Here is a 144,179-nt window from a genome sequence, read left to right on the forward strand (position 1 = left end):
TATTTCATATAGCGTTTTAAACAAATAAGTAATTAGATTGCTCATAAACCTAATCACTTGCTTTTTCTTTTCATTTAGGCTCAGATTTCAACTATAGATCGTATTATTAATAACCATAATAACAACCAACCAACAAAAACAACCATATAAATATAATACCATCCAAAAACATAGATAACAACCACAATACAAAATCAAATATATCAAACCATTATACTCTCGCAAATTCCTCCAATTATCATAATCCCGCCCCTTATGCAAAACCAAACCCTCCTCCCATCCCAGTTTATCCTCTTTATCATAAACAAAATCCACCTCAATTTTCAACATAAAGCATTACACAAAATCAATACCTCAACACTCCATACTCAACAATGATAATTCACAAACAGCCAGAACATGTAACTCCACATTCCCAAACAGACCTTTTCCATAGCCCCGCCCCTTATGCAAAACTAACATCCCTCCCCTGTTCTCTCTCTCCCCTGGCGTTTGTAATCGTTTTTATTTTCAAATAAATTTTAGCAAAGTCATGTATTTTAAAAATCTTAAGATTTTTATATTTATGTCTTTATTTAGTGGTTTCATTAGTGACAAAGGCTAAACTTTCTTGGAAAAATGTCTTTTATGTAAACCATGTTTGCTATTAATTCATTCAGGGCTAAAATATGTTCATTGTCTTCAAATGAAAGAAGGGTTCCTTTCGCCATGGTCGGGTTGAAATTAGAAGCTTGCCACGCCCGGACTGTTACACCAACGTATTAGCATGTTAAAGCGATTTCATTGAGGAGCCTAGCCTTTCTTAACTAGCACTGTACTTACTGGGTTTTTTAGGGGGGGGAGGTGTCTTTCGCTGTGAAACCAGTTCAGAAAAAAGACGATTAAATTTAATAAACGATTAAGGGTATTTACCTTGTAATCTGTGGTTTACATCTACTGTATTGTTTTGAGATGCCACTTTTAAAGTTGATATGTAAAATAAAGTTTTTTATTATTGTTATAGAGAAACATGATCAGATTTTCCCTGGTTCAGAAAAAAGACGATTAAAATCTGTAATCTTTGCACTTGTACAGTATGTCATCGGAAAATACAATCAGTTTCTGCTTTGTGTAAGGATGGTGTCAAAAAGTAATCTAAGTGGTGAGAAAGCTGTGCTCCTCAAAGCGCTTTACAGGATAAAAACAATAACAACAATAGTGGCTGGGCAAATGATTTTTTTTTATAGAAATACAAAATGAGATACTGTATAATGATGTGCATGAACAAAGTTATACTGCTATTTTCCTTAGATACGCGATTAAAAAAAATAAATTTTTTGAATCCCCAGCGGAACACATTCCATAAGAATCAGCGCTTTTATATATCGCCTTTAAACACATATATTTAAACACGCGTTTACGATTTAAATCAAAACGCGATTCAAATCAATATAAATGTTTATTTTGTAACGCATAGGTGACTACTCATCGTTATTAAAAAGACTTAAATCCAATCATGTTGTGATATTTAGAAATATAAATTTGTTTGGTGCGAGTAAGGTTTTATTTAATCTCTGACCAAGGGAAACGTTTCATTTTTTAAAAGAAATGTTTGTTAAAAAAAAACTCATGGTTCCAGTGGGATTCGATCACAGACCGTGTGATATGGGAGTCAGGAACCTAACCCACAGCGCCACACAGAGTGCTGAAAAAGCACTACAGAAACATTATCGACAGACAATGTACAGCGTGTACTATTCTTGTGTTGCGGTACATGAATATAATTATATCGTTATTAATTTCGTTAGATACGCGATTCCATATTATATTCCCTTTTAATCAAATTCTAAAAGTATGCTTGTTGACTCCGGTATCTCTTTAGTTAAAGAATTCGATGCTTAAAATGTTTAGGGAGAAATGGAATACTGGTGTGTATTTTTTCTTTAAAGTACCAAGACCAGCCATATACTGTATGTTTATGTTCCAAAATTAATATCGTTTATGGCCTTCACACGCGTTACAGTATGCTCCTATTCTTTTTCTGCTTAGCTACTAAGATTTCCCTTCAGTGGTAAAATTCAATATCTACAACAGGCACAGCAAAGACGTTTACTGTAAGTCTTTCTACGACAGACCAACGGACCACGAGTGCCCCTGTCGGTCAACCAATCACGTACCGCGGTACCGCGCGTCATCTTGCGTCACAATGCGCGACGCCGTAGCCAATTACCTCCGGTACGTGTCTGTAACGCGCACTTTGAATGGCTGCATCTGTATATATATAGTATATAACATAATCCAGCAGAGAGTAGAATAATTCCATAAATCAATGCTCACCCATAGAATATTTTGTCATCTGCAATTAAGAATTTTAAGAAAGTGGCAGTGTGGATACTGAATGGAGTCACTCACCAAGATGAATGCTTTTGTGTGTGACTCTTTGACGAGAAGTTCCATAATTGTTCTTCTAATAGTACGTTCCACTAGTATGTGTCTATACTTTATTGTAGAACTTAATTACATACTTTTGCAATAAAAATTGTGATTCATCTGTTTTTATTGTTGTTGCATGCTTCTCCAATATCAATTTACTGTACAATATTTTGTGTCATTATAAACACTTTGTAGAGATGCAGTTACAGCACAGTCCAGTAAAGTTTGAGATGAGTTTAATTGTAAAGAAAATGGCCACTTCTGGAGAGCACTGAAGGAGACGTACACGAGGTGTATTTCCTGCAGTGCCCTGAATTGCAACAGTTTTACAAAGGTTTATATAGTCTGGGTCGAGTGCAGTCATGTTATTACCATGAATGGGAGTTTAAGAGTCCACATTCTACTTATGGCCCAGTGGCTATTCTTAAAGATGTTGTCCTGCCTTTTGGCTATTTCTGTGGTGTCACATACAACAGCAGATGTCTGTTCCAAAATTCACTAAAGTCAGGTCAATGAACCCAGGCCAGAGCCAGATATCCACAACTTTAAATAATTATGCTTTATTATAGATAAACTTATTTATTTTTCCAGGTTTATTTCCTTTATATTTTACAATTAATATGAACTTGTAGAAATTAATAATAATAATAATAATAATCAAAAATCAAATTTGCCTTAACACACAATATAGTGATCACAGATTTAAGAGCAGTCAACCTGATTGCTATTTGTCACAATTACCATTTAGAATACAAAAACTAATTTCATTTCTGGGCATAGGGCGCAAATTCCAGAATGCAAATGCTCCTGTCTATGCAAGTTTCCACATCCTCCTTTCTAACTTAACTGAGGCCATATCAAATTTAATAATTAGCCAATCTACATGTTAGCTAAACTCTTTAGTGTATTTCAAGATATATTTATATAAATATGGAGAAGGTAGTTTGATATCAACTTTTTTTCAGAACTGAAAAAAATAATAAAAATAGGAGACTGAAGCCAGGGTCCAGGAAATCCTGTTATTGTGTAAATTAAAAAGACAGAAGTCACACTTTTTGCTAAGCCAACATGTGGGACTTGCAGTCTACTGTGAGCTCTAACCTGCTCCTTTATGACAGCAGTTGTTTAGTATTTCAGGTTAATTTCCTTTATGTTTGACCATTAAAGAACATAAACACAATAATGGTAATTGTTTCAAAGAGCTCTATAATGAATGAAATCCTTATTACCTGAAATAAACATATATAAATGCATTAATAGTGTTGATTATCTAATTGTGACTGATCTCTAATGATTTAATTGCAAATTATGAAACATTGTATTGTTCTAATGTATACACATTTTATGAATGAATCATTTCGTACTAATAACTTGTTTTAATGTGTATTTAGAAATTAACATTTGCTGCACCTATAAAGTTAACACTTCTACCTATATACAACCTTTATTAAATGTTAAAATATGAAAATAACACTGTGAAAAGGGAAAGGGCCCACCTATCTTACAGCGCAGTGCCCTCCTCTGTTTGTCTACAGTGGGTCTTCTGGATCCAAAAAACACAGCAGTAGCCAGCAGACTTCTGGAGGAGACGTCATGTTCGCGATCACTATACTGTTATTTAGTTTTTGCACAAAATGTAAGTCTTCACTTTTGAATTTCTTTACAGTTTATTGATCTGAAATATTTATAAAATAAATATTTATGTCAGATTTAAATTAGTATGCATTATAAGGCTCATATTAGTGCTTTATTACTATAATGAAACAATTCATAAGAAATAGTTTGTAGGTAACATAAACTAAGGTGTGAATGAGAAGTTATATATATGATATAAATGTATATAATATAGAATTATATATATATTTATTGATGATAAAAAGCAATACAGTATATACTGACAAAACGTATACATGTTGTTGTCAGTGATGTATTAGAAAAGGTGTTATTTTAGTCATAAAGACCATTTTTTGTCAATGTGCCTTTTTATTAACAAATTGTAATCTCATGTGTGACTAACCACATTAATAATTTATAACAGGTTGCCACGGCACATGATTTACTAGCCAAAGATGATCAACAGGTGGCACTTGTGGTGTATTAGTTGTTAGTGAAATGATAATGACTCTGAACGTCATAAACAATATTAATTTAGGAATATAAATATATGATACATACAGTATATGGCTGGTAGTGGTACATAAAATTTTAAAAAAATACAATAGTATTTCACCATCTTCGTAAACATTTTATGCATTACTGTCTTTAACTCGATCACTTACAGTATTTATTTTGGAAAGTTTTGATGTGCTTATTAGAACTATATTAAGTTAATATAAAAAAGCTGTATTGTTTGAACCTTTTTTATGAATAATTGGTGTCGTTATTTCAGTAAAAAGTATATATTTTAGAAACTGTTTAATAGGGAATATAATATAGAATCACGTAACTAAAGAAATTAATAATGATAGGATAGGATCTAAATATAATATATTTATATAGCTGGTAGTATGACTGTAATCCACTTTCTTTGTAAACATCTGCATCAATTTCTTTGACTCATTCACTCGTGATTGGGTTGGAAACATTTTAACCTGTCTGTTTCAGCTATGTTTCTGAGTGGTGCTTTGGTGCAGCTTGTTAGAACACGCCTCTCAGATCTCAAAGATCTGGGATAGATTCAAGCTTAGGACACAAGTTCTTCTTCTAACAAACAAAGACTCCTTTTTTAAATTATAATAGTTAATTATAATTATACTATACTATATAGTTATTATTATTATACTATATTGGCTTTATTATTTTTACATATTACAACATGTTCAATGTTTAATGATATTTAAACGTGAATGAGCAAACATGAATACTGTCAACAGTGGAAGCAAAAAAAAGTTCAACCGGTTTAATTCATTTCAATTTAAAATACTGTATTCATCACCTTAGGACAATTTAACTTAAGCTTTTACAACAAGCCTTGAAACGAAATCATACATATCATAATTATAATCCAGAATAACAAAGTAGTATTAAATAGATCACTGAAACTGAACTATAGTATTGATCTGATCATTATTATCAATATGAATTTATTAATAATAAATAATAATTTCAAAAATCTTGTATTTTGTTCAGGGTTATTTGTTTTCTCCATTTTTCATAACCTTCGATTTCTTATTAAAATGCCTATTTATGAGACACAATGTTTTTTAAGATCATGATTTATGAAAATTTTTACAACTTTTATTTAAACAAAATCTAGTACCTGGTTGCTTTTTTAGAAACCTTAGTTTATATAAAGCGGATCCCAGGTGTAAGGGAGTCCATAACGCGAGAATTACTAGTCAACTGCCTTGTGCCTGTTTCTTGCTGGGATAGGCTCCAGCTCCCCTGTACTGGATAAAGAGATTAGAGCATGGATGGAACTAAATGTACAGATGCAGCCATTCAAAGTGTGCAGCACAGACATGTACCGCGGGTAATAGGCTACGTCCTCGTGCATCGTGACGTGCGATGACGCGCAATACCACGGTACTTGATTGGTTGACAGACAGGGGCACTCGTGGTGCGTTGGTCTGTCGTAGAAAGATTTAAATGTCTTTACTGTGCCCGTTTTAGTATTGAATATTTATATGGAATTTTACCACTGAAGGGAAATCTTAGTAGCTGAAAATAAAAAGAATAGGAGCATAACGTGTGTGAAGGCCATAAACAATATTAATTTTGTAACATAAACATACAGTATTACAGTATATGGCTGGTCTCGGTACTTTAAAGAAAACATACACACCAGTATTCCATTTCTCCCTAAACATTTGAAGCATCGAAGTCTTTAACTAACATGTGAAATTGCGTGTATAAAAAGTGGTAGTTTTAAGCTTTTCTGCTAATATAATATGGAATCGCGTATCTAAAGAAATTAATAACGATATAATTATATTCATATACTGCAACACAGTAGTACATGCTGTACAATGTCTGTTGATTCTGTATGTGTAGGTCTGTTTCGCCTTTCCTCATGCGACCTTGCGACTGGTACTGTGGTCTATGTTCCCAACTTCTGAACGCCACGTTGGGTGTTCAAATCCAGCTGGCGCCATGCCTTCTCTTTTAACAAACATTTCTTTAAAAAAATAAAATAGCAATATTATGGACAATTAATTGATATTTTTAATTATCACAACTTAATTTAATATTTCTAAATATCACAACATGTTCGAATTTAAGTAATTTTTAATAACAATGAATAGTCACCTTCTTTCCTTCTGACAACGGTCCCTGCTTCTATCATGGATCCCTTTAGATCTCCCTTCAGATTTCAAAGGTTATTAATCATATCTTCGGTGTCACATCTTCCCAGTGTAGCTGATCTTTTGCTGCCTGGGTAAACTATCACAAAGCTTTAGAGAACTTAACATTTCTATTATCAACAAATTGTAAATACGGCATTTACATATAGCTTTCTCCCCGTTTAGATTTATTTTTCTTGGGATTTTGGGATAAAATGTGGAAAGATTAGATTGCAATCATTTTTATTTTTTAAATACATTTTAGAAAAGTGTAATCTATACTAAAAAGCTGTATTTATTTAATACCACTTGATACTTATATTAATGGAGTTTAGTTGATACTGTTTAAACTTTTAATTATTTTAAATTGTATTACAGCATTGTACACATGCTTAAAAGAGAAGAGAGAAAACGCAAGCCTTCTTCAGGTGTGAGGGTCTTCTGCTCAGAATGAAACGCTAAAATGTAATGTAGGCCCTGAATGGGTTCAATTATGATTTGGGCTTGATTAAGGTCACTGCCTTTCATCTAAAATCCTGCCGTGACTTTTATTTTAACAAACATTTCTTTGAAAAAATAGAATCGCAATATTATGGGCAATTAATTGACAATAAATATAGAAAAGCACATATTACATTTGGGTAATTTGGTTTCTGTCAAACCTATAACTTGATTCTTATGGACGCCCGGTCCCGCCAGGGATTAAAAAAAAACATGCAATCGCGTATCTAAAGAAATAACAGTATAACTAACAGTAGCATGTTACATTATTAGTTTGGGTGTCTCCTCTTGCCAGAAAACTCTAAATTGCATTTTGAGTGTGTTTTTTTACTTTTTTAAATTACAACTCATAAATAAAGCTGATACTCTTTAGACTTTTAATTATTTTAAACTGTATTACAGCAGCACAATGCACAATGCAACGTTAATCGGTACCTTTGTCTTCTGCGTAATAATGTTCAGAAATAAGAAATTAGATTGATCATAAATCTAATCACTTATTCTACATAAACAGCGTAATTGCTCTCTGAAAATGCTCTTTTTCTTGTTCGTTTTGGAGACCTTGATCGAAACTGATTTGAGATGTTTATATTTAGGCTCAGGATTTCAACTATAAATCGTACACTAATTACTAGCAGTAAATACTGATGTTTTGCTCCCTCTTACCACAAAAATATATATGTATTGTAGCTGGAATGAACTTTTTTTCGTACGTGTCTCTACCTACTGCGACTCGAACAGGCACCCAGAGGTGGGGGGTGTGTCTTTCCGTCTCCATAACAAAAATGCCAAATAGGAGTGGCACAGCGCGGTTTTCATCACTCTCTGCAGGAGTGCTGGCTGTGATGAATTAAACCGGTTTCACAGGTATTTTCAAAGTAGAAAGGTCTACCAAAGTCATGTACCATAAAAGTATGGTAGTTAAAAACCATTAATACTTTTGCTTGGGTTTAAATAAAGTCGATGTTTTCTCTTCTGGGTAGACTTTACTATTTAGCCTTGAGATATACAATAGATTGTCATTAAACAACCTTATGTTTATTAATCTTCCTTGTTATGCACAGTGGGAATGGTAATGTAATGGGAATTAATTTAATCACAGAGATCTCTCTGGTCAGGGCGCGGGAGAGCCGACTGGCAGGCGGTTGGTGACGGAGTCTGAGTTTTTGTGTCCGTCATCGTTACACTATCATTCTGTCCATCGAAAACCTGTTTATATGTGACCTTTCAGAACACCTATCTGTTTTCTTCCTAGCACAATTTATGAGCACTCTGTGATTAAATTAATTCTCATTACATTATCATTCTTTTTTATTTTATTTTTAGCATTTTTAATAAAATGCTTTTATTCATTCTTAATCAGACACACATTCCCGAATGCCTCCCCCCCCAAAAAAAAAATCCTAGGAAGAACACGAAACAGCCTGTTAATAAAATTGTTGCAATTTTGTTCGGTCAGTTCTTCCTCCCAGAATTTGTAGATCGCATTGATCAGTTCTTGCTTTGTGCTGGGTTTAGCTCGGTGACATTGGAACACAGCGACTCAGACACCCGTTGAATGGAAAGGGACACTTTAATGTTCTGTACGGCTGGCACAGCACCCCACCGCGCCCGCACGCCAGCAGAGAGAGACACACACACTGGTTTTCATTGTCAAAAAGTAATTGTTTTTTTACTTTTGTACCAATTTTTTTACATTCCTCTTGTTTAACAAGAATGTTTTGTTTCTGGACAGACTGTTAGACTAGAGGAAAAGAGCGCCTCCTTCTTCGAAGCATTTCGTTGATCCGATCACGAATTATTTTCCAGTCGCACGAAGAAAGTGTTGAGAATCTCCGATTCACCATGCTACTAATGGTTTCTCGGAGATTGCAAGGCAAGGCACTTTTGCCTCTGGCCCATCAAAATTTACCGATGTGGTCCACCCCCAGTAAATTTTAAAAGTCACAAGTATGCCGGAACATACTGTCTCCTTCTTCTGCATCTTCAGGAGTGTCTCTAGCCTCCCAATCCTCGCCAGTAATGCGTTGTACTGCTACCGTTGCTGCCGAAAAGTCTCCATACAGGTGCTGCTTCTACAGGTTGGCACCCTGGCCAGTGGCCGAGAGCAGAGACCCACAGCCTGTGGAAAAATAACATAATTCATATAAGAAATAAAGTCACACAGTAGTATTCATCAGTTGCGGAACAGACGTCAAAATAAACTTTTCTTTTCATCTGTCTTACCGCTTTCTTTTTTACTGTCCTGGTGGTAGATTTCGAAGATCGTTTCGCCCGTGCGGTGTTTTCCTGAAGAACAGGCTGCGAAGAAATATTTATAATTGAATGTATAATTCAAAACGGCAATAATACCTTGTAATATGCGCTATAATCGCATATTTCAGATGAAGCCTGCTGTATTTGCTTACCCTTTGCTCTTTGCAAGCTGGGAAGGCAGAAGCACCTCGTCTCTTCCCGTAAAAGGTCTTGGTCTCCATACTGTACTATGGTCGCTGTAGTGCAGGCTCGCAGTTTTTTCGAGAAAAAACACATTGCCCGACGTTAAAAAAGCATCTTGCATCACATTGCTTGAAAAATAATTTTATTTTGACAGACTGGATAAGTAATTCAAGTGTTTTTTTAACTTCCTGAAAACCAAGTAATAATTTAACAATACAGTATGTGCAAATGTTTTATGATATGTCGCTGTTGTGAATGTCTGTAGAGTGTATCTTATTTGCCTGTCCTGACTGGTGGAGCTCATCCAACTGTGTCTGGAGACACAGGCCAGGGCATCAGCCAGGGTATCGGCTTGTTCCCCCCTCCCGCCCCTCTCTGTGTACAGTAGATTAAAAAAAAACACATTGCCCGATGTCAAAAAAGCATCTTGCATCACATTGCTTGAAAAATAATTTTATTTAGAGAGACTGGATAAGTAATTCAAGTGTTTTTTAACTTCCTGAAAAAGAAGTAATAATTTAACAATATATGTAACACGTTTGCGTTTGTTTGGGAGCTATATTACAGTATCTATTTTTCATATGTAAGATATAATGATGTGTTCCTGCTTACACATTGCACGACTTTAAAAGCTATAAAAACAGGTTTCGATTTGTGTCTTTTTCACATTATCTGGCAAGCCTTGTTTTGTCAAAGAACCAGAGATCATCTCGCTTTCAGAGGACAGCACAGACTCAGAAGGCCGCAAAGATACTACAGTGGCAAGGGCTAATTGCACTATGGACCGCACAAAGAAATGTAAAATAGTCTTCTTAAGGTGTGAGGGCAGAAGTGGATCGCAGCAGGAATACACAGCAAATGAAAACAAAAAACAGGGCAGGTGAGAGGAGTATCCAAACAGTGAGTGATCAGAAAAAGGAAACAATTCTTACACCTGGCTTTTCGACGCAATTTTTATTTAACCTGCTAATGCATCAGACACATTTCCTTGCGTATTGTGTTTTAAATAAGATAGGAGTGTGATTAATCTTCCTTGTTATGCACAGCGAGAATGGTAATGTTATGAGAATTAATTTAATCACAGAGTGCTCATGAATTGTGCTAGGAAGAAAACAGATAGGTATTCTGAAAGTTCACATATAAACAGGTTTTTGATGGACAGAATGATAGTGTAACGATTTCGGGTTCAGATAGGATGGACCCAAAAACTCAGACTTGCGGAGTTAAAAGCTGCCTTTATTTTCTTTTCCATCACCAGCTGCCAGCAAGCTCTCCCGAGCCCCGACCAGAGAAAGACACACGACGAGCCCTGCTAATAAAGCACCTTGAATTGAATTGAGAGAGAGAGGGGGGGAGGGCGAGAGAGAGGGCAAGCGAGCGAACGAGAAAGAGAGAGAGAAACACCCAGGGGTGCAGAACCAGGGAACTATTTACATATTAAAACTATTTCCCAAATTTAATATGTGATTTTCTATATTTATTGGCAATTAATTGTCCATATAATTACTATTTTATTTTTTCAAAGAAATGTTTGTTAAAAGAAAAGTCACAGCACCGGCTGGATTTGAACACACAACCTCTAGTTTACAAGTCAGGAACATAGACCACAGTACCACCCACAAGGTCACATAAGGAGAGGTGAAACAGCCCTACACATACAGAATCAACAGACATTGTACAGCGTGTACTACTGTGTTGCAGTACATGAATATAATTATATCGTTATTAATTTCTTTAGATATGCGATTCCATATTATATTCCCTATTAATCAAATTCTAAAAGTATGCTTGTTGACTCTGGTATCGAGCGTATTAGCAGAAAAGCTTAAAACTTCCACTTTTTATACACGTTATTTCACGTTAGTTAAAGACTTCGATGCTTAAAATGTTTAGGGAGAAATGGAATACTGGTGTGTATTTTTTCTTTAAAGTACCGAGACCAGCCATATACTGTATGTTTATGTTCCAATATTAATATTGTTTATGGCCTTCACACGCGTTACAGTATGCTCCTATTCTTTTTATGCTCAGCTACTAAGATTTCCCTTCAGTAGTAAAATTCCATATAAATATTCAATACTTAAACGGGCACAGTAAAGACATTAAATATACATATACATACTGTATACAGTACAGTTTGCATACTTTAATATGTTTATGTTCTTAAATCAATCTCTTTTATGAGCATGTATGTATCTGTATGTATGCAAAAGGCTGGGACATATAAAGCAAAATAATAGCCTTTTCACGATAGCATGCATTATGCTACATTTTTATGTATCAGTCGAAGGATTCTGAAGTCTCTAAAAAAATGTAACGTAATACTGTACGGCACAATGAACAATTGATTATTTTATTTTTTTAAGAAAAACAAAAATAAGAAAGACGTCCCTGCCTAACTTAGACATTGCAGGACTTTAAGAGCTATAAAAGAGCTATAAAAAATGGGTTTAGTTAAAAACACTTTTTATGTGAGAAAAACAGGTGATTTTTCTTTCTCTTGATCAGCCTAAACATTTTTTGTAAGCTGTGAGTTTTCTTTTGCTTTTTAATTGAATAGTTGAAACACTTAAATTTTGTAAACAAACACGTTTCGTACAGAATATATTACATTCTTCTGTCTTCCTGTGGCTTGTAGCAGATCAGCAGGTCAATGAGAAATTAACACAGCACCCACTGAGCTCAATCAGACAAGGCTGCAGTTCTTAAGGCTCCGAGTGCGTCTGCCTTTAAAACTTAGTTTTTTAAAAAATTAATCAAGTAATGTAAATCATGTCTTTTAACTTCACGTCTTTAAATTATCATTAAACACAGCCTTCTCACCAGTTTTATTTTTTAAACCATTGTTAAACAAAGCAGGATCTTATTGTACTTCCTAATGACATTACACATAGAAAGATTATACATTTTAATAATTTTTAATTTTCAAAAAAAATTAGAAAAGTTTCATCTCTACAAATACCACAAACTATTCATGATTGCGTTTATGAATGTTATGTCACACTTAGTTTAATATTTTATATGCATCTAAATAAGAAAGTCAGGTATAAACTGTTTAAAGTTGCACTTCTTCCACATCTTGTACAAATATTAAGTTACAAGACTGTTCAAATATATGTTAATTCTATCAGAAAATAAGTAAAATAAAAACTTATAAAATAAGATAAAATTAGGGTAAATATAATTTAAAATATTTTACCCACTAAACAACAAACAATCAATAACAATGTAACTGTTTATAAAAAAGAAATGTATTACTTAAAGAATAGGGTGGCACAGTGGTAAGCTTCCTTTTTGCATCCTTTTTCAGAAATACAACAGGAGCACCAGATGACTCAGTAGCTTTCAAACACTTCTACACTATGTCTGGTCATGATTCACTTTTTTTGTTTCCTCATTTCAAAGTATCACCTGCTCCATTTCTAAAACTTTTGCTCCTAGGAATTTTTGTATTTTTACATCTAAACCATTTATTTACATCTCTAAAACTTTTTTAACACCCTAATTTTTTGTCTTTATTATTTAAACTGAATTTCAGCTTCAGCCTTGAAAACCTTCAATTTTCTCAATCTTTTGTTACTTGTCCTACAGAGCTCTTTAATTGTGAAGTTTACACAATCTTTACATGAAACTATGCACATTTTAAACTGTTATTACTGATCACTGAATTATTGAACTTGACATGGCTTAATTCATACTTTCCTGAAATTCTATTTCAAGCATACAGATGCAGCCATTCAAAGTGCGCGTTACAGACACGTACCGCAGGTGGTGTCACGCAGTGTGACGCAAGATGACGCGTGGCACCGCAGTATGTGATTGGTTGACCGACAGGGGCACTCGTGGTCTGTTGGTCTCTCGTAGAAAGACTTACAGTAAATGTCTTTGCTGTGCCCGTTGTAGATATTGAATTTTACCACTGAAGGGAAATCTTAGTAGCTGAGCAGAAAAAGAATAGGAGCATACTGTAACGCGTGTGAAGGCCATAAACGATATTAATTTTGGAACATAAACATACTGTACAGTATATGGCTGGTCTTGGTACTTTAAAGAAAAAATACACACCAGTATTCCATTTCTCCCTAAACATTTTAAGCATCGAAGTCTTTAACTGAAGAGATACCGGAGTCAACAAGCATACTTTTAGAATTTGATTAAAAGGGAATATAATATTGAATCGCGTATCTAAAGAATTTAATAACGATATGATTATAATTCATGTACTGCGACAGGGCTGTGTAGGGCTGTTTCGCCTCTCTTTTCATGTGACTTCCCTTGTAGCCTACTGGTCTATGTGCCTGCTTACCAACTCACGGGTTGTGTGTTCAAATCCAGCTGGTGCTGGACTTTTCTTTTAACAAACATTTCTTCGAAAAAATAGAATAGCGATATTATGGACAATCAATTGACTTTTATATTTCAAAATATCACAACATGATCGATTCTAAGTCATTTTTGATAACAATGAACAGTCACCTTCTTCCCTTCTGACAACGGTCCCTGCTTCTATTGTGTGTGTGTGTGTGTATAAGAGTAAATTTTTATAGAGAAATGGAGGCTGGACAGTATGCGATACAATATAAACATTTATATTGATTTAAATCGTGTTTTGATTTAAATCGCAAACGCGTGTTTAATTATATGTGTTTTTTTAATCATAATCAGGCTAATGCAACATAAATTGATACAGTATCTCTGTCTTCTAGGTATCTTAATAAACTTTCAGCATAGCTTTCTACCCGTTTAGATTTATATTTCTTGGGATTTTGGGATCAAACGTGGAAGGATTAGATTGTAATTGTTTTTATTTTTCAAATACGTTTTAGAAAAGTGTAATCTATACCTGCCCAGACTGTACGCCTTCCTAAACCCCGCCTTTCACTAGTGTCCTGCCCTTCCCCGCGCACCCCAGCCGGGCGCTCTTCGGCCTGTGCCCGGGACGAATGTATATTTTGATATTTACACCCGACGCGGCACCGAGGGAGCGTCTGCATTTATAACTTATAAGCATCTCCTTTTACTTTTAAGTCCCTTAAATACATTGAGCACAGCTTTCTCACCACTTAAGATTACTTTTTTGATACCATCCTTACACAAAGCAGAAACTTTCCAATGACATACGGTACAAGTGGAAAGATTACAGATTTTAATCGTCTTTAATTTTGTTACGTTATACGTTTTAGGAACGTTTCATCTAAACAAACACCACAAAACTATTCTCGATTGTATTTCTGAATGTTATGTTACACCTACAGTAGTTCACTGCTTTAAATACATCAAATTAAGAATGTTAGGTGTAGCACTTTAGATTTTTTTCTGAACCAGGGAAAATCTGATCATGTTTCTCTATAACAATAATAAAAAACTTTATTTTACATATCACCTTTAAAAGTGGCATCTCAAAGCAATACAGTAGATCGAAAAACAGTTAAAAGGGACCAAAGTAAATACCAGACAAATGCAAACGCGTTTTTAATAAAATGCTTTTATTCATTCAGCAGAGAGTGAGAGGGACATCCAGCAGAGAGAGACACACACACCAGTTTCCATTGACAAAAAGTAATTGGTTTTTTTACATTTTTTTTACATGTTTTGTTTGTGGACAGACTGTCCACAAACGTGAGACTGTCTTTCTCAGACTTACATTCCCGAATGTCCCCCGCCCCGGTCAACAATCCTAGGAAGGCTAGGTGCCTTTTGTCGAAGTCGGGAGACATTAGAGGCTTGCCACACCAGGACTGTTAAACCAACTCATTAGCACGTCAAAGCCCATTGAGGACCCGGGCGCAATAATTGTTTTGTCTCTTGATTTACTGATCTGCATTAATTATGGAAATCGAGTTCCTGCTCTGTGCAGACGACCTGGTCCCGCTGTCGCCCACAGAACAGAGGCTGCGCCAGAACCTGGCACTGCTGGAGCAGCACTGTCAGACCTGGGCGCCGACAGTCAATCTGGACAAGACCAGAGTTATGGTTTTTCAGAAAAAAAGCCAGACCTCAGGGAAACAGGTACAAATTCACACTTAACAACACATATAACACCTAACAACGGGAGCAGGGACGAATTAGGCCAGTACCCACTATTGTTAAACATACAGAAAAGGATATTAAAGTATTGAATATTAGTATTGGCTTTAGTATTAGCCATACAGAACATTAAAGTGCCCCTTTTCCATTCAGCGGGTGCCTGAGCCGCTGTGTCCTATCTTCTGACAGTCGCCGTTGTGAATGTCTGTAGAGTGTATCTTATTTTTAGTACTATATTTTTGTATTATATTCCCTATTAATAAAACTCTAAGAGTATGTATCGGCTTGTCCCCTCCTCCCGCCCCTCTCTGTGTACAGTAGAGCCTCCTATCCAGCCAGCACATGTCCACAGACATTCACAAGAGCGACATATCATAAAACGTTTGCACATATAGTTAAATTATTAGTTGTTTTTCAGGAAGTTAAAAAAAAACACTTGAACTTCTTATCCAGTCTCTCGAAATAAAAAAAAACTAATAATAATGTAACATGCCACTGTTTGTTCATGAACAAAGTTATACTGAGATTTCCTTAGATACGCGATTAAAAAAAAATGTTTTAAAAATTTGAATCCCCGGCGGAACACATTCCATAAGAATCAGCGCTTTTACAGTATATATATCGCCTTTAAAGGTGGCTTCTCAAAACGCTTTACAGGATAAAGACAACAAGAACAGCAACAACGACAATATTGTATTTCATTGCACTTTGAAAACCAAGTAATAACTTAACTATATGTGCAAACGTTTCATATGTTGCTGTTGTGAATGCCTGTGGAGTGTATCTTATTTGCCTTGCGTCCTGGTTATCTCGCGCGCCCTCCCCCCTCAATTCAATTCAATTCAAGGTGTTTTATTACCATGACAGATGGGTTCAATCAGTGTTGGGTATTTACTTTGCTTTGAGATTCCACTTTTAAAGGTGATATATAAATTTTTGACTAAAATAAATTGATATCTTTGTCTTCTAAGCTCTCTGTGTACAGTAGAGCCTCCTGTCCAGCCAGCACATGTCCACAGACATTCACAACAGCGACATATCATAAAACGTTTGCACATATAGTGTGCAAAAATGCACTTTATTTACTAAAAATAAGATACACTCTACAGACATTCACAACGGCGACTGTCAGAAGATAGGAAACAGCGGCTCAGGCACCCGCTGAATGGAAAAGGAGCAGTTTAATGTTCTGTATGGCTAATACTAAAGCCAATACTAATATTCAATACTTTAATATCCTTTTCTGTATGTTTAACAATAGTGGGTACTGGCCTAATTTGTCCCTGCTCCCGTTGTTAGGTGTTAATGTGTTGTTAAGTGTGAATTTGTACCTGTTTCCCTGAGGTCTGGCTTTTTTTCTGGAAAACCATAACTCTGGTCTTGTCCAGATTGACTGTCGGCGCCCAGGTCTGACAGTGCTGCTCCAGCAGTGCCAGGTTCTGGCGCAGCCTCTGTTCTGTGGGCGACAGCGGGACCAGGTCGTCTGCACAGAGCAGGAACTCGATTTCCATAATTAATGCAGATCAGTAAATCAAGAGACAAAACAATTATTGCGCCCGGGTCCTCAATGGGCTTTGACGTGCTAATGCGTTGGTTTAACAGTCCTGGTGTGGCAAGCCTCTAAAGTCTCCCGACTTTGGCAAAAGGCACCTAGCATTCCTAGGATTGTTGACCGGGGCGGGGGACATTCGGGAATGTAAGTCTGAGAAAGACAGTCTCACGTTTGTGGACAGTCTGTCCACAAACAAAACATGTAAGAAAAATGTAAAAAAAACAATTACTTTTTGTCAATGGAAACCGGTGTGTGTCTCTCTCTCTGCTGGATGTCCCTCTCACTCTCTGCTGAATGAATAAAAGCATTTTATTAAAAACGCGTTTGCGTTTGTCTGGTATTTACTTTGGTCCCTTTTAACTGTTTTTCGATCTACTGTATTGCTTTGAGATGCCACTTTTAAAGGTGATATGTAAAATAAAGTTTTTTGTTATTGTTATAGAGAAACATGATCAGATTTTCCCTGGTTCAGAAAAAAATCTAAAGTGCTACACCTAACATTCTTAATTTGATGTATTTAAAGCAGTGAACTACTGTAGGTGTAACATAACATTCAGAAATACAATCGAGAATAGTTTTGTGGTGTTTGTTTAGATGAAACGTTCCTAAAACGTAAAACGTAACAAAATTAAAGACGATTAAAATCTGTAATCTTTCCACTTGTACCGTATGTCATCGGAAAGTTTCTGCTTTGTGTAAGGATGGTATCAAAAAAGTAATCTTAAGTGGTGAGAAAGCTGTGCTCAATGTATTTAAGGGACTTAAAAGTAAAAGGAGATGCTTCATATTGCTTGACTAATTTTAAAAACTAAGTTATAAATGCAGACGCTCCCTCGGTGCCGCGCCGGGTGTAAATATCAAAATATACATTCGTCCCGGGCATAGGCCGAAGAGCGCCCGGCTGGGGTGCGCGGGGAAGGGCAGGACACTAGTGAAAGGTGGGGTTTAGGAAGGCGTACAGTCTGGGCAGGTATAGATTACACTTTTCTAAAACGTATTTGAAAAATAAAAACGATTACAATCTAATCCTTCCACGTTTGATCCCAAAATCCCAAGAAATATAAATCTAAACGGGTAGAAAGCTATGCTGAAAGTTTATTTAGATACCTAGAAGACAGAGATACTGTATCAATTTATGTTGCATTAGCCTGATTATGATTAAAAAACACATTTAATTAAACGCGCGTTTGCGATTTAAATCAAAACACGATTTAAATCAATATAAATGTTTATATTGTATCGCATACTGTCCAGCCTCCATTTCTCTATAAAAATTTACTCTATTACACACACACACAATAGAAGCAGGAAGCAGAAGCAGGGACCGTTGTCAGAAGGGAAGAAGGTGACTATTCACTGTTATCAAAAATGACTTAGAATCGATCATGTTGTGATATTTTGAAATATAAAAGTCAATTGATTGTCCATAATATCGCAATTCTATTTTTTCGAAGAAATGTTTGTTAAAAGAAAAGTCCAGCACCAGCTGGATTTGAACACACAACCCGTGACTTGGTAGTCAGGCATGTAGACAAGTAGGCTACAGGGGAAATCGCATGAAGAGAGAGGCGAAACAGCCCTACACAGCCCTGTCGCAGTACACGAATATAATCATATCGTTATTAAATTCTTTAGATACGCGATTCCATATTATATTAGCAGAAAAGCTTAAAACTACCACTTTTTCACACGCTATTTCACATGCTAGTTAAATACTTCGATGCTTAAAATCGATAGGGAGAAATGGAATACCGGTGTATATTTTTCCTTTAAAGTACCGATTCCTGGAATCTGACTGGCTGACTCCCTTCTGAAGTGGTTCCATAAAATCTGGTATACTGAAAAGAAAGCGTTGATACATACAAGTATCTTTTAATACAGTCTTTGCTGTGCTCTTGAGGATCCTTGTGATATTTTGAGCTCTAGTTGAATGATAAGTGTCGCATTTTAAATCATTTTCGTAGTTAGAAATTATGAAACACCCTGTTAAAAGCAAGGGAGTTTTTTTGCCTGTTGAAGTAAAACAAAATGCCTGACAAAGTATGGCTTGGACAGATTCCAAGTGCTTGTACAAATGTGCTAAAGAAATTATACTTTGAGTATACAGCTTATCCAAAGTCATTCATTATTAATACTATTAGTAATATCTTCGATAAAGGCTTTGATGCATAAATATTTCTGATAAAGTTAGGTTGTGTACTTTTGTCCAACTGAGCAATCTTGCTTTCATAAAATATACCAACGTTTTAATGACTGATGATTAACATGCTGTAACACACGGTTCAAAATTAAAAGCTCAAATGCTGTACATGAGAGGTTAAGCTCCCCCTGGCGGTTTTACAAGGTGACGCCGGATAGTTTCCGGCATGACATCAAATGACATCGATTAACCGCGTGATACTGCGTGATACCACGTGATACCGCGACACGCCCACCGGGGTATGCCGCGAAATACCCCACCCATTTTGAATGGCTGCATCTGTAGCTAGTGCTGTCTCTGATGCGATCTTCTGCAGGTGAAATTTCACTGTTGTAATTAATAAGAAATTAGATTTCTCAAATTTCTAATTATTTATTATTTCTAATTTCTGCTCCAGAAAAAATACATATTTCCAACATTCCTCTGCTTGTTGAGATTTTTACTTTATATTTAGGCTCAGATTTCAACTATAAATCTTGCACTAATTACTCACTTCCCCTTACCAAAAAAATTATATAAATGAACTCTAAAAAACTCTCTCTCCTGCTGGATTCAGACACACAGTGGTTAAAAATGGTGACAAGTCAGCCAGCTAGAGGGAAAGGGGGGTCTGGGGGGGATCTTCTTCTTATCTCTATAACTAAAATGCCAAAGAAGAATGGCTTAAGCAACATACAGAGTCGAAAAACGTTCTGTGCCATTGTCTCCCCTTTTAAGGTACTCGCCTCTTGGAAGAATTTTTACCTTGAATGTTTGCCCACCAACTAACAAGCAGACACAAACTAAATAACAGTACAACATGTATTTGCAAGAACAGCAATTATAAACTTTAAAAAAAAACGTATTTGCAAGATCACACTACTACACTGTTATATTCAAACTAACAGTCTATGGGCACTACACTGTGAGGGACACTGCCCACTAACCCCCTTTCCCAGAAAGTTAATGGGGACAACGTCACATAGCTAATTCACAGCAGGATACAATTTTATCTTGCTTCATGAAACAGAAAATCCAGATATTTGTCAACATATTTACTAAAATTATCTATCTCAGTAATGCTCACTGTCTTAACCTCACTGTGCACCCTGGTTCTCACTCAATTTTCACATGCCCAGTATCATAAAAAAAACATGTTTCCAGGTGTGAAATATATGTTGTAACTATTAATACAATGGCAAATATAATTGTGATTCTTTCACAATTAAATACTATGGAAACTATATTCATATTTTTGATAATTGTACATATCAAATAATTATATAAATATTAATAATAACATAATAACACAAATGAACTTCTAGCACATCTCAAAGATGTTTGGAAAGAGCTCGGGAGGGATTGTTTCCTGCCAGCCAGCATTATCACCTCACTCTAGGTGGAAGGTAAAGTGCTGGTAGTGCTGGTGGTCATTTATTTCACTCTCCATCACTCTCCCCAACCTCTGGACAGACAAAGGTGATAAAAATTCATTCAAAAGGGTGCTGTGTGTTAACATAAACTCTGCTAACAGAGCCGCTTGTAAGAGCAAGGTGACTTTCTGCAGAATTTAATGATAGCTACAGTACAGACAGATTTTAAATTCTTCAAGCAAAATTAGCTGTTTGACAAAATCAGCTACTTTGCAAGCAGTAGACAACTTCTCAATTGGTACCTTTTGTCTCCTGTGTAAACTCAACAAAGGGTTTTTTTATAATTTCAAAACATGGACAGTATGCCTCAGGGACTCATTCATAGTATAATCAAAACAACCCCCCCAAGTCTCGTCTCCCACTGTTCCACACACACGAATCCCATGAAGTCAGATGCACAGATATACTGAAACAGTAGCGCACATGTCAATGAACTGCGTACTATATATACACTGTATAGTGTACTGTTCAAATATATTGTATATACAGTATGAAACTGTATGGTTTTAAAGCCACTACAGTACAGTAAGTGTGAAATAGTTTTACAGATGGTGGTTAAACACTCTGCAGGTATGGTTGTGAACTAGATGGAGATGAATATACTGTATATATTTTTTTGCAGTTTAAGTCACCATTACTACTTTGCGTTCTCTACCGCACTTTTCCTGAGCTCCCCCTTTCCTAGTCACATTCTCCCAGTAAACCAATTCAGGAACTGAACCAGAGAACTCCATACAACTCAAAAACATTTCAAACTGCTCAACTGAACAAAACTACAACAGGACCTAAGTTTACATTAATATTCCCTATTGTATTAAATCAGCATTGCACCTTTTTTTGCAATAACGGCAAGTGTTCTTGTTAAGTATACTTTGAAAAGGATAAAACATTAAAGCATTTTATGAAGTATATCAACTTTGTATAGTTTGAACATATAAAAAGTTTTCCATAATAAGCACCACAAGTTACTGAGTTAAAGACTTTGATGCATTAAATATTTATGAAGATGGTGGAATATTGTGTGTACTTTGTATTTTTTAGATTTATCTACCACTACCTTCTACTGTATATACATTAGGTATATATTAAGTATGAGACCGTGTGGCTTTAAAGTCACTACAGTATAGTATGTGTGAAATATATTTTTCACATTTGAAATTTAAAGTTAAATAGTATCCTGATTACTTATTGCTGAAATTTACATTAAGGCACAATATAGATTATCTTAATGCAGAAGCCTGAAAAAAACATTCACTCCACAACAAGCAACAGTAGAATAATAAACTATTTTTCATATATCAAACTGAGTAATGTTGTTTTTGTAATGTTACTCTTTTTAAATAATTCGATATTTAAAATACTGTAGAATACAGTTTAACATTAATACAAGTCTAAACAATATACGACTTAAATTCTATAATTGGAAAAAGATTATCACTCAGCATTGACCAGGATTTGAAACCAGGCATTTTCTGGTGAGATCCCAATTGTTTCTACATGCAACATTAATCTTTCACTGCTTCACCTGGTCTCACACCAGCCCAATGGCTGTTGTTGCTGCTATTCACAGGGAAGGGCGGTGACGTCACCGTGCTGGTAAGCCGGCTCGAACAACCTGCAATGGTGGCCATATGCGTTACAATACTATCAGATATGTATTATTTATTGTCTGTTCCTATTTGTTTACATACTGTTATCTCTACATTGTGTGGTGTTATCAGTTGTACTTTGCATGTCCTGAAATAACGGTGCAAATAAGAATCCCAATGTATGGGATCCCACATGTACAGTACATATTGCAAATAAACTCCACTATCAGGAAGTCATCATCTCCTATTTGTAGTTCTAGGTGTGGCTCCTGGAGGTGCCATCTCTCAGCCATCTCTCTCACTGACAGTGAAGCCTGGAGACACTGTCACCTTGCAGTGCTGTGTTCTGATGAGAGACCCAGGTCACCTGGCCTGGTTCAAACAGGACACAGGTCGGGCTCCTCTGTGTATACTGTCCACCTACAGCAATGTGAATGGATCCACAATTCATAATGGATTCAGCATAAATCGTTTTAAAATACAAAAGAGCAGCAGCAGTTTTAACCTCAGTATCTTGCATGTTGAGTTCTCGGATGCTGGGCTGTATTTCTGTGGAATGATCCCCATCACACATATGGAATTTGGGAATGCAACTCTTCTACAGTTTGAAGGTAAACAAATTATCATGAAAATTTATTTGACTGATTACTTTATCCAAAGAATTTAAACCCACAACCTAAAATACAGTTATTTACACACAGCTCGTCACTGTTGCATCATAACATGCTTTTGGATTGGCCTTAAAAACACATTCACAATGTATTTTATAAAATTGTACTCCAAAATTTAGTTCCAGTTTTGCACATCTAAAAATAAAAAGTAACCATACAGTATATCATAATGGATATTATACTGATGGCATAAACTGTACAGTAAGCATTACTGCCTTGCAGCTCTGGGGATCTGGGTTCAATTTCAGACCTAGGCTGTGAGATATGAAGGAGGTTGTGTTCATCAGTTGGGCCAATAAGTAGTTGGGAATTGAGACAAGAACACACCTTAGGCAAGTTACACTTAACAAAATAAGTCTTTATTTTACAGAGAAATAATTGAAAAAATAAAACATTGATTCACTTCCTTCTAATGGGTATATTCTTCAAAAATAACTTATACTGTATACCGAGGAAGCTGGTCTGCCCTGATAAAATAAAAAGCACAAAAAACAAAAACACTTGTCACCAACACAGTGGGAAAAAATGCTCTCATATCCAAATCAAATATCCATTTCTTCTCAAAGTCAGAAAAATAAATCTGGCCATTTCATCGCTCCCAAAAAAAAACAAACAGATCCAGTCTTGCCTTCTTAACAGTACAAAATAGATATGAATAGACCCAGAAATGGGTTTTATTCCTTTTGTAAGTAATCATTAGACTTTCTTCCTTGAATTCCAAAACAAAACTTGATGTGTTCCCTTTTTCTCAATACCTTTCTTTCTCATCTAAAGAACACTGTCGTGGATCTCTTGCTTATTTCTTTACTTTATTCTGTACTTCTTTTGAGAAGATGGAGGTCCCTTTGAGTTGGCCATTCAATGTCCAGTGTTATGATTATAGCTTCAGGACTTCAAATTCTCACCAGTAGTGAGAGGCTTGTATCAAGGAAATGTCTTCTCATTCTGTGAGATTAAATAGTGCCGTGACCCTTTGTCTCTTAACAATTGTCTCTACAATTTGATCCACTGATTTGGGTTTTGCATGCCTCAAAAAACTGGTAATCTACAGAAAAAGTGCTCAAATTACTATTTATTCAACAATCTTGGGATCCAGAAGTTCTTCAGGCCAAAGTCATTTTCTGGCTAGGTGAATCAAATCAAACATTTGAGACCTTGGTGGTTTCTCCAGTTGGTATACCCAGCTATGGAACCTTTGGGCTCATACAGCAGTATTCACCCCCAACCAGGCAGCAATTTATTTCTTAAGGTCATCAAAGTTTCCTGCATCTTGATGCTCCAAATTGAAATAAGCCTTCTGTGCTTCTCCTACTGGCAAAGGGGCTAATATTCCAGCCCACTGTTCCCAAGACCATTTATTCCTGATTGCAGTCCATTTTGAGATATCCTTCCACATCATCTAAAAGTGTCATCTTCTGTAGTCCTGGATAACTCATATTGGGGATTGGTACAGAAGTAGTTTTAATTAATGGTTAGTAGTAGTAGTTTCTTTGTGTAGTCAGTTCCAGTAATATTTCCATTCTGGAAAAAGATGCCTACAGGAGAAGACAGGGAAAACTTAGTTCATGAGTTTCTTCTTCATTCCTTTCTATAGCAGTAAGAACTCAAAAATACTAAAGTACCTGTAGTACCTAAGGTGCTATCTGTGCAGAGTTTGTATGTTCTCATGTGTTCGCATGGGTTTCCTGTAGGTAGTCCAGTTTCCCCCACAGTCCAAAGAAATACTGGTAGCCTAATTGATTTCTGAGAAAATTTGTCCAGGTGTGAGTGTGTGTGTTGGAGTCTGTTCTTGCCCTGAAAATGACTGGCATCCCACCCAGGCTGTATCCAGCCTTCTGCCCACTGCTTGGTGAGATCCCCTTGGATAAAGTGGTTAGAATATTGTTGGACAATGATGACTTGCAATTTATAAAATAATCTTTAGAAAGAGGGGTGACATTTTAACTTTACTTTGTATTTGTATTGTTGCTTATATTTAAGTTTATATTGTTTATATTTAAGTTTTCTTTATGTAATTGATGTTCTTGTTCTTATTTTTGAATGAAAAAGCCAATGAGACTGCAGCTGCGAAGCCAAATCCAGGTAATTGTCTCTACATATCTATTCTCATAGCACTTTAGGTTTTCCAAAATTTTGAAATGCGTTCTTAGACGCTGGGCTGTATTTCTGTGGAATGATACCCACCACTTTGGGAATTTGGGAATGCAACGCTTCTACAGGTTAAAGGTGGGCCAATAAATTATTATTAATATAGCAATACATAATAAACAACTAAGATAACTATGAAACTTTTAACTCTTTGAGAAATATTTGACAGCATTTTATTGTTAAAGAAGAGCCTTGCTTATGGGTACAGAAGCAATTCTACATGATTTGAACCTACAACCTCTGAGTTCTGTAATCTCTATGAGTATAATAATTATACTAATTATTTATTCTTATTATTATTAGAAACCAAGGACGAAGCAGCTAATGAAAAACCAATTGAAAAACTACATCAGTGTAAATGATTTTGCTTTTTTTCTGTTCAGAACCCCAAAAGTTTGAAGAATGAAGAATTTGTAAAAGAAATCAAACAGACAAAAAAAACATTTTACTGTTGCAGGCAGCATTCTGGAACATATGAAATTTGAAGAGTTTAGTCCTGAAATTTGTTTAAATATGAATGCAGTTGTTAGGAATTAGTAGTAAGGACCCTATGCAGAAAATCAGGACAAACTCCAAAAGGCGTAGTTGAAAGAACAATCCGAGGTCCAAAAGCCGTAGGTAAACTAGCCGGTGCCAAAGTACAAATAACCAGAGGTGGAGCTGAGAGTGAAAACCATAACGAGAGCAAAAGTACCAAAACTAAAACCAGGAGACGTGTACACATCATTTGTAATTAATTATTAAAAAGCTTTAAAACTTTTGTAATTACATGTTTTGTACATGTTTGCCCTTTTGTACAAACTGTGCTTATTTTAAAAAAACATTGCACCAGAAAATTTCTACAAGAAGTTGAATAACGTGTTATTAGGCCAGACATAAACAGCAAATTCTTAAATGCATACCATTATATTTCAGAATAGATTAAAAATGACTGCAATATTCCATCCATCCATTTTCTAACCACTTCATCCAATTCAGGGTCATAGGTGAGCCAGAGGCTGCAGCAACAGAGACAGATGGGATACACCCTGGAAGAGGCACTAGTCCATTGCTGCGCACACACAGACACAGACACAAACAAGCAAGCGAAGGACAATTTTCTACAAGTCAATTAATCTACTAGTAGGTCTTTGAACTGTGGAAGAAAACTTGAGCACCCTGTAATAAACCAAACAAACAAACAAACTGTACAATCAGATAGCACCCTGGGTCAGGAAATGCTAACCACTGCACCACCAAGTGGCTCTGACTGCAATATTCTATAAATTCTAGTTGGAAACAGACTGATAGATTTTAGAAAAGAACTACAGGACACCCGCAATGAAGTGTTCTGCAACTCCTGTACACATTATTAACTGAGATGTTGTGTAAACAAAAATAAATGTTTGTTTTTTTACTGAATAAATAAAATGCTATCAAATGAATAAAAAATATATTTTTTCAGGCCCTGACTTTGCATTTCACATCTTTGTGCTGACATACTTGTCAATGATGAGGACAGGGGTGCTGTTTGTCTTGATCCTGGGCTTGTTAATACTATTGAAAGGAAAGAAGCAACAGAGTAAGTAAAGATTCAGGCATGCTATTTCATTTGAAATAATCTTATGAGAAAACATATTAACAACCTTTATTTCTTGTTTGTGTTCTTCTGTTTATTTCTTGTTCATTTTTTTCATTAAAATGTCATGAAATATATGAATATTAATGTATTTAAGAAAAACTAGAGTTTCTGTAGTTTTAGCAAAATCAATTTAAATCTTTTTGCACTTTTAGAATATGATTAACAATTTGCAATATCAACCATCAAATGCATTAGGGACTATTAGCTTTTGAAATAAATACCATAAATACTTGTTAATATTTCCTTACTCTTTTTTTAAGATGCAGATTGAAGACTGACAATGCACATTTTGCCCAAGAATTTTCTCTAAGAGACATACTGCAGAACTAAACTTTCACTGGTTTGCACCTCTCTAATACAGCTTGAAAATAAATATCATGAGTATTGTAATTTAATAAATATAAGTAAAGTTACAATTCCACATCAAAATACAACTACTATGTCTACTGGCAATAATAATGTAATTCACAGTTTAGAAATGTCTCCTATTTTATAATAATTGATTTTATTTTACTTCCCACATGAGGATCTAAAAATAATATGTTTAATCCATTTACAGTGTATTAATGAAGAGTCTGAGTTTGGTTAGGCTACTGTTTTTATTCTAGAAATAAAACTGAGATAGCTATTACTGATCCAGCTGTTTGGATTATTCCACTGGATATACTGTACGTATGGTGAGGAATGAATGGAGATACTAGCTCACCCGTGACCATGTAAAGATGGAGAATATCATTAACCATTGCAAACTGTAAAAAAAGAGAGAATAGTGAAAAGAACAGCTTTTGAACTTTTTTTATTCTTTTTTTCTTCTGTAAAGGTATTGCATTTGCTCTGCTGGTCTTTGTCAAAATAAAGCACATGCTTTCCAACATAGTTTTTTTGCCTTATTTTTACTGTATATTCAGTTAATTAAGCAATTAGTCACACATAATATTACAATTTGTTATTCAATCAATCAAAAAATGATTTTTTAGTAGTCCATTCTATCTTTAATAATGCTTTGTCAGTATATAGTACTTTTTATCATCAATAAATGAATATATATGTAGTTACAAATAGGGTTGTAAAAATGGTGAATATCAGAAAAAGGCTGAGCACATTATTAAATGATTAAAATAAATAATAATAACTTCCAACTTGTAAACATTTGCCAAGAATATACCTAACTGGTTGGTATAATTGGAGGCACATGAGATCTTTGTTTCCTGGTACAGCTTTGGTGAAAAGAGTAGTAAGTACACTGCTTAAACAATTTTTTATTAATAATGACAATACACACCCTAAACAACACACAACATAAAACATACAAGTTACACTATTTACAAACAAGGCACCGCAGAGGCCTGTGTTCTGACCACCCAGAAATAGCCCAGACCTTAGTATTCAAGCCCTCTAAGATAAGATCACTTTATTGGCCACATACAATTTCTTGTATTAGGAATTTGTTTTTTTCACATACCCCAACTTGCTCTCCTTGAGACACACAGACAGGGAGAGAAGCTTGGGGTCAGAGCTTAGGGTCAGCCATTTATACAGCACCCCTAGAACAGTTGGGGTTAAGGCCCTTGCTCAGGAGCCCAACAGAGTAGGATTCCTCTGCTGGCCACAGGATACAAACCAGCAACTTTCCAGCCACAAGTGCAGATCCTTAGCAACAGAGCCACCACACCGGTTCTTAATGTTAACAGGCTAAAATAAGATAAAGCTGCCTTCAAAACCAAGATCTGGAAATAACTCTAGCCAGGTGCTCATCATATGTCCCTTAGATTATGACACCTCAATAGCCACTTCCTAATCAATAACATAACAATTACTTATAAGACATATCTTAGTTTACTTAGCTTGAGAAAGGCCCTTGTCAGAGAGGGCATGTTGCTTATTATCCTTGATGAGAGGGAAGGCAATGGAGGCCGACATGACAACAGACGAGGAGAAGACTGCCACATAAGAGGACATGAAACAAGCCCTTCCTGAAACAAATTGACATCTTGGGGGAGAACTACCAACTCAGGCTTGGGTTCCTGTCCAGCATGGCTCCACCATGGGAGATTCCAGAAAACATCTAACGGAGGTTTACTGGAGATAAAACAAGGCAGGCAGAGCAAGTGAAATGATCATCTTGGAGCTGGTCCAAGCAACAGTTGTGAGGAGCAAGCAGAGTACACAGATTGAAGGACAGAATGGTGTCCTGAGTCAAATGTGACTGAAAAATGTTTTATTTGCTATTTGCTATAGTATTGTCAGTAACCTGAACAAAAGGCCTCTGTATGACCATTAAAGAAACATTAAAGAGTAGGAGACAAAGCTATACTAATCCCTTTGTGAAGGTGCAGATTAATGGTCAGCCATTGATTGTATTAACTGACACAGGAAGTTCTCTGTTTTTGATTAAGAGATCTCACGTTGAAAGACAAGGTACTGATCATACTTTATTGATTTCTTCAATTGGTGTTAAATCAACAGTTGATTTAAAGACGATCTGTCAAAGTGCAATGAAATACAATATTGTTGTTGTTGTTATTGTTGTTTTTATCTTGTAAAGCGTTTTGAGAAGCCACCTTTAAAGGCTCTATATAAAGGCGCTGATTCTTATGGAATGTGTTTTCTTTCTTCTTTTTTTTCAGCATGGAATAAACCTATTACAGTACTTGATTCTTATGGATGCCCGGTTCCGCTGGGGATTCAAAATAAAACATGGAATCGGGTGTCTAAGGAAATAGCAGTATAATTATATCCATGCACAAACAGTAGCATGTTACATTATTAATTTAGGGGTCTCCTCTTGCCAGAAAGCGCTAAATTGCATCTTGAGTGTGGTTTTTGACTTTTTTTAAATTACAACCCATACATAAGCTGATACTGTTTAGACCTTTAATCATTTTAAACTGTATTACAGTAGCACAATGTGCTTTTTCACGAAACCTAGAGTAACGAAATGTCTTGCATTGTACAGCTTTTCAGCTAAATATATTTATCGCTTACACCTGACACTTGAGGTGCCCGATAAAAACCAGTTGAACAGCTCTGTTGGAGGTTTGCAGATCAGATCAGATAACCCTTCCCCCCACAGAAAGACAGACTTATTAGTCGCTATTCACTGCTCGGCGAGCAGCTCCAATTTCAGGCGTAAGCGATAGATCCCAGTTTAGCCGATCTTGTTACAGCATGTTACAGTTTACTTTTACTTTTTTTCTTGGGATTTTGGGATCAAATGTGGAAAGATTAGATTGTAATCGTTTTTATTTTTTAAATACATTTTAGAAAAGTGTAATCTATACTAAAAAGCTGTATTTATTTAATACCACTCGATACTTATATTAATGGAGTTTAGTTGATACTGTTTAAACTTTTAATTATTTTAAATTGTATTACAGCATTGTACACATGCTTAAAAGAGAAGAGAGAAAACGCAAGACTTCTTCAGGTGTGAGGGTCTTCTGCTCAGAATGAAATGTTAAAATGTAATGTAGACTCTGAATGGGTTCAATTATGATTTGGGCTTGATTAAGGTCGCTGCCTTTCATCTAAAATTCTGCTTGAATCCTTTTAAACTAAAAATTAGACACGAGAAGGGGCTCTGGTGAAATTTCTCTTTTTTTAATTTCTCTTTTTTTCTTGGAAAAATATCTTACCCGCTGCAATCCGGGCACAGAAGGATTAAAAGAAGCCAGACAGGCAGGGGGAAGAGTGAGTTCTAAATAAAGAGGTATCCAGGTAACAGTGAAGGTAACAGCTGCAGACGTGGCCTACTTAGCCCTCCAGGGTTACCCTACTCTCCCGGAGGAGACCCACCGGGAGATAACGCTCCACGCATTCCTCTGGGCTCTGGCGCCGACTGAGGTGAAACGCCACGTGATGCTGGCCGCGCCGGTCCCATTGGAGCAGGCCCTGGCTCTAGCTGGCCCTGGCTCTAGAAGACCGGTGGGCACCAACGGAGGGGCGCACGGGGAATCAGATGAGGAGGAGCAGACGGCCAGCGCGACGATGCTGGGGGAGCGACGACGGCTGGTCATCTGCCACCGCTGTGGGGAGAGGAGGCACATCGCCCGGGAGTGCCAGGCGCTTGAGCCCCGGGGACTCCGGAGGCCATCGGGAAACGGGAGCGGGGCAGCCTAAAGGGGGGAAGGCCGCCCTTGAGCGACGCTACCCCCACTCCAGAAAGCCAGAAGGAGCGCTTCACCCCACCTGCTGCCGTGGGAAGGGTTGGCCATAGCCGGGTCTTATTTCTTCCCTGCCTCATCGAGGGCAGACCCTGCCAGGCCCTCGTCGACACCGGTTCGAACATCACCCTGCTGCGGCCTGGTGTCCTGCCGGGCACCGATGCAGCTGGACCCCCAGGGCGCTCACCATGCACTTTGGGGCTGTGATGCTGAAACACCCCTTCTACCTTGCCCCAGTCTGTGAGGACTGTATCCTGGGGTTGGACTGGTTGCAGCAGGTAGGTGGTTGCCTTGACTTGAGCCGGCGAGAGTTGGTGGGGCAGGGGGAATGAATCAGTCTCGCAGTGGGCGGGGCAGGAGGTGTCTGGGGTGTGTGGGTTGACCGGAGCGGGAAGCGGAGGTGGCAGCGGCGGGCGTCGGCAGCGGTGGGCAAGCCGCGGGTGTCGGGGCGAGCGTGCCAGAGCTGACTCCCAGTACGGTGAGATAAGCTTGCCCCTACCTGGAATCTGTAAGGCACTCTGTGCACTGTGGGAGGCCTTGGAGGTGAGGGACGGGGTGCTGCGCCTAGGGTGGCAGGTGCCCTCCAGTGGCGAGGTCACTTCTTGGCAGCCTCCGGCTGGCCGTGCACCACTTGGAGAACTGCCCCACGGAGCGACCGCGGCACCACAAACTGCCACCTGACCTCGCCGCTGGAGGACACCCACAACCCCCTACGCAGCACCCCGTCCCTCACGCCCAAGTCAAGGCAACCACCCATCTGCTACAACCAGTCCAACCCCAGGATACAGTCCTCAAGGACTGGGGCAAGGTAAAAGGGGTGTTTCACCCTCGCAGCCCCAAAGTGCATGGTGAGCGCACTGGGGGTCCGGCTGCCTTGGTGCCCGGCAGGACACCAGGCCGCAGCAGGGTGATGGTCGAACCGGTGTCGACGAGGGCCTGGCAGGGTCTGCCCTCGGTGAGGCAGGGAAGGAATAAGCCAGCTCTTCCCACAGCAGACGGGGTGAAGTGCTCCTTCTTGCTTAGAATAGCAATATTATGGACAATCAATTGACAATAAATATAGAAAAGCACATATTAAATTTGGGAAATTTGGTTTCAAAAGTCCTCATATCAACTATGCCTATACTGTTTTCCTCTACAGTATGCTAATCTATTGTAGTGCATTCGCCCCCCTCTTAGGCTGCGCAAACGATCTTTTAGATTTTTATAGAGAAATAGAGGCTGTACAGTATGCGTTACAATATAAACATTTACTGTCAAACTTTAAATCAACATTATCAATTTGTTCATGCACAAACAGTAGCATGTTACATTATTAATTTGGGGGTCTCCTCTTGCCAGAAATTGTTAAATTGCATTTTGAGTGCGGTTTTGGACTTGTTTTTAAATTACAACCCATAAATAAGCTGATACTGTTTAGACTTTTAATTATTTTAAACTATTACAGCAGCACAATGTGCTTTTTCATGAAACATCCTAGAGTAACGAAATGTCTTGCGTTGTACAGCTTTTCAGCTAAATACTGTATATGTATCGCTTACGCCTGACATAAGAGGTGCCCAATAAAAACTGGTTGAACAGCTCTGTTGGAGGTTTCGTGAAAATGGAGGTTTCATGAAAAAGCTACAGGAGTGCCAATCACAATCATTTTTATTTTTAATCGTTCAATGCAGATGGCTGGTGGCATGTTCCATAAGAGTACGGTAATTAAAAACCATTAATACTTTCGTTGGAGTTTAAATAATGTTGATGTTTTATCTAGGGGCTGCTCACCTGTATCTGAATAGCAACTTCTAAACATCTCTCTCTCTCTCTCTCTCTCTCAGGGAGGCTGGTCGTGTGTCTCTGTCTGGTAGGGGCACGGCAGAGCCAGCTGGCAGGTGGTGTAAAAATGCTTTTATTCATTCTTACTCAGACTCACATTCCCGAATGTGTGTGTGTCTCTCTCTCTCTCTGCTGGCGCAAGATTGGGTTACATCCAATAATCAAAAATGACACAATAACTATAATAACTATAATAACGAACAACCAACAAAAACAACCATATAAACATAATACCAACCAAAAACATAGATAACAACCACAATACAAAATCAAATATATCAAACCATTAAAGCAAAACCTTCCTCCAATTATCAACAAATCTCAATATCTTGTACGAATTATTCGAAATACAAACCAAAAACAGCCCGCAAACTCTCTCTAAGTCTTCCAATTATCATAATCCTGCCCCTTATGCAAAACCAAACCCTCCTCCTATCCCAGTTTATCCTCTTTATCATAAACAAAATTCATCTCAATTTTCAACATAAAGCATTACACAAAATCAATACCTCAACACTCCATATTCAACAACGATAATTCACAAACAGCCAGAACATGTAACTCCACATTCCCAAATAGACCTAATTTCCATAGTCCCGCCCCTTATGCAAAACCAACATCCCTACCCTGTTCTAGTCAATTAAGCTTCCCCCTCTTTTACTTCTTCTTCCGCACCTTCAATCTTATCGTTCCCCCTTTACTCTCACCATCTGATTAAGAATGAATAAAAGCATTTTATTAAAAACGCGTTTGCATTTGTCTGTGTGCTGACAAAGTAAGCACTCTCTATCTCTGCTGGCATTTGTAATCATTTTTATTTTTAAATACATTTTAGCAAAGTCATGTATTTTAAAAATCTTAAGATTTCTATATTTATGTCTTTATTTAGTGGTTTCATTAGTATCAAAGGCTAAAATTTCTTGGAAAAATGTCTTTTATGTAAACCATGTTTGCTATAAATTCATTTAGGGCTTACTGACAGAATTGCTGTTTTTCATTTAAAATGACGGTTGCAAATAGTGTGGACCAGCATAATACTTCGGCTAGTGTGTATTGTCTGTTTGGGGTTCTGTGGCATTCCACTCGGCTGGGCAGCTTGTTCCCCCCTCCCGCTGAAGACTCGACCACTTGAAAATACCTGTGAAACCGGTTTAATTCATCACAGCCAGCACTCCCGCAGAGAGTGATGAAAACCACATGAAAGACTTTGGTGCTTAAAATGTTTAGGGAGAAATGGAGTATTGGTGTGTGATTTGCAGAGTTAAAAGCTGCCTTTATTTTCTTTCTTAAGCGAGCTCTCCTGCGCCCCGACCAGAGAGAGACACACGACGAGCCCTGCTAATAAAGCACCTTGAATTGAATTGAATTGAGAGAGAGTGGGGGGAGGGCGAGAGAGAAAGACTGTGATAAAACTGCCAGCGGGGAGAAATAGAGCCAGAGGTCCACTTCCTACTGCACTGTGACAGATACTCTGGGATTAGAGAAACATTCTTCCCTAAACTCAGAAATCTAGTACCAGAGTTCCCACACCTGCCAGAATCACAACAGGTCCCAATCCTACTGGGAGAGGGAGGAGGGAACTTAGTTGAACTGGCAGCCCAGTATGTGACCTCCTGTCACAGCCTGAGGAACATTGAGCCTGTCTCCAAATAATGCTCCTTCTGTCTACAGATGCAGCCATTCAAAGTGCGTGGCACAGACACGTACCAGAGGTAATTGGCTATGGCCTCGCGCATCGTGACGCGCGGTACATGATTGGTTGACCGACAGGGGCACTCGTGGTGCATTGGTCGGTCGTAGAAAGATTTAAATGTCTTTACAGTGCCCGTTTTAGTATTGAATATTTATAGGGAATTTTACCACTGAAGGGAAATCTTAGTAGCTGAGCATAAAAAGAATAGGAGCATACTGTAATGCGTGTGAAGGCCATAAACAATATTAATTTTGGAACATAAACATACAGTATATGGCTGGTCTTGGTACTTATAAGAAAACATACACACCAGTATTCCATTTCTCCCTAAACATTTTAAGCATCGAAGTCTTTAACTAACGTGATACCGGAGTCAACAAGCATACTTTTAGAATTTGATTAAAAGGGAATATAATATGGAATTGCGTATCTAAAGAATTTAATAACGATATGATTATATTCGTGTACTGCGACAGAGCTGTGTAGGGCTGTTTCGCCTGTCTCTTCATGCGACTTCCCTTGTAGCATACTGGTCTATGTGCCCGATTACTAACTCACAGGTTGTGTGTTCAAATCCAGCTGGTGCTGGACTTTTCTTTTAACAAACATTTCTTCGAAAAAATAGAATAGCGATATTATGGACAATCAATTGACTTTTATATTTCAAAATATCACAACATGATCGATTCTAAGTCATTTTTGATAACAATGAATAGTCACCTTCTTCCCTTCTGACAACGGTCCCTGCTTCTGCTTCCTGCTTCTATTGTGTGTGTGTAATAGAGTAAATTTTTATAGAGAAATGGAGGCTGGACAGTATGCGATACAATATAAACATTTATATTGATTTAAATCGTGTTTTGATTTAAATCGCAAACGCGTGTTTAATTATATGTGTTTTTTTAATCATAATCAGGCTAATGCAGCATAAATTGATACAGTATCTCTGTCTTCTAGGTATCTTAATAAACTTTCAGCATAGCTTTCTACCCGTTTAGATTTATATTTCTTGATTAGATTGTAATCGTTTTTATTTTTCAAACACGTTTTAGAAAAGTGTAATCTATACCTGCCCAGACTGTACGCCTTCCTAAACCCCGCCTTTCACTAGTGTCCTGCTCTTCCCCGCGCACCCCAGCCGGGCGCTCTTCGGCCTGTGCCCGGGACGAATGTATATTTTGATATTTACACCCGGCGCGGCACCGAGGGAGCGTCTGCATTTATAACTTAGTTTTTAAAATTAGTCAAGCAATATGAAGCATCTCCATTTACTTTTAAGTCCCTTAAATACATTGAGCACAGCTTTCTCACCAATTAAGATTACTTTTTGATACTATCCTTACACAAAGCAGAAACTTTCCGATGACATACGGTACAAGTGGAAAGATTACAGATTTTAATCGTCTTTAATTTTGTTACGTTATACGTTTTAGGAACGTTTCATCTGAACAAACACCACAAAACTATTCTCGATTGTATTTCTGAATGTTATGTTACACCTACAGTAGTTCACTGCTTTAAATACATCGAATTAAGAATGTTAGGTGTAGCACTTTAGATCTTTTTTTCTGAACCAGGGAAAATCTGATCGTGTTTCTCTATAACAATAATAAAAAACTTTATTTTACATATCACCTTTAAAAGTGGCATCTCAAAGCAATACAGTAGATCGAAAAACAGTTAAAAGGGACCAAAGTAAATACCAGACAAACGCAAACACGTTTTTAATAAAATGCTTTTATTCATTCAGCAGAGAGTGAGAGGGACATCCAGCAGAGAGAGACACACACACCGGTTTCCATTGACAAAAAGTAACTGTTTTTTTTACATGTTTTGTTTGTGGACAGACTGTCCACAAACATGAGACTGTCTTTCTCAGACTTACATTCCCGAATGTCCCCTGCCCCGGTCAACAATCCTAGGAAGGCTAGGTGCCTTTTGCCAAAGTCGGGAGACATTAGAGGCTTGCCACACCCAGACTGTTAAACCAACGCATTAGCACGTCAAAGCCCATTGAGGACCCGGGCGCAATAATTGTTTTGTCCCTTGATTTACTGATCTGCATTGATTATGCAGATTGCGCCCGGGTCCTCAATGGGCTTTGACGTGCTAATGCGTTGGTTTAACAGTCTGGGTGTGGCAAGCCTCTAATGTCTCCCGACTTTGGCAAAAGGCACCTAGTCTTCCTAGGATTGTTGACCGGGGCAGGGGACATTCGGGAATGTAAGTCTGAGAAAGACAGTCTCACGTTTGTGGACAGTCTGTCCACAAACAAAACATGTAAAAAAAACAGTTACTTTTTGTCAATGGAAACCGGTGTGTGTGTCTCTCTCTGCTGGATGTCCCTCTCACTCTCTGCTGAATGAATAAAAGCATTTTATTAAAAACGCGTTTGCGTTTGTCTGGTATTTACTTTGGTCCCTTTTAACTGTTTTTCGATCTACTGTATTGCTTTGAGATGCCACTTTTAAAGGTAATATGTAAAATAAAGTTTTTTATTATTGTTATAGAGAAACATGATCAGATTTTCCCTGGTTCAGAAAAAAAGATCTAAAGTGCTTCACCTAACATTCTAAATTCGATATATTTAAAGCAGAGAACTACTGTAGGTGTAACATAACATTCAGAAATACAATCAAGAATAGTTTTGTGGTGTTTGTTTAGATGAAACGTTCCTAAAACGTATAACGTAACAAAATTAAAGACGGTTAAAATCTGTAATCTTTCCACTTGTACCGTATGTCATCGGAAAGTTTCTGCTTTGTGTAAGGATAGTATCAAAAAGTAATCTTAAGTGGTGAGAAAGCTGTGCTCAATGTATTTAAGGGACTTAAAAGTAAAAGGAGATGCTTCATATTGCTTGACTAATTTTAAAAACTAAGTTATAAATGCAGACGCTCCCTCGGTGCCACGCCGGGTGTAAATATCAAAATATACATTCGTCCCGGGCACAGGCCGAAGAGCGCCCGGCTGGGGTGCGCGGGGAAGAGCAGGACACTAGTGAAAGGCGGGGTTTAGGAAGGCGTACAGTCTGGGCAGGTATAGATTACACTTTTCTAAAACGTATTTGAAAAATAAAAACGATTACAATCTAATCCTTCCACGTTTGATCCCAAAATCCCAAGAAATATAAATCTAAACGGGTAGAAAGCTATGCTGAAAGTTTATTAAGATACCTAGAAGACAGAGATACTGTATCAATTTATGTTGCATTAGCCCGATTATGATTAAAAAAACACATATAATTAAAAACGTGTTTGCGATTTAAATCAAAACACGATTTAAATCAATATAAATGTTTATATTGTATCGCATACTGTCCAGCCTCCATTTCTCTATAAACATTTACTCTATTACACACACTCACACACAATAGAAGCAGGAAGCAGAAGCAGGGACCGTCAGAAGGGAAGAAGGTGACTATTCATTGTTATCAAAAATGACTTAGAATCGATCATGTTGTGATATTTTGAAATATAAAAGTCAATTGATTGTCCATAATATCGCTATTCTATTTTTTCGAAGAAATGTTTGTTAAAAGAAAAGTCCAGCACCAGCTGGAGTTGAACACACAACCCGTGAGTTGGTAATCAGTCACATAGATCAGTAGGCTACAAGGGAAGTTGCATGAAGAGGGAGGCGAAACAGCCCTACACAGCCCTGTCGCAGTACACGAATATAATCATATCGTTATTAAATTCTTTAGATACGCGATTCCATATTATATTAGCAGAAAAGCTTAAAACTACCACTTTTTCACACGCTATTTCACATGCTAGTTAAATACTTCGATGCTTGAAATGTTTAGGGAGAAATGGAATACCGGTGTGTATTTTTCCTTTAAAGTACCGATTCCTGGAATCTGACTGGCTGACACCCTTCTGAAATGGTTCCATAAAATCTGGTATACGGAAAAGAAAGCATTGATAAAAAAAGCCTGGATTCTCATGTATCTCATACAAGTATCTTTTAATGCAGTCTTTGCTGTGCTCTTGAGGATCCTTGTGATATTTTGAGCTCTAGTTGAATGATAAGTGTCGCATTTTAAATCATTTTCGTAGTTAGAAATTATGAAACGCCCTGTTAAAAGCAAGGGAGTTTTTATGTCCGTTGAAGTAAAACAAAATGCCTGACAAAGTATGGCTTGGACAGATTCCAAGTGCTTGTACAAATGTGCTAAAGAAATTATACTTTGAGTATACAGCTTGTCCAAAGTCATTCATTATTAATACTATTAGTAATATCTTCGGTAAAGGCTTTGATGCATAAATATTTCTGATAAAGGTAGGTTGTGTACTTTTGTCCAACTGAGCAATCTTGCTTTCATAAAATATACCAACATTTTAATGACTTATGATTAACATGCTGTAATACACAGTTCAAAATTAAAAGCTCAAATGCTGTACATGAGAGGTTAAGCTCCCCCTGGCGGTTTTACAAGGTGACGCCGGATAGTTTCCGGCATGACGTCAAATGACGTCGATTAACCGCGTGATACTGCGTGATACCGCGTGATACCGCGACACGCCCACCGGGGTATTCCGCGAAATACCCCACCCATTTTGAATGGCTGCATCTGTATATTGATTTAAATCGCGTTTTGATTTAAATCGCAAACGCGTGTTTAAATATATGTGTTTTTTGATTCACAGTCAGACAAATGCAACATAAATTGATATATTTGTCTTCTAAGTATCTTAACAAACTTTCAGCATAGCTTTTTCCCCGTTTAGATGTATTTTTCTTGGGATCTTGGGATCAAACGTGGAAAGATTAGATTGTAATCATTTTTATTTTTTAAATACATTTTAGAAAAGTGTAATCTATACTAAAAAGCTGTACACCACCTGCTATAAAGATACATATTGTAATACTTTCGGGTTTGGATAGGACAGACACAAGAACTCAGACTTGCGGAGTTAAAGCAAGTTAAAGCCTTGATTTTATATATCACCTTTAAAAGTGGCATCTCACAGCAATACAGTAGATGTAAAAACAGTTAAAAGGACCACAAATTACAAAGTAAATACCCAGCACTGATTGTACCCATCTGTCATGCTAATAAAGCACCTTGAATTTAATTGAATTGAGAGGGGGGGGGAGGGCGAGCGAGAGAGCACAGCCAGGACAGGCAAATAAGATACACTCCACAGACATTCACAACAGCGACATATCATAAAACTTTTGCACATATTGTTAAATTATTACTTGTTTTTCAGGAAGTTAAAAAACACTTGAATTACTTATCCAGTCTCTCGAAATAAAATTATTTTTCAAGCAATGCAACTAACGTCAGGCAACGTGTTTTTTTTAATCCAACATTGACAGCCACATCTTAAATCTTGTCAGTCAGCTCTTTTTTCTCTATTTGAATTGTGGCGATTCAAACAACTTGGGATAACAAGTCGTCTCAAAGTCACCGAGCTCACAGAGCTTCAACAACAGATGACAATTTCCTTAGTCCTTCTTTAGTGTTCCTGGAATTGTCAGATTATGAGTGAATAAAAGCATTTTATTAAAAACATGTTTGCGTTTGTTTGGGAGCTATATTATGTATTTTTCATATGTAAGATATAATGATGTGTTCCTGCTTACACATCGCACGACTTTAAAAGCTAGAAAAACAGGTTTCAATTCACATTATCTAGCGAGCCTTGTTTTGTTAAAGGACAGCACACTCTCTCTCGCTTGCCCTAAACAGACAATACACAGGAGGGAGGGCAAGCGAGAGAGAGAGAGGGGGGTGGGGTGATATGTGAATATGATAATGTGAATTCCATCAAGTCAGGCACCTGTGAATTTGCAGTATTCCCAGAAAGAGCCACATCCTATCCACTGTTCCTCCAGAAAGCTTATGCAGAAGTGAAGGAATTAAATATGGAATTAATATGGAATTAAACCGGTTTCACAGGTATTTTCAAAGTAGAAGAGGGCGAGATTTCCAGCGAAAGACGCCTCCCCCCCTCCAAAACCCAGTAAGGTTTAATTCATCACAGCCAGCACTCCCGCAGAGAGGGGGGTTGTACTTGCAGTGCATTGGTATAGATGGAAAAGCCAGAGCCGACCGCTATGCCACCCCCGTGTTATGCTCTTCGTTAATGTCTAAGCTGGAACACATCATTATATCTCATTTTGTATTTCTTTAAAAAAAAATAAAAAATCGTTTGCCCAGCCTAACAGTATTGTTGTTATTGTTTTTATCCTGTAAAGCGCTTTGAGGAGCCACCTTTAAAGGCACCATATACAATAAAGTTCATTATTATTACTATTGTTAATTTGCTGGACAGAGAGGTGAACATTATTACGCAGAAGACAAAGATAGCGAGTTACGTTGCATTGTGCATTGTGCTGCTGTAATACAGTTTTAAATAACTAAAAGTCTAAACAGTATCAGCTTTATTTATGGGTTTTAAATAAAGGCGATTTAAACGCGATTTAAATCAATATAAATGTTTATATTGTAACGCATAGGTGACTATTAATTGTTATTAAAATGACTTAAATTCGATCATGTTGTGATATTTAGAAATATAAATTTGTTTGGTGCAAGTGAGGTTTTATTTAATCTCTGACCAAGGGAAACGTTTCATTTTTTCAAAGAAATGTTTGTTAAAAAATAAAGTCATAGTTCCATGGGATTCGATCACAGACCGTGTGACATGGGAGTCAGGAACCTAACCCACAGCGCCACCAGCAAAGTCACATAAGGAGTGTTGAAAAAGCCCTACAAACATTATCAACAGACATCGTACAGTGTGTACTATTCTTGTGTTGCGGTATATGAATATAATTATATCGTTATTAATTTCTTTAGATACACGATTCCATATTATATTCCCTTTTAATCAAATTGTAAAAGTATGCTTGTTGACTCCGGTATCACGTTAGTTAAAGACTTCGATGCTTAAAATGTTTAGGGAGAAATGGAATACTGGTGTGTATGTTTTCTTTAAAGTACCGAGACCAGCCATATACTGTATGTTTATGTTCCAAAATTAATATTGTTTATGGCCTTCACACGCATTACAGTATGCTCCTATTCTTTTTATGCTCAGCTACTAAGATTTCCCTTCAGTAGTAAAATTCCATATTAATATTCAATACTTAAACGGGCACAGTAAAGACATTAAATATACATAAACATACTGTATACGGTACAGTTTGCATACAGTAATATGTTCCTAAATCAATCTCTTTTATGAGCATGTGAAAGGCATGGTGAATCGGAGATTCTCAAAAATTACTGTACTTTGCATGATTAGAAACAAATGCGTGATTGCGAAATGCTGTGGTGTTACTTTTACAAAGAGGGTCAATGAAAAAAAGAATGTGGACCAGGGCAATACTTTGAGTTTACAGCTTGTCCAAGGTCATGCATTATTAATACTATTAGTAATATCTTCGTTAAAGACTTTGATGGCGACAGCTCAAACATGAGAGGTTGAGCTTCATTAGCTCCACCTTGCGGAAATTCCAGATACTATTATTTTACTTGAGGTACTATACGAGAATTTACAGTAACTCGTGGTAGACTGCGTAAAGCGCACCGCAAAATAATGCGGTATCGCCTGCTCGTTTTGAATGGCTGCATCTGTACATTATATGTAAATATTCTATAATATGTCTCTGTTGTAAATGTCTGTAATATGTCTGTAGATTTTATATTAATGTTATTTTTTGTTTTGTTTCATGTGAATTTCACTATTTTATTTGCTTTGGCAACACTGATTGTACCCATCGGCCATGCTAATAAAGCACCTTGAATTGAATTGAGGGGGGGGAGGGCGAGCGAACGAGCGAGAGAGAGAGAAACACCCAGGGGTGCAGAACCAGGGAACTATTTACATATTAAAACTATTTCCCAAATTTAATATGTGCTTTTGTATATTTATTGTCAATTAATTGTCCATAATATTGCTATTCCATTTTTTCAAACAAATGTTTGTTAAAAGAAAAGTCACGGCGCCAGCTGGATTTTAACAGCCAACCTATGGGTTATTAATCCGGCACCTAGACAACCAGGCTACCGGCAAGGTCACATGAGCAGAGGTGAAACAGCCCTACACATACAGAATCAACAGACATTGTACAGCGTGTATTACTGTGTTGCAGTACACAAATATAATTATATCGTTATTAATTTCTTTAGATCCGCAATTCCATATTATATTAGCAGAAAAGCTTAAAACTGCCACTTTTTATACATGCTATTTCACATGTTAGTTAAAGACTTCGATGCTGAAAATGTTTAGGGAGAAATGGAATACTGGTGTGTATGTTTTCTTTAAAGTACCGAGACCAGCCATATACTGTATGTTTATGTTCCAAAATTAATATCGTTTATGGCCTTCACGCACGTTACAGTATGCTCCTATTCTTTTTATGCTCAGCTACTAAGATTTCCCTTCAGTGGTAAAATTCCATATAAATATTAAATACTAAAACGGGCACAGTATAGACATTTAAATATTTCTACGACCGACCAATGCATCTTGAGTGCCCCTGTTGGTCAACCAATCACGTACCGCGGTATTTTGCGTCATTGCGAGGCCGTAGCCAATAACTTGCGGTACGTGTCTGTGCCGTGCACTTTGAATGGCTGCATCTATATAATAGTGAACTAGTTTTGTATATTCGGCAATGTAAGAAACAAGCCAAAAGTAATGCTCTGATCGGGCCTTGAACTGCCTGAGTGCAGCGCACCAAATTACAGTCCATGCGTGTTCCATTGTACATTACCACTATAAAGACAATAAAGGTAAAAAAAAACGAATGTCAAAATGTTTCCAAAGCATCCGTTTGTGATATTTTAACCGCTTAGTTATACAATTCCATATTAATATTACTATCAAGTGGTATTCAATCAGTACAACCTGTTTTTTACAATAACAGCAAGTGGTGTTCTTACTATGTATTCTTAGAAAAGGATAAAATATTAAAACTTTTTATAAAGTACAGTATATTAACTTTATAATGTTAGAACAAGCACGTTAAAACCATAACCCACCATAAGTCACCAAGTTAAAAACTTTGATGCATAACATATTTATGAAGAAGGTGGAATACTGTGTGTACTTTTTTATATTTAGCTACCACTACCACCTACTGTGTGCACATTAGGTATGTATTACCTTATACTACTGTTTTTATTTTCCGCTTCCAAAATTTACCTTTTTTTAACCATATATTTTCTCTATCTGAATGTAAACCTTAAAGAGGCACATCACATTCACAAGCTACAGTATAATAGTTAATTATTTTTTATATATCCAACTGAGCAATCTTGCTTTTATCAAATATACCTACTTTTTAATTAGCTTAATATTTAACATGCATGTAATACACAGTTTAAAATTAATAAAAGTCTAAACAATATACAACTTAAATTCTATAATTGGAAAAAAAATATCCCCCAGCATTGACCAGGAATTGAAACCAGGCAATTTCTGGCGACAGCCCAAATGCACCACATGCCACTTTAAGCTTTCACTGCTCCACCTGGCGGTTTCACAAAGTAGTGGAGTCCTACAACTGAGTATTTCTAAAAAGCTACCATACCCCACAGACACTGAACTTCAGAATTTGTTCTGTAGAATAAATCATTGAAATTAAACAGGTTAAAATAATGCATTTTGTGTATTAGATTTAAACTTTCTTTGATTAGTAACTAAATTGTAAATATATTGAATTACCATTTGAACTGGTATTTAAATTAGTTTCAATAACTAAATATATTTTATCAGATTTTCATTTTAAAGAAAAGCATTCTTATCAGTCACTATGCCACAAGACCAACAATCTCCAGGACGCTTGGGGAGATGAAAGGTATTTAATTGACCAAAGTACTTTTACAGACTTAAAACAAAAATGTACCTTTCAAACAGGACAATGATCCAGAAAACAAGGCTAACACAGACGTGGATTACTGTAAGAATTAGAATGTGAATGTTTTGAAGCAGCCCGGTAAAATTTCTTAATCCTATTGACATTTTATGCAAAAACTTCAAAACTTTTATATATAAGCGATAACCAAGAAATTTGGGAGAGTGTGAGCATATCTGACAAAACAATAGGCGAAAATTGTACCACGTTGGTGTGCAAAGAGGGTGGAGACTTGTGGTAGCTGCAAGAAATGTTCACTGTAATTGCTAACAAACTGCTTTCAGCAAATATTGAGTTCATAATGGGTCAGTTTTTTTTCTCTTTAGTTTCCGTTTTTATTGAAACTTAGAAGTCTTCACTTTGAGCATTCAGGTTTTGAATTAAATATTAAGCTTAAAAATACTGTATGTATGTATAATTTTGTCATTTCCCATAGGAAGGGTTCCTAAATGTTTTAGCAAATCTATGGACAGATCAGAGTGCACCAAAACTACCAAGAGTCTGCAAACTGAAAAATATAATCTTGAAAAGCGTGAAAAATATTTCATTCTTCTACAACCCTCTACAATACTTTGATTTTAGATATAAGTTACCCTACTGGCCAAATGGTATATATTTTTCTGTCATCATTTTCACAGAAAGTGTGCATGATCATCAAAATGATAGACGAATCTCAGGTCTGATTCATATAAAATGAGCAGGTCAGTATGTCAGTGGTCATGTGCAAAATATCCACCACACCTCAAAAGCTATGTATAATACAATCTAATGATACAAGTAATCATTAGAGTTATGCAGAAGCATTTTCTAAACTGCCTGTCCCCTTGTTTTAAAATCACCAGACTGGAGACTGAACTGACCTATTTGACAAACTATACTGTAGTTATAAGTAATGCATAATGCAGAAGCCTTGACTCCTGCGTATGAAATCTCAAATAATTTGGGCCATATGATGGGATGATACTAAGAGATGGAGAGCCGTAGTGGAGGAGATTTGGTCCTCATAATGACCGTCCTGGTGTTCATTAAGCTTCCATTTCTTTTTTTCTTCAGTTTTCTACCTTTGTTCTGATTTTCTTCAGGTATACCAACTTCTTCTCAGAAGCATGGCATATGAATACATGAGAAAGTAAGATGGGCATTTTAGCTTATCACTGTGCCCTTTTAATATTAGTTCCAGTACTACACGCTAGGAAACAAATGTGTTTTTATAAAAAAATTGAAAGATATACAGTCTCAAAAATACTATCAATATTAGTATGTTTTATAATAATTGTACTAATAATGCAAGATGATCATACAATCTTACCACCAGTCCTAGTAAGCATCATACAATGTAATGCACTTTGTCAGCATTTCGTGTTGTCACTTCAATATCTGTAAAAGACTCTGAGGTGATAACAGTAAATGATAAATTACAGCCTTATTTTGGTTGAAAAAATGTAGAGTGAATAGAACGGGGACAGAATTGCACCAGCCTCATAATTTACATGGTCCTTCCATATGGGATTTGAATATAAGAAAACGGACCTTTGCACATTTATAATTGTGCCTAAGGCTGCAGTGGTGCTTTTGCAAAGATTTCTCTGTACATAACCACTTTTTTTCCATAATGGGTCTTTTGAAATGTAGGAAACAGTGGGTGTTGAATGTCTCACTTGTTTATACTAACTTCAGACACCCAAAACACATGACATTCTGGGTGGTGGACAATGCCTGAGCTGTCACACATGCACAGCACTCCCTTCATTCGGAATCTCACTCTCTCCTGACTCAGAGAGCAGCAGCCAGTATGCCCAGATTCTGCTTACTTGTACTCTTTCTGTTCAGAAAAAGTAAGTCAAATCTGTTAAAACATATTTTCTTGATGAAAATGTTTTTCTTATGTAGATTATACAGTATTATAAACTATTTTTTTTGTATAATGATATTCAAAACTAATAAGATGCACAATACTTAATCATAATATAACTAACATTTAGACCTCATTTATTTTTACAATTATTTTTTCAATCATTGAAATTATTGAATATTTTGTTTCACTTTTCATTTATATAATTAATTTAACAGCAGCAACAAGGAAAGACATTTAATGAGTTTCATAAAAAAAAGCTCAAACCAATATTTATCTAAATTTATTAGTGAACATTAAACAGAAATAATAAAGCAGCATTAGATTTCCAATGTGCAAGTAGATTTTTTTTTCTTTCTACAGGTGTGAGCCCAGTGGTTGTTTTCCAGCCAAATGTCCTAGTGACCTCCAGTCCTGGAAAATCTGTGTCTCTGAGATGCTCCATATCACACCCCACTGCTAATTACTTCTCCTGGTTTAAACAGGTCCCAGGACAGGCTCCCAAGTGTATATTAACAGTGTATGCTCACTCATCTCAAGCTACACGGTATGGAGAATTCATAAATGACACCCGCTTTGAAGTGTCAAAAAACATCAGCAGTTTTAACCTCATTATTTCAAAAACAAAACCTTCAGATGCTGGGACTTATTACTGCGGGGTCCGTGACTATGACCTGTTGCTATTTGGAAATGGAACATTTTTAGATCTTAAAGGTAAAGTAGAAATTAAAGTAGTTATTTATTTTTCACATGTGCGTACATGCACATATTTGTCCATAATTGTATGCTAAATGTTTTTCTGTTTACGTCTCTGTTCATGTAGTACAGATACAAGATACAGCACAGAGATTTAATTTAGTTTTTACAAAAAAGATCATAACTATAATTTCATTCCTGCAAAAGCCTGAAATAGTGATTTGGTTCAGCTCAAATATACACAATGATAACTTTGAACTTGATCTCCACTAACAAACAGCCCTGCAGATGTAAATATGAGATGAAGATTTTTAAGAGCTTTTTTAGGCTTGGAAACAGAACAGAGAAAAAAAAAATTATATTAGAAAATCTGGATGGAATACTCCTTTCTATTACTATATTATAGTACGCAAAGCTTACATTGTTTACTAATCTTTTTCACTTTAATCCTATATTTAAACAAAATATTGTCTTTAAAATGTTTAACGGAGAAAGTTATCATTTAAAACAGACAGAAAACTATTAAAATGTATTAGAGCTATTGCATTTTTTATTAGACTGGTTCTTCAATTTGTTATGAAGGACTGATACAATACATTTTTACAGAATTGTACAGTAAAAAATAAATGGCACAGGCAGTATATATATATATAACAGGTGCTACTGTATATTATGACATGGGTCTAAAAATACATGTGAACCTCAAATAATTATTCTTAATATTATGGGTTGTTCATTATAACCATGTTTTCATTTCATGGTGCAGCACCAATATAAATTAATAATACAAATGCTGTATGTTCAATTAACCATCCAGGTTTCTCTAAATTACTCATATTACATGGAATTTATACAAAAGTACAGTACTCTGCGCTTTAAAATATTGAGATGGTGTGGCAGGTCTACATGATCAGTAAGTGTGAGGTTAGAAAACCTACAAAACAAAAAATAACTTTTATAGGTTAACTATTTGGTTTAAAATTTATTAATAAATCCCAGGAATTCTGAAAACATGGGCTAACACCAGACCAAACGTCATGTAAAACTCTTCCAAACTTGACATGGTTTGTAACTTGCTTTCCTTCTCTAGATTCCCCTGTAAATCTAACTTCAAAAGATGGGAGAGCTGTAGTGTGTTTCTCCAATTTTAACTATTAATCATAATGGAAAATTAACCCACCTTTTAACCCATAGGGGAGTCAACCTGCTTCTCTCTGCAACCCTCTAGGAAATTCTTACCTAATATTAATACTGGTCTAACTTAAATACTAGTCTACCATCATAACTAGACAGTTAGATTAGTCAACCTGTGACCATTTTTTTTTATAAAGAGAAAATAGCTGAACATCTTGCAATGCTGTCTGATATGAATTCCTACAATTTTCCTCTCCAAGGTTAAAATTCTAAGCTTCACACCTGCAGTGCAAATCAGCACAGATGGTTCAGAGAAATAGATGCAGACATCATTAGATCATAAGAAAAGTTAGAAATGAAAGGATGTCAGTAAGCCCATCTAGACTTTTAAAATTCATAAAGCATATTTAAAAGACGAAATACAGCATTAATCATCCCAGATATTTCTGTTATATGAAAGATTGTGGCACTTAATAATTTGCTAACTGGAGTTAATAAATAATTTGCTCACTGGAGTTGTCACATTATAAATATTTGTTCATATTCATATCATTTAACAAATATGTTAGAATTGAATGGCGCAATAAGAAAATGGATGGATATACAGTATATATGTATCAATACAGCAAACCTAGTATTAATATAATTAAATATTTGTTTTGTAGGCTCAGAATCAATAAGCAGGAGTGTTGTTCAGCAGCCTGTGTCTGCCCCAGTCCAGCCAGGAGACAATGCAACCCTGCAATGTACAATACACATGGAGACCTGTGCAGGAGATCACAGTGTTTATTGGTTCAGACATGACTCAGAAGAATCCCTTCCAGGAATAATTTACACTTATGAAAACAGGAGTGATCAATGTGAGAGGAGCTCTGTGACTGGGGCTCCTACACAGAATTGTGTCTTTAACCTCCCCAAGAGGAACATCAGCCCCTCTGATGCTGGAACTTACTACTGTGCTGTGGCCACATGTGGGGAGATCCTGTTTGGAAATGGGACCCTGCTGGACATTTCAGGTAAGTTTTATGTTTAACATATATTAATAAACAACTGAGGCAGAAAATACTGTTAAAAAGTTAAAAATCAAATAAAAACTCAAAATAAATTGATGCCAAAGTATGAATGCCTCTAATTGTTTGACATAAAGAATTCTGAAAAATATATTACATATTAAATATTTTTATATGTACATAACATATGTAGAAAATTATATACAGTGCCTTTCACTCTTTTCCATTGATGTCCCATTTTGTTGCATTAAAATTTAAAACAAAAATATATTGATTGTGATTGATCTATGCATAGAAATCCTGAATTACTTTTATGCCAAAATAAAGGAATACAAAGAACCACATTAAGAAACCAGATTGAATTTAAACCATAAAAGGTATGGCTGAGTATAGTAGAAGAAAGGGGTGGAACTACAACTGGCACTAGGGGACACCATTTCTTGTAATTAGTCACAGTACATTATGTACCTATGAGTAAACAGGAAAAGACTTCAGAATTCACATTTACCTGAATGTATTTAAGGTTTTGTTTGGTATTTAAAAAGTCAGCACAGTGAAAGGTGTGGTTGGTGGGTGCTGACCATTTAATGCATTTTTTTATTTGTACTGAAAGAGATAGGAATAAAGCCCCTTGAACTTAATTTCTTTTGATAATTGCGTCTTTACTTGTGTGCAGAACTTTGTGACAGTCCTTCTTGACTATTTTGAGAGCTTGAATTTTAATTAAAAATAAAAAAATAAGAATATCTGGTTATATTTCTGCCAGGAATGTCAACAGAAATAATTAAAGTATAAACAATTTCATTTATGGTTTCATCTCTTTAAAAGTATGTTGTAACTATAATGAAAAAAATTAAATATTTTATACTTCAGGGTGCAAAGCTGAGAAAATCAAAACTTATAAAACTCTTAAATCAAACACTGAACACTGAACTAATCAAAGTTAACAACACTATATGCAGCTGACGTTTCATTTAACACTGTTTTAGGTTTAGCTGATCAAACTTGACAATGTTTTCTTTATTTTTATGTTTGATTGTTTTTGTATTAGAATCTACTGCTCAATCTACATTTCCTCCCTCTGTATGTGCCCTGCTGGTGTCAAATGCTATGTGTTTCATTGTGATCACTGTCCTCATCTGCCTAATAAAAAGAAGGAAGTTTGAGCAGAGCACAGGTTAGTATTTTCTAGACAAAGTAATGTAAAGTTTTGGTTAAATTATTTGTGTGTGTCATTTAGGACATTCCTTTGTTTAGCTAAAGCCATCCATAGTAAATCTATAAATTGAATTAGATTATTGTGATTTGTCCACTTTAATTATATTTGCAATATCTATTACCTAACCCCTTCATGCAATTCAGGGGAGCTGGAGTCTATCTCAGCAGGCAATGGACACAAGACGGGGTAAACTCTTTACAGGACATCAATCCATTGCATGGAACAATATCTAACATTTTTATATCATGTTAGACATTAATTAAAGTTAATTAAATGCATGTAAATTGCAAGTTGAAATATTCTTCTTTGTCTTTTCTTTATTAACTGTAGAATTGTGTCTGGAACTGTGTATATCCCAAAGTATTATGATATTTTTTATAAAGCCTCATTCTTGTCTCCACATGGAATAAACATTAAATATTTCAAGACTGTCATTGTAGTTGATAGAGTCCTATATATATATGCTATAATATATATGAAGCAAATCAGGTGAATTGAACTCACCTTATCACTTAATTTGTTTCAGGACAAGTCTCAGAGGTCATGTCAAATACACAGGTATGTTTTTAGTTCCTGGATTACTCCATGAAACTAGATTGATTTTTAAAAATACAAAGTTACAATCACAAGATGAAACAGAGAAAATAATGCCCAAATTCTGAAATAATTATAATTTAATATCAGTGGTAATACATGATAAAAAATGCCTTAAAAGAAAATGCATAAAGAGTATTATTCATAATGTATTGAGAATCTATAACATATGAACATAGGTCTCCTGGTAGCAAGGTTGCCTTAATAATGAATAAAAAGTGCATCATAATATAATTAAACATTGTGGTTATATGGAAGGGGTTGTGTGAGTAACAGGCTATCCAGCTATTTTGGTTACGTCATTGTCCTGGCTTATTTCAAGAAATGGCTGGATTGAAAGCATTGAATCAAAACATCTACCAAAAATGTAATGTCTAACAACCAAAATATAAACGGGTTGAATGGTTTCCTCTCATTTGTAATTTTTCTTATGTTCTAATGATTTGTGCACTTAAATAGAATCATCATCAAGGTCATTTATACCTTATATTTATACTTTATTAATAGTTTCCTAAGTGAAAACAATTGTAATTGTAATCTGTGATATGCAAAACAATTATGAAAACCAATTTTCACTAACTATAACAAAGTGTCAAAAATAAGCCGTGGTAGTGTGCTGCTGAAATCACTAAAAATGGATACTGTATATAAGCCACAGTACATTTTTTAATAACAATTACAAGGGGAAAAGGGGTATTTTTACCTGAATGTGGTACTTTAAATACTTCAACTACATTCATTGTCTCTCTCTCATTTGTGTAATGTTTTTACAATGTTGGATAGTGAAAACAAAGAACCTAACAAGATCTACAATGTGAGCAATGACCCTGCACAGGAAGATTATAAAACAAATATGCAATTAAATGAACAGTGATTGAATTAAATTGAAAAAAAACAAAACAAAATTCAGTCTAAATCAGAGGGTCTTACATATAAAACATGTTTATATAGCAGCATTTTATATATTTTTCGCTCTAAAAATGAATTTGCTATAAAAAACTAATGCAAAAAATGTGTACATGGGAGAAAGACCATTTTCATCGCACGTTCTAAAGTATTCATAAATACTCATAGTCAGTTTTGGTAATTTGAATTATTTTTAAGTATTTTTTGCCAGCTAAATGGTGTTTTCATTTAGTCCACACATATTTAGTATACATGTTTGGTAATGGCATTACCAGTATTGAAAATATCTGCAAAACTGACAGAACTGTTTAAAACTATTTTCTTTTGCATGACAATAATATCTGTTTTTTTTTATTTGTGGTTCTATTTGTCACTGTATTGATACAAATGTGCTGTAGCAAACTAATGAGCCTCTTTTTTTCAGAATCAGGACACTGATATTGTCAATTATGCTGCTTTGAACTTCAGTGCTGGTAAATCTAAACCTGGAAAAAAGAGGAACGAAATGGACAGACAAGCTATTTATTCACAGGTCCAATACCGTTAACATAATTAAATATTGTGGATGTGTCATCTTTGTAACTCAACAAAGATAAAAAAGTCACTATCACTAATGCTTAAAATGACTAAAAGGTTCAAGTAGATGTTATTTTATACATAATTGTAAAACAATTGTAAAAAAAATAATATTCAGCTGGACTGTATTACTTTTATTTACTTTTAAACATGTAAAGAATGTCACTGTTATTAAATATCAGATATGATGATGTTATCTGGTCAGTCGGATCCGACTCTCTGTGATTCTATAGGCCATCTCTCGCCACGCTTTCCGGTCTTGGACTTTCTCTTTCAGCTGTTCTATGCCTAAGCCAGTGTCCGTTTTGATGGCGTCGAGCCACCGCGTTCTTTGGCGGCCTCGTCTTCTTGTTCCACTGACCATTCCAAGCATCATTGCTTTCTCCAATGAATCTGATCGCATCACATGACCAAAATAAGTGAGCCGGAGTCTGGTGATCTTTCCCTCAAGCGAAATTTCTGGCTTGATGCGCTCCAGAATCTCTTTATTGGTGACCCTTGCTGTCCATGGTATCCGTAACAGTCTTCTCCAGCACCATAGCTCAAAAGCATCCATCCTCTTTTGGTCAGCTTTTTTCAGGGTCCAGCTTTCACACCCATACATTGATATGGGGAACACAATAGCATGGACCATTTTGCATTTGGTTGTGAGGCTGATGTCTTTGCTCTTCCAGATTTGGTGCATGCTCAGCATCGCACTACAGCCTAACGCAATTCGTCGCCTGATTTCAGGGCCGCAGTCTCCAGTTCGGTCGATCATGGATCCCAGGAAGCAAAAAACCTTGACACATTCGATCTGTTCACTATTGATGGTTATTTTGACTGCTCCATTTCCAGCCGTTGTCATGATCTTCGTCGTTTTGATGTTGAGGTGGAGACCCATCTTTTCACTTTCCTTTTTGATTCTTAATATGAGGTATTTCAGGCCATCTTCCGTTTCCGCCAGTAATGTTCTCATCAGAATAGCGGAGATTATTAATATTTCTGCCTTCAATCTTCACACCGATTTCTGATTCTTCCAGATCTAATTTTCTCATGATCATTTCTGCATAAAGATTGAAAAGAAAAGGGGACAGAATACAGCCTTGTCGCACACCTTTCTCGATTTTGAACCATTCGGTGTCTCCATGTTGTGTTCGAACAGTTGCTTCTTGGTCTTTATAAAAGGATCTTATCAGCTGGATCAAGTGTGCTGGCACTCCCAGTTCTTGCAGTGCCTTCCATAACTTATCGTGTTCAATGCAGTCGAATGCCTTACTGTAGTCGATGAAGCAAATGTAGATGTTTTTCTGATGTTCATGACATTTCTACATAATCCAACACAGATTTGTGATATGGTCACGGGTACCATAACCTCGTTTGAACCCTGCTTGCGAGTCAGGTAGTTCTGCTTCAATGATTGGGCGCAGACGCTGCTGTATGATCATCAGAAGGACTTTGCTCACATGAGGAATCAGGGCTATTGTACGGTAGTTGCAACAGTCCCTTGCATCACCTTTCTTAGGCAGTGGGATGGGATAAAATATCGGATATAGGTTGCTTTAAATCACCAAATCTGTTCTGTAACAGAGACATATATTAGTTAAGCATTTTTTATCACCAGTGAAGTATGTCAAGCCTTTTTTTTAATTGTGGTTTCAAACGTATTAAAACAACCTAAACTTAATATTCTTAATTAGCAGTAAATCTGGTTGTTACCATAAGAATTAAGTGCTGCAGTGAAATGACAGGTGGAGCCCCAAGTATAAGACTTTGGGATCTTTGGGAGTTACAGAGAGATGAGATGGTAGTGAGTCAGTGAGTAGGGAACAAAAAGAGTTGTGCAGGTAGGCTGGAAGTAAAGAAGTAAGCAAAGGCTGCAATATCACTGAGTGAGGACTGTCCGTAGAGATAGGCAGGAAAACCAGTGGGAAAGAGATTGCCAGGAGATTCAGGCAACTGGATCTCTGGATAGAATCTGTCAGGAAGGTTCAGGCAAGGTCCAGTAGTAGGGACATGAGGATGCGTGGAATAAGGAGTGCTGGAGGGTGCTTAATCAGGGAGAAGTGAGACTCCACTGAATCGCTGTTTGCAACAGAAAAATATAATTATAAGGTACAAATAAGCAGTAGCTTTACAGTGTAGCGTCAAGGCTTATTAAAAATACAGGAATTAAGTTTCTGCTCCCTTGCCAGTCTCTCTCTCCCTCATCTCAGTGGTGCTGGATACAGAGAGGCCATTCCATTTGGTTCACATTTAAGGTGTTTTTCTAGCTAATAGAGTTTCCTGATAAGGAACACCTCCCAAGGCTGAGATTCTCCAGCCACCCTAATAAATGGTCATCTCTGCGCCTTACTGTCTGGGAGATTCCTTGGGAGAGTCTCATCCCAGGTTGCTTACAACCCTAATGTTAGAGAGCATGGTTACTCATCCTCCACCTCGATCAGCCAATCAGGAACTGGTAGGGCAGGGTAACCCCACATGGGTCTCGAACGCCCGCGGATAATTCAACCAATGAATGACAGTAGTTCCTCCAGGTAAAACAGGCAGCACAGGGCCCAGAAAGAGGCTCCTCCAGGATATTCTCAGACTCATCTCGGACAATCACGTAATGGCCAGTGGGTATGAGTGCCAGGACTTTCCTTTGTTCTAAGAGTCGAGAATGGAGGTCGCCTGCGCGTAACCAAAGGATCCGCCCGAGGTTAGCCCAGCAGCAAGTCTCATGAACTGCCGGTACCCACCACGAACACTCGCCTGATCAACGAGTGAACTACGGTTGGAACTGTCGACAGCTGAATATCAGTATTCAGGACTAGCGCTACATCGGGAACAAACCAGTCTTCTTCCCGTCTAAAGAGTGTGACTTGTTTGGACCCACAGTCACTTTCCATGTGCACAATCTCTGCTAGTAAAACCAACACTAACTATCCGGTCTTCAGAGAGCCTACTGCCAGCGCGTCGCAGCAGGAATCTCTCCCTCCTTCTCCCACACCTCACGCCGACTGCCTGGCACCAGACCAGAGGACGCCGATTGGACGCAGCAACAGCCTGTCGCTGTTTCCTTGTGTCTGCGATAGATCTGAATCCACACAGATTGGATGAGTATTCAACATTCTGCATTACAGCTTAAGAATTCAATTTACCTCAACCTGAGTTGATATCAATTTAATTCCTATGAGTGATGTACTTGCCTTTGAGTATCTAGTGTAGAAGTTGTAATCAAAGTTCATTTACAAAATGGTATAAATGAATGGTATACTGAATGTATGTTTCTCTTGGTTTGTAACTCTTTGTGATTGAATATATACCTTTTGTATTCTGCTAACCCTCACTCTTAAGATCTGTTATGTTTATATGCACATTTTATGTATTAATAAATGTACTGTCGTGTATTAGTATCCGTGTGTATGCGTTGCTGAGTTATCCTGCAAGGTCGGTTTTCTAATAGCCATCAAAGAATCATTTTGTGACTTATTGCTACAATTAATAATTGTCCCAGTAAATACACAAAACCCCTACAACAGTGATTCGGGTTCAGTGTTGGGGCACCAATCTAACAGAGAATCTGGCCTCAAATAGTCTGCCTGATTGAAAGGTCTGCATGAAAATGCTCTAATTGTCCCTGGCAACAGTGAGATGCAAGCTGCTCCCAGCCCAGGCATATAGATGGTGTCGGGATGGATGTTGGGCGGAAAGTCTGGACCAGTTGAGGATTGTTCCAGGCTGTAACCCAAGTCCATTCCTCAGGTCGTCTCCCTTGCCAATGGCTAGATACTGTAGACTGGATTGGACCCAACATGCAACTAGGACGTGGTGAGGGATGAGCAGAAATAAGATGTCTAACACCGATGATATTGGTTGCCATAGTGATCATGGTAGGGAGAGACAGTAACAGTGTTTACACTATCCAGGATTTTGTATGGGCCAATGAACTGGGGACACCAGCTTCCTACTGGCCATTCAAAGAATTAAGTGTTGCAGTGACACTTTTTGGCAACCCTTCTTTAAGACCCTAGCAGTTAGCAGTCATTTCTTGACACTAGACAGCCATCTGTAGGTTAGTCCATACGGCCTGCCAAACCCTGCCAAACCCCCTCGAAGTCTTAAGGCTGTTCTGTGGGTGGCAAGGATGTTTGTAGATTTTGTGGCTTACCTGAGGAGAGGGGGTTGGAATCCTTTCTGACGTTCAAATGGATAGATGCCTGTAGATGTGTTCACTAAGATTATTCAGGAGAGCTCAGCCCAGGTTGGAGAGGTGTCCACTCAGTGGCAGTGCAGGTACGTGTCAAGGTTGACCTGCTCTGTTTCATCATTGGATGATACCCTTAAGACAGGTCGACCCTAATTTCTTGGTTCTGGCAGAAGGCCCTCCAGAAGCAGGAGAAGAATTGAGGTTCTGAATTTAACTAGTCTCTTAATCTGCCCAAAACTATCTGCATGTTTTAAATTCTGCTCCCCTGTTCAATCACTTTTCTAATATAAGTTCTTGTGATTATTAAGAAGCTTCACATAGATAACCAACTTATTGCTTCTAAGCAGTGTTTTAAAAAATAGTTTTCTGTCAAATATGTGAATTACATTAAAAAAGCATATTAACAAAACATATCCCAAACTTACTGATATTAGTAAATGGAGATCAGAAATATGTTTGTTGCTTTCCCCCACAAAGTCTAGAATAGAGCTTTTAATTAAAAAGTGAATTCAGTGTACTACACCGTTGAAAAAACAGATTACTTCATGAGGATAAAAAAAGTGAATAGGGACTGTCTGATTATTTAATTCCGATACTCATCACAGAGCACAGATGATAGACATTGAAGGAATGTTATAAATTTTATAAAAACTAACAAACTGCTTATCCTTTAGTTTTCTAACTGATTCTAACCCTGGCAAGTGAAACATACCAGGGGGCATCTATAGGTCAGAGGAAAAGTACAGATCATGTCTTAAATGTAGTAAAAAGGGAAGTCGAATGTCATGTTTTTCAAAAGTAAGCAATAACGAAAGTCTTAATAAGGAATTGTTTTCTGCTACCCAAATTTGACTGAAAACTAATGATTCATTTTAGGGATTAAGTAATCTATTGTAAAAGTAGGAAGCTTGTCTGTTACTGTGTATAAAAAGCGCTGAGCAACATCTTTCGGAAAGAATGGCTTTAGTAAGCTACTCTCCCGCTTGCAAGCGTAATAAACAGCTCTTCTTTCACCAATATCCAAATTCTGTTATTTTAATGTTTCTTCGACATCAGGCTGAGAAGAGACTCTGACCAGTGTGGATTATACTTAACATAGTGTTGGGAGTGTTGAGTGAAGAGACTCTGTGAACTTTGGACACACTTTTCCTACAGAAGATGCAACATTTTATTTGTTAGTCATTCAGTACTGGTTTGAACTGGATTGGAAGTGTTGTAACAGAAAGAATAAGGTTCTGGATTCTGAGATGATGTTAAACAGATGAGTTTATTGCATGCAAGGAACAATAAAGCCGAAGTATTGTTTCCCGCAAGAAACAACAAAACCGAAGTATCGTTCCCAGTGCCGGTACAAACTTTAGGTTTATATAGCCCTTCCTTGCTGCTTCTGATGTCACTCGTTATTATGGTAAAGGGAGGAGGTCACTTGTTTGGCCAGTTTACAGCTTTTTGGTCAAATGGTCAGGGATTAAGTCCCCAGGGAGTTTCCTAGCTCGCATCTGGAATCCTTATCAGTTCTCCCTTTCCTGCCATAAACTCCTGTTGCTTAGAAGTCTAATCTTCAAGCAGAAAGGACTTAATTTAACCCCCATCTTTACATTTTGTATTTTACTTCATTCCCCCCTAATAAATTTTGTCATACGTCAGTACTGCCTATTTTTTACACATACAATGTCAGGGCAGATATTTCCTTTCCAGATGTACAGGCATGCATTACCATGACATTGTGCGTTCCACGGTTACAACAAGATGTGATTGATGTTTTTGTACAAGTGATAGTTACAATTATACATATAAAACAATCCTAATCCTACAAATAAATAAAGTCCTACCCCAGGACCCAAACGCAGACCTCAGCCATGTGGAGATCTATCGTCAGGATCTTGGAATAGCAATATTGACCCAACTCTGATTATCATTTTTTGGCTGATAGATATGCCAACGCCCGGAATGTCTTGATACCATATCCCCAGTAATGCGCCTCAGGCCTAACAAGCACACTGTTGGTCCACCTTACGAAGCATCAGAAACAAAAACGGTAACAACATTATTCTTTCTGTTCACTCAGTCTCTGGTGCTGTGGCTCGGTGACAGTGCGATGCGTGGATCCAGCGATCTCATCCTGTCACTCAGATGGCACAGTCAGTAGTTAGTGGCACTTGATATGGTCCCTCCCAGCAGGATTGCAACGTCTGGCAGGGTATCTCTTCTTCATCTACACCCACTCGCCAGGTATCCGGTCGTGTCTCCCCTCTACTGGAGGTCCCCAAGCATCCACCACCTGTTCACGAGCCCTGTGCACCGCTTCAGTTAACAAAACTACAACACTGTAATAGAGAGTTAGTAAATTCAACAGTCCGTTAGCCAAACTTGGCCTCCAGGGAGTTTCTTTGGCTGCCCATGATGATCTCAAATGGGTTCAGTCTCACAGTTCCGTTTGCCCCAGCCCGCAAACTGCACAGGACCACAGGTAGAGCATCTACCCACGGTGTTCCTTCAGTTTATATTTCCTTAGTTGGTCTTTCAGACTGTGGGTGATGGGGGCAATGTAACTTCCACCTCACCCCTAGTGAGGCAAATACAGCCTGGCACACCTTCCCAGTGTAGTATGCCCCTAGATCAGTATCCAAGGGGCAGGGCAGTCAGCACCATGGGATCATGTTTGTCATATGCCTGGGTATCTGCCAGCAGGAATTTCTGGCTACAAAATGGCCTTAGGCTGTGAGGGCATGCAGGGCATCTGGTGTGCTGACGGCCCCACACCCCATCATCATACAACCCCACATTCTTTTCACATTTTGTCTAACCACATCTATTAAAGGCCTCAACCTGAATTCTCCCTTTACCCCAATAGAGGTTTCACAGGGGTCTCAGAGTCCTGCTCTCCCAGTGCCGCTAGCCTGGCATCTGCATCTCCATGGTTGTTCCCTTGAATTACGGGGATTATTTATTGTGTTATTTACACCTTACTACAGTTACTTCAGTCGGCAGCTGTAAAACTACAAATGAGTTCAGAGACAAACCCAGTATTCTTAACTGGAGTCCCTGCTGTGGTGAGAGAATCCTATTTTTCCATAGCCATCCAGAATTGTGGCCTACATGCAACAAATACATAGATTATATACTGTACATATGATTTAAATATATACTGTACATTTATGATTTAAGGGTACAGTAACCCTTTAACATCTTTCTTTATACAATCTTCCATCAAGGCTCTAAACTGGCTTGCTGCACTGAGGCAGTGGAGGGGCATTTTCCGGTCGTTAACACCTCGAATTATGTTGTAACAGCTCAGCCTGTTCTCTGTTCTCCCTCATGGACCAGAGAGGACCCATCAGTAAACAGTATTACATTTTCTTAAATTTTCATGGTCCCCCACCCTTTGGCTACAGCATCTAATGATAATAGTATCCCTACCTCCATGCTCCTGCGTCAGCACAGCTGCCCAGAACCCACACTTACATACAAAGGAATGGTTGATCTGAGGAAGCTTGTTTCAAATTATTACAGGCGGCTTTTGCTGCTGGACCCAAGGCAATCTTGTCCTTAGACTGCCCCCCCCTTAAGCAGATCTGTTAAGAGTTGTGCTCACCCCGTAAAAACATTGCACCCAGGCCCTGTTAAAATTACACAATGCTAGACACAAAAGGGCTCTATCATAAGTGCTTAATATTAGACACTCTAAACCCTGAAGCAACTCAGACTTGTGGGTTTCCTCATCAGGGGAAATACTCAGAATATCATCAACATACTGAGTGATCACAGTCAGTTGAAGCCACATGATACCCTGTTCTGGATAGTCATTCCTTATAATGCTGCATAACATCCAAACCCAACAGATCTTGGATAAAACCACCCACATTCACGTGATAAGTGCACGTAAATGTTAAAATCAATTTTAAAATCTGGTACTCAGCAAGTAAAACTTGCTGCCCCAATATTCCTGTGGCCTCCTGCCATCTCCCCATATACATTACTCTATAGCACACTGTGAAGTGAGAAAAGCATGACAGTAGTGCTCCAGTATCCCATAACAGAGAAACTGACACCCCATTTACAGTACATTTTAGGTTTAACTTCTTTTATGCACTGGACTGGGACAGACTTGGGGAGGCTACAAGGGATTTACAGGATCTAATCTTTAGGTAAACAGATCTCTCACAAGACTGTTTATTCTCCCCAGACAGAGCTCTTAGCAGGGTGATACATTTTTCACTGTTCTTCCCTGTCAGTTGAACCACAGGGCAGGTCCCTGCTTCCTTCATCCTGCAAGCGCTTTCTGCAGTATCTGGTTTCAAGCCATTCAAATAAATTCAACTTTTGGTTCACCTATTACAACTAATTGGATATAAATACCAAAACTGTTTATCTAACTCCTTTTTAAGTCCACCTGTACTTTACTTCTACGTTTCAGACGCTCTCATATTTTCCAATCTCTTTTTTAAGTTGATTTTCGTCGAGTTTCTCTAGTTACATCTCTAGCCAGTCCGGCTGGCTAAACACACTCGCACCGTCATTTAGTATACCAAAACTCAAAAGTCAAAATTTCGGGGTGTGCGTATATTAGAGAATATAGCACTTCTTCGAATGTGTGTCAGCCAATCAGATTTCAGGATCAGAATTATCCGTTTTATAATAGGGAATATAGTATGAAATCACGTATCTAAAGAAATTAATAATGATATTAATGTAAGGATCTAAATATCTAAAAAAATATGTATCTATAAATTTTAAAGACTACTTCTTAGCGTAGATAAAAAAGCTTGGATTCTCATGTATCTGATATCTTTTTCTGCTGTCTTTGTTGTGTTCTTGAGGATCCTTGTGATATTTTGAGCTCTCGTTGAATGATAAGTGTCACATAGTTTAAATAATTTTCATTCTTAGAAACTATGAAACGCTCTGTTAAAAGCAAGAGAGTTTTTATGTCTGTATAGTAAAAGAAAATGCCTGACGAACTAGGGATTGGACGGTTTTTCAATGCTTGTACAGTCGATGGAAATGTTCAAATAAATGTGCTAAAGAAATAAACAAAAAACAAGTCATTTATTCCTTTATCATATTGGCTAGCTAATATCCTCTCTTTGTTAGTTACTTGTGACTGTGCTTCTGCATTGCGTAGCAACAAGGGACTATATTCTCAGGTGGAGGATCGTAAGCAGCTTAATTTTCATGTTAAATAAATTTTAAAAATTAAAATTCATTCTATACAGCAATTGCTTATTTAGGGACCGTTTTATAAAACTTGGATGCTTAAAATTTTTAGGGAGAAATGGAATACTGGTGTGTATCTTTTCTATAAATTACCAAGACCAGCCATATACAGTACAGTTTACATACAGTAATATGTTTATATTCCTAATTAATATCGTTTATGACCTTCAGATGCGTTATGCTCCTCTTCTTTTTATACTCAGCTACTAAAATTTCCTTTTAGTTGTAAAATCCATATAAATATTCAATACTAAGTGGATTAAAACGTGCACAGTAAAGACATTAAATGATTAAATCTTTCCACGACCGACCAACGCACCACGAGTGCCCCTGTCGGTCATTTTGGCCAGCCAACCACTTACCACGGTATGACGTGTTATGACGCACTATGACGTAGTTAGGTGCCCGCGGTACGCATTTGTACCACGCACTTTGAATGGCTGCATCTGTACATACTTCATGCATTAAATTTACAGCTTTACAGCTTTGTGGCAATGCCATCTTTTAATTTTTTTTTTGGAGAAGGAGAAGCCAGGATCTACATAGCCAATCAGGCAACATTACCTCACAAGTGGTGGCAGCAGTGGGTGGCAAGCCGCAAAAATTGATAGTATGAGCCAGTAAGAGCCAGTATGGCCTCCGCTCTATGAAAGCAAATACAGCCAAAGAAGATATGACACTTCATAGAGAAGAGACAGATCCTCGGGATAAGCTAGAGTCTGATGGGGAAGACTATGTCACTAGGGGAGCAAGGCAAAAGACTCACAGTGTTAACAGGGTTAAGAACTAAGGAATTGTGACAGTTATAGTAAATGGACAAATGGTGCAAGCTTTACTTGACATGGGTAGCTCTTTAACTATCATTAAGCCAGAGCATGCGACTGACAGTGCAATTGATTATAGTCATCACCAAGGTGCAATGTGTACATTGGAATACCAAAAGTTATCCTATGACCGATGTTACTTTAGTAATCAGTGATCAGGTGTTTCTGCTGTGGGTGGGGATTGTTAAAGAGTAACCCACTGTCATGATTATTGGATAGTATCTGCCTGTGTTGAGTGACCCGCTTTCTGATGTAATAAATGCTCTGTAGTCACCAGAACACAAGATAAAGCTGGTATTCAGGATCTTTGTGACAGTTTGTTTGAAGGGGGATTCAAGGGGCCTCATAAGACACAGCAACAGTGTCACTAAGAGAACTTAGTATTTAAACAACGTAAATCATTTTCTTTGACTTCTAAGTCCCTTAATTATCATTAAGCACAGGTTTCTTTTTTGATACCATCGTTAGACAAAGCAGGAACTTATTGTACTTTCTAATGACATTACACGTGGAAAGATTACAGATTTTAATCGTCTTTAATTTTGTTATACGTTTTAGAAAAGTTTCATCTTGTGACTGGAGACTCCATTTCCAGATCACCTGGCACTCGTGAGGTATCCACATGAACACATACACACACATACGTAAACATTTCACTATCTAAACAAAGGCGATAACGCTGGTTTCCAATATAAACAAACTAGTCTGGAATTATGGGGATAGCTTTGTTTGCTCTGTGGGTGCATACACAGAGTAAAGTAAGCTTGTTCCCGTATTATCAAAATTAATCATTAACTCATACCAAACACCTGCTTTCCTTTGTTTTAGAAGTGAAATGAACCAAATTGGTAATCAACTCACGTATCTCAAATAAATAAGTTGTTAGGATTTCTCACTGGCAAAATGGTTTCTCCCGCAAATCTGTAGGACCCAAACTTTGGAATGGCAACAGGGGCTGGCTTAGTAGTGCCTGTTTCAGGATTGCGCATGCGTGTATTGATTGGTACGAAGGTACCATTAAAAGGGGGTAGTATTTGCCTAGATAACAGTTATGTACATAAAAGGAGTGTGATGTTTTATTGTTGGTAATAATATGTGCATTGTTTAATTGTATATTCACTGAAGAAATGTTTATATCAGAATTTTGATTATTATTTTGTCAAATTATTTTTTGCTTTATAGTGGAATATTCTAGGGGAGGAGTTTAACCTAGAAAAGGAGCTCTTCAAGATAGAAGGAGGGGAGATAGGAGAAGGTAGATTGTGGGGGTAGAATTGGAGCTGCCTACAACAATCTAGTGGGTTTTTTTTGTATAGTAATTAATGTATATATTATTGTACTATAGCTTTGTGTTGGTTTTTTTTCTGGTTAGTTGTGGTTTTCACTTTGTTTTTTTGGAGTGTGGACTTTGGGAACATAGTTCCTCATAATAAACACCATTGCACATCTTTGCAATTGTGGCTGTGCCATCATAATTGTTATCTTCTATCTACGCCTCTAAACTCTGCAAGGAAGAGACTGTGACATTTATGGTGTTAGGAGTGGGATGGCAAGCCACATAGTGCTACGTTCCCAAAGAGGGAGGCCTGGACTGCACTCTCAAAAAGCCCGATCAACAAAGCCAGAGATGAAGGCCTGGGATACAGTTGATTCGGATGGTTCAGAGGAGAATGCAAATAAGGAGGCAGGCACATGCCCTAAAATGTGACCAGGAATGTTGGAGGAGACAGAGGAAACAAAACTGGTATCTTTATTTCAAAACTTTTTGACAGGACAGCAAAAGCGAGATGAGGGAACTGTTTCTAAGGGAACTGCGTGACTTAAGGCCATCAGTGTTTTCTCTTGCACCTGCTGCAAACACAGTTAGTGATACTGGACCAAGCCCACGACTACAGCTCCCTACTCCAGCTCCTCATCGGTCACGTGGAGTAAGCGCAACTGGACACTTACCAGCAGATTCCATGGATGGGAGTCACAGGGCAACCAGACCATCGGATCTTATATATAGAAAGGAGCCAAAAATGCTCGCATACTAAGCTGGGGAGGACATTGAAAATTATCTTTCGAGATTCAAACGCATGGCTAGAACTTGGCAGTGGCCAGAAGAAGAATGGGCCTGTCGCCTTGTTCCTCTGCTTAAGGGAAAGGCCTTGGAAGCATACTCAGCAATGGATGAGGATATATCCAATGTCTACAATGACCTTAAGGATGCTCTCTTGGCTAAATTTGATATTTCACCTGAGACTTATAGACAGCGATTCAGGGCTGTCACAACACCACCAGGAGAGATCCCAACTGAGACATACCACCGTCTCAAAGGACTATATCGGTGCTGGATTCGTCCTGATCAACATACCAAGGAAGAAATAGGAGAAGCAATTATTCTCAAGCAGTTGCTTCGAATCCTTCCGTATGATGTCAGGACCTGGGTCAAGGAACATGAACCTGAGGATGGGTTAACAGCAGCAAAATTGGCCCTGCAATATCTTAACGCACAGCGAGGGGGCCTCTGGGGGGGGGGGTCGGTGTCTGGAAGGCAGCCAAAGGAGAAGAAAAGGACAATGCAGACTGTATGGCAAGTAAGGACTTTGTATGTTTCTATTGTCAACAGCCAGGGCACAAAGCATCAGTCTGTCCTTTGAGGAAACCTAAAATGACTGATTATTGCTATGTTCCAAGAAAGGAAGAAGTGCGGGACCAGAAGAAGGAAAGATCTATGTATATACCTGTGATTGTTAATGGACAAACAGTCCATGCACTGCTGGATAGTGGAAGTTCTCTGTCTTTGATTAAGAAATGTCATGTACCAGATAGCAGCATTATATATGATCAACAGACACTGATTCAGTGTGTACATGGTGATCAGAAGCACTTCCCCAATGGCAGAAGTGACAATGGTGGTAGAAGATCAAAAGTATTTAATACAGTGGCGGTAGTGGAACATTTACCAGGTGGCATGATTTTAGGCAAAGATTTTAGGCAGAGATTTTTGTAGCAAGTGTTAAATGACTTGCTACAAAATAAAACCAATGTAGAGAGTTTTAAAGGTCAAGTTTCATGTCCAGTAGTCACGAGGGCTCAAGCAAAAGCTGGTTTGCAACCTCTGCCAAACTTGTGTGATAGTTTGTGTGAGGGAGGAACCAAAGGACCAAGGAAGACACGTCGACAGCGGCGCCTTGAAAAACAGCTAGGTAGCCCTATACCTAAAGTAGATGGATCTGGGTCCAGGGCAATGGGAAATCCCAAATGACATCAGGAAATTACAGAAGGAAGATCCATCTCTTGTTCCTTTATTTAAGAAAGATTGCGGGGATGAGGTGAAAATGTGTGAAGGGGAGAAGTATATTGTAGAAGATGATGTGCTATATATTGCTGGGAAAACTGACAAGCGCTTGGTCGTACCCAGTAGTTGTAGGCCAATGATTTTACACCTTGCACATACAATTCCATGGGCAGGGCATTTTGGACATCAAAAAACATACTTGAGGATTAGCTCATGCTTTTATTGGCCAACACTATACAAAGATGTGCAAACATATTGTCCAACTTTCCCCGAGTGCCAGAAAACCAGTATTGTACAGAAATCTAACCGAGCTCCACTTTAACCTTTGCCAATAATTTTAACCCCATTTCAAAGAATAGCTACAGATGCAGCCATTCAAAGTGCGCGGTACAGACACGTACTGGAGGTAATTGGCTACGGCGTCGCGCATTGTGACACACGCTGACACGCGGTACCGCGGTACGTGATTGGTTGACCTACAGGGGCACCCGTGGTCCGTTGGTCTGTCGTAGAAAGATTTACAGTAAATGTCTTTACTGTGCCCGTTGTAGTATTGAATATTTATATGGAATTTTACCACTGAAGGGAAATCTTAGTAGCTGAGCATAAAAAGAATAGGAGCATACTGTAACGCGTGTGAAGGCCATAAACAATATTAATTTTAACATATTTTAAAAATACACACCAGTATTCCATTTCTCCCTAAACATTTTAAGCATCGAAGTCTTTAACTAACGTGATACCGGAGTCAACAAGCATACTTTTAGAATTTGATTAAAAGGGAATATAATATGGAATCGCGTATCTAAAGAAATTAATAACGATATAATTATATTCATGTACCGCAACACAAGAATAGTACACGCTGTACATTGTCTGTGTATAATGTTTCTGTAGTGCTTTTTCAGCACTCTGCATGTGACCTTGCCGGTGGTGCTGTGGGTTAGGTTCCTGACTCACACGGTCTGTGATCAAATCCCACTGTGGGACCATGACTTTTTTTTTTAACAAAAATTTCTTTGAAAAAATGAAACGTTTCCCTTGGTCAGAGATTAAATAAAACCTCACTCGCACCAAACAAATTTATATTTCTAAATATCACAACATGATCGAATTTAAGTCATTTTAATAACAATGACTAGTCACCTAGGCGTTACAATATAAACATTTATATTGATTTAAATCGTTTTTTGATTTAAATCGCAAACGGTTTAAATATATGTGTTTTTTGATTCACAATCAGACAAATGCAATAAATTGATATCTTTGTATATATTTATATATCACCTTTAAAAGTGGAATCTCAAAGCAAAGTAAATACCCAACACTGATTGTACCCATCTGTCATGCTAATAAAGCACCTTGAATTGAATTGAATTGAGGGAGAGAGGGGGGGAGGGCGAGCGAGAGAGCCTGGACAGACAGGCAAATAAGATACACTCCACAGACATTCACAACAGCGACATATCATAAAACGTTTGCACATATAGTTAAGTTATTACTTGGTTTTCAAAGTGCAATGAAATACAATATTGTTGTTGTTGCTGTTATTGTTGTTTTTATCCTGTAAAGTGTTTTGAGAAGCCACCTTTAAAGGCGATATATAAAAGCGCTGATTCTTATGGAATGTGTTCTGCCGGGGATTCAAAAAATTTATATTTTTTAATCGCGTATCTAAGGAAATAGCAGTATAACTTTGTTCATGCACAAACAGTGGCATGTTACATTATTAATTTGGGTGTTTCCTCTTGCCAAAAAGCTCTACATTGCGTTTTGAGTGCGGGTTTTGACTTTCTAAATTGCAACCCATAGATAAAGCTGATACAATTTAGACTTATTTTAAACTGTATTACAGCAGCACAATGGACAATGCAACGTAAATTGCAAAAATGCACTTGGAATCTGTCCAAGCCCTACTTTGTCAGGCATTTTCTTTTACTGCAACGGACATAAAAACTCCCTTGCTTTTAACAGAGCGTTTCATAATTTCTAACTACGAAAATTATTTAAACTGCGACACTTATGATTCATTCCATTATCAGTCTTCCATTTCTCCCTAAACATTTTAAGCATGAAAGTTTTATGAAACGGTACCCAAATATGCGATTGCTGTATAGAATGAATTTTAATTTTAAAAAATTATTTAACACGAAAATTAAGCTGTTTACATCTTCTGCCTGAGAACAGTCACCCGTTGCTACCCAATGCAGAAACACAGCCACTAACTAGCAAAGAGAGGACATTAGCTAGCCAATATGATAAAGAAATAAATGATTATTTTGTTTATTTCTTTTGCACATTTATTTGAACATTTCCATCGATTGTACAAGCACTTGGAAACTGTCCAATCCCTAGTTCATCAGGCATTTTCTTTTACGCTGCGGGCATTCTCCTGGTCTGGCGCCGATCTGTGTCTTCTAGGATATAATGCCAGCGAACTCTTGTTTTTATGTCCACTATAACAGACAATCTCTTTTGCTTTTAACTGAGCGTCTAACCCCTCTGATTGGAGAAAAAAGACGTGCTGGTTTGCTATACATACTGTACCAGGAAGATGATTTCTTTCTATTCGAAACGTGTATTTTAAAAGTTTAAGAAGTAAAAACCTTACAGCGTACACAGATTTCTAAACTGATCAGGATCGTTATCTTTGTCTTATCCATAATAATGTTCACCGCTCTGTCCAGCAAATTAATAATAAACTTTATTTTATATAGCATTTTAAACGAATAAGTAATAAGATTACTCATAAACCTAATCACTTTTTCTACATAAACACAGCGTGAACTATAGATCGTATTATTATAAACTTTCTTGGAAAAATGTATTTTATGTAAACCATGTTTGCTATTAATTCATTTAGGGCTAGAATATGTTCACTGTCTTCCAATCGAGTTGAGTTGACATTAGAAGCTTGCCACGCCCGGACTGTTACACCAACGCATTAGCATGTTAAAGCGATTTCATTGAGGAGCCTAGCTTTCTTAACTAGTAAGTACTGAACTTCCTTGGCTTTGGAGGGGGGAGGTGTCTTTCGCTGGAAATCTCGCCCCCTTCTACTTTGAAAATACCTGTGAAACCGGTTTAATTCGTCACAGCCAGCACTCCCGCAGAGAGGGGGGTTGTACTCGTTAATGTCTTAGCCGGAACACATCATTATATCTCATTTTGTATTTCTATTAAAAAATCATTTGCCCAGCTTAACACTATTGCTGTTGTTTTTATCCTGTAAAGCACTTTGAGGAGCACAGCTTTCTCACCACTGAGATTACTTTTTGATACCATCCTTACACAAAGCAGAAACTTCTTGTATTTTCCGATGACATACAAGTGGAAAGATTACAGATTTTAATCGTCTTTTTTCTGAACCAAGGAAAATCTGATTATGTTTCTCTATAACAATAATAAAAAACTTTATTTTACATATCACCTTTAAAAGTGGCATCTCAAAGCAATACAGTAGATGTAAACCACAGATTACAAAATAAATACCCAGACAAACGCAAACGCGTTTTTAATAAAATGCTTTTATTCATTCAGCAGAGAGAGAGCGTAAAACCTGGGCGTAACAGCTGTTCCTTTTTCTGATCACTCGCTCTCTGGATAAATGTCTCACCTGTCCTGTTCTTTATTTTCCTAATTTGCTGATTATGCCTTCTGCGATCCACTCCTGCCCTCACACCTAAAGAAGACTATTTTAAATTTCTTTGCGCGGTCCATTGTGCAATTAACCCTTGTATGTGCTGTCCTTAAGGTGATATCACATAAAGGTGATATGTAAAATAATGTTTTTATTATTGTTATAGAGAAACATGATCAGATTTTCCCCGGTTCAGAAAAAAAGATCTAAAGTATACTAGTTTGTCACTAGTATACTTTTAATACAGTCTTTGCTGTGCTCTAGAGGATCCTTGTGATATTTCGAGCTCTGGTTGAATGATAAGTGTCACAGTTTAAAATAAATTTCGTAGTTGGAAATTATGAAACGCTCTGTTAAAAGCAAAAGAGTTTTTATGTCCGTTGCAGTTTTTTTTAAACTGAATCAGCGCTGAAGTTGTTTGAATTGACTGAGCTCCGTTCTGTACCACACAATGATCCCCCCAGAGTCTCTGCCCCGGGTGATTTGGGTTTTTTTGACAGAGGGTAAAAAACTCTCCCTCTCGCTTGCCCTCCCCCCCCGTGTATTGTCTGTTTTTTTTTGTGCTGTCCTTTGACAAAACAAGGCTCACCAGATAATGTGAATTGAAACCTGTTTTTCTAGCTTTTAAAGTCGTGCGATGTGTAAGCGGGAACACATCATTATATCTTACATATGAAAAATACATAATATAGCTCCCAAACAAACGCAAACGTGTTTTTAATAAGATGCTTTTATTCGCTCATAATCCGACAATTTCAGGAAGACTAAGGGAGGTCTGACTTTTTTTCTGGAAAACCATAACTCTGGTCTTGTCCAGATTGACTGTCAGCGCTCAGGTCTGACAGTGCTGCTCCAGCAGTGCCAGGTTCTGCCACAGCCTCTGTTCTGTGGGCGACAGCACGACCAGGTCATCTGCAAAGAGCAGGAACTCGATTTCTGTAATTAATGCAGATCAGTAAATCAAGGGACAAAACAATTATTGCACCCGGCTCCTCAATGGGCTTTGACGTGCTAATGCGTTGGTTTAACAGTCCGGGTGTGGCAATGTTTTTTATTATTGTTATAGAGAAACATGATCAGATTTTCCCCGGTTCACAAAAAAAGATCTAAAGTATACTAGTTTGTCACTCTTCTCATCCCCTCTTTGCTAAATGGCTTTTGAATAGTGTCACATGAAGAGAGAGGTGAAACAGCCCTACACAGCCCTGTCGCAGTACACAAATATAATTTTATCTTATTAATTTCTTTAGATACGCGATTCTTTTAATACAGTCTTTGCTGTGTTCTAGAGGATCCTTGTGATATTTCGAGCTCTGGTTGAATGATAAGTGTCGCAGTTTAAATAATTTTCGTAGTTAGAAATTATGGAACGCTCTGTTAAAAGCAAGGGAGTTTTTATGTCTGTTGCAGTTTTTTTGCAACATGAATATAATTATATCGTTATTAATTTCTTTAGATACGCGATTCCATATTATATTCCCTTTTAATCAAATTCTAAAAGTATGCTTGTTGACTCCGGTATCACATTAGTTAAAGACTTCGATGCTTAAAATGTTTAGGGAGAAATGGAATACTGGTGTGTATGTTTTCCTTAAAGTACCGAGACCAGCCATATACTGTATGTTTAAGTTCCAAAATTAATATCGTTTATGGCCCTCACACGAGTTACAGTATGCTCCTATTCTTTTTATGCTCAGGTACTAAGATTTCCCTTCAGTGGTAAAATTCCATATAAATATTCAATACTTAAACATGCACAGTTAAGACATTAAATATACATATACATACTGTATACAGTACAGTTTGCATACGGTAATATGTTTATGTTCCTAAATCAATCTCTTTTATGAGCATGTGAAAGGCATGGTGAATCGATTCTCAAAAATTACTGTACTTTGCATGATTGGAAACAAATGCGTGATTGCGAAATGCTGTGGTGTTACTTTTACAAAGACGGTCAATGAAAAAAATAATGTGGACCAGGGCAATACTTTGAGTTTACAGCTTGTCCAAGGTCATTCATTATTAATACTATTAGTAATATCTTCGTTAAAGACTTTGATGGCGACAGCTCAAACATAAGAGGTTGAGCTTTATTAGCTCCACCTTGCGGAAATTCCAGATACTATTATTTTGCTTGCTGTATTATAGGAGAATTTACGGTAACTAGTGGTATTTACCGGTAACTCGCGGTAGACTGCGTAAAGCGCACCGGAAAATAATGCGGTATCGCCCGCGCATTTTGAATGGCGGCATCTGTATGGATATCGTTGGACCTCTTGAGAAAAGTAGTACAGGATACCAATATATACTAGTTATCTGTGACTATGCAATCTGGTTTCCTGAAGCATTTCCACTTCGCTCAATAACAACACCAAAAGTTATCAGTGCACTTGTGCAACTATTTTCTAGGGCGGGAATTCCAACAGAAATCCTGATGATCAGGGAACTAACTTTACTTCCCTACTGATGAAACAGCTCCATCAAAAGTTATGTATTACAGCGATAAAGACCAGTCCCTATCATCCACAGACAGACGGACTTGTGGAAAGGTTTAATCAAACTCTTAAGAACATGTTAAAGAAGTTCGTGTCTGATACAGGAAAGGATTGGGATAGATGGTTACCTTTTCTTCTCTTCCCATGTCGAGAGGTTCCACAAGCTTCAACCGGATTCTCTCCATTTGAGCTGCTATATGGGAGAGCTGTTCAAGGGCCATTAGATTTGCTGGGAACTACCTGGGAGGCAACCTCACCTACAACATCTGGAGATGGGATTGTGCAGTATTTACTGGCAATGAGAGACCGCCTGGAGAAATATCCAGAAGAGGCTAGAGAAAACCTAGCTAAGGTACAGCGTGCTCAAAAACTCTGGTATGACCAGCATGCTCGCCATCGTGAGTATAAGCCAGGCCAAAAGGTTCTACTTCTTCTTCCCAGTTCAAACAACAAACTTATTGCAAAATAGCAGGGTCTGTATACAATTATAAGGAAGATGGGTCCCATGAATTATGAGGTCGAACATCCTGACAAGGGTAAGAAGTCACAGATTTATCATGTGAATCTCCTGAAAGAATGGAGAGAGAGGAACACCACAGTAAGCAGTTCCTTTTTTGTGCGTAAGGTGGAGGAAGATGAAGAAATGGAGGGAGATTTAGACACTTGGAATCCCTCAAACAAGCTTAAATTATCACATCTAACTAAGAAACAGCAGAGTGATCTTCATCAAATATTTGACAAGTACCCGGCCTTATTCCTACGACAACCAGGAAGGACTGCTCTCCTAAATCATACCATCCATCTTAAAGATTGTACACCTATCCGGCAACGCCCCTGTAGAGTCCCTGAGAGGTTAGTGGGAGCACTGAAGAAGGAGATCCTGACCATGAGACAACTGGGAGTTATCAAGCCTTCCATAAGTGAATGGAGCAGCCCAGTTGTAATAATTCCGAAGAAGGATGGGTCACCGAGTATGAATAGACTTTCGGAAACTTAATGCAGTTTCTCATTTTGATGCGTACCTAATGCCACGGATCGAAGATTTTCTAGAGAGGATTGGCAGTGTACATTTTATCACAACCCTTGACCTCTGCAAAGGATATTGGCAAGTTCCTTTGGAAGAGAAGTCTAAAGCATACACAGCATTTAGAACACCTTTAGGATTGTTTCAGTTTACTGTTATGCCTTTTGGACTTCATGGAGCCCCTGCCACATTTCAACGCCTGATGGACAAGGTACTTGAAAGATGTGACAATTACTGTACTGCATATTTGGATGATGTACAGATGCAGCCATTCAAAACAAGCGGGCGATACCACATTATTTTGCGATACGCTTGACGCAGTGTACCGCAAGTTACCGTATTAATACCGTAAATTCTCGCATAGTGCCGAATGATACCACGTGGTACCGCAAGTAAAATAATAGTATCCGGAATTTCTGCAAGGTGGAGCTAATAAAGCTCAACCTCTCATGTTTGAGCTGTCGCCATCAAAGTCTTTACCGAAGATATTAGTAATAGTATTAATAATGAATGACCTTGAACAAGCTGTAAACTCAAAGTATTGCCCTGGTCCACATTCTTTTTTTCATTGACTGTCTTTGTAAAAGTAATACCACAGCATTTTGTTGATCCAATCACGCATTTGTTTCCAATCATGCTAAGTACAGTGATGTTTGAGAATCTCCAATTCACCATGCCTTTCACATGCTCATAAAAGATATTGATTTAGGAACATAAACATATTACTGTATGCAAACTGTACTGTATACAGTATGTATATGTATATTTAATATCTTTACTGTGCCCGTTTTAGTATTGAATATTTATATGGAATTTTACCACTGAAGGGAAATCTTAGTAGCTGAGCATAAAAAGAATAGGAGCATACTGTAATGCATGTGAAGGCCATAAACGATATTAATTTTGGAACATAAACATACAGTATATGGCTGGTCTCGGTACTTTAAGGAAAAATTACACACCAGTATTCCATTTCTCCCTAAACATTTTAAGCATTGAAGGCTTTAACTAAAGTGATACCGGAGTCAACAAGCATACTTTTAGAATTTGATTAATAGGGAATATAATATGGAATCGCGTATCTAAAGAAATTAATAACGATATCATTATATTCATGTACCACAACACAAGAATACTACACGCTGTACATTGTCTGTTGATACTGTTTGTGTAGGGCTGTTTCACCATTCCTCCTGTGACCTTGTGGGTGGTACTGTGGTCTAGGTGCTTGACCTGTAAACTAGAAGTTGTGTGTTCAAATCCAGCTTGCGTTGTGACTTTTCTTTTAACAAACATTTCTTTGAAAAAATAGAATAGCAATATTATGGACAATTAATTGACAATAAATATAGAAAAGCACATATTAAATTTGGGAAATAGTTTTAATATGTAAATTGTTCCCTGGTTCTGCACCCCTGGGAGTTTCTCTCTCTCTCGCTCATTCGCTCGCTCGCCCTCTCTCTCTCTCTCTCTCTCGCCCTCCCCCCCCCCCCCCCTCAATTCAATTCAATTCAATTCAAGGTGCTTTATTAGCAGGGCTCGTCGTGTGTCTCTCTCTGGTCGGGGTGCGGGAGAACTCGCTGGCAGGTCGTGACGGAGAAGAAAATAAAGGCAGCTTTTAACTCCGCAAGTCTGAGATTTTGGGTCCGTCCTATCCGAACCCGAAATCGTTACACTATCATTCTGTCCATCAAAACCTGTTTATATGTGACCTTTCAGAAAACCTATCTGTATTCTTCCTAGCACAATTTATGAGCACTCTGTGATTAAATTAATTCTCATTACATTATCATTCTCACTGTGCATAACAAGGAAGATTAATAAACATAAGGTTGTTTAATGACAATCTATTGTTTATCTTATGGCTAAATAGTCAAGTCTAGCCAAAAGAAAAAACATCGACTTTATTTAAACTCCAGTGAAAGTATTAATGGTTTTTAATTACCATACTTTTATGGTACATTACCTTGCTAAAATGTATTTACACTTGTAAAAAAAAACATTCCAATGTTAATGCGACACAGAAGATAATGTGGTGTATTGGTCTTTAGTGAAAAGATTTAATCATTTAATTTCTTTACTGTGCACATTTTAATCCGCTTAGTATTGAATATTTATATGGAATTTTACCACTAAAGGGAAATTTTAGTAGCTAAGCATAAAACGCAGAGGAGCATAACGAACGTAATAAAGGTCATAAACAATTTTAATTTAGGAACATACAGATGCAGCCATTCAAAGTGCGCGTTACAGACACGAACCGCAGGTGGCGTCGCGCATTGTGACGCAAGATGACGCGCGGTACCGCGGTACGTGATTGGTTGACCGACAGGGGCACTCGTGGTCCGTTGGTCTGTCGTAGAAAGACTTACAGTAAACGTCTTTGCTGTGCCCGTTGTAGATATTGAATTTTACCACTGAAGGGAAATCTTAGTAGCTGAGCATAAAAAGAATAGGAGCATACTGTAACGCATGTGAAGGCCATAAACGATATTAATTTTGGAACATAAACATACAGTATATGGCTGGTCTTGGTACTTTAAAGAAAAAATACACACCAGTATTCCATTTCTCCCTTAACATTTTAAGCATCGAAGTCTTTAACTAAAGAGATACTGGAGTCAACAAGCATACTTTTAGAATTTGATTAAAAGGGAATATAATATGGAATCGCGTATCTAAAGAATTTAATAACGATATACAGTAATTATATTCATGTACCGCAACACAAGAATAGTACACGCTGTACATTGTCTGTCGATAATGTTTCTGTAGTGCTTTTTCAGCACTCTGCATGTGACTGCGCCGGTGGCGCTGTGGGTTAGGTTCCTGACTCCCATGTCACACGGTCTGTGATCGAATTCCATGGAACTATGACTCTATTTTTTAACAAACAATTCTTTGAAAAAATGAAACGTTTCCCTTGGTCAGAGATTAAATAAAACCTCACTCGCACCAAACAAATTTATATTTCTATATATCACAACATGATCGGATTTAAGTCTTTTTAATAACAATGAATAGTCACCTATGCGTTACAAAATAAACATTTATATTGATTTGAATTGCGTTTTGATTTAAATCGTAAACGCGTGTTTAAATACTGTATATGTGTTTAAAGGCGATATATAAAAGCGCTGATTCTTATGGAATGTGTTCCGCTGGGGATTCAAAAAATTTATTTTTTTTAATCGCGTATCTAAGGAAAATAGCAGTATAACTTTGTTCATGCACATCATTATACAGTATCTCATTTTGTATTTCTATAAAAAAAAATCGTTTGCCCAGCCACTATTGTTGTTATTGTTTTTATCCTGTAAAGTGCTTTGAGGAGCACAGCTTTCTCACCACTTAGATTACTTTTTGACACCATCCTTACACAAAGCAGAACCTGATTGTATTTTCCGATGACATAATGTACAATGTACATTACAATGTACAAGTGCAAAGATTACAGATTTTAATCGTCTTTTTTCTGAACCAGGGAAAATCTGATCATGTTTCTCTATAACAATAATAAAAAACTTTATTTTACTTATCACCTTTAAAAGTGGCATCTCAAAACAATACAGTAGATGTAAACCACAGATTACAAGGTAAATACCCAGACAAACGCAAACGCGTTTTTAATAAAATGCTTTCATTCATTCAACAGAGAGAGAGCGTAAAACCTGGGTGTAACAGCTGTTCCTTTTTCTGATCACTTGCTCTCTGAGATACATGAGAATCCAGGCTTTTTTATCAACGCTTTCTTTTCTGTATACCAGATCTTATGGAACCACTTCAGAAGGGTGTCAGCCAGTCAGATTCCAGGAATCGGTACTTTAAAGGAAAAATACACACCGGTATTCCATTTCTCCCTAAACATTTCAAGCATCGAAGTATTTAACTAACATGTGAAATAGCGTGTGAAAAAGTGGTAGTTTTAAGCTTTTCTGCTAATATAATATGGAATCGCGTATCTAAAGAATTTAATAACGATATGATTATATTCGTGTACTGCGACAGGGCTGTGTAGGGCTGTTTCGCCTCTCTCTTCATGCGATTTCCCCTGTTGCCTAATGGTCTACGTGCCCGCTTACCAACTCACGGGTTGTGTGTTCAAATCCAGCTGGTGCTGGACTTTTCTTTTAACAAACATTTCTTCGAAAAAATAGAATAGCGATATTATGGACAATCAATTGACTTTTATATTTCAAAATATCACAACATGATCGATTCTAAGTCATTTTTGATAACAATGAATAGTTACCTTCTTCCCTTCTGACAACGGTGCCTGCTTCTGCTTCCTGCTTCTATTGTGTGTGTGTGTGTAATAGAGTACATTTTTATAGAGAAATGGAGGCTGGACAGTATGTGATACAATATAAACGTTTATATTGATTTAAATCGTGTTTTGATTTAAATCGCAAACACGAGTTTAATTATATGTGTTTATTTAATCATAATCAGGCTAATGCAACATAAATTGATACAGTATCTCTGTCTTCTAGGTATCTTAATAAACTTTCAGCATAGCTTTCTACCCGTTTAGATTTATATTTCTTGGGATTTTGGGATCAAACGTGGAAGGATTAGATTGTAATCGTTTTTATTTTTCAAATACGTTTTAGAAAAGTGTTATCTATACCTGCCCAGACTGTACGCCTTCCTAAACCCCGCCTTTCACTAGTGTCCTGCCCTTCCCCACGCACCCCAGCCGGGCGCTCTTCGGCCTGTGCCCGGGACGAATGTATATTTTGATATTTACACCCGGCGCGGCACCGAGGGAGCGTCTGCATTTATAACTTAGTTTTTAAAATTAGTCAAGCAATATGAAGCATCTCCTTTTACTTTTAAGTCCCTTAAATACATTGAGCACAGCTTTCTCACCACTTAAGATTACTTTTTTGATACCATCCTTACACAAAGCAGAAACTGTCCAATGACATACGGTACAAGTGGAAAGATTACAGATTTTAATCGTCTTTAATTTTGTTACGTTATACGTTTTAGGAAAGTTTCATCTAAACAAACACCACAAAACTATTCTCGATTGTATTTCTGAATGTTATGTTACACCTACAGTAGTTCACTGCTTTAAATACATCGAATTAAGAAAGTTAGGTGTAGCACTTTAGATCTTTTTTTCTGAACCAGGGAAAATCTGATCATGTTTCTCTATAACAATAATAAAAAACTTTATTTTACATTTCACCTTTAAAAATGGCATCTCAAAGCAATACAGTAGATCGAAAAACAGTTAAAAGGGACCAAAGTAAATACCAGACAAACACAAATGCGTTTTTAATAAAATGCTTTTATTCAATCAGCAGAGAGTGAGAGGGACATCCAGCAGAGAGAGATACCGATGAGCTATACCGATGAGCTAATACTAGGGAAAGACACTCCTATTTTATTTAAAACACAATACGCCAGGAAATGTGTCTGATGCATTAGCAAGTTAAAACAATTGGGTCGAAAACCTAGGCGTAACACCATTTCCTTTTTCTGATCACTGGCTTTCTGGATACACGTCTCACCTGTCCTGTTCTTTGTTTTCCTGGTTTGCTGATTATGCCTGCTGCGGTCCACTCCTACCCTCACACCTAAAGAAGACTATTTTAAATTTCTTGGCGCAGTTCATTGTGCAATTAACCCTTGTATGTGCTGTCCGCGCTCAACGTGCAATTTAAAAAGAGTCAAAAACTGCGCTCAAAATGCAATTTAGAGCTTTCTGGCAAGAGGAGACACCCAAATCAATGTAACATGTCACAGTTTGTGCATGAACAGGGTTATACTGCCTATTCCCTTTGATACCCGATTAAAAAAAAATAAAAAATGTTTTGAATCCCCGGCGGAACCGGGCATCCATATGAATCAAGTAACAGGTTTATTCCATGCTGAAAAAAAGAAGAAAGAAAACACATTCCATAAGAATTGACTGAGCTCCACTCTGTACCACGCAATGATCCCCCCGGAGTCTCTGCCCCGGGTTATTTGGGTTTTTAGACAGAGGGTAAAAAACTCTCTGGCTTGACCTCCCCCTCCCTGGGTATTGTCTGTTTTTTTGTTAACAAGGCTCGCCAGCTAATGTGAATCGAAACCTGTCTTTCTAGCTTTTAAAGTCGTGCGATGTGTAAGCCACAATTCAAATAGAGAAAAAAGAGCTGACTGACAAGATTTAAGATGTGGCTGTCAATGTTGGATTAAAAAAAACACATTGCCCGACGTTTGTTGCATTGCTTGAAAAATAACTTTATTTCGAGAGACTGGATAAGTAATTATAAGTGATTATAAGTGTTTTTTTTAACTTCCTGAAAAACAACTAATAATTTAACTATATGTGCAAACGTTTTATGATATGTCGCTGTTGTGAATGTCTGTGGACATGTGCTGGCTGGACAGGAGGCTCTAATGTACACAGAGAGGGGCGGGAGGAGGGGACAAGCCGATACATACTCTTAGAGTTTGATTAATAGGGAATATAATACAAAAATATAGTACTAAAAATAAGATACACTCTACAGACATTCACAACGGCGACTGTCAGAAGATAGGACACAGCGGCTCAGGCACCCTCTGAATGGAAAAGGGGCACTTTAATGTTCTGTATGGCTAATACTAAAGCCAATACTAATATTCAATACTTTAATATTCTTTTCTGTATGTTTAACAATAGTGGGTACTGGCCTAATTCGTCCCTGCTCCTGTTGTTAGGTGTTAATGTGTTGTTAAGTGTGAATTTGTACCTGTTTCCCTGAGGTCTGGCTTTTTTTCTGGAAAACCATAACTCTGGTCTTGTCCAGATTGACTGTCGGCGCCCAGGTCTGACAGTGCTGCTCCAGCAGTACCAGGTTCTGGCGCAGCCTCTGTTCTGTGGGCGACAGCGGGACCAGGTCGTCTGCACAGAGCAGGAACTCGATTTCCATAATTAATGCAGATCAGTAAATCAAGGGACAAAACAATTATTGCGCCCGGGTCCTCAATGGGCTTTGACGTGCTAATGCGTTGGTTTAACTGTCCGGGTGTGGCAAGCCTCTAATGTCTCCCGACTTCGGCAAAAGGCACCCGCCTTTCATTGGAAGACAATGAACATTCTAGCCGTACATGTGAATATAGCATAAATACACCAAGGGATTGGGTGAGCTCCCATCACAAAAAAAACTGCGAACCTGCACTATAGCGACCACAGTACAGTATGGAGACCAAGACCTTTTACGGGAAGAGATGGGGTGCTTCTGCCGCCCCAGCTTCCAAAGAGCGAAGGGTAAGCAAATACAGCAGACTTCATCTGAAATACGCGATAACAGCGCATATTACAAGGTATTATTGCCGTTTTGAATTTTAAATTCAATTATAATTATTTCTTCGTAGCCTGTTCTTCAAGAAAACACCGCACGGGCGAAACGATCTTCGAAATCTACCACCAGTACAGTAAAAAAGAAAACAGTAAGACAGAAAAAAAGAAAAGTTTATTTTGACGTCTGTTCCGCGACTGATGAATACTACTGTGTGACTTTATTTCTTACATGAATTATGTTATTTTGCCACAGGCCGTGGGTCTCCGCTCTCGGCCACTGGCCAGGGTGCCAACATGTAGAAGCAGCACCTGTGTGGAGACATTTCGGCAGCAGCGGGAGCAGTACAATGCATTACTGGGGAGGATTGGGAGGCTAGAGACACTCCTGAAAATGCAGAGGAAGGAGACAGTATGTTCCAGCAGTCAAACAGTTGAGCAGCTGTCTCCCGAAAAGTGCCTCTCCCTGCCGCGCAGTTTGCAATGGCTGGCGGAAGCTCTGCCCCCCACAGAGCACACACCCCCTTAGGACACTCCATCCCGGCCTCTCCGCTCACCACCGCGCAGGAATTTGTTGATGCTGTCCCCGCCGTCTATCTCCCCCCAGGAAGCACCGTTCACAGAGCGGAATTCACAGACGCCAGTGGGACGAATAATTCTCCCAGATATCCAACTGTTACCCATCACTCAGGAGATGGAGGGGGGGTTGTACTTGCAGTGCATCGGCATAGACGGGAAAGCAAGAGCCGACCGCTACGCCGCCCTCGTGTTTCGAAATCTTGTGACTTTTGAAATTTACTGGGGGTGGACCAGGTCTGTAAATTTCGATGGGTCCAGAGGCAAAAGTGCCTTGCCTTGCAATCTCCGGGAAACCATTAGTCGCATGGTGAATCGGAGATTCTCAACCCTTATTTCTTGCGACTGGAAAAGAATTCGTGATCGGATCAACGAAATGCTTCGTACAAGGAGGCGCTCTTTTCCTCTAGTCTAACAGTCCGTCCACAAACAAAACATTCCTGTTAGACAAGAGGAATTGAAAAAAAACAATTTTGTCAATGGAAACCGGTGTGTGTGTCTCTCTCTGCTGGATGTCCCTCTCACTCTCTGCTGAATGAATAAAAGCATTTTATTAAAAACGCGTTTGTGTTTGTCTGGTATTTACTTTGTTCCCTTTTAATTGTTTTTCGATCTACTGTATTGCTTTGAGATGCCACTTTTAAAGGTGATATGTAAAATGAAGTTTTTTATTATTGTTATAGAGAAACATGATCAGATTTTCCCTGGTTCAGAAAAAAAGATCTAAAGTGCTACACCTAACTTTCTTAATTCGATGTTTTTAAAGCAGTGAACTACTGTAGGTGTAACATAACATTTGGAAATACAATCGAGAATAGTTTTGTGGTGTTTGTTTAGATGAAACGTTCCTAAAACATATAACGTAACAAAATTAAAGACGATTAAAATCTGTAATCTTTCCACTTGTACTTTATGTCATCGGAAAGTTTCTGCTTTGTGTAAGGATGGTATCAAAAAGTAATCTTAAGTGGTGAGAAAGCTGTGCTCAATGTATTTAAGGGACTTAAAAGTAAAAGGAGATGCTTCATATTGCTTGACTAATTTTAAAATTTTAAAGTTATAAATGCAGACGCTCCCTCGGTGCCGCGCCGGGTGTAAATATCAAAATATACATTCGTCCCGGGCACAAGCTGAAGAGCGCCCGGCTGGAGTGCGTGGGGAAGGGCAGGACACTAGTGAAAGGCGGGGTTTAGGAAGGCGTACAGTCTGGGCAGGTATAGATTACACTTTTCTAAAACGTATTTGAAAAATAAAAACGATTACAATCTAATCCTTCCACGTTTGATCCCAAAATCCCAAGAAATATAAATCTAAATGGGTAGAAAGCTATGCTGAAAGTTTATTAAGACACCTAGAAAACAGAGATACTGTATCAATTTATGTTGCATTAGCCTGATTATGATTAAAAAAACACATATAATTAAACACGCGTTTGCGATTTAAATCAAAACACGATTTAAATCAATATAAATGTTTATATTGTATCACATACTGTCCTTCTCCATTTCTCTATAAAAATTTACTCTATTACACACACACACACAATAGAAGCAGGAAGCAGAAGCAGGGACCGTTGTCAGAAGGGAAGAAGGTGACTATTCATTGTTATCAAAAATGACTTAGAATCGATCATGTTGTGATATTTTGAAATATAAAAGTCAACTGATTGTCCGTTATATCGCTATTCTATTTTTTCGAAGAAATGTTTGTTAAAAGAAAAGTCCAGCACCAGCTGGATTTGAACACACAACCCACGAGTTGGTAAGCAGGTACGTAGACCACTAGGCTACAAGGGAAGTTGCATGAAGAGGGAGGCGAAACAGCCCTACACAGCCCTGTCGCAGTACACGAATATAATCATATCGTTATTAAATTCTTTAGATACGCGATTCCATATTATATTAGCAGAAAAGCTTAAACCTACCACTTTTTCACACGCTATTTCACATGCTAGTTAAATACTTCGATGCTTAAAATCGTTAGGGAGAAATGGAATACCGGTGTGTATTTTTCCTTTAAAGTACCGATTCCTGGAATCTGACTGGCTGACACCCTTCTGAAGTGGTTCCATAAAATCTGGTATACGAAAAGAAAGCGTTGATAAAAAAGCCTGGATTCTCATGTATCTCATACAAGTATCTTTTAATACAGTCTTTGCTGTGCTCTTGAGGATCCTTGTGATATTTTGAGCTCTAGTTGAATGATAAGTGTTGCATTTTAAATCATTTTCGTAGTTAGAAATTATGAAACGCCCTGTTAAAAGCAAGGGAGTTTTTATGCCCGTTGAAGTAAAACAAAATGCCTGACAAAGTATGGCTTGGACAGATTCCAAGTGCTTGTACAAATGTGCTAAAGAAATTATACTTTGAGTATACAGCTTGTCCAAAGTCATCCATTATTAATACTATTAGTAATATCTTCAGTAAAGGCTTTGATGCATAAATATTTCTGATAAAGGTAGGTTGTGTACTTTTGTCCAACTGAGCAATCTTGCTTTCATAAAATATACCAACATTTTAATGACTGATGATTAACATGCTGTAATACACAGTTAAAAATTAAAAGCTTAAATGCTGTACATGAGAGGTTAAGCTCCCCCTGGCGGTTTTACAAGGTGACGCCGGATAGTTTCCGGCATGACGTCAAATGACGCGATTAACCGCGTGATACAGCGTGATACCGCGACAGCCCACCGGGGTATGCTGCGTAATACCCCACCCATTTTGAATGGCTGCATCTGTAAACATATTATGTATACTGTATGTTGCTGTTATTGGTATTTTAAAGAAAAAATACACACCAATACTCCATTTCTCCCTAAACATTTTAAGCACCAAAGTCTTACATGTGGTTGACCTTCCGACCATATTACTGTAATATCTGTATTGCTGTTTCAGTGTGTGTCACATGACTTGCCTTGTGGCGTCATGGCTTAAGCGACTGATTTACAGTACTGAATAAGGTTGAGGTTGGGTGTTCAAATCCAGCAATTGCTATGAGTTTTCTTTTAACAAAAAACACTTCTTTGAAAAACTAAAATAGCAAATATCATGGACACTACAGTATATTGACATTTTTTATATTTCAAAATAACACATGTTCGTATTGTATGTACAGTACACAGCAGTGCCGCAGGTTGAACTGTAGGGCGCAAATCCACCTGAGCCCAAAAGCATTCGCCTGGTGCAGTGCGGTTTTCATCACTCTCTGCGGGAGTACTGGCTGTGACGAATTAAACCAGTTTCACAGGTATTTTCAAAGTAGAAGGGGTCGAGTCTTCCAGCGGGAGGGGGGAACAAGCTGCCAAGCCATATGGAATGGCACAGAACCCTAAACAGACAATACACACTAGCCGAATATTTGACCAAGATATCCAGACACAGCTGTATGAGCTCCACCAGTAAAACTCAAAGTATTATGCTGGTCCACACTATTTGCAACCGTCATTTTAAATGAAAAGACTTTATTTTTTCATCGACAAAAAGTAACACCCACCACAGCATTTCGTTGATCTAACTAACAAGGATGGAACATTAGCTAGCCAATATGATAAAGGAATAACTTACTTTTTTGTTTATTTCTTTAGCACATTTATTTGAACATTTCCATCGATTGTACAAGCACTGAAAAACTGTTCAATCCCTAGTTCGTCGGGCATTTTCTTTTACTATAACAGATATAAAAACGCCCTTGCTTTTAACAGAGCGTTTCATAATTTCTAACAACGAAAATTATTTAAACTGCGACACTTTTATCATTCAACAAGAGCTCAAAATATCACAAGGATCCTCAAGAGATCAACAAAGACAACAGAAAAAGATATGTGTATAAGATACTGTCCATGGGAATCCAAGCTTTTTTATCTACGCTAAGAAGTAGTCTTTAAAATTCCTTCATTACACAGTGAAGTCAAAATTCCGGGATGTGCCTATATTAGTATGCTGGGCAAACGTTCCGAGGTCAAATTATTCTTCCAGCACGGGGGTACCTTTAAAGCGGAGACGACGGCACCGAAATTTTTTGGCGCGCCCTCTCTTTAAAGCCCTGGCCAAATATGAAGACAATACGTACAGTTATAATTCAAACTGAATTAAAAACTACACATCCCAGTTACCATGGTGGTGCTTGTGATCATTGCGTTTAACCAATGAAACAGGGCGAAAAATCAGTCACATGACTTTGGGGCTGAGTTTCGAAAGCGAAATTTACACGATAGGCTACCTCAAACTGTCAGTTACACGACTGTGTATGTCGCTTAAGCCACTCCTATTTGGCTTTTTAGATATGGAGGCGGGAAGACGCCCCCCCCCCCCCCTCTGGGTGCCTGATTTGTCACCATCTTTAACCGTTCTGTGTCCGAATCGCAGTAGCTAAGCGTACGAAAAAAGTTCATCCCAGCTACAATACATACATATTTTTGTGGTAAGAGGGAACAAAACATCAGTATTTACTGCTATTAATTAGTATACGATTTATAGTTGAAATCTGAGCCTAAAGTTAAAATCTCGACAAAGCAATGTAGAAAATGCGCACACAGAAATACAGAGAAAATAAATCTTTTCTGACATCTAAAATCAGTTTCCATCAAGGTCTCTAAAACGAACAAGAAAAAGAGGATTTTCGGAGGTCAATTACGCTGTGTTTATGTAGAATAAGTGATTTATGAGCAATCTAATTTCTTGTTTGTTTAAAACAGTGAAATGTCAGCTGCAAAAGATCGCACCAGAAACAGCACTCTCTCTGCCTGTCATAGACGTTCAGGAAAGGATGAATGAAGTCATGTCAAGTACAATAATTCGGTGATCAATAATAACAGTTGTAGGACAAGAAACAAAAGATAGTGAAAACTTAAGCTTTTTAAGGCTAAAACTAAAATTCATTCTACAAATTAAGGCAAATGAAAATTCAGGACATTAAAGTGCTAGAGGTGTAAAAAGTACAAAAATGCACCTGAGCAAAAAGTTTTAGAAATGGAGCAGGTGTGACTATGAAATAAGCAAACAGAAAAAAAGCCATGACTATATATAGTGCAGAAGAGGGATGCAGGAACACTTGCTTAGATATACAAAAAAATCACAAAAAGGTGTATGTTACATAAGAACATGCAAACATGTTCATCATGTACATGAACATGTACATCAAATTCCCTTCGCGATCAATAAAGTCTTATCTATCTCTAAACATGAAACAGAGTGAGGAATCAGAAATTTAGCATACATAAAAAACAGCAATTCTGTCACTTAGCCCTAAATGAATTAATAGCAAATATGGTTTCATGGAGGGCTTCTCAGTAGTTGGGCTTTCAGGTAGATTGCCTGGTGAAAGGATTTATAAATATATTTTATTAAAGCAAGTCAGTTTTTCCGCAACACATACAGATGCAGCCATTCAAAATGCGCGGGCGATACCGCATTATTTTCCGGTACGCTGTACGCAGTCTACCGCGAGTTACCGCTAGCAAAATAATAGTATCCGGAATTTCCGCAAGGTGGAGCTAATAAAGCTCAACCTCTCATGTTTGAGCTGTAGCCATCAAAGTCTTTAACGAAGATATTACTAATAGTATTAATAATAAATGACCTTGGACAAGCTGTAAACTCAAAGTATTGCCCTGGTCCACATTATTTTTTTCATTGACCGTCTTTGTAAAAGTAACACCACAGCATTTCGCAATCACGCATTTTTTTCCAATCATGCAAAGTACAGAAATTTTTGAGAATCGATTCACCAAGCCTTTCACATGCTCATAAAAGAGATTGATTTAGGAACATAAACTGCAAACTGTACTGTATACAGTATGTATATGTATATTTAATGTCTTAACTGTGCCCGTTTAAGTATTGAATATTTATATGGAATTTTACCACTGAAGGGAAATCTTAGTGCCTGAGCATAAAAAGAATAGGAGCATACTGCATCACATGTGAAGGCCATAAACGATATTAATTTTGGAACATAAACATACAGTATATGGCTGGTCTCGGTACTTTAAAGAAAACATACACGAAACATGGTTTCATTATGACCAGAATCGGTCTTGAGATATTTTTAACTTGATTTACAGTATTTGAGAGGTATGTCTTGACACCGATACTAAGTAATACTGCTCACGTACTGTATATGTTTCTAGGTTTATATTATGCATTTCATACGGTCAAATTACTTTTGAGCAACTGATAAGAAGCGCGAAACGGTATGCCCAGGGCGTTTTTGTTTCGTTTTGTGTGGGAACTGCTTTAACTATATCGCCGTGGATTGATTAGAGATATCAAGTACATACAAGTCATTTTTTAAATGTTGTAGTTCGTCTTGTAAAAATGTTACAAGAACATCATCTGTCAACAATTACACAGGTTCTGTTTCCATATTGCGGATTTTGGTTACGTAATATTATTTTCTAATTTCACGTTGTGAATATATGATTTGGGCAAACAGAGCCGCAAAGAAGTACATTATGGGTTGTTGTTTTTTTGCAGTTCTATCTAGAACAAGTGATGCTTAAACCTTTGTCTGATTCTTGTGAAACTATCCACACAGTTACCTACAGTAGGAGTTGACTGCAGTGATGTCACTGATGGGGTGTTTCTAAAAATCCATCCTCTGTAAAACGTCTTCTCTAGTTGTCCTGCATATGTATTCGCTAATGAAGCTGTGTGTTCTGAGCCTGGTTCGCTACATTTCTGTATGAACCAGCTTAGAGGGCTAAAGACAGCTTGTGTTTAAATTGAGTGTAAGGTAATTTATGCTTCTAAAGTCATGGTCAGCATTTATTATTGTACTGTGCTGTAAACTTGTTCTGTGCCTAATTACATTATTTTATAGCTATATCAAATCTGTACATTGTCTGTCGATAATGTTTCTGTAGTGCTTTTTCAGCCTTCAGCATGTGACTGTGCTGGTGGCGCTGTGTGTTAGTTTCCTAACTCCCGTGTCACATGGTCTGTGATTGAATCCCATGGAACTATGACTTTATTTTTTAACAAACATTTCTTTGAAAAAATGAAACGTTTCCCTTGGTCAGAGATTAAATAAAACCTCACTCGCACCAAACAAATTTATATTTCTAAATATCACAACATGATCGAATTTAAGTCTTTTTAATAACAATGAATAGTCACCTATGTGTTACAAAATAAACATTTATATTGATCTGAATCGCGTTTTGATTTAAATCGTAAACGCGTGTTTAAATATATGTGTTTAAAGGCGATATACTGTATAAAAGCGCTGATTCTTATGGAATGTGTTCCGCCAGGGATTCAAAAAATTTATTTATCTAAGGAAAATTGCAGTATAACTTTGTTCATGCACAAACAGTGGCATGTTACATTATAATTTGGGTGTCTCCTCTTGCCAGAAAGCTCTAAATTGCATTTTGAGTGCGGTTTTTGACTTTTTCTAAATTGCAACCCATAAATAAAGCTGATACAGTTTAGACTTACTGTATTCTAAACTGTATTACAACAGCACATTGGACAATGCAACGTAAATTGCAAAAATGCACTTGGAATCTATCCAAGCCCTACTACGAAAATTATTTAAACTGCGACACTTATCATTCATCTTTAAATAAATTTTATTTTATATAGTGTTTTAAGTGAATAGGTAATTAGATTGCTCATAAACCTAATCGCTTTTTCTACATAAACACAGCGTGATTGCTCTCTGAAAATGCTTTTCCTTTAGATGCTCAGATTTCAACTATAGATCGTATTATTATAAACTTTCTTGGAAAAATGTCTTTTATGTAAACCATGTTTGCTATTAATTCATTTAGGGCTAAAATACGTTCATTGTCTTCCAATCGAGTCGAGTTGACATTGGAAGCTTGCCACGCCCGGACTGTTACACCAACGCATTAGCATGTTAAAGCGATTTCATTGAGGAGCCTAGCTTTTTAACTAGTAAGTACTGTACTTCCTACTTTGAAAATACCTGTGAAACCGGTTTAATTCGTCACAGCCAGCACTCCCGCAGAGAGGGGGGTTGTACTCGTTAATGTCCGATGACATACAAGTGGAAAGATTACAGATTTTAATCGTCTTTTTTCTGAACCAGGGAAAATCTGAATGCTGAATGAATAAAAGCATTTTATTAAAAACGCGTTTGCGTTAGTCTGGTATTTACTTTGGTCCCTTTTAACTGTTTTTCGATCTACTGTATTGCTTTGAGATGCCACTTTTAAAGGTGATATGTAAAATAAAGTTTTTTATTATTGTTATAGAGAAACATGATCAGATTTTCCCTGGTTCAGAAAAAAAGATCTAAAGTGCTCCACCTTACTTTCCTAATTCGATGTATTTAAAGCAGTGAACTACTGTAGGTGTAACATAACATTCAGAAATACAATCGAGAATAGTTTTGTGGTGTTTGTTTAGATGAAACGTTCCTAAAACGTATAACGTAACAAAATTAAAGACGATTAAAATCTGTAATCTTTCCACTTGTACTGTATGTCATCGGAAAGTTTCTGCTTTGTGTAAGGATGGTATCAAAAAGTAATCTTAAGTGGTGAGAAAGCTGTGCTCAATGTATTTAAGGGACTTAAAAGTAAAAGGAGATGCTTCATATTGCTTGACTAATTTTAAAAACAAAGTTATAAATGCTGACGCTCCCTTGGTGCCGCGCCGGGTGTAAATATCAAAATATACACGAATATAATCATATCGTTATTAAATTCTTTAGATACGCGATTCCATATTATATTAGCAGAAAAGCTTAAAACTACCACTTTTTCACACGCTATTTCACATGTCAGTTAAATACTTCGATGCTTAAAATGTTTAGGGAGAAATGGAATACCGGTGTGTATTTTTCCTTTAAAGTACCGATTCCTGGAATCTGACTGGCTGACACCCTTCTGAAGTGGTTCCATAATATCTGGTATACGGAAAAGAAAGTGTTGATAAAAAAGCCTGGATTCTCATGTATCTCAGAGAGCGAGTGATCAGAAAAAGGAACAGCTGTTACACCCAGGTTTTACGCTCTCTCTGTTGAATGAATGAAAGCATTTTATTAAAAACGCGTTTGCGTTTGCCTGGGTATTTACCTTGTAATCTGTGGTTTACATCTACTGTATTGTTTTGAGATGCCACTTTTAAAGGTGATATGTAAAATAAAGTTTTTTATTATTGTTATAGAGAAACATGATCAGATTTTCCCTGGTTCAGAAAAAAGACGATTAAAATCTGTAATATTTGCACTTGTACAGTATGTCATTGGAAAATACAGTTTCTGCTTTGTGTAAGGATGGTGTCAAAAAGTAATCTAAGTGGTGAAAAAGCTGTGCTCCTCAAAGCGCTTTACAGGATAAAAACAATAACAACTATAGTGGCTGGGCAAACTATTTTTTTTATAGAAATACAAAATGAGATACTGTATAATTATGTGCATGAACAAAGTTATACTGCAATTTTCCTTAGATAAATAAATTTTTTGAATCCCTGGCGGAACACATTCCATAAGAATCAGCGCTTTTATACAGTATATCGCCTTTAAACACATATATTTAAACACGCGTTTACGATTTAAATCAAAACGCGATTCAAATCAATATAAATGTTTATTTTGTAACGCATAGGTGACTATTCATTGTTATTAAAAAGACTTAAATCCAATCATTTTGTGATATTTAGAAATATAAATTTGTTTGGTGCGAGTGAGGTTTTATTTAATCTCTGACCAAGGGAAACGTTTCATTTTTTCAAAGAAATGTTTGTTAAAAAATAAAGTCATAGTTCCATGGGATTCAATCACAGACCGTGTGACATGGGAGTCAGGAAACTAACCCACAGCGCCACCGGCAAGGTCACATGCAGAATGCTGAAAAAGCACTACAGAAACATTATCGACAGACAATGTACAGCGTGTACTATTCTTGTGTTGCGGTACATGAATATAATTATATCGTTATTAATTTCGTTAGATACGCGATTTCCATATTATATTCCCTTTTAATCAAATTCTAAAAGTATGCTTGTTGACTCCGGTATCTCTTTAGTTAAAGACTTTGATGCTTAAAATGTTTAGGGAGAAATGGAATACTGGTGTGTATTTTTTCTTTAAAGTACCAAGACCAGCCATATACTGTATGTTTATGTTCCAAAATTAATATTGTTTATGGCCTTCACACGCGTTACAGTATGCTCCTATTCTTTTTATGCTCAGCTACTAAGATTTCCCTTCAGTGGTTAAAAATCAATATCTACAACGGGCACAGCAAAGACGTTTACTGTAAGTCTTTCTACGACAGACCAACGGACCACGAGTGCCCCAGTCGGTCAACCAATCACGTACCGCGGTACCGGGTGTCATCTTGCGTCACAATGCGCGACGCCACCTGCGGTACGTGTCTGTAATGCGCACTTTGAATGGCTGCAACTGTATAAGACATTTTTCCAAGAACGTTTAGCCTTTGTCACTAATGAAACCACTAAATAAAGACATAAATATAGAAATGTTAAGATTTTTTCTATTCAATGTTGGTAGCAGGATGAACTGTCAGGTTGAGCTAAGTGTATATTTTGTCACAGAGTTGCTGCAAGATGTTAACAGTGAAAAAAGGTATTTAGAAATGAGTTATTTCAAGAAGAAAATTTTCAGAATAATTGCAAATCTAGCAGGATAGAGAAAGCACATAAAATAGGCAGTTAATTTGATCAGATTAGTATGAAAAGCCATTTAGCAAAGAGTGAATGAGAAGAGTGAAAACTAGTATACTTTAAATCTTTTTTTCTGAACCCGGGAAAATCTGATCATGTTTCTCTATAACAATAATAAAAAACATTATTTTATATATCACCTTTAAAAGTGGCATCTCAAAGCAATACAGTAGATGTAAAAACAGTTAAAAGGACCACAGATTACAAAGTAAATACATAAGAAAGACAAGCAGTTAGAGGTGCTACCAAAATTAAAAAATGAAGCAGATACAGACACTAAGTCTTCTGAAAAGAAAGGTTTTGAGGTTAGATTTAAATGCACTCAGGGTACGTGACTGATATCACTGGGGATACAAATCGAGAGCTCTGGGGTGCAGCTAGAGAAGGTCCTGTCACCCACAGAATGTAGATGTTCTTGAGGACAGCTAGAAGACCAGAGTCAGACGGACAAAGGTGGGGAGTAGACAGATAATAAGCCATATAGGTACTGAATGAGGATGAGGATTTTGAAGTTGACTCGAAACCTGATAGGAAGCCAGTGCAAGGACTTGAAGACAGGTGTAATGCATCCCTGTTAGGATTCTCGCTGTCATATTCTGAACATATTGATAACAAGAACACTTCCTAATGGGGTTAGGCATACTTTTGATGAAGATGATGAAGTTAACAGACTGTATGTTTATATAGATACTGAAATGAGGATTGTATTTTAGATTTTGTGTAGTTGCTAGCATTGAACTGTGTGTTGGATGCACATGAATTGAAGGAATGGGCAAACATAGCTGATGCTGATCCACAGAGCCAGCATATTAAGATGTTTATAATTAGAGGCAATTTGTTTAAATAACTAGGTATGGATACTGATGTGCAAGAGAGGTGGAAAGGCTGTTTCCTTAAGCCATCACTATAAAATATTTTATTCTCAGTGAGATGCTGCCATTTCATAGTGGGTTTCTAACATTGTGTATAGTTCCATCCACACAGTGCCTTTACTTCCATCCATTTTCTAATCTCTTTATCCAGTACAGTGGATTTGGAGCCTATCCCAGTAGGCAACGGACACAAGGCGGAATACACCCTGGAGATAGCGCCAGTCCATCACAGGACAGACAGACAGACAGACAAACACACACACACACCAGGGCGAGTTTTTCCATAAACCAATTCATTTACCAGTATGTTTTGGAGTACGAGAGGGAGTCATATCACACATATGGAGAAAAACCATGTAACCCAGGTAGAACATGCAAACCCCACACACACATGATGGAAAGAATTAAACCTAGGACCCCAGTGCTGCAAGATAGCAATGCCAACCACTTCGCCACCATTAGAAATGGATGGATATTTTAGTTATCTTTCTAGTTCACAGGTTTGCATGCATAATTTAATTTTGAAAGCCACTGAGACATTAGGTATTTATGAAAAAGAAACAAAACAAAAAGCATACTAACAACTGTGCCATCCTACTCCTTAGTTAATACAGTTTATTATTTATAAACAGTTAACATTGTTAGCAAAATATTTTGAATTATATTTTACCCTATTTTTTCTTTAATTTTGTATTTAACTTATTATATGATAGTCAGATTTAATGTATATTTGAACAATGAAAATATATTTTTACAAGATGCGGGGGAAAGTGCAACAACTTATTACAGTGCTAAATTTAATATTATTGATTACTAATAGTTTATGCTAACACCTAACTTTCTTAATTAGATGTACTTAAAACAGTGAACTAAGTGTAACATAACATTCAGAAATACAATCGAGAATAGTTTTGTGGTGTTTGTATAAATGAAATGTTTCTAAAATATATAATGTAACAAATTAAAGACAATTAAAATCTGTAATCTTTCCACTTGTATGTCATTAGAAAGTACAACAAGCTTCTGCTTTGTCTAAGGATGGTATCAAAAAGTAGTTTAAGTGGTGAGAAAGCTGTGCTTAATGATAATTAAGGGACTTAAAAGTAAAGAGAGATGCTATGCTTGATTAATTTTAAAAACTAAGTTATAAATGCAGACGCGATTGGTGCCATTAAGTGCTCCAGGCAGCACAACGTTCGTTCTCTACTGCTGAGCTCCGCGCCTCCTCCCTCTCTTGGTGCCGTGCCAGGTCTAAATATCTGAACATATGTATCTATATAGCAGGTAATATCACTGTATTCCACTTTCTTTGTAAACACGGAAAAACAGATTCACAACGCGACGCTGTGTCACTGTAAAAAAAAAACGGTTTGAACACCCTATATTCTAATGAGCTGCTGAGCTAAGAATAGGAATGTTCCTGCTGTCAGAGGGGGTGGAAATTGCCCGCGGTCATTTAATTAGTATTACAATTCGCACTGAATCCCTTGCGAAGATATGGACATAAGAATATTCGTGCGTGGTCAAAAAATGGCATTAAGCACTTAAAATTAATATGGTTAATAATAGTAAACTGTAATATGCTGTACCAAGATCGGCTAAACTGGGAAGAAAATGCTTTCAGAGAAAATGTTTCAGGTGTGAAGAACATAGATCTTCAATGCAATTTCAACCAAACCTGTTCCCACACACCCTGCCCCCACTGCCATTAGAATATACACAAAGCACTGAAATCTTTCGAGCTAATGATCAGGTGACCCGAGAGAGAGCGAGAGAAACACAAAGGGGTGCGGAACCAGGGAACTATTTACATGGAAAACGGGCGATCTCCCCAGACTGTTCGCCCATTTCACTGTTACCTGGATACCTCTTTATTTAGAACTCACTCTCCCCTCTGCCTGTCTGACTTCTTTTAATCCTTCTGTGCCCGGAATGCAGTGGGTAAGATGTTTTTCCAAGAAAAAAAGAGAAATTAAAAAAAGAGAAATTTCACCAGAGCCTCTACTCTTCTTGTGTCTAATTTTTAGTTTAGAAGGATTCAAGCAGAATTTTAGATGAAAGGCAGCGACCTTAATCAAGCCCAAATCATAATTGAACCCATTCAGAGGCCCCATTACATTATAGCATTTTATTCTGAGCAGAAGACCCTCACACCTGAAGAAGGCTTGCGTTTTCTCCTCTTTTAAGCATGTGTACAATGCTGTAATACAATTTAAAATAATTAAAAGTTTAAACAGTATCAACTAAACTCCATTAATATAAGTATCAAGTGGTATTAAATAAATACAGCTTTTTAGTATAGATTACACTTTTCTAAAATGTATTTAAAAAATAAAAACGTTTATAATCTAATCTTTCCACGTTTGATCCCAAAATCCCAAGAAAAATAAATCTAAACGGGGAGAAAGCTATGCTGAAAGTTTATTAAAATACTTAGAAGACAAAGATAACAATTTATGTTGCATTTGTCTGATTGTGAATCAAAAAACAGATTTAATTAAACACGCATTTGCGATTTAAATCAAAATGCGATTTGAATCAATATAAATGTTTATATTGTAATGCATACTGTACAGCCTCCATTTCCCTATAAAAATGTAAAAGATCATTTGTGCAGCCAAAGAGATCTGCTCTCAGTGACAGCTGACAATCCTCCATGTACTCAAGTGAAAAATTAATAATGCCAATGTAAACGTCGTATTTACAATTTGTTGATAATAGAAATGTTAAGTTCTCTAAAGCTTTGTGATAGTTTACCCAGGTTTACCCAAAGATATGATTAATAACCTTTTAAATCTGAAGGGAGATCTAAAGGGATCCCCCCCCCCCCCCCCCACACACACACACACACACGATAGAAGCAGGAAGCAGAAGCAGGGACCGTTGTCAGAAGGAAAGAAGGTGACTATTCATTGTTATTAAAAATGACTTAAATTCGAACATGTTGTGATATTTAGAAATATAAAAAGTCAATTAATTGTCCATAATATTGCTATTTTATTTTTTTTAAAGAAATGTTTGTTAAAAGAGAAGTTGTGGCACCGGCTGGATTTAAACACCCAACCTGTGGTTCAGAAGTCAGGAACATAGACCACAGTACCACCCACAAGGTCACATGAGGAGAGGTGAAACAGCCCTACACATACAGTATCAACAGACATTGTACAGCATGTTCTATTGTGTTGCAGTATATGAATATAATTATATTGTTATCAATTTCTTTAGATACGCGATTCCATATTATATTCGCAGAAAAGCTTAAAACTACCACTTTTTATACACGTTATTTCACATTAGTTAAAGACTTCGGTGCTTAAAATGTTTAGGGAGAAATAGAAGACTGGTGTGTATTGTTTCTTTAAAGTACCGAGACCAGCCATATACTGTAATACTGTATGTTTATGTTCCAAAATTAAAATAGTTCATGGCCTTCACACGCGTTATGCTCCTATTCTTTTTATGCTCAGCTACTAAGATTTCCCTTCAGTGGTAAAATTCCATATAAATATTCAATACTAAAACGGGCACAGTAAAGACATTTAAATCTTTCTACGACTGACCAACACACCACGAGTGCCCCTGTCGGTCAACCAATCACGTACCGCCGTATTGCGTGTCACGATGCGCGATGACGTAGCCAATTACCCCCGGTACGTGTCTGTGCCGCCCACTTCGAATGGCTGCATCTGTAGTCATCTACAGCAACACATGGGAGGACCATCTCCATCACCTTAGCAAAGTCCTAGCTCAAATAAATTATGCAAATTTGACTTTGAATTCAGAAAAGTGTGAGTGGGCCAAAGAAGAGACAAAATACTTAGGATATCAACTGGGAGAAGGAGAGTCAGGCCACAAGTGGATAAAGTACAAGCAATTCTAAACAGTTCTCAACCACATACTAAACGCCAAGTAAGATCCTTTTTGGGACTTGTTGGATGGTATCGACCTTTCATCCCACAATTTTCAACCATAGCAGCACCACTTACAAACCTTACTTCAAAAGCAGCAAGCAACTCAGTGAGATGGACAAATGAGTGTGAAGAGGCATTTAATGTTCTCAAAACATATCTGTGCTCATACCCAGTTCTTAAAAGTCCCAATTTTGAGGAACGGTTTCTTGTCCAGGTGGATGTTTCAGCAGTGGGTATTGGTGCAGTGCTATCGCAAGGCAAAGAAGGAGAAGAGAGACCGGTCTTGTACCTGAGTCGTAAACTTTTACCTAGGGAAACCTAGGTACCTGTTTCCCTGAGGTCTGTTTTTTTTCTGGAAAACCATAACTCTGGTCTTGTCCAGATTGACTGTCAGCGCCCAGGTCTGAAAGTGCTGCTCCAGCAGTGCTAGGTTCTGCTGCAGCCTCTGTTCTGTGGGCGACAGCAGGACTAGGTCGTCTGCAAAGAGCAGGAACTCGATTTCTGTAATTAATGCAGATCAGTAAATCGAGGAACAAAACAATTATTGCGCCCGGCTCCTCAATGGGCTTTGACGTGCTAATGCATTGGTTTCACAGTCCGGGTGTGGCAAGCCTCTAATGTCTCCTGACTTCGAAGAGAGAGGTGAAACAGACCTACATAGCCATGTCGCAATACACGAATATAATTATATCTTATTAATTTCTTTAGATACGCGATTCTTTTAATATAGTCTTTGCTGTGCTATTGAGGATCCTTGTGATATCTTAAGCTCTGGTTGAATGATAAGTGTCGCAGTTTAAATAATTTTCGTAGTTAGAAATTATGAAACGCTCTGTTAAAAGCAAGGGAGTTTTTATGTCCGTTGCATTAAAAGAAAATACCTGACAAAGTAGGGCTTGGACAGATTCCAAGTGCTTGTACAAATGTGCTAAAGTAATTTATTCCTTTATCGTATTGTCTAGCTAATGTCCTGTCCTCGTTAGTTAGATCAACGAAATGCTGTGTTTGTTAAAGAAAAAAATTAAAGTATTTTCATTTAAAATGACGGTTAGAAAGAATGTGGACCAGCGTAATACTTTGACTTTACAGCTTGTCCAAAATCATTCATTATTAATACTATTAGTAATATCTTCGGTAAAGGCTTTGATGCATAAAATATTTCTGCATAATTAAAATATTTCTGATAAAGGTAGGTTGTGTACTTTTGTCCAACTGAACAATATTGCTTTCATAAAATATACCAACTTTTTAATGACTGATGATTAACATGCTGTAATACACAGTTTAAATTTAAAAGCTCAAATGCTGTTCATGAGAGGTTAAGCTTTATTGGCTCTTCCTGGCGGTTTTACAAGGTGATTCCGGATACTTTCCAGCATGACGTCAAATGACGCAATAAACCGCGTGATACTGCGTTTTTATACGACACGCCCACCGCGGTGTACCGCGACATTCCCCACGCGTTTTGAATGGCTGCATCTGTATGTAGGGACAAGGCCTATTGTTTCAGTTGTAATTAAGAGATATTAAGTATTTCTAACAATCCATGTGTACCTAGACCAAACAGCCTGTCACAGGAATGTAGCAGTCCCTTTTTTGTGATCAGCCACAGGATGACCTAGTGGTCTTTCATGTGAGTAAGTGAGGGAGATGAGCTTATCTTTTGGATAATCATCTCTTCTGGAGCAGTCTAGATCCATTATCAATACTCCCTTAAGAAAGAAGTCCACTGCTTGTGCCTGGATGTGTGGGAGAGGTATATCCAATGATAATTATAAAAGTCACAGGGTATGATTAATCATCTCACAAGATGACCAACCAATCAGGGACCTGCAGGGTGCGGACACCCACTCAACCTGGTAGCTTCTTGACCAATCACCAACCATATTCTCCCCAGAAAAAAAGCAGTGTGTGACCTCTAACTCCGCCACCCTCCTCTCTCTCCTGAAATAATTGGCAGACTGACAATAGAAACACATGCCTGACACAATTGTTGTCTGAACTTTGGGACTTAAACTTTTTCCAAAGCACAGAGTTAGAGGGCGAGCCTGTATGTTGGTTTTATGTATTAATAAATGTATTCTGTGTGTGTATTGTGAATCCTTGTAAAACCTCCTTGTTGTTCTGCCGATTGATTCCTAATAGCCAAGGTAAACTCACAGAATTACTATTGCAACTAAATGTCATGCCAGTAAAAACCTCACACTTAATAGGATGTCTTTGAACTGTGGTAGGTAACCAAAGCCCCCAGAATTTGTATCAAAGAAGGTCATTTTAAATATATGATATTATTCTTTCTGCTTTAATGTGATGTTCTGTTTTTTTGTATTAATATTATATTGTATATTTCAAATATGTGTGCAAAGAGTGCTTGTTAAACAACTTGCCCCACCTCAGTAATGTACTGTTACAATTTCTATTTCTTTCAGTAAAATCAACTTACACATCAGTGCACTGTGTTGTTGTATTTTAAAAATAACAAGCTCAAAAATATGAAATTGAAGCTTCTGATTTGTTGTGAGGAGTTATTTACTGAAAGCAACATCACTCAGTCGTGTCTTTCAAGGCCTATTTGGTCTCTTTTCCTTTCATCCTGAGCTCTCAGATACCAAGATGTACTAGATGTTTGCCTGTTACGACCCCAAGTGTCTAGGGGTAAAGGGGTGTAACATTTAGGATAATTCTTTTGGAAGCAGGGGGGTTTTGGTGAGGGACTAGGAAGTATGATAACAAGGGTAAGGAACTAGAGTGGTGCCAAAGGAAAGAAAATAACAAACAAAATGGAGCTGGCTAGGACAGTGAGGGAAAGCTAATCTGACTACAAAAGAAAACCCGAAACACACGGTCTTCGGCGTCTTCAACACCCTAGCTAACCTGCACTGACTACCCAAAACCATACAAGACAAATGGCACTCACCCGTACTAAACTAGTGTACTAATACAAAATCAACTAAGTGTGTAAGTGTACCCAACAACCTAAACTAACCTTATATACAAAAGTTCACACAAAAACACAAGTGAACCAGGAAGACAAATAAGGGAAAACAAGAGTAATAAACAGGAGCAGGGTACAAAAGAACACAAAAGTTGAACATGTAACACTGGGGCAAGGTAATGGCAAAACAAGGATGAACACATAAACAAACGAAAGTACAAAGAAACTAACAAAAAACCAATAAAACAACAAAGCCGAAGCTATACGAAAATACACACACACAAAGCAAAACAAACCAACAAACGAAGCCGAAGCAATAACCAAAAGCGAAGCGAAGCGAAGCGATAACCAAACGGGACCAAAGTCAAACGAAAGGCCTCTTCTTTCTGAAAGCCTCCATGTTAAATAGTGAATAAAATGAGTTCTGATTGGCTGAGAGGCTGATTGATGATGATGTCATACTGAGAGTGTGGTGTAATGGTGGGCCAATGGGGAAGGGAGAACAATCAAGGGTCCGCAGTGTGGACATAACAGAAAAACACACACAGAACACACACTGGGACGTAACATTGCCAAATCAAATAAACTTAACAAAAATGAGTAAAGTTACTATGGTAGTAGCACAGCCATGCAGCTGATTGTATTGCAGTGAAAAACTTAAATATTCTGGAAGAAAAATCTTTCCAAGCCATGTTTTGTGATGTTGTAGCCAATATTTCTTATTAGAATATTCCCTCCCATGATCACCTCAGCTTCTTAGCTGCATTAGCTGTGGAAATTGGTAACCACTTCACACTCTTAGAACTGTGTCACACAGCTTTAACAGTTTACAAAATATACTGTTCTCAACACACCCACTCATTTTATCCTAATCTCATTGTATAGCAGAGCCTATAGGTTTTGATGCCTGTGTGTATACTCATACACATTGGAAAATTATATCTCACAAACTTGTTTTGGACACTAGAGAGCTTAATGTGAGAATAATAGAAACAATACTGTAATAACTGTTACTATTATCCAGTATGTTTAATTCAGTAATCCTTAGAAGACCACAACATGTCAGAACCTAATCTAGCAGGCGCAGGGGATAAGGACGGCTCACACCCTGGGTGACACTCCAGTCTATCACAAGGTACACACAGTTACTAACTTAGAGGTCACTTAATTTGGGCTGCATGGTTTTGGAAGGTTGAAGCAAACCGGAGCAATACTTCTACAATGGTATTAGTAATTGAAAACACAATAATTTAAAAAGAGTTCCTAATGATTTTTTATTTATTTTTATACAGTATTGCATATGTCATATCAGGGTTACTTAATCCTGGTCCTGGAGGACCACACACTTTATAGTGCCTTTATTGGGTTAATTCCCATCAAGATTACTTAATTGAATATTTAATTGAACTAACAAGTTGTTTGATTAACAGTCCAAGTTTTTTCTACTTAAAAGTTATGAAATGCAATAATTAAAAAAGTTAAATAACTGAAAACAATTAAAAATGTCAAATTAATCCTATTATTAAATCAGCTACAGCTGTGCAAGAAAGTTATAGTAATTGGTGAAGATAAAATACCACTTCATTTCCTTCATTGATCTTGTATAATAATAACAATAAACAGTGTTACAAGAATCAGTGGAGTTCAATTATATAACTGAAAACTCGGTTGGAAAACTGGTTGGAACTAGAACCAGCAGGTGTGTTGGTCCCTAGCACCAGCACTGGGAACCTCTATAAATAATATCTTTAAAGAACATAGTTCATTATCAATTACTTTCAGAGGATAGAAATGAATCACATTCAATAAAAAGCTAAAAGCTTTACAGACAGTTTAACCTTTCCGTTAAATCTGAGATTTTATATTTTCTTTTATCTTTTGGAAAGCTAACAAGTAAACTAATTTAAAGTAGTTAAGAATGTATTTCCTTTTTGGTGTTCACACATCAAAGCAGTTTCTTTGAAAATAAAGGGTCCAGAACACAACCACCCTTCTCATTTCTCACAATGTCTGTGTCACATGTTGGAAAGTAAAACAACATCATCAGTTGTATCTCTTGCTTAACTTATCTTACAATATAGTAATGTGAAGACCGAGGACAAAAAATATACAATATTTCATTTGCACTCATCCTTAATAAACCTATTTATACAAACTGTGTAAAAATCTAAATGATATGACAGTGAGAAGAGCTATGCATATACAAAGCATCTAAAAAAGTAACAGGAAATAATCACTCTTTTTTCATACTACTATAGCTTTTTAATGTCCTTTGCAAAATAATAAATTTTAAAAAAATCACTGAATATTTAATCATGCACAATATGCACTGTGTAATATATATACAGTAATTTATATTTACAAAATCATGCCTAAAAACTAAAAGGCAGTTTTTAAAATGTGATGCTGCAAACACAACCATATGGAATTGTTACTTGTAAAAATCCTCAAAACGCTGACGTGGTGAAGAGCAGTTTGACCTCTCATTTACTAACACAGACCAGTGTGGAATCCCCTCATCCAATCAAGTCAGTCAAGCTGTTTTCTCCACCTATCCTCCTGCTGCTTGACACTGTTTTTGAAGTCAGATTCCTAATTCCAATTCATATGCTTCATTAATCACAAGACAAGCTGATCTGAACACAGATGAACTATGGTCATCATCAGATTCAGTGTGACTCTTGCACTGTTTTGTGATGTGTGTAAGTATCAATTCAATTTGATATTAGGATAAAACCAGCAGATTGTTATATTTTTTCTACTAGTACAAAGTATTTTGAAAATTGCAGGTATTTGTTTAGTTTAATTGACCTTTTCTGACAGTGTTTAAAAACAAGCAACACCCATTTCAGGGTAAAATAAAATCAGCAGTATAGATGTATTATATTTAATGCAACAAAAGACAACAAAAGTATTAGAAAACTGACTACCTGATTTAATTCTCACCCAAACTTTAGTTGAACTGTAGTTAAATAAAATAAACTGATATATAAAATATATGTTTCAATTATATTATTTTTGTTGTATTTCAGGCATGGCTAAGATTGAGAACATTGTCCAGCCCAGCATCTTGAAGATGGTTCAGCCTGGAGAGAGTGTGACTCTGGAATGCTTTTTACCTTTTGACAAAATTTCTTACATGCTTTGGTTCAAACAGACAATTGGACAGGGACCTCGATGCATACTAAATTCATATCATTTGTCTAATGACACCACATTTTTTGATGAGTTTAAAAAATCACACTTCAAGGTGGAAAAGAACACAGGAAAAGGATTTTTTCACCTGACAATTTCTAGAACAAAGAAATCAGATACAGCAACTTATTACTGTGCAACAGTTTACACAACACAAGTTATGTTTGGGAACGGAACCCTCGTGATCGTTAAGGGTAAATGAGAATCTTGCATTCTATATAGTAACAGTCTGGAATATTTATGAGTGTGCACTAATAAATATGAAGCATTATTTAATTAATGACAGTGACAGATTGAAGATAGGGTTGATAATATCAATATCATAATTATATACTTAAAAATCAAACTGCAGCTGAGTAATGAGGCTTATGGAGATAACTGACTTATTTTTACTTAAACTGTAGCAATATTTAACAACAACAATAACAATTATAGAATTAGATATGAAAGCATCACTAATGAGGTATCACATCAGGTACTGTAAGAATAGTATTAGATTTTTTTTTTTAATTCATCATAATAATATAAATATATTATAATAAATATGCACAATAAAAATTGTATACAGCGTGTATATTTGTAGTTTACCAAACTTGTCTATAAAATAGTATCTTATGCATTTTCATAAATTTTTGTTTTTAATTTTTTTAAGGATTTTTTAAAAAAGTAATGCACAACATAAAGGTCAAATATGTCTCCTAATGGTTATAATTGTTTTTGCAGCGAAGGCTTCTTAGAAAGCTGGAGTCAATATCATATCTCTTCTTATTGCCTTAATATTTTATAAGAAATATCAGAATTTTATTGCTGTTTATGTTCGCAGTGTTTTGAAAACGACAATCTTTTAATTAAGAAAAAAGAAAGTGATTAAATGTTTTATGAAAAAAAAATAACCCATGCACACCTCCAGAATTTTTTTTTTGCATATGTGAGTCACTGTTGAAAATGCTGAAAATGAGATAGGATACATAATACTCATATACAATTTGTTATAATTGATTTTTCATACCTCAACATTTGGTATTATACAGTATGTGAAGGCATGTAATTGTATGTAATTGAAATGGCAATTTATAGATAACTTGAGTTACAGTAGATAATTTATACTTTCTTAACTCTATAATTGTTATTTTTAGAATCAGGACTGATAAGCAGGAGTGTTGTACAGCAGCCTGTGTCAGTCCCAGTCCAGCAAGGAAATAGTGTGACTCTGCAGTGCACAATACACACTGAGACCTGTGCAGGAGAGCATAGTGTTTATTGGTTCAGACATGGATCAGGAGAATCCCTTCCAGGAATAATTTACACCCAAGGAAACAGGAGTGATCAGTGTGAGAGGATCTCTGTGGCTGAGCATCCTACACAAACCTGTGTCTATAACCTCCCCAAGAGGAACCTCGGCCCCTCTGATGATGGAACTTACTACTGTGCTGTGGCTATATGTGGGGAGATCTTGTTTGGGAATGGAACAGAGCTGGAGATTACAGGTAAAGGTGAGTGAACAATAATAATAATAATCCTATTACTTTGAAATTTTCATCATGTCACATAGAAAAATTTGAAATGTCTGAAAAATGTTTTGCCTTCACACCTTCTACATGATAAGATAACTCTAAAATAAATATCTCTATGCTAATTTTTGAAAACACTATGTATGCCAACATATTTCTATATTTAAATGTTCAAATGGATTTGGATTCGTAGTTTTCTCACACTTTTTGATCTGGCAAATCCAAAGCTGCTGTACATGAGAAATTGCATGTATGAACAAATATTTACAATGAAACCTGAATTAAAAAAGGACAAATACATTGTCTTTATTTTTTTCTTGAAATTGTGTTTCATTTATGGTGCATTTCATAATCATGGCAACTTGTTTCAGGAAATGTTGATCAAATTCTAAGTCATCCCTTTGTCCTTGGCTTGTTGGTGTCTAACGCCGTTTGTGTGATTGTGATTGTTGTTCTCAACTATGCAATACTGAAGAAAAAAAGCAATTGGTGTACAGGTCAGTGGATTAAAAATCAACATAACCATAAAAATAAATATTATGTTAAAGAAATAATACTGCTGTTTGCAGCTAAATACTAAGATTCATCCCAAAATATGAATTTCAGATAGTTAAACCTTTAAAGAAGGATTGTGTTGTGTTTTTAAATATTTATCCATAATCCTCTGAAAAATATATATATATATCATTAAAAAATCACAAATTTCATTTCATTTTCAGTGTTTTTTCTTTATTTTAACTCAAAGGGCAGATAATGTGTGACGATAATTTACTGTATGTCTTCTTATCAGGACATATTTCTCAGCAGAGCCTCCATGAACACACCACTGTGGATTCCTCAAATAAACAGGTACTTTATTGGCTGCTGAAATGTATAAACATTTCATAAACAGTCATCGTAATAAAGAATATTTGATTAAAAAGTAAGACGTATAGAGCCTGTAATTGAAAACACAATTTGTGTTGCCTGTCATTATAATTAGTGAGGTCTGACATTCCAAATTTATTATCCTCTTCATCAGCCCCCAAAATATCAACATTTTACAAAGTGGGCCTATCTTTAGTCTTTTTTCATATATAATTTCTTATAAATACTAAGAGCATCACATGAATTGTAACTGATTTATAATTTCTTCTGTTCGCTTTCTCAAGAGGTTTTGCTTCAAATACGTGAGTCATATTAGAGAAACATTTTGACAAAAGTTATTGCAATGCTTGCAATAATTGTTGCAAAAATTGATTATTTTGATGAAAATGTGATTTAGTGTTATTGATATTTTCAATAAAATTAATTACTTCATCAGAATGAAAAAAAGGAATAGTATGTGGACAGTTATTTAATTCTGGTATTTGCAATAGGGACACAGATAGCAGGCAACAAGCTGAGAATAGATTCTGTCTGGTCTGGAATATTTCATATATATTAAATAAATATAATATATAATAAATAAAAATGTGTTACCAGTATGACATTCAGAGGTATTACTGTGTTATTTCTAATGATAACTACCAAGTGAGGGTTCAGGAAGAGAAGACAGAAACCCTCCTCAATTTTTCAGTTGTTCTCTATTTAAACCTCAAGTTCTCAAATGCATACATTTGAAGTTTTGAGTTCCCTCGATTTCCCTCCTTCTGCATTATCTTTTAGTTTTTCCCTAGGTTTTCCCCTTCCCTTCTTTCACCTCGACACCTCCTTCAATTCCCTGAGCTCTCAGCTCCAAGTCATTAGGCAGTGTCTCTCAAATTTACTCTCTCCAATTCAGGTGACTACTTCTGTTAACCTCTGAACTCTTCTCTTCCTTCTGTCCCAAGTACTTAAATCTCAATTGGTTCAGCTTGGAGTCCTCCAGCTATTCCAAAACTATTCCTGATAACAGTATCATGCAAAATGGAATCTGACTTCCTTCTCTATATTTGAGGGATTAGCTCCCAATCATGAGACTGCACCTCTGGAAGTGACTCTTAACAAGTTTGGGGGTCTTTATGTTTTCAGACCCTGGATACCATTAGGCCAGCCAATTCACAACAATCACAAAGTATCCACACTAAAAGTTCAAAGCATGGTCCAGGAGACCCTTTCCTACCCTCTACTAGCTCAGGCTTCTTCCAGTGAAAAGTGTGATGTTGCTGTTTTTTCAGAATGAAGACACAGATGTGCTGAATTATGCTGCCTTGAGCTTCGCTGACTCTAAAACTAAAACTGGGAAGAAGAGGAGAAAAACAGACAGACAGTCTGTGTATTCTGAAGTCAGATATGAACAGCACAACTGAAAATTATGTTTCTCCATTCCAAAAACGTATAGTAACAACAGTACTAAATCTGAATAAAACAAAAAGACTGAAGTGCCTTTGTTTCTGACTCTTTGGCACTATTTGTAAACATAGAAAATACTTTCTACTATCTCATTGATATTCTGTGATAATACTGTAATAATACTAATAAAATGTAAAACTAATGTTAAAATACTACGTTAATATGAAGAATGTTAAACTGTAAACCCATTCTTTCTGTCATATTTCTGTATATTAATAGTTTTTAAAGATATTATAATAATACTATAGATTTCTAGCTGAATGACTATTTGCTGGATACAATCCAGCAATAAAGATTTATGAAACTGCACCTAAAATTAGTGTAACAGAGTAATTGTTTCACTGAGTTGTATGTGTTGGCTTTCCTTAGTTGTGTGACATCAACCAGAGACAGATAAAGAGCAAGGAGATCTAAACAAGACAGTGACAATAATGTTCTAATTCTAATTTCTATATCTTTCTTCCTCTACAATCTGTAGGATAGTAGAAGAAGGATGTTAGAGGACTATGACTGATTTTCTGGCCTCTTACTTCACTTCTTTCTCTCCCATCTGTTCATTATGTTTTAATTTTTTTGGAATCAAAATTAATTAAAGTAAGGTGACATTGGTGGGGGGTAGTGGAAATTGAGGACATTTTCTTCCTTCTGGCAGCATATTGATATATTCAGAAATAAGAAGTAGTTTTTTTTTCTTCCCATAGAAAAAGTTGCTTTCCTCTCATTCACTTCTGTATGATCTTGAAGTGGGGATATAAATTCAATTTACATTTGACAAAAGCATTGGTAATGACACTGCTCTGTAAAAAGAATGCATTTTTTGTGTACCAGTGAATCTATGGAAACTGTTATCTATGAGCATTCTTTCAGAAGAGTTACACTTTTTATATCTGTATATATACAGATGCAGCCATTCAAAATGCACGAAGTACGCTATGGAAAAGTCATACCGCAGTTCTGATAAAAGTATCTGGAATCACCTTGTAAAACCGCCAGGTGGAGCTAATAAAGCTTAACCTCTCATGTACAGCATTTGAGCTGTGGCTAGTTTCAAATACTGGTCACTGCTGAAAGACAATCTCTTTCCAATTAAGAATTTAAGTTGTACACTCTTTAGATTTTTAATAATTTTAAACTGTGTACTACAGCATGTGTATCATTAAACATTAGAATGTTGGTATATTTTATAAAAGCAAGATTGCTCAGTTGGACAAAAGTACACAACTTTCAAGCTTCATCATAAATATTTTAATGATGCAGAAATATTTTATGCATCAAAGTCTTTACGGAAGATATTACTAACATATATTAATTATGAATGAACTTGGACAGGCTGTAAGCTCAAAGTATTACCGTGGTCCACTTTCTTTGTAACCGTCTTTGTAAATGAAAGTTTTACAATTTATTTTTTCATTGACAAAACGTAACACCACAGCATTTCGTTGATATGATCACGTATTTGTTTCCAATCATACAAAGTAAGTTTTGAGAAGCTCTGACTCACCATGCCTTTCACATACTCATAAACGGTAATAATTTAGGAACATAAACATATTATGTAAACTGTAAATGGCTGGTATTGGTAGTTTAAAGAAAAAATACACACCAGTATTCCACTTTCTTCCTAAACATTTTAAGCATCAAAGTCTTTCATTCGGTTACATACTGTGGTTATTTTGGAAAAGTTTTACATGCTCCTTTTATGCTCGTTATCGCAGTAAACAAAAGCATACTTTTTAGAATTTGATTAATAGGGAATATAATATAGAATCGCTTATCTGAAGAAATTAATAACCATATAATTATATTCACACAGTTTATTTATCACAGTAGTGCACTTTCTTTGAAAGTGTCTCCATCACTCCTTCCCACATGATTACATCTGTGGCGTAATGGGTTAGGCGTGTGCTTTCCATGTTGGATGTCTGGTGTTCAAACCCAACTATTAACATGAGTTTTCTTTTAACAAATAAAAATGTCTTTGAAAAACTAGAATAGCAAATATTATGGACACTATATTGACATTTTTTATATTTCTAAATATCACAACATGTTCGAAGCCAAGTCATTTATTAATAACAATTAATGATTTAAAACTGCCACTGTTACTACTGTCATTATTACTGATAATAAATATTATCAACACTATATTGAATTTGTTGGTATTTCTAAATATCACAAATTGTTCAAAGTTCACATCCTTGCGAAACAATCATGACGTTCTCATCCAATTTACGTTTTGATGGTTTTTTTTATTTTGAAACCGTGACCTTGACAAACTCGTTCAGTAGAAGGGCTATTTTTACAATTGGAACTCCAATATTCTGACTGATTTAATTCCCCTCATTTAGCTGAAATGGATAAAGAAATCATGCAGTAGTTACAGTAAGGGAACAAGTAATAGGTTTATTCCATGTTGAAAAGAGGAGAGATAAAACACGTTGTGGCTGTTTTCACAAGACACAGCTTGTGAAAACTCCAGCTGAATCCCCAGATTTAAGTCCAACAGAGATGGTATGGCATTCCTGACACAAACAAATGTTGTACTGTGATATAGACGTGGGTAATGTCATCCCCATTAAAAAATGTGCTTATCATGCAAATCCTACCAAACTAGAAATTAGACACAAGAAGAGTATTATTGGACAATGTTGTGTGGCTCTGGCATAATTTTTCAGTAAACTGAAGAGTTATAGAGGAGACATGTTGTGTATTGCCTCTTTTTACACTTGGAAGAACATTCCAATGTTAATGCGAAACGGAAGATATTATTAATAACCTTTTTAATCTGAAGCTGTTAAGTCTACTTTACACCTGCAAGTAAAAGTCATGGTTTCAAAATAAAAAAAAAAACATCAAACCTTAGAATGGATGAGAATGTCATGATTGTTTCGCAAAGATGTGAAACGTGACAATTTGTTACAGTTACCATCAGGAGTAAAATGCCAATGTAAATGTCATGTTTAGAATTTGTTGAAAATAAAAATGTAAAGCTCTCTAAAGCTTTCTCAGTCAAGTGATGACTCAGTTTCAGTTGTGAAGAATAAAGGATCAGGTGTTTTGCAGATGTAGGGATAGTATGTAATTCTGGCTTTATGAATTCACTCTTAATGGGCTAATCCTTCAGTCATTTTCTCTGATGCAGTGCATCAGCTGGTCAGGTGGACTGAGGGTGGCACATTATTTCCCACTGCATTCTGGGAATGTAGTTTTGACAAGAAACCTCCATCTTGTCTCCATCTATCACTCTCTCACAATTCATCATGCGTGAATGAGTCAAATTAAAAATAAAACTTGTAAACAAAGAAAGTGGATTACAGTAAAACTACCAGCTATATAAAGACATATATTTAGATCCTTAAATTAATACAGTTATTAATTTCTTTAGAGACGCAATTCCATATTATATTCCCTAATAATTAAATTCTAAAAAGTATGCTTTTTTTTACTGCGATAACGAGTGCAAGTATTCATGGAAAAGGTTAATCACTTAACTCACTTAACTTTGAGCATTTTGTGATATTTAGAAATACCAACAAATTCAGTATAGTGACGATAATATTTATTATTAGTAATAACGACAGTAGTGGCAGTACAGTAGCAGTTTGAAATTATTCGTTGTTATTAATAAATGACTTAGCTTCAAACATGTATTGATATTTAGCATTATAAAAAATATCAATATAATGTCCATAATATTTGTTATTTTAGTTTTTCAGAGAAATGTGTATTTGTCAAAAGAAAACTTATGGTGACAGCTGGGTTCAAACCCCTGACCTCCAGCATGCAAGGAACATGCCTAAGCTATGATGCCACGTAATCATGGTGAATAAGTTAAACTGATGCAGACATTTCCAAAGAAAGTATACTACTGTGATAATTTGAGCAACAGTATATGAATATAATTACAATATATCATTATCAATTTCTTTAGATACACAATTCCATATTATATTCCCTATTAATCAAATTCTAAAAAGTATGCGTTTTTTTAATGTGGTAACGCGCGCAAATATTCATAGGAAATGTCAAAACTATATCTTTTTACGAAGCTTAATATAGTCAGAAGGAGCACGTAAAAACTATTACAAAATAACCACAGTATGTAACCGAATGAAAGATTTTGATGCTCAAAAAGATGAAAAGTAGAATACTGGTGTGTATTTCTTTAAACTACCAATACCAGCCATATACAGTTTACATAATATGTTTATGTTCCTAAATTAATATTGTTTATGAACTTCAGATGCGTTATGCTCCTCTTCTTTTTATGCTCAGCTACTAAAATTTCCCTTTAGTTGTAAAATTCCTTATAAATATTTAATACTAAGAAGATTAAGACAAGTAAAGAGATTAAATGATTAAATCGTTTCACTAACAACCAATGCACCACAAGTGCCCCTGTTGGTCATTTCGGCCAGCCAAATCATGTACCGCGGTACAACACGGTGTACTGTAGGTAATTTTGCGTGGTACAGGGTTGTACTGTGCGTTTTCAATGGCTGCATCTGTATGAGTTGGTTCCTGAAGCCTATCAACAGCATTTTACAGTGATATAAGAAGTGAGATGGCCAGACATATGTAGAATTTGCACGAGAAAAAGAAAGTTTGTTTGATATATGGTGTGATTTGTAACAGGTAAAAATAAAATTGCTTAGTTGAGTTTGAAAACTGCATACCTGAGAAGACTGACACGTATTTGTGACAGAGGACTCTATCACTAGGCATGGATAGCACAGTAAAATCACACAGACACATTTTCCCCAACCAGTTGCTAGTTAGCTCCTGAGGGTACACACTCAGGGTTTGGCTGGTGACTGTTGTGTGTCCATTCATTAATCTGAGGCACAGTGGCACCCAGTTACATACAAAAGCATACATGGTGATTGTATTGCCATTGTTGTATTGTATTGTTGTATGTATGTGTGAATGGAGAGCTTTCTCAATTTGTGTGGTACTTATTGTTTGTTTGTTTGCTGTTTGTAACTTCTTGGTTGTGTTATAGTGTCTGCCTATGGAGACTCAAAAAGTCCAAACCTAACCCCTAGTTCTAAAGGCATATTTATAGGAAAAATCACATGCATATTTCAATGGGAAGATTCAATTTTTTTACTTTTACTTGGGGAAAGAGTAAAATAAAAGCAGTAAAATATAATTTTTGGATACAGATGCAGCCATTCAAAGTGTGTGGCACAGACACGTACCGCGGGTAATTGGCTACGTCATTGCGCGTCATACCGCAGTACGTGATTGGTTGACCGACAGGGGCACTCGTAGTGTGTTCGTCGGTCGTAGAAAGATTTAAATGCCTTTACTGTGTTCGTTTTAGTATTGAATATTTATATGGAATTTTACCACTGAAGGGAAATCTTAGTAGCTGAGAGTAGCTTGATTTTGTTACATAAACATACAGTATTACAGTAACTAACGTGCAATAACGTGTATAAAAAGTGGTAGTTTTCTGCGAATATGCTCCATACTGGAGTCAACAAGCATACTTTTAGAATTTGATTAATAGGGAATATAATACGCAATCGCGTATCTAAAGAAATTAATAACGATATAATTATATTCATGTACTGCAACACAGGAATAATATACCCTGTACAATGTCTGTTGATACTGTTTGTGTAGGGCTGTTTCACCACTCCTCCTGTGACCTTGCGGGTGGTCCTGTAGTCTATGTCCCTGACTACTAAACCACAGGTTGGATGTTCAATTCCAGCTGGTGCCGTGACTTTTATTTTAACAAACATTTCTTTGAAAAAATAGAATAGCAATATTATGGACAATTAATTGACAATAAATATAGAAAAGCACATATTAAATTTGAGAAATTTGGTTTCTGTCAAAGCGCATTAAAACCTATAACTTGATTCTTATGGACGCCCGGTCCCGCCAGGGATTAAAAAAAAACATGCAATCGCGTATCTAAAGAAATAACAGTATACTGTAACTATGTTCATGCACAAACAGTAGCATGTTACATTATTAATTTGGGTGTCTCCTCTTGCCAGAAAGCTCTAAATTGCATTTTGAGTGTGGTTTTTGACTTTTTTTTATATTACAACCCATAAATAAAGCTGATACTGTTTAGACTTTTAATTATTTTAAACTGTATTACAGCAGCACAATGCAATCTCTTTGCTCTCTGAAAATGCTTTTCTTTTTATTTAGGCTCAGATTTCAACTATAGATCGTACACTAATTACTAGCAGTAAATACTGATGTTTTGCTCCCTCTTACCACAAAAATATTAAAAAATAATGTATTGTAGCTGGGATGAACTTTTTTTCAAACGTGTCTCTACCTGCAGCGACTCGGAACTGGTTAAAGATGGCGACAACTCAGGCACCCAGAGATGGGAGGGCGTCTTTCCGCCTCCATAACTAAAATGCCAAATAGGAGTAGTTTTTAATTCAGTTTGAATTATAACTGTACGTACTGTCTTCGTATTTGGCCAGGGCTTTAAAGAGAGGGCGCGCCAAAATTTTTCGGTGCCGTCGTCTGCGCTTTAAAGGTACCCCTGTCGCGGAAGAATTTGACCTAGGAACGTTCACCCAGCGTAATTATTGTATTTCATTGCACTTTGACAGATTGTCTTTAAATCAATTGTTGTCAGAATATCCCCACCTCCAAACAAGAACAAAATTGCAACGATTTTATTAACTGGCTGTTTCAGTAACCTAAAGTATATATCTAAAGTAATAATTTAACAATATATGTAAATGTTTTAAGATATGTTTATGTTGTGAATGTCTGTAGATTGTATCTTATTTTTAGTTTTTGTTTTGTTACAAATGACCTTGCAGATCAGATACTGTATCAAGGAACAAAACAATTATCGCGCCCGGCTCCTCAATGGAATCGCTTTAACATGCTAATGCGTTGGTGTAACACTGTGTCTACAGTACATTGTGAACAAACCAGTTTCACAGGTATTTTCAACCCCCAACCAATGTTGTTTCATCGGTTGTTATCCTGTAAAGCGCATTGAGGAGCCACCTTTAAAGGCGCTATATAAAATAAAGTTTATTATTATTATTATTAATATTGATCATATTTTTCCTCCCAGAACTTGTAAATTGTTGTTGTTATTGTTGTTTTTATCCTGTAAAGCGCTTTGAGAAGCATACTGTCCAGCTTGTCAGGTGCATTCTTTTGTAAAATAATAAGTAGAGCTTTGGGCTTATTAGTGCTCCACTTACAGCAACCCAATGTAAATACATTTTGTCTCCAAATCCACCACCACTTGTATGAGTCATAGCCCTGCCAAATAATGCAAATTCCGCTGCAATGGTTGTGTGCAGGAATTATTCAGTATGGCATCTCCATGTTCAAGTAAACACTGCTCTGTGTGCAAATGCAAACTTTTAAAAAAGTTTTTTTTTTAAAAAAGCAACCTTTAAAGGTGCTATATAAAATAAAGTTTATTATTATTATTAATATTGATGATATTCTTCCTCCCAGGACTTGTAAAATTGTTGTTGTTATTGTTGTTATCCTGTAAAGGGCTTTAAGAAGCATACTGTCCAGCATATTGTATTTCATTGACAGATCGTCTTATAATCACTTGTTGTTAGAATATCCCCCAAGAGGATATTCCCCTCAAAAGGATATAGAGGATATCCCCCAAGAGGTATCCAGGTAACAGTGAAACGGGCGTACAGTCTGGGGAGATCGCCCGTTTTCCATGTAAATAGTTCCCTGGTTCCACACCCCTTGGTGTCTCTCTCTCTCTCTGTCTCTCTCTCTGTCTATCTCTCTGTCTCTCTCGGGCCCGCGCTCTTGGCGGGCTTGTCTTGTGTTTCTCTCTCGTCTGGGTGTGGGAGTGCTGCTGGTGGGTGGTGACGTAGAAGAAATAAAGCGCAGTTTGTAACTCCACAGGTTTGAGTCTCTGTATTCATCCTCAACGAACCCAAATTCATTACATTGGTGTTAGAAGCGGGAGGATGGACAGTGAATGGCCGATGATGTCAGACTCAGAGAAGCGCCGGTTCCCCCAGCAGCCGAGTGACCCCCTAAAGCTCCTTTTGGGGGCGAGCAGAAGCCGCCAGGGGCCGGGATGACCCCTCAGCACCACCAGTGGCCACAGCCCTTATCAGGGCTACCCCACGGTGACCTACTCAGTGGAAGGGGGGCCCTTTCCCGGGTCGCCTCAGGCCATGTGGCAGGAAAGAGACGCCAGACCAGCGGGGTTCAGCCCGCCACCCCTGCTCCAGCCTGCGCCAGTGAGACCGAGCCATTATAATGGGGAGATCCCATGGCAAATGTTTGAGGCCCAGTTCCAGATGGCGGCCTGGGCAAACAGCTGGTCTCAGGTGGAGATAGTGGGCCACCTCGCCGCCATCCTGGAGGGGAAGCCCTGCCAGGCGTTGCTGGATGTACCCGGGGACCAGCGGTACAACTATGTGGCGTTGGCGTCGGCCCTCCGGAGGCTTTTTGGCAGGAGAGGGGAGGCGCCAGGACTGCTGCGGGCAAGGTTGGCCCAATGCTACTGCCTAGCGGGAGAGCCACTGGGTCCAGTCACCGCAGATGTGGCGGATGCCCACCGGGAGATAGCGTTCCAGGCGTTTCTCTGGGCCCTGGTGCCGACTGAGGTGCAGCGCCACGTGATGCTGGCTGCGCCGGTCCTCTTGGAGCAGGCCCTGGCTCTGGCTGAGCAGGCTGATGCTGTATTAGAGGAGACCGGTGGGCACCAACAGAGGGGTGCACGGGGAATCAGATGGGGAGGAGGAGACGACCAGCGCGGCGATGCTGGGGGGGATCTGCCACCGCTGTGGGGAGAGGGGGCACATCGCATGGGAGTGCCAGGCGCTGGATCCCCGGGGACTCCGGAGGCCGTTTGGAAATGGGAGCGGGACGGCCTAAAGGGGGGAAGGCCGCCTTTGAGCGACGCTACCCCCGCTCCAGAAAGCCAAACTGAATTAAAAACTATTCCCCAGAGAGTGATGAAAACCGCACTGCGCCAGGCGAATGCACATTAATATGTTGGGCTTTTGGGTTCGGGTGGATTTGCGCCCTACAGTTCATTCTGCGGTACCGCTGTGTACTGTACATACAGTACGAACATGTGTTATTTTGAAATATAAAAAATGTCAATATACTTTAGGAGAAATTGAGTATTGGTGTGTATTTTTTCTTTAAAATACCGATAACAGCAACATACAGTTTACATAATATGTTTATGTTCCTAAATTAATATCGTTTATGACCTTTATTGCCTTCTTTATGCTCCTCTGCGTTTTATGCTTAGCTACTAAAATTTCCCTTTAGTGGTAAAATTCCATATAAATATTCAATACTAAGCAGATTAAAATGTGCGCAGTAAAGAGATTAAATGATTAAATCTTTTCACTAACGACCAATACACCACATTATCTTCCGTGTCGCATTAACATTGGAATGTTTCTTTTACAAGTGTCAAAAGAAGCGATACACAACCTGTCTCCTCTATAACTCTTCAGTTTACAGAGAAATTCCGCCAGAGCCTCACAACATTGTCCAATAATACTCTTCTCGCGTCTAATTTTTAGTTAAGCAGGATTTGAGCTACAGACCATAACAGACCAAAAAACAGAATCCACCTGCGATTCGGGTGTTAACAAAACGTGTTTACAAAGAAAGTGAAATACAGTAATACTACCAGCTTTAAAGATACATAGATTTGGAAATTTAGATCCTTAAATTAATATCATGATTAATTTAGATACGTGCTTACATATTCTCGATTATAAAACAGATAATTCCGGTCCTGGAATCTGACTAGCTGACACCCTTCTGAAGCGGTACCATAATCTCTGTTATACGGACGCCCCTGAAATTTGACTTGTTACTGTGTGATACATTTTAAAGACGTAGCTAAAAAAGTTTGGATTCTCATGTATCTGGTACAAGTATCTTTTAAAACAGTCTTTGTTGTGCTCTTGAGGATCCTTGTGATTTCTTGAGTTCTGGTTGAATGATAAGTGTCGCAGTTTAAATAATTTTTGTTGTTAGAAATTATGAAACGCTCTGTTAAAAGCAAGGTTTTAAGTCAAGAGTTTTTATGTCTGTTATACTAAAAGAAAATGCCCAACGAACAACGGATTCGTTGGGCATTTGTACATTCAGTGCTTGTACAATCGATGGAAATGTTCAAATAAATGTGCTAAAGAAATAAACAAAAAAAGTAATTTATTCCTTTATCATATTGGCTAGCTAATGTCCCGTCCTTGTTAGTTAGATCAACGAAATGCTGTGTTGTTACTTTTTGTCGATGAAAGTCTTTTCATTTAAAATGACGGGTACAAATAATGTGGACCAGCGTAATACTTTAAGTTTACAGCTTGTCCAAGGTCATTCATTATTAATAATATGAGTAATATCTTCGGTAAAGGCTTTGATGCATAAAATATTTCTGCATAATTAAAACACTTATGATAAAGGTAGGTTGTGTACTTTTGCCCAACTGAGCAATCTTGCTTTCATAAAATATACCAACTTTTTAATGAATGATGATTAACATGCTGTAATACCCAGTTTAAATTTAAATGCTCAAATGCTGTTTATGAGAGGTTAAGCTTTATTGGCTCTTCCTGGCGGTTTTACAAGGTGATTCCGGATAATTTCCGGTATGACATCAAATGACGCGATACACTGCGTGATACTGCGTTTTGATGCGACACGCCCACTGGGGTATACCGCGAAATACCCCACCCATTTTGAATGGCTGCATCTGTATGTGTAACTCTTTGTGACTGAATGCATATATATATATATCTTTTGTATTCTACTAACACTCACGATAAGATCTGTTAGGTTTACATGCACATTCTATGTATTAATAAATGTACTCTTGTGTATTAGTACCCATGTATGTGCGTTGTTTGAGTTATACCGCATGGTTGGATTCTAAGACCATTAAAAGAATCATTTTGTGATTTACTGCCACAATTAATAATTGTCCCAGTAAATGCCCAAACCCCTACATTACAGGTGCCTCGTGAGAGCACACTACAGTTGTAATTTTAAAAAAGTCAAAAACCGCACTCAAAATGCAATTTAGAGCTTTCTGGCAAGAGGAGACACCCACATTAATAATGTAACATGCTACTGTTTGTGCATGAACATAGTTATACTGTTATTTTTTTAGATACGCGATTGCGTGTTTTTTTTTTTAATCCATGGCGGGACCGGGCGTCCATAAGAATCAAGATATAGGTTTCATTGCGCTTTGACAGAAACCAAATTTCCCAAATTTAATATGTGCTTTTCTATATTTATTGTCAATTAATTGTCCATAATATTGCTATTCTATTTTTTCAAAGAAATGTTTGTTAAAATAAAAGTCACAGCGCCAGCTAAATTTGAACACCCAACCTGTGGTTTAGTTGTCAGGCACCAAGACCACAGGACCACCTGCAAGGTCACATGAGAAGTGGTGAAACAGCCCTACACAAACAGTATCAACAGACATTGTACAGCGTATACTATTCTTGTGTTGCAGTACATGAATAAAAGTATATCGTTATTAATTTCTTTAGATACGCGATTCCATATTATATTCCCTATTAATTAAATTCTAAAAGTACGCTTGTTGACTCTGGTATCGAGCGTATTCGCAGAAAAGCTTAAAACTACAACTTTTTATACATGTTATTGTCACACCCTCTGCAGCCAGAGGGCGCTCCTTCTCTGTCCTGTCCCTAGTTTTCTGCCTGCCGTTCGGATGTCCTGAGACCCGCCTAGCAACAGGTCGCCCCATGTCCGCTACCTGAGGGCATAGGTTTCTATACGGCAGTCCTGAACTCTTTGCACTAACGAGCCCGGGCCTTTTTTCCCGTCTCGCCGCTACGCATATGGGTCATTTTCCGCTCTCCTGCTCTCCACGGTTTGTCCCTTTGGACGTCCGTGACAGTTATTTCACGTTAGTTACTGTAATACTGTATGTTTATGTAACAAAATTAATATCGTTTATGGCCTTCACACGCGTTATGCTCCTATTCTTTTTATGCTCAGCTACTAAGATTACCCTTCAGTGGTAAAATTCCATATAAATATTCAATACTAAAACGGGCACAGTAAAGACATTTAAATCTTTCTACGACTGACCAATGCACCACGAGTGCCCCTGTTGGTCAACCAATCACGTACCGCGGTATGACATTCGATGACGTAACCAATTACCCGCGGAACGTGTCTGAGCCACGCACTTTGAATGGCTGCATCTGTACCACTCAGCATTGACGCTACAAAGCCAAGCTGAAAACAGGTATCGGTTTTGAGGCCACCATATCCAGAAGTCAGACTCCAACAACACGGAAAAAGAAGACAGACAAAAAGACAGAGTACTCTCTCACACAGCTAAGTACAAATAAAAAGAAAACTTAACGTCAGCCCTTCAGAGTTTGTGTTTGTGTCTGATTTTCTAGAGATAACAGGAACTGATTTAGAAATAAAATGTGGTTATGTTTTGCGTGTATGAAATGGAAAACTGCTATCCAATCCCTGAGTGTGCACCTTCATGAGCTAGCTAGCTGACAGGAAAGTGGATTCATGAACATGTGTAGCTTAAGTGGGATAATGAGTGTCATGTACTGTACCATCTGCAGATGGTGACAGAGATCCCTCTGTCACATTACCTCCCTCCTCTCCAGGATTGACGAAGATCGGCAATCTGGATAGGTAGCCTGCGGTGATGTTCATCTTGCCAGCTTTGTGATGAACTTTAAAACAATATGGTTGCAATGCCAAGTACCACTGCGTCACCCTAGCATTGTGATCTTCCATAGTCTGCAACCAAGTGAGTGCTTTGTGGTCAGTGTCCAAATCAAACTCTCATCCCAGTAAGTAGTAGCGGAGACTATCAAGGGCCCACTTGATGGCAAGACACTCTTTCTCAATGGTGGTGTACCTGATTTCTTGGCGCAGAAGCCTGCGGCTCAAATACAAGATGGGTTGCTCCTATCCTTCCTTCCCTTGAGCTAACACCGCTCCAATGCCCACAGCGGAGGCATCCACCTGTACCAAAAATCTCTTCTGAAAGTTCGGGCTACAAAGCACTGGGGCAGAGCTAAGATGGTTCTTTAGGGTGTTAAATGCTCTTTCACACTCTTCTGTCCATATGACGGGATTTTTTGCTGCCTTAGTAGTGAGGTAAGTCAGAGGTACAGCAATGGACAAAAAGTATGGAATGAACCGTCGTTACCACCCGGCCAAAAAAAAGAAGGATCTTACTTGTTTCTTGGTCCAGGGACAAGAGCTATTCTTAATGGCTTCCAACTTGTCAGCTTGTGGATGGACCTGGCCATTCCCCAAAAGGTATCCTAGATACCAGGCCTCTCTCTTGGCCCATTTGTATTTGTGGACATTGAGTGTCAGACCCTTACTGTGTATTTTCCCCAGGACCTGGCGGAGATGTTTGAGGTGCTGCTCCCAGGTGTTGCTAAAAATGACCACATCATCCAGGTAATTCCAAAAAGCATCACAGTTAAGTGGTATAATCCCAATGGTTTTCAAAATGCAGTGTAAGGTCTGGATGCTTCGTCCAAGGGCACCTGCCAATACCCCTTACAGAGATCTAAGGTGGTAATGAAACTGACGGCCCCTATCTTCTCAAGGAGGTCATCAATATAGTGCATTGGGTAAGCATCAAACCGGGAGGCAGCGTTGAGCTTGTGGAAATCCAAGCAAACTCTTAGGAACTCATCCTTCTTTGGAACAATGATTACGGGGCTACTCCATTCACTGGTCAATGGCTCAATAACTCCCATGTCTCTCATGGTTTGGATCTCCGCTTTCAGCGCTCCAGCTAACCTGTCAGGCACGTGATGTGGTCTCTGGTGAATTGGTGTAGGATTCTTGAAGTGAATGGCATGGTGAAGGATGCTGGTATTCCCAGGTTAATGTGCAAACAGGGCAGGCAACTCCGCAAACAGTTGCTGCAACTCAGCTACCTGGCTCACAGTCAGGTGTTTTAGGTTCATTTCTGTCTGCTGCTTCCATGCCTCTAAGTCGGCAAAGTCATCCATTTCCTCCTTCACCTTACACACCATAAGCAAGGTCGGGAAATTGCAGTGCAACAGCAGCTTAACACAGACAACACAGCCACAGTGTAACAAATGATACAATAATAATAATAATACAATACATACAATACAGTCAGTACAGTGAGGGGTGCACTAAAAGAGTTACTCACAGTCCAGAACACACAAAGAACAAACTAGAACAGAACAGTACGCAGAAAAATCATATTGCACATATGAATATAAATACAGATGTAAATATAGATGTAAATATAAATGTATTGCACGGGTCCCTGGCATATATTGCACAAAAAACGGTTGTAAACGGGAAAAGAAAAAGAACAGATGTAGCAGTTTACCGTTCAGTCCAGAAACAGGTCACTGTCAATGTTGCCTCTGCCCAGACACAAGGTGGATGCGTTGTACAGTCTTATGGCAGAAGGCAAGAATGACCTCCTGTAGCGCTCCCTGTCGCACCATGGATGAATCATTCTATTGCTGAACGTGCTCTTCATTTCTACAAGCCTGTCATAGAGGGAATGGGAGATGTTGTTCATGATGGCCTCTAGTTTGGACACCAATCTCCTCTCAGCCACTACCTCCAAGGGGTCCAGGTCAGACCCAATGACAGAGCTTGCTCTCCTGATGAGCTTGTTCAGCCTTTTAGAATCCACTGCTCTAATCTTTTAGGTTCTCTTGAGCCTCTTCCCCATACTTCTCAAGGTGGTCTCTCATCTGTAAAACATATTGCACAATACTTTTCTCTGACGTTATAACAGGAGTGGCTTCCCAGGCCTTCCTCAGAAGATCCAGAGGTCCTTGGACAGTCCACCCATACAATAGCTCAAAGGGGGAGAACCCAGTAGAGGACTTTGGCACTTCTCTGTATGCAAAGAGAAGGAATGGCAACCACTTGTCCCAGTCCTTACTGTGTCAGAGACAAACTTCCTCAGCATATTTATGAGGGTCTGGTTAAAGCGCTCAACCAGGCCATCTGTCTGTGGGTGATAGGGACTGGTCTTGATAGCAGTGATGCCAAGCTGCTTGTGGAGTTGACCCATCAGTCGGGATGTGAAGTTAGTTCCCTGGTCAGTGAGTATCTCATCTGGAATGCCCATCCTGGAAAATAACTGCACCAGAGCACTTATGATCTTCGGTGTTGTGATGGAGTGAAGTGGAAAAGCTTCTGGGAACCAGGTGGCATAATCACATACAACCGGTTTATATTGATATCCTGTATGGCTCTTCTCTAAAGGTCCCATTATATCCATTGCAATGTGCTGAAAAGGTGTGGAGATCACCGGCAACGGATGCAGTGGAGCTCTATTAGATCTACTGACAGCACTTGATTTTTGACAAACTGCACAAGTAGTACAGTACTTTTGAACATCAGTGTACATGGTGGGCCAATAAAAACGTGAACTGATGCGCTGTCCTAGGAGACCTGTCCAGGGAATTGTGTGTGCGAGGTGAAGTACTAAGTATTTCCTTTTATCCCCATGTATGCACTCTACAGACGTTTGGTTTTTTAACTCGATTCTATTATCCGAAACCAGGGACTTTTTGACAAGAGTCATTGAACTGCCAGTGTCCAGTAAAACATTTGCTTTCTGACCATTAATTAGAACAGAACAATTAGCAAAACTGCTAATATTCTCTCCACCTTCCCACCCAGGATTCTCAGCCTCTCTTGGGACATAACAAAACACAGTCAGTTTTGGCTTGCGCACTGGGCAGGCGGAAGCTTTATGCCCTGGCTGCTGGCAATAAAAACAGACCTTGTCCTTATGAGTACCACGCAAACTAGGGTCCTTGACCTCCCCCTGTCTTTGGTTATCTCTGGTCCTCCTTGGCACAGAAGATGGATGGACCTCTTTGTCAAGCGTTGATATATTGCAGAGCCAGCTTGGCTGCTGTCAACCCATGGGCTGGCATTCTTTCACCCAAGTCCTGGTGTCATAAGGGAGGACATGTAGCAGCTGCTCCAAAATAATGGCCTCACCAATCTCCTCTTTGGAACACTGTTCTGGGCGAATCTGTCTTCTGTACAGACCCTTCAGGGGGTTTCTGTAAGTGTTTCTCCTGGTGGAACTGTGGTCATCATAAAGCACTGTCGGTATGTTTCTGGAGATATGTCAAATTTAGTAATGCCTCCTTCAGGTCACTGTATATGTTGGATTGGTCTTCATCCATGGTACTGTAAGCCTCCAAGGCCTTGCCGTTAAGCAGAGGCACTAGCCAACAGGTCCACTCCTCCTCACCTTGCTGGTAGGGGGACATCTTAGGCTTTTTCAGGAACGTGCCCTCTGCTGAAGCACGTGTAGCAGACATGGGTGGACCCTGATTCTGATCCAATGAGATCCCTCTGTCACAAGGGGTTTTGTGAATTTACTGGGAAAATTGATTAATTGTAGCAGTAATCACGAGGTGATTCATTATGGCTATTAGAAAATTAATCGATCAGCGAAGCACACACATGGATTCAATAAACAAGATGCTGTGAGGATTATCAGAGTGCAAGGTTTATAATCATGAAGAAATGCAAAATAAAAAGAGATACAAACAAAGAATATGCTTCAGTATACCATTTGGCTATGCTACCATTAATCAGTCTATATGAGCTACTCAAAAGAACACAATATGAATTGAATTGATCAACTTGTGTTGAGGTAACAATTGAATTCTCAGGATGCAATGTAGAACACTGGGTTTACTTATCCAAATATCGCTTCGTATTTTCCAACATGGAAACCAAAGACCAGCTAGCGGCTAGCAGCATCGGACAAATTAGGAGGAGAGGTTTCTGCTGTGGTGAAGCGCTTGACGGTGTCTCTCTCAGGGACTTACTGGTAGTCCGGCTGACTAGTAGAAAGTCTCTATGCACAAGGGGGAAGAAACTTGGTTTGCTTCTGGTAAAGTGCTGCTGCCGAATAAAAACTTATTCAGGGTTTCAACAAAAGTCCAAACATATACTCCTGTGATTAAGTGAAGCAAACGCATTTGCGTTGGATAGCGATTTATGTACGGGCATTCTCTGGGCCAACACTTTGCTGAAAAAAGGTTCCAGTCCCTATTCAGACAACACTGGCCGTCACATGATTGCTTCTGAGGGTGTGAAAACGTCCGGAGAAGCAAAGTTTCTGAGCTGTGCAGTGTCTTTTAAACCAGAACCAAGACAGGTGATGATTGGTCGAAAATTTAGCGGGCATTTCAGACCCATGTGGTGTTACCACGCCCTGCAAGTTCCTGATTGGTGGGTCAAGGTGAGAGTTGAATAACAATAGCCTCTGACATCTAGGACCACAATCCAGCTGTTCCCAAGAATCTTACAGACAGATAGGTGCCAGGAATGGCCATTGATCATGATAGCCAAGCATGGCTGAAAGCATCCTGATTTGGGAGATGCTCCTTATCTGAGAAAAATCACCTTAAATCAAAACTACATGAATAGCTTCTCTGTGGTGAGAAAGAGAGATGGGGCCTCATTTAGGAAAGCACAGCAACACTTAATTCTTATTAACTTATTAATAAGCATTGCCGCTTCATATCCCCCCTTTTTGGAGGTCATGAGGTCCTGAGGCATCGTTGCATTCAAACAAAAACAGAGTTAAGAGGTGTCCATTGTAACACAGTGAACATTAACATCTGATATTCACATTAACCCTAGACTCTTGAAGAATCTAGATACAGATGCAGCCATTCAAAATGGGTGGGGTATTTCGCGGCATACCCCGGTGGGCGTGTCGCGGTATCACGCGGTATCACGTGGTATCAAGCAGTGTCATGCGGTTAATCGACGTCATTTGACGTCATGCCGGAAACTATCCGGCGTCACCTTGTAAAACCGCCAGGGGGAGCTTAACCTCTCATGTACAGCATTTGAGCTTTTAATTTTGAACTGTGTATTACAGCATGTTAATCATCAGTCATTAAAATGTTGGTATATTTTATGAAAGCAAGATTGCTCAGTTGGACAAAAGTACACAACCTACCTTTATCAGAAATATTTATGCATCAAAGCCTTTACCGAAGATATTACTAATAGTATTAATAATGAATGACTTTGGACAAGCTGTATACTCAAAGTATAATTTCTTTAGCACATTTGTACAAGCACTTGGAATCTGTCCAAGCCATACTTTGTCAGGCATTTTGTTTTACTTCAACGAGCATAAAAACTCCCTTGCTTTTAACAGGGCGTTTCATAATTTCTAACTACGAAAATGATTTAAAATGCAACACTTATCATTCAACTAGAGCTTAAAATATCACAAGGATCCTCAAGAGCACAGCAAAGACTGTATTAAAAGATACTTGTATGAGATACATGAGAATCCAGGCTTTTTTTATCAATGCTTTCCTTTCCGTATACCAGATTTTATGGAACCACTTCAGAAGGGTGTCAGCCAGTCAGATTCCAGGAATCGGAACTTTAAAGGAAAAATACACACCGGTATTCCATTTCTCCCTAAACATTTCAAGCATCGAAGTATTTAACTAGCATGTGAAATAGCGTGTGAAAAAGTGGTAGTTTTAAGCTTTTCTGCTAATATAATATGGAATCGCGTATCTAAAGAATTTAATAACATTATGATTATATTCGTGTACTGCGACAGGGCTGTGTAGGGCTGTTTCGCCTCCCTCTTCATGCGATTTCCCCTGTAGCCTACTGGTCTACATGCCCGCTTACCAACTCATGGGTTGTGTGTTCAAATCCAGCTGGTGCTGGACTTTTCTTTTAACAAACATTTCTTCGAAAAAATAGAATAGCGATATTATGGACAATCAATTGACTTTTATATTTCAAAATATCACAACATGATCGATTCTAAGTCATTTTTGATAACAATGAATAGTCACCTTCTTCCCTTCTTCTGCTTCTGCTTCCTGCTTCTATTGTGTGTGTGTCTGTGTAATAGAGTAAATTTTTATAGAGAAATGGAGGCTGGACAGTATGCGATACAATATAAACATTTATATTGATTTAAATCGTGTTTTGATTTAAATCGCAAACGCGCGTTTAATTATGTGTTTTTTTAATCATAATCAGGCTAATGCAACATAAATTGATACAGTATCTCTGTCTTCTAGGTATCTTAATAAATTTTCAGCAAAGCTTTCTACCCGTTTAGATTTATATTTCTTGGGATTTTGGGATCAAACGTGGAAGGATTAGATTGTAATCGTTTTTATTTTTCAAATACGTTTTAGAAAAGTGTAATCTATACCTGCCCAGACTGTACGCCTTCCTAAACCCCGCCTTTCACTAGTGTCCTGCCCTTCCCCGCGCACCCCAGCCGGGCGCTCTTCGGCCTGTGCCCGGGACGAATGTATATTTTGATATTTACACCCGGCGCGGCACCGAGGGAGCGTCTGCATTTATAACTTAGTTTTTAAAATTAGTCAAGCAATATGAAGCATCTCCTTTTACTTTTAAGTCCCTTAAATACATTGAGCACAGCTTTCTCACCACTTAAGATTACTTTTTTGATACCATCCTTACACAAAGCAGAAACTTTCTGATGACATACGGTACAAGTGGAAAGATTACAGATTTTAATCGTCTTTAATTTTGTTACGTTATACGTTTTAGGAACGTTTCATCTAAACAAACACCACAAAACTATTCTCGATTGTATTTCTGAATGTTATGTTACACGTACAGTAGTTCACTGCTTTAAATACATCGAATTAAGAATGTTAGGTGTAGCACTTTAGATCTTTTTTTCTGAACCAGGGAAAATCTGATCATGTTTCTCTATAACAATAATAAAAAACTTTATTTTACATATCACCTTTAAAAGTGGCATCTCAAAGCAATACAGTAGATCGAAAAACAGTTAAAAGGGACCAAAGTAAATACCAGACAAACGCAAACGTGTTTTTAATGAAATGCTTTTATTCATTCAGCAGAGAGTGAGAGGGACATCCAGCAGAGAGAGACACACACACCGGTTTCCATTGACAAAAAGTAATTGTTTTTTTTACATTTTTTTTTACATGTTTTGTTTGTGGACAGACTGTCCACAAACGTGAGACTGTCTTTCTCAGACTTACATTCCCGAATGTCCCCCGCCCTGGTCAACAATCCTAGGAAGAACACGAAACAGCCTGTTAATAAAATTGTAACAATTTTGTTCGGTCAGTTCTTCCTCCCAGAATTTATAGATCGCATCGATCAGTTCCTGCTTTGTGACGGGCTTAGCAGTTTTCCAAACATAGTCTTTCAACGAATGCCAAACCATCTCTATCGGATTTAGATCTGGGGATTCGGCTGGAGTTTTCACCCAGTTCACTCCTTCTGCTATAAGCCTCGCCCTTGCTGCTGTGTGTTTCGGATCGTTGTCTTGAAAGAGACGGTGCCTTGATCCAAACTGCTCCCTGATATATCGGGCAGCATGCTGTGTGACCACGACTTCCTCGAAGAATTCACGGTCCATAATTCCTTCGAAAATAAGAAGTGGTCCCAGGCCTCTTCTAGATATACCCCCCCAGATGTGAACCTTCAGTGGATGCTTGGGCTTTGGCTTGTTCACATATCTCCCCTTTTTGCAAAATGCCATTGTTGAAAACTGTTCCAGAGCCACTGTTGTTTCGTCTGTGAAAAGTACATCCTGAAATGCCTCCCCCTGTTCAATCCATTGGAGCGCTTCCTTGAGTCTTTCCTCTTTGTTTTTTAGCCTTATCATGGGGCATGTGTTGGTTTTTCTGTATCTCCATCCAAGCCTCCTGCGTACTCTTCTTATCGATGTCGGGCTAACGGTCGCACCGAGGTCAGCCCATAGCCGTCTTTGGACTTGCATCGCCGGTAGCTCATCATTTTCATCAGTCAGTTTGTCGATAGCTCGCACAATAGGACTTGAAAAAAAAGAGATCACAGTTAGTTTTAAAAATAATGTGCGTAGTTGTATTTACATGCAAGAAAGATATTTTTAGAAAGTTATTTACCTTTGAATCGTCCTCGGTTTAGATTCTCTTTGCCTCCTCTCCCCTTTATAATGCCGTCTCACTGTGCTTTCAGAAACGAAGATGTCCATCGAAGCCAACTGCTGTACAATGTCCCGTGTTGACTTCCCGTTTCTTTTCATCTTCATTAATTGGTGTGAGAGAGTCTTCGTGATTTTGGCCATTGTCCGTCTCCTTACCAAAGCGATACAGTGGTGCAGCTTGAATTCTGTACCTATATACTGTATGGTATGGTACAGATAAAACTTACACCATACCGATGAGCTAATACCAGGGAAAGACACTCCTATTTTATTTAAAACACAATACGCCAGGAAATGTGTCTGATGCATTAGCAAGTTAAAACAATTGGGTCGAAAACCTGGGCATAACACCATTTCCTTTTTCTGATCACTCGCTTTCTGGATACACGTCTCACCTGTCCTGTTCTTTGTTTTCCTGGTTTGCTGATTATGCCTGCTCCGGTCCACTCCCACCCTCACACCTAAAGAAGACTATTTTAAATTTCTTGGCGCAGTTCATTGTGCAATTAACCCTTGTATGTGCTGTCCGCGCTCAAAATGCAATTTAAAAAAAGTCAAAAACCGCGCTCATAATGCAATTTAGACTTTCTGGCAAGAGGAGACACCCAAATCAATGTAACATGCCACAGTTTGTGCATGAACAGGGTTATAATGCCTATTCCCTTTGATACCCGATTAAAAAAAAAAATGTTTTGAATCCCCGGCTGAACCGGGCATCCATATGAATCAAGCAACAGGTTTATTCCATGCTGAAAAAAAGAAGAAAGAAAACACATTCCATAAGAATTGACTGAGCTCCGCTCTGTACCACGCAATGATCCCCCTGGAGTCTCTGCCCCGGGTTATTTGGGTTTTTAGACAGAGGGTAAAAAACTCTCTGGCTTGACCTCCCCCTCCCTGGCTTTCTGGTGTTTTATTAGCATGGCAGATGGGTTCAATCAGTGTTGGGTATTTACTTTGCTTTGAGATTCCACTTTTAAAGGTGATATATAAATTTTTGACTAAAATAAATTGATATCTTTGTCTTCTAAGCTCTCTGTGTACAGTAGAGCCTCCTGTCCAGCCAGCACATGTCCACAGACATTCACAACAGCGACATATCATAAAACGTTTGAACATATAGTGTGCAAAAATGCACTTTATTTACTAAAAATAAGATACACTCTACAGACATTCACAACGGCGACTGTCAGAAGATAGGACGCAGCGGCTCAGGCACCCGCTGAATGGAAAAGGGGCACTTTAATGTTCTGTATGGCTAATACTAAAGCCAATACTAATATTCAATACTTTAATATCCTTTTCTGTATGTTTAACAATAGTGGGTACTGGCCTAATTCGTCCCTGCTCCCGTTGTTAGGTGTTAATGTGTTGTTAAGTGTGAATTTGTACCTGTTTCCCTGAGGTCTGGCTTTTTTTCTGGAAAACCATAACTCTGGTCTTGTCCAGATTGACTGTCGGCGCCCAGGTCTGACAGTGCTGCTCCAGCAGTGCCAGGTTCTGGCGCAGCCTCTGTTCTGTGGGCGACAGCGGGACCAGGTCGTCTGCACAGAGCAGGAACTCGATTTCCATAATTAATGCAGATCAGTAAATCAAGGGACAAAACAATTATTGCGCCCGGGTCCTCAATGGGCTTTGACGTGCTAATGCGTTGGTTTAACAGTCCGGGTGTGGCAAGCCTCTAATGTCTCCCGACTTCGGCAAAAGGCACCCGCCTTTCATTGGAAGACAATGAACATTCTAGCCGTACATGTGAATATAGCATAAATACACCAAGGGATTGGGTGAGCTCCCATCACAAAAAAAAATGCGAACCTGCACTACAGCGACCACAGTACAGTATGGAGACCAAGACCTTTTACGGGAAGAGACGGGGTGCTTCTGCCGCCCCAGCTTCCAAAGAGCGAAGGGTAAGCAAATACAGCAGACTTCATCTGAAATACACGATTACAGCGCATATTACAAGTTATTATTGCCGTTTTGAATTTTAAATTCAATTATAATTATTTCTTCGTAGCCTGTTCTTCAAGAAAACACCGCACGGGCGAAACGATCTTCGAAATCTACCACCAGGACAGTAAAAAAGAAAGCGGTAAGACGGAAAAAAAGAAGAGTTTATTTTGACGTCTGTTCCGCGACTGATGAATACTACTGTGTGACTTTATTTCTTACATGAATTATGTTATTTTGCCACAGGCCGTGGGTCTCCGCTCTCGGCCACTGGGCAGGGTGCCAACATGAAGAAGCAGCATCTGTGTGGAGACATTTCGGCAGCAGCGGGAGCAGTACGATGCATTACTGGGGAGGATCGGGAGGCTAGAGACACTCCTGAAAATGCAGAGGAAGGAGACAGTATTTTCCAGCAGTCAAACAGTTGAGCAGCTGTCTCCCGAAAAGTGCCTCTCCCCGCCGCGCAGGTTGCAATGCCTGGCGGAAGCTGTGCCCCCCGCAGAGCACACACCCCCTCAGGACACTCCATCCCGGCCTCTCCGCTCACCACCGCGCAGGAATTTGTTGATGCTGTCCCCGCCGTCTATCTCCCCCCAGGAAGCACCGTTCACAGAGCGGAATTCACAGACGCCAGTGGGACGAATAATTCTCCCAGATATCCAACTGCTACCCATATCTCAGGAGATGGAGGGGGGGTTGTACTTGCAGTGCATCGGCATAGACGGGAATGCAAGAGCCGACCGCTACGCCGCCCTCGTGTTTCGAAATCTTGTGACTTTTGAAATTTACTGGGGGTGGACCACGTCTGTAAATTTCGATGGGTCCAGAGGCAAAAGTGCCTTGCCTTGCAATCTCCGGGAAACCATTAGTCGCATGGTGAATCGGAGATTCTCAACCCTTAATTCGTGCGACTGGAAAAGAATTCGTGATCGGATCAACGAAATGCTTCGTACAAGGAGGCGCTCTTTTCCTCTAGTCTAACAGTCTGTCCACAAACAAAACATTCCTGTTAGACAAGAGGAATTGAAAAAAAACAATTTTGTCAATGGAAACCGGTGTGTGTGTCTCTCTCTGCTGGATGTCCCTCTCACTCTCTGCTGAATGAATAAAAGCATTTTATTAAAAACGCGTTTGCTTTTGTCTGGTATTTACTTTGGTCCCTTTTAACTGTTTTTCGATCTACTGTATTGCTTTGAGATGCCACTTTTAAAGGTGATATGTAAAATAAAGTTTTTTATTATTGTTATAGAGAAACATGATCAGATTTTCCCTGGTTCAGAAAAAAAGATCTAAAGTGCTACACCTAACATTCTTAATTCGATGTATTTAAAGCAGTGAACTACTGTAGGTGTAACATAACATTCAGAAATACAATCGAGAATAGTTTTGTGGTGTTTGTTTAGATGAAACGTTCCTAAAACGTATAACGTAACAAAATTGAAGACAATTAAAATCTGTAATATTTCCACTTGTACCGTATGTCATCAGAAAGTTTCTGCTTTGTGTAAGGATGGTATCAAAAAAGTAATCTTAAGTGGTGAGAAAGCTGTGCTCAATGTATTTAAGGGACTTAAAAGTAAAAGGAGATGCTTCATATTGCTTGACTAATTTTAAAAACTAGGTTATAAATGCAGACGCTCCCTCGGTGCCGCGCTGGGTGTAAATATCAAAATATACATTCGTCCCGGGCACAGGCCAAAGAGCGCCCGGCTGGGGTGCGCGGGGAAGGGCAGGACACTAGTGAAAGGCGGGGTTTAGGAAGGCGTACAGTCTGGGCAGGTATAGATTACACTTTTCTAAAACGTATGTGAAAAATAAAAACGATTACAATCTAATCCTTCCACGTTTGATCCCAAAATCCCAAGAAATATAAATCTAAACGGGTAGAAAGCTATGCTGAAAGTTTATTAAGATACCTAGAAGACAGAGATACTGTATCAATTTATGTTGCATTAGCCTGATTATGATTAAAAAAACACATATAATTAAACACGCGTTTGCGATTTAAATCAAAACACGATTTAAATCAATATAAATGTTTATATTGTATCGCATACTGTCCAGCCTCCATTTCTCTATAAAAATTTACTGTATTACACACACACACAATAGAAGCAGGAAGCAGAAGCAGGGACCGTTGTCAGAAGGGAAGAAGGTGACTATTCATTGTTATCAAAAATGACTTAGAATCGATCATGTTGTGATATTTTGAAATATAAAAGTCAATTGATTGTCCATAATATCGCTATTCTATTTTTTCGAAGAAATGTTTGTTAAAAGAAAAGTCCAGCACCAGCTGGATTTGAACACACAACCCGTGAGTTGGTAAGCGGGCACGTAGACCATTAGGCAACAGGGGAAATCGCATGAAGAGAGAGGCGAAACAGCCCTACACAGCCCTGTCGCAGTACACGAATATAATCATATCGTTATTAAATTCTTTAGATACGCGATTCCATATTATATTAGCAGGAAAGCTTAAACTACCACTTTTTCACACGCTATTTTACATGTTAGTTGAAAAAGCCCTACAAACATTATCAACAGACATTGTACAGCGTGTACTATTCTTGTGTTGCGGTACATGAATATAATTATATCGTTATTAATTTCTTTACATACGCGATTCCATATTATATTCCCTTTTAATCAAATTCTAAAAGTATGCTTGTTGACTCCGGTATCTCTTTAGTTAAAGACTTCGATGCTTAAAATGTTTAGGGAGAAATGGAATACTGGTGTGTATTTTTTCTTTAAAGTACCAAGACCAGCCATATACTGTATGTTTATGTTCTAAAATTAATATCGTTTATGGCCTTCACACGCGTTACAGTATGCTCCTATTCTTTTTATGCTCAGCTACTAAGATTTCCCTTCAGTGGTAAAATTCAATATCTACAACGGGCACAGCAAAGACGTTTACTGTAAGTCTTTCTATGACAGACCAACGGACCACGAGTGCCCCTGTCGGTCAACCAATCACGTACTGCGGTGCCGCGCGTCATCTTGCGTCACACTGCGCGACGCCACCTGCGGTACGTGTCTGTAATGCGCACTTTGAATGGCTGCATCTGTACAATAGGTAACACCTGGCTAGTGTCAACATTTCCAATTCTCAGGAGGTTCAAATAAAGTGTTTTTGCCAAAATGTAGGACTCATTGATTGAGTCTGTGATCAAAGCAATAGTATAGTTTACCTTAGTTTATCCTAGGTAATTGAGTTCTGGGTAAATCACTAAGAGTGTAATCAAGAGTCTAGGGAGACAACATAAAAAAGATGGTAGAGAGAAAGACAAAAGAGACAGGAAGGCCTAGCATTCCAATTAAAAAACACCTGAGAAGAATTAGGAAATAAATTATATAATCGATCTTTAAATTTGGGAGGCAGATGTAGAAGAGAGGAGAGATTGGTAGCTTTAGAGGAACTACTTAAAATCTCAATAAATATTCACAACACCTAATTCTGGGATGCTGCTGTTCTCTTCAAACAGATATATCAAACAGAGTAGATGGGCAAAATGGTCTCCTTTCACTTGTAACCTTTTGTTTTTTATAAAGATCTTGAACAACATCATGAGACATTAAGTACTGCATTTGTATTGTTTCTGTTATAAACTTTCTTTCCCTCATCTGTACATTTCTAACACTTCCCACTCACGCTCTGTAAATTTCCACAACTGGCAATCAATTAATCAGCCTAGGTTTGCAAATTCTGTTCTATCCTCCTTATATTGTTTCTCTATCTCTGATCCTATAGAGCAGTGGTTCTCAAACGTTTTGGACCAAGTACCACTCCTTATCAAACCAAAACATCCAAGTATTACCTACAAGTCATCTTCTCATAGGAACCACAGATAATTTCAGTGACCAACATGAGCGCACGCATGCGCACACACTCACACACACACATATAATAAATATAATAATAATAAACTTTATTTTATATACCACCTTTTAAGGTGGCTTCTCAAAGTGCTTTACAGAATGACAACAGGAATAACAACAATTAAAAACAAACAATAAAAAAACTCTATTTTAGTGAGAGGGGTGAGTCTGTTTAGTGTAGCAAAGCAGATGTGAATTCATTAGTCAAGCATAGACAACAGAGTCTAACAGATTTTAAATCCTCAGGCATTTTCTGGGCTGCCGAGGCCTCACAGTGGATGCTGCAGTCCGTCCACTTCATATCTGGAGCAACCTCTCTAATTCACGCAACTGCACCGCTGTGTCGTCTTGTCATCGCACTAGCACTGTCTGCACAAATTCCTACGCATTTTATCCAGTCGATGCCTCTCTCTTCAATACAGATGCAGCCATTCAAAATGTGCGGGCGGTACCGCATTATTTTCCGGTATGCTGTACGCAGTCTACTGCGAGTTACCGGTAAATACCGTGAGTTACCGGTAAATACCGCTAGTTACCGTAAATTCTCCTATAATACCGCAAGCAAAATAATAGTATCCGGAATTTCCGCAAGGTGGAGCTAATAAAGCTCAACCTCTCATGTTTGAGCTGTCGCCATCAAAGTCTTTAACAAAGATATTACTAATAGTATTAATAATGAATGACTTTGGACAAGCAGTAAGTGTAAACTCAAAGTATTGCCCTGGTCCACTTTCTTTTTTTCATTGACCGTCTTTGTAAAAGTAACACCACAGCATTTCGCAATCACACATTTGTTTCCAATCATGCAAAGTACAGTAATTTTTGAGAATCGATTCACCATGCCTTTCACATGCTCATAAAAGAGATTGATTTAGGAACATAAACATATTACCGTATGCAAATTGTACTGTATACAGTATGTATATGTATATTTAATGTCTTAACTGTGCCCGTTTAAGTATTGAATATTTATATGGAATTTTACCACTGAAGGGAAATCTTAGTGCCTGAGCATAAAAAGAATAGGAACATACTGCAACGCGTGTGAAGGCCATAAACGATATTAATTTTGGAACATAAACATACAGTATATGGCTGGTCTCGGTACTTTAAAGAAAACATACACGAAACATGGTTTCATTATGACCAGAATCGGTCTTGAGATATTTTTAACTTGATTTACAGTATTTGAGAGGTATGTCTTGACACCGATACTACGTAAATACTGCTCACGTATATGTTTCTAGGTTTATATTATGCATTTCATACGGTCAAATTACTTTTGAGCAACTGATAAGAAGCGCGAAACGGTATGCCCAGGGCGTTTTAGTTTTCGTTTTGTTTTAATGCAGTGCGGGGACTCTGCTTTAACTATATCGCCGTGGATTGATTAGAGATATCAAGTACATACAAGTCATTTTTTAAATGTTGTAGTTCGTCTTGTAAAAATGTTACGAGTACATCATCTGTCAACAATTACACAGGTTCTGTTTCCATATTGCGGATTTTGGTTACGTAATATTATTTTCTAATTTCACGTTGTGAATATATGATTTGGGCAAACAGAGCCGCAAAGAAGTACATTATGGGTTGTTGTTTTTTTTTTTTGCAGTTTTATCTAGAACAAGCGATGCTTAAACCTTTGTCTGATTCTTGTGAAACTATCCACACGACAGTTACCTAGGAGTTGACTTCAGTGATGTCACTGATGGGATGTTTCTAAAAATCCATCCACTGTAAAACGTCTTCTCCAGTTGTCCTGCATATGTATTTGCTAATGAAGCTGTGTGTTCTGAGCCTGGATCTCTACATTTCTGTATGAACCAGCTTAGAGGGCTAAAGACAGCTTGTGTTTAAATTGAGTGTAAGGTAATTTATGCTTCTGTGTATAATGTTTCTGTAGTGCTTTTTCAGCACTCTCCATGTGACCGCGCCGGTGTGGGTTAGGTTCCTGACTCCCATGTCACATGGTCTGTGATTGAATCCCACTGGAACTATGACTTCTTTTTTTAACAAACATTTCTTTGAAAAAATGAAACGTTTCCCTTGGTCAGATATTAAATAAAACGTCACTCGCACCAAACAAATTTATATTTCTAAATATCACAACATGATCGAATTTAAGTCTTTTTAATAACAATGAATAGTCACCTATGCGTTACAAAATAAACATTTATATTGATTTGAATCACGTTTTGATTTAAATCGTAAACGCGTGTTTAAATATATCTGTTTAAAGGCGATATATAAAAGCGCTGATTCTTATGGAATGTGTTCGGCCGGGGATTCAAAAAATTTATTTTTTTTAATCGCGTATCTAAGGAAAATTGCAGTATAACTTTGTTCATGCACAAACAGTGGCATGTTACATTATTAATTTGGGTGTCTCCTCTTGCCAGAAAGCTCTAAATTGCATTTTGAGTGCGGTTTTTGACTTTTTCTAAATTGCAACCCATAAATAAAGCTGATACAGTTTAGACTTACTGTATTTTAAACTATATTACAGCAGCACATTGGACAATGCAACGTAAATTGCAAAAATGCACTTGGAATCTGTCCAAGCCCTACTACGAAAATTATTTAAACTGCGACACTTATCATTCATCTTTAAATAAACTTTATTTTATATAGCGTTTTAAGCGAATAGGTAATTAGATTGCTCATAAACCTAATCGCTTTTTCTACATAAACACAGCGTGATTGCTCTCTGAAAATGCTTTTTCTTTATATTTCGGCTCAGATTTCAACTATAGATCGTATTATTATAAACTTTCTTGGAAAAATGTCTTTTATGTAAACCATGTTTGCTATTAATTCATTTAGGGCTAGAATACGTTCATTGTCTTCCAATTGAGTCGAATTGACACTGGAAGCTTGCCACGCCCGGACTGTTACACCAACGCATTAGCATGTTAAAGCGACTTCATTGAGGAGCCTAGCTTTCTTAACTAGTAAGTACTGTACTTCCTACTTTGAAAATACCTGTGAAACCGGTTTAATTCATCACAGCCAGCACTCCCGCAGAGAGGGGTATGCTCCTATTCTTTTTATGCTCAGGCACTAAGATTTCCCTTCAGTGGTAATATTCCATATAAATATTCAATACTACAATGGGCACAGTAAAGACGTTTACTGTAAATCTTTCTACGACAGACCAACGGACCACAAGTGCCCCTGTCGGTCAATTAATCATGTACCGCGGTACCGCGCGTCATCATGCGTCACAATGCGCGACACCGTAGCCAATTACCTCCGGTACGTGTCTGTACCGCTCACTTTGAATGGCTGCATCTGTAAATTCATCCAAAAGCTGAAATGTGTGCTGTCCTGTAGTTCTTGGTAGAGGCTTACGAAACAGAAAGTTGGACAATGCCCTCAAACTCATATCTAATGTAAACGAGCAAATTGGCCAAATCAATGAGATCGACAGACTCATCTAATTGCAGTCAAAAGCGTCTGCTCATTTTAACACTCTCTATCAGCATACTTTTGACATAATCTGCCATATCAAAAATTCTACGAGTGACTGTCATTCGAAGGGGGCAGCAGGTTGAGCTGTTTAGCAGCTTTTTCTCCACACATAATACGTGTCAGCTCTTTTGCTAATGGTAAACAGAGTTCTTCACAAATAGTGTGGGGCTTACCTGGTTTAGCAATCTGCAAGCTTGCATTTACCCCCCTTTCCATTTCAGGAGCCCGTCTCAGAAGTTAAAAGAAGTTCTTATTTCATGCGCATGGGAGCGAAACACAGAGATGCTCGGTGTAATTTTCTCAAATTAACCTACGACAGTCCTTAAATATTTTTGTGTTATCTATCACGCTTTCCTGTGCTCACAAGATAGCCAGTGTTCCAAAACCATGCACATTCTCCTACCTCCCTATTTGCATTAGATAACTTTATTTAAAATACAACTGGTCACTTACGTTCGTAGCATGCATTGCTATGCTTTCCTGTGCTTACAACATTGGCATTGTTCCAAAATCATGCACATTCCCCTACCTCCCTATTTGCTGGAGATAACTTTTTTTTCAATACAATTGGCCACTTCCATTCATAGCATGCATTCCTATACAATGGTATACAATTACATCGTAGCTCTTGTGTCTACTCAAGTATTAGCACGCGCTGTATCATAGTACGTAGGGTGCGTATTTGATACCTAAACTAATTTTATTAAAATAGAAAATATGAAAACCAGTTCCATTTTTTCAGTGTACACAATACATTTCCAGGGTCATCTGGCGTACTACCTGGGGGTGTACCACAGTTTGAGAACCACGGCTATAGAGGACAAAATACATTTGCTTAATAGCGCTCTTTTATCTACCTTTGACACCATTGCTCCTCTAAGAACTTGCACCTTCGCTTTTTCTCGCTCCACCCCCTGGTACACTGACAATCTGCGATCTATGAAGGCAGTCTCCTGGAAACTTGAGCGCAGGTAGTCTTTCTGGCCTAAACGTACATTATCAGACTTGGAAAGATTTCTTGTCTGAATATAAGGATATGGTCAGCTAGATCAACCTACTTTTCTCACATCACTGAAAATAACCATAACAACCCCAGGCATCTTTTCTCCACCATCAACAGACTGCTAAAGCCAAACTGCCCCACCATATTACCTCATCGCAACTTTGCAACACATTTTTAGATTTCTTTAACTCCAAGATTGACAACATCCGGCATCACATTCTCTCCACAACGCATATCATTCCCATATCTCCTACCTGCTTGTCATACTTTTCTGGTTCCCTTCTCTCAAACTTCTCTCTTCTTGACTCTGCATTCCTCAGTAAACTAGTTTTCACACACGAAATCCACCACCTCTATATTACATCCCATTCCCACCACTTTATTCTCTCTGCCCCATTGTCCTCCATATAACAAATGAATCCTTGGGCACCTGTGTTGTACGAACAATCCTCAAAAAACCCTGCCATTACCCCTTTGGATAAAAAGCCTAACATGGCTCTGGACAGTCTAAACCATTTTCGCCCCATCTCCAACTTACCCTTTATTGCCAATATTCAAGAACTTGTTGTCACATTTCAATTACATAACCACCTCATTGTAAATAACCTTTTTGAACCCTCCAATCTGGCTTCCGTCAACATCACAGCACAGAAACTGCCCTGGTCAAAGTCACTTACGATCTTCTAATAGCTTCTGATTCTGGTTCTCTGTCTATCCTCATTCTTCTTGATCTCAATGCTGTTTTCGACACTTTTGACCATGACATCTTACTTTCTCGCCTCTCAAATGGTTCAATTCTTACCTCACTGATTGCTGTCACTTTGTCTCTCTTGGCGGATTTAGGTTTGAAATTGGTTTCATTCCTCAGGGTTCGATACTGGGTCCCCTACTTTTCAGCATTTACATGTTTCCACTTGGTCAGCTTTTAAGATCACATGGCCTCAACTATCATTTCTATGCTGATGATACTCAAATATACGTCCATACCAAACCTTACACTGATGTGGCTGTCTCTATTCTATCTAATTGCATATCTAACATAAAAACTTGGATGACTGAAATTGTCCTAAATCTTAACTGTGACAAGAATGAAATTATGCTTATGGGCACCCCCCCATCAACTTTGTAAAGCCAATCCTGTAACCCTGTCTGTGGATGGTACTGTACTGAAAAACCTTGGGGTGATATCTGATTCAGGCTTAACATTCGACCCACATGTGCAGCATATTGTTAAAACATCTTTCTTTCACCTCAGAAAAACATTGCTAGACTACACCCTATGTTACCACTAATTGTGGCTGAAAAGCTGATCAACACATTTGTCTTTTCCCAAATTAACCTATTATAATGCTCTACTCGCTGGGGTATCTAAACCAACATAGATCAAACTTCAGTATGTCCAAAAGTTGGCAGCAAGAATCCTGACCAGGTCTAGTGCAAGTGATCACATTACTCCTATCCTGGAGTCCTTGCACTGGCTCCCTGTCAAGTTTTGTGTCGACTTCAAAATCCTCATGCTCATCTATAAGGCTCTGCATGGCTTGGCACCTCAGTACCTGTCTGATCTATAAAATAAGATCACATTTTTGGCCATATACAATTTCTTGTATTAGGAATTTGTCTTTTTGTTTACCCTAGCTCGCTCTCCATGAGACACATAGACAGGGAGAGAAGATAGAGAAGCTTTGGGTCAGCCATTTATAAGGCACCCCCGGAGCAGTTGGGGTTAAGGGCCTTGCTCAGGGGCCCAACAGAGTAGGATTTCTCTGCTGGCTATGGGATACGAACCGGCAATCTTCTAGCCACAGGTGCAGATCCTTAGGCACAGTGCCACCACTCCACCCTATTATCGCCCTACTCCCTATCTCGCAACCTTCGCTCCTCTAATTCTGATCTCCTAACTGTCCCCCAAGCCCGTCTACACGCTATGGGTGACCGGGACTTCTCTTGTTACACCCCTAAGCTCTGGAACTCTCTCTCCAAGGATATCGGAGACTCACCTTCTCTAAATGACTTCAAATCCAGACTCAAAATTTTCTTCTTTAGAAGAGCCTTTACTTAACTGTTAATACTCTACTGTATTTAGTACCACCATCTACTGTCTCCTCTGCATATTCTCATTGTGTTTATCTTGTGTATTTTTTGTTGTTCATTGTGTACTTTTTATTGTTTATTTTTAATTGTTGTAGTTGCTGTTGTCATTCTGTAAAGTGCTTTGAGAAGCCACCTTTAAAGTAAACTTAACTCTATAAATCTATTTTGTGTATAGAATTTGAACTTGAAGTGATGCCTTTGTATATATGTCACAGTGAGGAGAACCCTCAAACAAGAATTATTCCCTTATATATGACTATACCACCTAGCAAATACAAAGAGAGTGCTAGGCTCCCTCTAACCTCTACCACAGGTTCTGTTCATCTCCCAGAATCACCGATGCATACACAGACCAGCAACAAGCATTAGTATCATACAAGTGCCCTTTTTATTTTCTAAGTACACCAACATTTACTATTACCACAAGACACAAAAAAAAGCATTCACAGCAACAAAAGGTACTTCCAAGGGTCAAAATGAATTCCTGAGGGTCAGCTGTCCTTTTAGGTGATGAGGAGAGGGTGTTAGAAAGTCCTTATGGTATGGAGAAGAAAAGCCACACATAAAAGAGGGAATTTCTCTAGTTTCCATTTGGACTATATCGGGAGTCCTCCTGTATGCTGCACTATATTCCCCTTTGTTCAGTATCGACTCACCAGACCAGTTTCTTTGCTCCTTGCCCCCAAGTATTATACGTCTCTGCCCAGTACCTCCATTCCACTGCCAATGTCTCCCTTGGTCTGCAGTTTCTAGGCCAATATCCTCTGTGGTCTTGCAGTCTGTGGCTTTCCTTGTGTTGCTGGTCTTGTGTCGAGGGGCTTTTCCGGAGGAGAGAGAGCCTCCTCTGTTTTTATTCTTTCGGTTAGCCACTCCCCCTCAGGGGGTTTTCCACTGTCTCTGTCAGGGGCGAAAGTGTCCAGTAGATTATCAGGGAGGGCGCTTGGGTCATTTGAGCAACAAAAGGTACAGTGTTTAAGAGCTGTGAATGTGCAGACCTTACGAGTCATGGGCTCTTGTCACTTTTCTGTTTGTTTTCCTGCTCCTCTCTCTGCTCAAGGTCTGATTCAACTGGCTCAGCAACCCCTGGGTGTTCCTAAATTGTTCCTAAATCATTACTATTATTTCCTGACCCACTGTCTGAATTAGAAAACCCGAAGTTGAAAACTTTGCGGGAGGCAAACATTGACACATTGACACATTCCTGGCCATCAACACAGCCCAATTAATCACACCCTGTTTCTACTTCAAAGGCCCGCATCCTGTGACATATATTTTTAATTTTAGCACATTCTCCTCATTTTTTTTTTACTTAGATAACTAACAGTTATCTAGTAGGTTGCTCAACCTCTTCTCCTCAACACGTCAGGCATGATTTTTTCTCTACGGTTCTGTTAGATTTTTAAATGTATTTTAACCTTTATAGCATTCAGTTTTCATTTTTAATTAAAATTTTAAAATATTCAAGCACTGATTTAAATATGGACTTTACTGATGTGTAAAAGTTAGTACTTCAACTAAAAAATGGCATCTTTGGATGTGGGTGAACAATTGTGAAAGGCATTGTAATTACTATGATATTGTTTCTTAAGTCCTCCATTCACATCATCCTTAACTTGATACATTCAGAAGATTCTATATAATCTCTTTATTCATATTATATAATTGTTTGAGTTTTAATAAGTGTGCAATGTAAGTGTTAAGTGTAAATTGTAGCTGTATCAATTAATAACACACTTTTCATGGACAGCATTGAAAAAAAAAAAACTTCTGACATGTCCTTGGTTATTACATCTGATTTTGCAAATTTTGGGTGAACCTGAGTATAAACCATAATGTAGGTTAAGAGTGAGTGTGGGTGTTTCTTCTCTCAATTATTAAACAACCCAGAGTGAATTTCTCCTCATCCAATCAATTCACTTCAGCCAGTTTTCCCCGCCTATCTTCTTGTTTTTATAGATGAATTTTTAATATATAGCCTTGATTCCAGTTCATAACTTTCATCGTGTGCAAGACACACTGGGCATGAAGCAGATATCATCATGATTGGACTCTGTGTCACTCTAATGCTTTTCTGTGTGTGTAAGTAGAATCCTGCTTTCTTACCACCTTTACTAAAGTATATATGCTGTACATTTTCACAAATGCTAAAATTGTAATAATTTGTTATTAAAATGTAACACCAAATAATTTTACTCTCATATATTAATAATTGTCATCATTACTGCTCATTTTATAGATAGAAGAGACTAAATTCAGAAAAGGAGTTTACAAAATATTAGACTGTTTAACCTTTGATTCAATAGGTTGTTCTTGCTTCAGTAATATCATTTAGATTTTTCTCATTTCAGATTTAACTCGGAGTGAGGAGGTTGCACAGCCTGGTCTCATTCAGACAACACTACTTGGTAGCCAGGTGACCCTGCATTGTTACTTGTCAAAAGAGGAAGCTGATTATATGGTTTGGCTCAAGCAGAGAATTGGACAGAAGCCTCAATGCATAGCAATGTATTCAAACTTAAAACTGGCAATATTTTATGAAGAATTCAAAGATAATCCACGCTTCATGGTAAAGAAGGACAAAAAACATTTCCATCTCATGATATCAAGAACACAGCCTTCGGATACAGCAATGTATTACTGTGGGATAATACGCACCAGTCACGTGCATTTCGGAAATGGAACCTTTTTAAAAGTACAGGGTAAATTAAAGTATAACTTTATAATGTTTTTTTTTCTAAATGGTGAGTTACTTCTGCCTGATCTTGGAGTTGTTTGAGGACAGTGAACAACTGTATGCAAATGTGATACTATAACAATATGAATGTCGAAATAAAAACGCCACTGAAAAAATTGGTCCAAACACTTGTGGGCTAGTGATAATCATGATAGATTTATTTCTGCACAAATACATCACCAAATGAATTTTTTGTAATATTGATGTGTCTTTTCATTTACAATGGTAGATATCATTACACAAATTAAATCTAATAAGCTGTGTACATTTTCAAATGGTTTTAGAAGATTCAAGCAATTTTTTATAATAGCAATAGCTGAATGCATTTGTCTTTTCGCATACCCCAGCTCGCTCTCCATGAGACACACAGACAGCGAGAGAAGCTTGGGGTCAGAGCGCAGGGTCAGCCATTTATACGGTGCCCCTGGAGCAGTTGGGGTTAAGGGCTTTGCTCAGGGGCCGAACAGAGTAGGATTCCTCTGCCAGCCACGGGAAATGAACCGACAACCTTCCAGCCACAGGCACAAATACTTAGCCACAGTGGGTAAATTTTCAAATGTTTTTAGAATATTCAAGCATTTTTTTATCTTAGCAATAACTGAATGCAGTTTTTATCATTTTTATCATGTTTTGCATGGTAAATTATAGTTACATGTAGGATTAATCCAAAAATACTAATCTCCTGCAGACAGACTAATATAGTACTCAAAGCATGAGTACTTGACTTATGCTATAGGAGAAAAATAGCATTAGAACCAATAGAAACAGTTGGAAGTGAAACAATCTATTTTTTAATCATTATTCTTTGGCTGTGTGAATTTGTATGTTCCTCCCATGTTTGCATGGATTCCCTTTGGGTGGAATATGTGTGGAATATGGATTTTTTTTAGAAAGTATCCATTTATACAGAGCTTCTTGTTAGAATATTCTGAGTGAGGTAACATGCTTAAAAATATGTCAGGTGTATATGAAACATTTCTTTAAGGTTTTTGTTTTACCCCAGAGAATGGTGCAAAGATTAAAACAAAAAAATAGCAACTAAAAATGTTAGTTAAATGGCTGATTGGCTAGTATGATGTTCCTATGTCTTTGTGTCATCATATGTTTTTTTTTTACTCAACGTAGCTTGTTTTAAAATGCAAAATGTTAAATTGTTTATAGTCTGTTTGAGATTTTTTTCCAATTATTTGATGCATATAACATTTATATATAAAGAAGCACAATTCTATGTAGCATGATTTATTCTCAAACATCAAAAACTGTGGTACTTCCCAGCAGTTTAACACCATTCTTGTGATATGTGGAATTTAAATTCTCCAATAGCCAACCTGCAAATTATAGCTCATATACAATATCCCTCATATTTCACAGCAATAAGAAAATTGTATCTTTTCAGAGTTCAATATAACTATATTTTCAGATTAATTCTAACTATATTTACTTAAAATAACCCATATACGTATTTGATGATATAATCATCAGACTGCCATATTAACTGTTTTTATTATTATTTCAGGTTCAGAGTCAATAAGTTGGAGTGTTACACAGCAGCTTGTGTCTGTCCCAGTCCAGCCAGGAGATAGTGTGACTCTGCAGTGTACAATACACACTGAGACCTGTCCAGGTCAGCATGATGTTTATTGGTTCAGAAATGGCTCAAAAGAACCCTTTCCAAAAATAATTTACACCAATGGAAGTAAGAGTGTTCAGTGTGAGGGAAAATCTCTGGTTGGGCT

The 144,179-nt window shown here is 37.8% G+C and overlaps 2 protein-coding genes across 2 annotated transcripts in view; both read left to right on the forward strand.

Moving 5' to 3' along the window:
- Positions 1 to 46,189: 46,189 nt before the first annotated feature.
- On the forward strand, positions 46,190 to 106,271 carry LOC148836344 (uncharacterized). Its single transcript, XM_088913652.1, has 8 exons — positions 46,190 to 46,252; positions 46,633 to 46,983; positions 48,765 to 49,115; positions 102,328 to 102,684; positions 103,627 to 103,983; positions 104,373 to 104,498; positions 104,792 to 104,850; positions 106,140 to 106,271. Exons 1-8 carry the CDS (start codon positions 46,210 to 46,212, stop codon positions 106,269 to 106,271), a joined length of 1,776 nt encoding a protein of 591 aa, XP_088769778.1. The 5' UTR covers positions 46,190 to 46,209.
- Positions 106,272 to 141,709: 35,438 nt separating this feature from the next.
- LOC148836345 (uncharacterized) overlaps positions 141,710 to 144,179 on the forward strand; it is a 13,101-nt gene continuing 10,631 nt past the window's right edge. The window contains exons 1-3 of the mRNA XM_088913655.1: positions 141,710 to 141,788; positions 142,058 to 142,408; positions 143,960 to 144,179. The exon at positions 143,960 to 144,179 is cut by the window's right edge and continues 131 nt beyond it. Of these exons, the coding sequence (XP_088769781.1) occupies positions 141,749 to 141,788; positions 142,058 to 142,408; positions 143,960 to 144,179 (611 nt within the window). The 5' untranslated portion in view covers positions 141,710 to 141,748. The remainder of the gene's footprint in view (positions 141,789 to 142,057; positions 142,409 to 143,959) is intronic.

The sequence above is a fragment of the Atractosteus spatula genome, chromosome 4 (genome assembly GCF_055471065.1).
Source record: "Atractosteus spatula isolate fAtrSpa1 chromosome 4, fAtrSpa1.hap1, whole genome shotgun sequence".
NCBI lineage: Eukaryota > Metazoa > Chordata > Actinopteri > Semionotiformes > Lepisosteidae > Atractosteus > Atractosteus spatula.

Excerpts from the sequence above, each read along its gene's own strand:
- LOC148836344 (XM_088913652.1), top strand. The coding sequence starts at position 46,210 with ATGCCCAGATTCTGCTTACTTGTACTCTTTCTGTTCAGAAAAA. Across the intron at positions 102,685-103,626 it reads AACCCTCGTGATCGTTAAGG|AATCAGGACTGATAAGCAGG; the intron begins GTAAATGAGAAT and ends TGTTATTTTTAG. Across the intron at positions 104,499-104,791 it reads AAAAAGCAATTGGTGTACAG|GACATATTTCTCAGCAGAGC; the intron begins GTCAGTGGATTA and ends TCTTCTTATCAG.